Source organism: Poecilia reticulata, chromosome 19 (assembly GCF_904066995.2).
Source record: "Poecilia reticulata chromosome 19, P_reticulata-male-v2, whole genome shotgun sequence".
NCBI lineage: Eukaryota > Metazoa > Chordata > Actinopteri > Cyprinodontiformes > Poeciliidae > Poecilia > Poecilia reticulata.
The window spans coordinates 10,263,024-10,393,258 of NC_088848.1; the positions used below are offsets into that span (position 1 = coordinate 10,263,024).

Below are 130,235 nucleotides of genomic sequence, written 5' to 3' on the forward strand. Positions count from 1 at the left end.
GTCTCCACTGATCAGGCTCTTATTACACTTCACTGTTGAGACATGCTGATAAAGTTCTAGCTGTAGCTGGAGCATGGCTCAATGAGGCTTTAGAGAATTAATTTCTGTTGGAGTGACTGGGCTTAAATTATATCGATACAGAGGCAGTATCTTAAATCTCCTCTGCATGGTTAGGCAAAAGTGTGTGGAACATGCATAGCTGTAATTCATTTTTAAAACGCGCATGAAGATAAAGTTCAGGTCAGAATTTAACATCCACTCGTCATGAGCATGAATGTCTGATTAATTAGCCTTTATGTCTCCTGAGGAATGATTTAACAACATGCAGGTGGATGCACAGGGTTGAATTAATTGGGAATTTTCTTTAACCTACACAAGGTTAAAAAGATATAGAAAGGATTAGATAAATGGCCATGAGACACAGACTAGGACATCCTAAGAAAATGTGGAAATTTAATTTCAATTTTACTATAACAAAACAAAATCAGGTTTAAAAATTAATAGAGACCTTTTACATTTTTGTCTAAATTTAATTAAAGAAAACAATTTGTTCTTCCTCAACCAGAATACATCACTTCGTGGACGGCTTTTGAGAAAAACACGACCGATTTAGTTTGTTACCTGTAAATTAATCACTCTTTCCCAAAGATTAAAAATAATAAATTACTATTTAAACTATTTAAAAATCACAGGTTTAAAATATGGCTTCTAGCACAATGTTGAGAAATTTTACAGCTGTACTATTTGAAACATGTTATTCACAGGGAAAATCTGAGTGAAGTAATTACACTTATTTTATCCTTCTAATATAATCAAGATCCATATTTGCAGATTAACTGAGAGGAATATGAATATTCTCACATAGTGACAGGAGGTGATGATCTTTTTGTCATCATATTAAGACTTTTGACTAAATGCTGGATTATCATTATGTCTGGGAAGACATTAATATGGTTTTAAAACTTAAATAGGGTTTAAAAACTTAGACAATTTATTCTTTCTGGCTGAGCAATTAAATTAAATTGCTTCATATGGAAGCACACAAGAAATAAATGTTGAACAAATGGAAATGTGTTAAATACTTTACAGAAAATCATATTTGATAATGACATCATATTGTCTGATTTTACAGTTCAGGGCATAAATACGTAAATAAATAATAAATTATTGATAAATAATTGTAATTAAACACTGTAAATGTTAAATCATCCCATTTTTTTAAGCTCTACGCAAAAGATTTTAAATATATTATTATGTTTTCCTTTCCATCTTAACATTTGCTCTTTGATTCCAGCTAAAGAGATGATGGGCCAACAATTTTTTGGGGGAAAAATCGGATTGTGTGATTATGAACGCAAAGTGTCATTACGTAATATGCTGAGTTGTTATGAATATGTTCCTTATCTCAGAGTCCTTAGCTGCTTTACTTATAATAGATTCTCAGTCTTTGGGGAATACAGCACCACTGATAGAAGTGGCTGCATTCACTAAGCCTGTATTTGAGCCTGTGAGAGCAATCTCAGGAGTCATATGAGCAGTTCATGATCAAACAGACTGAGGCCCCGGAGCCCGAAATGGCCCTCTCAACTCTGCTCTTTACTTATAGGGGACTTTTATGGCTCACTTGGCCAATTCCTCACTATGGCTGCTTGAAGATGGAGTCAGAGGTTCAAGAGCTTTATTTGTGCGTGTGTATGTGTGAAACCACTGCTGCTTGAGTGAGTCGATATGCGGGAGACCTTTGGATGAGTTTTGTAGAACTCAGACGCTGCAAGAGAACAACTAAATATTGGAGGTTAGTCAAAAGATCCTGAGCGTGCATGTTGAGAAGAAAAGGCTGCGCTTGCCAAAGAAATCTGTCTCCAGAGCATGACAAGAAAAGAGAGGAAAACGGAGCTAAAGGTAGACTACAAATAGAAACAAGAAGATATTGATTGCAAACTTATTAAGTGGGTGAAGATGAAATGGAACCTGGCCTTCAGTTTTGGCAGAAATACAAAAAAACCTAAACACTCAAGAGAGGCTCTGGGTTTTGAAAGCTCTACTTGGGGAAAAAAAGAAACATAATGGATTAAGAGAAAACGGCCTTGGCACAAAAGACAAAGGACAAAAAAAGAAAAAAGTGCACAGAACAAATGTAATGTTTTTTCCCCCATTTCCAAAAGGGAAATCCACTCAGCTCAAGACAAAACAGTAATGATCAAGGGGAATATATCCTCCTGCTGTCTAAAAATATAAAAAGTTTAACATCATTATATGAAAACACTGAACATTAAGAAAGTAGAGGTTCCTGTGTCCTATTTTTAGATGTAAATACATCAAATGCTTTTTTTTGATTAAACAAGGTGAGCTGTGGCTACAATCCAGTAGCTCGCCATCATCAACGTGTGCGTGAATGGAAATGATGACTGATTTCATTATAAAGCCTCTTTTATAACCCTTTGAGAGTTGAAAAGCGCTATATCAGTCCGATGTCATTTCATTTCATAACGCAGGCTTTCTATTCAACAAGTCACCCATGTGAGATTGCAAGCTGTTGTGCGGCGCCAGTTCATGCCCTTCGAAACAAAGAAACATTTTAAGATCTGATGCCGGCATTGAAAATCACAACATCAGTAAATTAAAACTACTTCTCTGCTGAGGTTGGAGGGCAATCGTTGTCATGGGAACCGCTAATAACCATGTGGCCATGGCTGATGAAGAGCTGTGATCACAGTTGAAGAAAAAAATCTATTTTAACTGTCATCGGTCTGTTGTTTTGTTGATCCTCTCACCCCAATCTGGCCGCTGCAGACTTCACGGCACCAAGTGACCTCCTCCTCCTCTGGGGGCTGTCGGGCGAAGCGTCTGGTAATGAACGGTCTTCACTGGGTGTGTCGACATGTTGAATCAAGTACACGCCTTGTTCATGGAAGTGAGCTTTTACAATAAAGCAAACATGGTTTCAGGCGATGTCTGTCACAGCCAACACCCAAAAAAAAGGGGTGTGTGTGTTAGGCATAAGACAGATGAGAAGACAGGAAGAAGACGATAATAACATTATTCTGAAATTATGGAGAAAGGGAAGAGGAACTGTCCCACTAATGCCTCAGCAGTGTTTATTTGTTTTGGAACAATGATTTATTTAATTTATTAGATCCTCGTGTTGATATGGTGACTCACGAGATTACGCTGGGAGCACAGAGCGGATTAGAGGAGATTTAAACTCGATTTCATGATCTATAAAAGAATTCAGAACCAGACAGGACAAATTTCAGAAGACTTTGCACTCTTCTTCTTCTTCTTCTTCCTGCTATATTTAGCCCTCCCGAATTACGTTCAAGTTTTACTGCAACATCTTTGGCATCTTCCAGACATGAAGTACAATATTTACTGTTTAAATCCAGTGGAGGGATTAAGGAAGCAAAAATCTGACATTTTCTTCATCATGAAAAACAGACACTTTACTTGGAAAACAAATGTGAAGCACAGACTGTTTGCTTTTCCCTAACTGTTGTTTGCCGTCATCGCCGTGAAGCTGAGAAAACAACAGGAAATTGTTCGGCTTTCTAATCTGCTCCTGCAGTTGTCGGTCCTGCTAGAAACACAAAGGATTGTGGATTTTAAACTGAAATACTTCTTTCGCAATTAATCTTTAAATCCTTTCAATAATTACAAATCAAAAACAAAATCTGAAAAATCCTCCTTTTGTCAGTTTCTCAATTTGCCAGCTGCCCTTCCAAATATTAAGTAGCAGAAATAATTTAGAAATTTTATTTCTGCCCTACTTCATTTTCGACCTGGTTTGATCCAACTCACTGCTTTAAAGTGGCATAGTCCCATCCTGATGTCTTAAGCCAGACAGTTCGCTTTACAGCGATGGACAGATAAAGTAAAGCAGACAGGCTCTAAATGAGCTTTTTAAATGTTATGGAAGTACTGCATCTCACTCTCACTCAACATAAATCTTATTAAATGCAGTAGAAAATGTTTCCCAGCATTGCAGGTGGAGGCTGCAGGCGTCTCGGACGTGTTACCAATCTGTAGCGGAGCCGCCCGCAGGAGAGACATGCAGCTGCGGTTCCTCAGAACTAACAGCGTCTTAGGAACTTCCAACTAAATCTAGTAGTATATCCTCTAAATTGGCTCACTGATCAGCAAATAACCATCCATCCATCCATCCATCCATCCATCCATCCATCCATCCATCCATCCATCCATCCATCCATCCATCCATCCATCCATCCATCCATCCATCCATCCATCCATCCATCCATCCATCCATCCATCCATCCATCCATCCATCCATTTTCCTGCACCCTTGTCCCTCAGTGGGGTCGGGAGGGTTGCTGTACTTACAAGACCATCTTAATTCCTCCACCATCTCATGACCTGTTGGTACTGGTTCATATTAGGTGCTGCACATGAAAACCTGAACTCTATTTCTTGGCAATCAAATTCACTTTAATTAACATGTATTGCTGTAACTGCCGAAACACAATCAAAATGTGCTTTAAGGATGTGGACATGTTTTATTTTTCTAGACTTTTCTCCCAGTAAAATCTAGCACGAATGCAACAGCTTGAAACGTGAAGGTTGTGTTCTGGCTATCTTCATTTAGTTTCTTATATTTTGCCAGTTTATGACAACAATCCATCCAAGCCACTTAGAGAATCCTGTTCCAAACCAGCTGATTCAGCTCATCTGGATCTCTCGGCGTGTCGTTAGTTTGTTATATTCAAATGCAGGAAGCATATAGAGAACATCTTGTTTTTAGATTAAAGCCAGTGTTATGGCAACAGTTTAGACAAAGCATAACAGGGTGAAAGGATTAAGAGAGTGCCATGAAAGCAAAGAGCCTCTGTGCATCATTACTGCTTTCATTTCCATAAGCACGCCACACTTATACCCTCTCTCTGTAAAGCTGACTCTTGGTCTTCTGCTGGTTTGCCTTCAGAGGGTTGAACAAGTGTTTCTGTATGGCAGATGTTTCCTCTGCAGCATCTTTCATCCCAGCTGGGGATTTCAGCCACAATCCAACACTGGCAGGTTACATAAAAAACGCCGGTTTTCTGACCATCCTCTGTCAGAAGCAGCAGAATGAGCAGGGCCGCTGTTACAAGTCAGACTGGTGCTGTTCACTTTATTTGGTTCTGAATCGGTGCACACATGCAAGCATGAAGAGAATTTTATTTGGCAGCGTGACACATTGTTGGAAGCAGAAATTGAGCACCCCCTGCTGTCTGGAAAAAAGCTTTATGCTGAAATCTTGCTCCAGATGTTTACTGCTGTTAAAACAAAGGCTGCACCACAGTGGAGGGCTAGAACATTTCTGACCTCGGTTTCCATTCACCGATAGGTTCATCGCTCAGTTTAAAGGTAGAAAATATACAAGATGTTAATGAGAGTTATACCACCAAAGGACAAGGCAACATTAACACTGCTGCTGGCATTCTCTCACTAATATCATGCAACATATCAACGTTTTGGAGCTGAGTAACCTTTGGTCTTGACTGAAAAATAAAGAATGCAACACATAAAATCCTTTTTAGTTTTGAGAAAAATTTTGAAACAGCAAACATAGAATTTAGAAATAAGTTAAACATATAATATCTAATATATGTTCAGTGTGGTTTGAAATTTGCCATAATCTTGAAAAATAACATCTTGTATCAAGAAAATATTCCTTGTACATTCTAAGAAGTATGAATTTCTACCAGACATCTTGGCATATGTTTAGGTTGTATCCATATTAAAGTAAACAATGGTGTTAATAAAAACTGAAACTAATTGTATCATTTCACTTTGCTCAGAGAACATTTCATTTACACTGTAAAACTTAGAAAACAAGTAAGAAAGTAACAGCTTTTTTCCATGATTGTTTAAACTTTTTAATTATTTATTGTGTCAGTTTTTAAATGTAAAAAAAAAAAAATTTTAAATGGTGTGCAAAATTTCAAGACCCACAGTATTTGAACTTAATTAAAAAAAATGTAATTCAAGATGATGTGTGATTTTTAATTTAAAAAAAACAACCACAAAAAAACATAGTTATGTAGCACATAACTACAATCACCCAGCTCCAATGAACAGTGAAGAAGATTGTAAGAATATTCAAAGCTCACTATTAGACAGCTGCAGCAGAGTGCTCAACCTTGAGCATCAACAAGTCTCTGAGAACAATTTATTTTAAGACTTTTGTACACAACTTTACCAGAGGTGGCAATACACTTTTAATTATATTGTTTGTTTTATTGTTGCATGTTCAACCAAATTTGGATATGAATTGTAAATTAGCTTGAGCTAAAAATGTGGAAATGTTTGTTGTCTGTTGGCAACAAACACTAGTTCCTATAACTAAAAAATAATCATAAAAAGTTGTGGCTTCTAGCTACATGCTTGCAAAGGATGAGGGGCTGTTGAACAGTCGCTGACTTAATCGGCTGGACTTTCTCAACTTTTTACCAATTGAAAACATAAAATGAATTTGACTATGCTATAATTAGGATGGAGCGGTAAGTGGGCCATTGAATTTGTCTTTATAGTTTGACTAATTGAATAATGTCTAACTTAGAGCTGTCTAGTAATTCCCTTGAGATCAAATCTGTTGTGAAATTGTGGCTGTATCAGTAAACTTAATGGAATTGAATGAACTGTTTGCTGTGTACCAGCAACCCTCCCGATCCCACCAAGGGACAAGGGTGTAAAGAAAATGGATGGATGGATGGATGTTTGCTGTGTACCCTAGAAATGTTTACCTTTTCTTCTAATGTACCCCCCTTTTATTTCTTCAGTTCTATTCTTTCAAATTGTAATTATTAGATTATTAGAAGTTTTTTTCATGTGCATGTTTTTTTTCTTAATATGTCAGTTCACACTTTATGATGCTGCTTTATTACTTTAAGACAGTTTCTTGTACTATTTGAGCTAGTTTGTTCTTAGTTGAAACGACGAAAGACATCCGGGATAAAGACTCACCGTTCAAAATAAAAGCCAAGCGCCTCAGAGGAATAACTTGTCAAGACTAAGTAAACATTAAACCTTTAATTCTTGGGTACAATATATAGTATAGATTGATAGGTAAATGTCATCTTACATATTAATCCAGATATTTGCAAAATTTTGAGATCTGCATTTTACAGTGAAAGGTAGTAAACGGAAGTAGAAAAAGTTACGTAATCTGGGTGATTTGACTGTTTGTTCCCAGGGTGACAGCCCCACCGATGATACGGGTAGTTGAACAGCAGTAACAGGTAACCATGCCGGTTCTTATAAAGGGAGGACCACCGTTGTAATCTGTAGATGACTTAATAAACCGGTACCAGTCCGTCCAGCTGCTGTCGTAAACGGACCATTAGCTTACCGTGTCATTATGTGGGTCTTCGGTTACGGCTCCCTGATTTGGAAAGTGGACTTCCCGTACGAGGAGAAGAGAGTCGGTTACATAAAGGGCTTCAGCCGCCGGTTCTGGCAGGGAAGCACCGATCACCGTGGAGTACCGGGAAAGGTGGGTGCTCTGACGATATTTCACGTGAAAACAAAAAGCACCTAAAGTTTGAGGGAGTTCACATTTAGCTAAAGTTAGCTCCTCTAAAGGGCTAGTCTACCTTTTCTAAGTAATGTGTGCCACCTTTAGCTTATTGAGCTTTCCACCTTAACAAGATCTGTTTCTCTGTAACTTTGAACATTTATAATTATTGACAGAACAGAAAAATAGCAGCTCATGTTAAAGAATATTCAATATTTTACATAAGCAGCTTCTTTATCTTTACCTGACGCTGACTAATGCTAGATCATGATGACTTGCTTCTTTATCACACTCTCACCGTCATTGTCGTTGTCTAAACTTCCAGCTGACTTATGAAGACTCTGCACTCATTTTGAGTCATTTAAATGTGTACTACAAACACCATGCAAACGAAAATCAATATTTTGTTGAACTGAACCCTAAATAGCATTTAAGAGTATGTCTAAGTGAAAATAGTTATGAAAGTAAGGAGAGACAAGGAATAGTACATTATGTAATTAATTGCACGTGGACTCTATGAAACAACCTTCTTGATAAGATTATGTTTGGCTCAAAACAAATATGAGGAATCTAAAGTTTCAAATTCTTTGAATGGAGTTGGTTGAATTTCACTGTAAAAGTAAATTCTTAAAACTTAACCTAAAAAAAAAAAAATCGAGGTTATTTATGTTTTGTTTGTTTCCCTACTTCTTGTTTGACAGTTAAGTTATGGCAAACAGAAACACATTGTAGTAAAAAGTGAACTTCGGGGAAAAAAAAAATCTAATAAAGTTATGTTTACTCAATAGTAATATGTTGGGTTTGTTTAGGAGGGGTTGCAAATTTGTTTTGGTGGGGTTCTCTTATAATTAGTTAATAATCATACCTGCAGACCACTTTGAGTAGGCATGAGTAGGTTGCTGGCACATATATTAATATTGCTTTATTCTCTAATTAATGATTGGATATATGACATTCCAATTCCTCTGATTCTCTCATTGTGTTCTCTTTCCAGCCCGGCCGTGTTGTTACTCTGGTAGAGGATCCTGAGGTGAGTGATAACCAATTCTACGTGTTTGAAAGGTCGTCTCACATTGTCAGGTTATTATTGGAATGAGTTTGTCAATTGCCAGCTGTTTTCTACCAGCACAGGTTGAACACGCCTGTTTCTCTTCCGTCTCACTTCTTCTTCAGGGGTGCGTTTGGGGCGTGGCCTACAAGCTGCCGACGGGCCAGGAGCAGGAAGTCAAATGCTACCTCGACTATCGCGAAAAAGGAGGCTACCAGGTCATCACGGTGACCTTCTACCCCCGTCCCGAGTCCAACCACTCACCAAGCCCGACGTTGCTCTACATCGGCAACGACGACAACCCCAACTACCTCGGACCCGCGCCCTTGGAGGACATAGCCAACCAGATCCTGAACTCCACCGGTCCGAGTGGGAGAAACACGGAGTACCTGTTCCAGCTGGCTGAGGCAGTCAGGACTATCATGCCCGAGGACCCAGACAGACACCTGTTTTCCCTTGAAGCAATAGTGCGGGAACGGCTACAAAAGCGCCAACAAACACCGGCCATAGAATGTCAAGAGTAAATAAAACGTGCTGTAGCAGGTATTTATTGAGGAGACCACTTTTGTCAAGTGTCGATGGGGCTGATATGTAGGAAACGAAATCAGGTTTTGTTTTTGAAACAAATGTTCAGCTCAATAGGATTGTAATATTACTGAAAACAAATTTTACAATAATGGGTTTTGCTGCATGTTTACAAGACATTACCAACTCATGACTCACAATATATGTTCTTAATAAAAGCAAAGAAAGTAAGAATTGGCTTTTATTGATTGTGTCTTTAATGTTAAGTATCTCTGATTGTTATTTGATCCCTTTCTATGTCAAGTGTTATAAAATTGGAAGTTAAACTCTTCAAAATGAACCATTTCCATCTTAGGTGATTTTGTATTTGGTGCAAAATCAAATCACTCCTGTTGGATTTGTGTGTGTTACTCTAAGCTCTGACCATCACGGCTGCATATCCTGATGGGTGAACACTGTTAATATTTACAAAGTAAACTTCAGCATGTGAAGATTGCTGTGTTAACATGCTAATGTTAGTGCTCAGCTCAAAGCACCGCTGTGACAAATTGCAGGCTTTCAGAGCAGGAGGGCGAGGGTGGTCTTTCACTCCCAGACAGACTTCAGTCAGCCTTGTTTTTATGCACTCAATCACACGCGTTTACAAATGCACCAATATTAGAATGGAAGTGTATTTTTTTTTGGTATTTTAGCCGTAAATCCACTCTTGTCATCTCCATATTAATTTCCCTACATTCCATTTAATTACAGAGGTGATTTTCTGTGGCGAATCAATGTGCTGGATCAAAGGAGAGTGGAAAAACTTTTCCTTAATTTTTAAAAATGTTTTAGACGTAATAAAAACCCCCAAAATGGCTACAACTCAAAAGCCACATGCAGTCATGATTAGACGTTCCCACACACTTGTCTTCTGCTTCAATGTCAAATTTTGGGCCGCTTAACGATTAATGGGAACTTTTCTTTTACCAGGGAAGGATAATAATGTAGAACCAGACTGCAGAGACTTGAAATACGATGTGGGCACACAAATTGAAATTTATTGCGGATTCTAATAACAGCTGGTCAATAAATGTAATCGTAATGTAAATATTAGCGAAATGGTAAATGTCGTCAAAATGATAAACGCTCAAAAATACACAGGCTCCACCACTGACATCTGGTTTAATGGATTACAACAAGCCACAGCCAAACTACATAAAATACTTTTGTCTGAATCTTTGACCACTGGTGGAGCTAATTTAAAAAGTCTTTCATACATTTTTAGTTGAAGTCTTGGCATTCCAAAAGCTTAACATTGATTTGTTTTGTCCCAGTCGTTTCCAAATTTCAATCATCCAGTTGTTTCTTTCATTTGGGCCCCCAGCGGTTTGATTTTTACCCCTGTTATGCAATCCAGCTGTAAAACCGACTCATTCAAATATTAGTAGGAATATATATAAAAAATCTGGATGTATGAGTTTGACCCTTTCTAGGTTTGAGAAGGTCCAACTTTGTTTGCATGCCGTATTATAATTTTATCCAGAAATATAGAAATCTATACCAAAGATTATTGTGTACAAGCTTCTATTAAGGACTGAATTTCAGTGCATTTATCATGTACTCACACTCGCCTCTCCTCACTATCTTCATCTACCAGAGCGCCAGCATCAGCCATCAGCCTCTTCTCCTCCTGCCACCGTATCTCAAAGACACATCAAACCCGGCAGCGATACGTCAGAAAGAAATCAATACTCAGAACAAGCGACTGACAGCTCTATACGCGATCCTCTTTTCCTCTTTAGACACACACACAGACAGCTGGAACCAGTTATCGGTGTTTATTGGATGCAGCGATGTCTGTATGTACAAAGTTACATTTTTCTTTTGGCACAAAACTAAAAGCTACCCATGCAGGAAGAAGGAAAGCGTCTGAGCCTTGCAGAATATGATATACAGCTACTGAATTTGATATCTCAGTACATGGTTTTATAACACAACAGTGTGCTGTTTTTACAATATATATTTATTAGTAATAATATGAGCTTATTGGTATCAGTATATCAATATAATATAAAATCATATGTGATATCATGTGAACAGGACACCTGTATGTTTTTCCACCGTATTTGGACACATATTTATTATTAACTTAAAACCATACTGAAAATGTCCAGAAAAACAATTACAAAAAAAAAAAAACCTCTTTAAAATGTTTTGAAAAATCCTAAATTCTGGGGAGAAATACATTAGGACACCTTCATAAGGAAAAATATAGTCTCACCGAGTCGGATTTTGTTTTAGACATTGAACTTATAATGTAGAGTTTTTTTTCTATCACGTGCAATTGCGTATATGATTTTTTTAATTTTATTTATTTACTTTAAATTCACCAAGAAAAAAAAAATCCCTTTCAAAAACTCGCCTGCAAATGTGGTGGCCTTTTGATAACCCAAACCAAAGCCATCAGCACTAGATGGAATGGAGGGCTTTTAGCCAATCAAATTACGTTCTTTTGATCACGTGACACCAGTGAGTCTGGCGTGGCGCGTCTAGCCGTTAGCTACGCTAAACAAGCTAACTGTTGGACAAGCGATCAGAGAAGCGTAATTTGATAGGCCGCTGGACTCTGGGTGACCAGAAAGTCCACATTTGCAGGAGTTTTTCAGGTGAGTTTTTGAAGGTGAATTTAACGTAAAATATATATACCAAAAATTCAGTGTCTAGCTATAAAATTTTAGAAGACAATATTTATTCTTTACCCTCACATGTATTCGCACTAGAAATACCTCAAAAACCCACACATGAAATCAGCTGAACATGACGATGAGAGATTAATATTTTAAAGGAGGTGTACCAAGTTATTGTGTACTGATTAAGTTAGACTGAAGTTGATCCAAAAAAAAAAGAAGAAAAAAACCCTCACAAAGGCCAGTTTTCCAGAGAGACAGAAGCCCAGACTTTGAAGTCTAAAACAATTATTTTGACCATGTTTGTCAAACTGAGAAGCATCTTAGTGGTAGTGACATGGTTTCCCAAGACCTTCCCATTTTCACCATCACAGAATCCATAATGAAAGCCAACTTGAAGAAAACTTAAGCCCAAAACATACCAGTATTGTTATTGAGCTATTTCATTCAAAGAAGGCAACACCAGCTACCAGGGGTTGGGTGTCCTAACTTTTTCCTTAGCTAAACGGCACTTTTTCTGTTTTTAGGAAGGTTCATTTTTATTTCTCAGTTAATTGCAGTTAAATCACTTTATTTTCCTGAAATAAATACAAAAGTCGACATCATTATGTTAACTTTTACTTAATAATTAACCGAATGTTTCACAGGATGTCCCAGTTTTGTCACATGACTGTATTTAAATAGAACATTTTACCCTATAGATTTTATTCAGAAACTTCCTTCAAGGTGATGGTGGTGCGATAAAGAAGAAGAAGATTTGGAGTCTCTGTGTAGATCAGAGCTGCAGGAGACTGAAAACACACCTTTATCATCGCCATGGCCGCCTCAGCGTGCAAAACAAACCCCACTGAGCAGCGTGCTAACTGAAAACCTCTCTGTCCCCAGCTGCTTTCCGGCTAAAGGCCAGCAGCGGCACCTGAGGGTCCAGACAGAGATCTCCTCCCTGGAACGATGAGTCTTTATCATCGCAGACAGAAGCCCCACAGCTGTACTTAAGGGCGGGATTATTTTTCCGTGGAAGGGGGCGGTAGGCGACCGTCTAGGCGTAGTAACAGGGCGACACCAGCAGGTTGGTGAGCACCAGAAGCTGGTCGTCAGTGAAGCACTGCCGATGCTCCTGCCAGTTGTCGTGGTGAGTGCGCCTGAACTCTGACAGGGTCTTCTTCACCGTCATCTTTAAAGCAAAAGGATAAAAACATTATGAATTCATGCAACCTGCTGGCAGTTGGAGGGCAACATGAACCGAGACTAGTGATGAAATATGACGGTTCTGTGTCCATTTTTGACAATCCAACATCCTTGGATTTGATATTTAACTGGACTTGGACTGGACCTGCTTGTTGACATTTCTTTTGAATTCAATGTTAAAGTGTAAAAATGGCTTAAAAATCTCATGGAAAATCCTGGAACATGGAAAATGTGAGAAAAAAAAACCCCTCTGCAAACTAATTTTTCAAAAATTAGACATAATATCGAAGGCAGAAGGGAAGGATTTAGAAATAATTGAAAAGTATTAGTGCAAAGACAAAAGGCAGATATAAACTATGGTGGATTTGTTTTGGGTTGATTTACATCATTCTTTAAAAGTCAGTTCAATTTATTTCTTGATTAATCAGTGTGTTTTTTTTGGCTACTACTGTTTCATCTCAAGAGTACAAAACAGCTGTAGTAATGTTTTTGTTATACGTTTCCCCAAGAAACTGAATGGTAGACTGTTCTTCCCTTTCAGTGATTTTCTTTATCATCTTGAGTCAGAAGTGAACCAGATTTGTGGCACAAAACCCCACAGATGACCCTAAAAGTTTCCCCACTAAGCCACTAATCCTGCTTTTTACTACAGGCTCTTCGGTCTGCAGCTGAGCAAATTTAGCACCTTTTACTGCAGACCTGTTGCTGCTGCTCCTGCGGTGGATGCAGGATGTAGCTTGATATTGCTGTCCTGAAATAAACAAGACCTTTACTGAAAAATGTCAGCATATGTTGCTTCCGAGCCTGCATAAATCATCCACTATTAATGGTGTTTGTACAAAGCTGCAAGCTGGACGATTCTTGTAATTTCAACTGGTTTCAACCTAAATGCATTCATTCTCTTTTTGGAAAATTTTTTTTGTTTTCCTTTTTTTAATAAGACCTAAAAATGAAAACAACAATGGTGGATCTTTAAAAATGACATTTCCAACAGTAGATGTGTACAAAAACTAGATAAAGGTGATGTCGCATTTAAACGAGGAGACAACTGTTTGTAGCTTTAACACAGACACGCAACAAAATGTGAAAAGGTGCAAGGCGTGTGAATAATTTTGTAAACACGTCAACTGTTCTGGGAAGGTAAAAATATAAAATCTTAGATGTTCAACGGAAAATCCACCCAAATGGAGCAGCTTTCCATTCGACTTTGTGGTAAAATCCTCCAATAAAGTGCAATATTGATAGCAGCTGTTTTACAAGCACATTTCTGCGCCTTGTAAACGGCTCTAATTATTTTAAAAATAAAACCCACACTTAGGCCTAATTCTAGAGTTAAGCAAACATAAAACGGCCATCAAATCGACGTAAACATTTCTCTTCAGAGTGCAAAAGCGAAGGTGAGCTGAAGCGATTTAAAGTATGCAGAGCTGGATCCACCAGCAGCGATCGTCCTGCTTGTTTACGCTGATAAAAATCTAATGAGGCAACAATCATTTATTTATGTTAAAATGCCAGATATAACTTTAAAAAATGCAGGGCAGCAATTATTTAGAGCACAACAAGATCTGAGTGAAAAGTCATCAGATTCAACAAGAGCTCAAAACATGGCATTAAGCCGTGGATCAGTGATGTTCTCATCATTTAAACATGGAGCACGTTTGTTTTACACTATTGCCCTCAGAGCTCTTAAGAAAAGGAGGAACCCAAACTCAAAGATTTATTTAGTACTGTGCTTTTTAAAATCAGTGTGAAGATGCATTTTAAACCAATATGTTAGAGGATTTTGCTCAGAAAAATCTTAACATATGTTCCACTTTTACCTATTGCTTCAATAAGAGGTAGAATAATTACTGCTAGAGGACAGAAACGGCCTTAAGAAGCTGCAACTGAAGTAGAGTAGTAGACTAGGAAGCAAATTAAGACCGATTCTTGCTTAGCAGCAGTTTCTGTGACAAAACATCAACTGTAGACCTGGGAAAAAAACCCAAGAAAAACCCAAAAACTGGTGGGTAACGTTACATGACCCCTAATGTGTGACGTTTTTACCCTTTCATTTTCTCCTCAGGCCACCCAGGCTATCATTTCCAATACTACAGTGAAAGAAAGAGTGATTGTTTTCATTTCTGGTGCTCTCAGCTCAGGCGCTGAGCCTGACGGGAGCTCAGAGTCTCTAAGCCCACAGAGAAATCTCTACGCTTTATGTCAATCTATGATTATTTTGTGTATTGATTGTGTCACACTCTTAAATTAATATACTGGGGGTTTTTTTGTGATTATGAATTCGATGTTTAGAACAATTTTGAACATTTATGCAACCATACATAATAGTTGAAGAAAATAATTAGCTTCACACTAAATATTTAGCTTGTTAACCAACGAAAATATATAGCTGTCATGGAGCACTTTCACATTATGATGTAACAATATATTGTACAAACATAATATATTGCATGAACTTGACATTAAGTTGTGCTTTATTGTATTTAATGTCATTGCATTTTCAAATCCAAACGGGACATAAGATTTTAAGAGGTCAACTTTTTCCTCATTTGTTTCGTAATTATGAGTATTTGGAAGTCCCCATGTAATGTTACATTTGATTCAAAACTCCAATGGAACAGATTTGAATTCCAGGTTATATTTTGGGTGGGGAAAAAAAAGGAAAAAAATAAAATAAAAAAGGATGCACCTAAACCTCTGGCTCCCTTTTCAAATAGGTGTAATTTTCTATGGACTTTACTCCAACTATCCTGTGTAACAGAATGGTTAGTTGTTTTACATATGAATATATACTCCCAGATGCGTTTATTGCCTATTCCTCGTCATCTCCCCCACTTTGCAACAAAAGAAGCACTAAATTATCCTCACCAGCGCACTGTCTGCTCTGCGGATTACATTGTACGTCTGCTTCATGCTTGAAGAAAGGCCAAAGACATAATTTTCTCCTCAATTGGAGAATGAAATTGTATTCTTTCAGCTCGCACTGGTTGGAGTGCGTCGTTTTGTTGCGGGCGCGCGCGTGTGCGTCCGTACCTCTATAGGCTGCGGGTCGTTGAGATGGTCGCTCAGCTCCATCAGGATCTGCGGCATCCACTGTGGGACGTCGTAGGGGCTCGACAGGATGCACGCGCTCAGACCGAGCACGCCGGCGTGGCGCCGCACCAAGTCTGCACACGCGCGCACACAGACACAGAGAGTTAAAACAGGCTTTAGAATTTCAAGGCTCACAATTCCCCAGTGATAAGAAAGGGTAACAGGGCAAGTATTACTGTGATTGCCTCGCTGTGTAATTGCGTGTGTGTTTTATGTGTGTACCCATGGAGGCCAGCTCTCCTCTGGCCTTGGGGAGGGAAGTCTGACTCAGCGTCTGGAGCTGTGTCTGCAGACAGGAGTCCAGAGGGAAGAACTGGCACTGCAGTAAACCACTGAGGGTGGTGCAGGCCATGTCCCTCACCTTTAGGGAAGACAGAGAAAAATGGGAAGAGGAGCAACAAGGAATACCAGACCGTTAAAAATCCAAAGCAGTAAATTAGAGGGACAAATAAGGGGGAGCAGAGAGGAAATAAAAGAGGGAATCACTAATCCTCTGTGCATGAATTAGGAAACGGCACTGAGCTAAAGGAGAACGGTTTCAAATCACTCATCAACTCTGCTAAATATCATAAACGGTAATTGTAATTCAGATGCAGCCATTGATTTTTCTTTTTTCTTTTTTACCTGCACTGTGAATCCAGATCAGAAATCAGTTTAGAGGTTTTACTGCAGGGCCAGTGAGACAAATAAAGAGAAACTATTGACGTTTTAGCAGACGGTGCACAGAAATTACTGAAAGATTAACAGTTAAAGCTGAAGAAGGTGCATCCCAGTGAATTAAAGTTCAAAAGCTAATTTATCCTTGTAATTTGTTTAAAAAAGTGAAGCTCCAATGTCATGCATTCATTACTCACAAGCATATATTTTAAGCATTTATTTTTGTTTGTTTCGATTATTATTGCTAAGAGCTCTGCCGAAATTTTGAACGTTAGAGTCCCAAATATATTTATGAAAAGTTAAGTGGCACAAACAGGTTTGTGGATCAAACCTTAATCAAGAGTTTGAATTTTCACATGATGAATTTCAGTAGACTTAAATTTCTAAATTGTAAATCAGTTTTTGTTGGTATTTTGTAATAATGTAGTTTTCAAAGAATTAAGAGTTCGGGGTTTTAATTAGATGTAGAAATATTTATAAGTTTATCCACTTTGAAACTTTTTGTATGAAAATGAAGTTGAAACCACTTGGAGGGCAACAAAAATGTATTTATTTTAAATGTCAAATTCATTGCACTTTCTTTTTTTTACTTTATCGACTCGATATTAAATTAAACTTGCAAGACTTTACTGAAATGAACAAAATTAGCAGATTTTGTAAAAAAAAAAAAAAAAAAAAAAAGTGATCTATAGTAAATGATTGTCGCTCCAAAACATAAAAAGGGTTTTGCGTTATTATAAGACGGGCACACAATGTTTTTTGGGTTGATTTCTTTTGGTTTTTGGCCTTTTTAGTCCAAGCTCAACAACAAGAACAGAAAGTCCATTTTTCTTCCAAAGTTCTTGCTGCAGCACCTGCGTCTGCTTTTGAATAAAAATTGCTGGTTGTCTGCAGTTCTCTTTACTACAAAAGTAAGAAATCTGGTTAATGAATTAGAAATTATTTTTATTGTACCGCTTTTTCTGTTAAAAAAAAAAAAAAAAAAAAAAAAAACATCAACTGGCTAGATTTGCTCCATTGCAGAATTGCACATAAAATCATCAAAAGGACCGCAAATGGCCCTCAGGCCGCACTTTGGACTCCCTTCTTTAGACATAACACAAAAGCATGCAAAGCAGCTCCATTAACGTCTCTGTAGTCGCAGTGAGAAGTGATGTTATTTTTAAGCAATAATCATGAACAGGCAGGAATGAGAATGAGCAAAGGGATAAGTGGCCTCTTATAATCCTCTGTCAGTTAGGCTTTATGAGAAATGGCAGCATCAAACCTGCGCTTCCTGTCCAGCTTTTTATTTTTCATTTATTTATTTTTTTTTAAGCATATTACCTCAAGCTGTTCATCCAGGAGCAGCTGCATCACCAGCTTTCGGATGTGCAGAACCTCAGCGGGCAAACTGAGCAGAGTGAACAGATTGTAGAAGACTGTGATCTGGAGGTAGGTCAGTACTGAGAAGCGAGCGTGCCACGATCTGCTGGCCGCCATCTGAACACAGAGGAGGACACAGAAAAGGAACGAGTCGGTCACAGTAAAAAGGATGTGATGGGAACCCATCGTCATTTTATCTCTGGGTCACTTTAGTTTTTCTTACCCAAGAGATATTGCCGAATGAGGCTGTATTCTTTATATGCACGTTAGAAAGCCTTAAAAGACCAAATAATGCCGCCGGAGATCTCAGTTTGTTCACAGTTTAGCTTAGTATAAAGGAGATATCCAGAGCATTTGTAATATCCGGATGCAATTTAAAACAGCGTTCTTTATCGAGTTTAAAAATTAGCTAAACCCAACTTCAGATTAACATCAATTTACGTATTACACCTTGTCAGTGTTTGACAAACAGAGACAGCTGTTGGTCATAAAACGCGTTGGTTAGCTGATTGTCAGGAATATGAGCTGCTTTATAAAAATATTGTTCTGGAGTGATTGTGTTGCTAAGGCAGGATAACATCTGAAGCAAATATCTATCAGGGTTTGGGGATCACTGCCAAACATTTATGAGCTCATTCTTCAACCATGAGAGAGATTATCCACAGGTAGAATTGAAAAACAGTTTGGATCTGTGAAATTTGGACACAGAAAGAAAAGTAAAACCAAATCCTGAAAGAGAATATGAGATTACAGTTTTACAGTGTTCTACTCAAGAACGTGATTTAATTTTAATGCTGGAACAGGACGATGAGAGCTGCACACTTGGGGTGGGCGATATGGACTTAGAGTTTTCATGGAACAGTGGAGAAAATGGCAAAAATATCATTTCTGATTATACTTTCAGGTTTGTTTGTTTTAATTTCCCATCAATAACGGAAATAAATTGAAATTCTGCTAAGAATGTTCTTATGATAAACGATATGATAAATGCTCACCCCTACCCTGTCTTCTTAATAACCTTTTCTCTGATTTGTTTGGAGAGTTCTCGCATCTTTAGTCAATAGATGATCCAAACACAATACGATTGATCACTTGAGACAGGTGATTTCTATTCCACTCGCTGTTCCTGGTAGCACCAATTGGCTGGATCTCTGATGAATTAAGTCACTTTAAAAGGAAGGATATTTGCAAAATCACTTAATTTGTGTTAAATATTTTTTGTTATTTTAGTAGGAAGTTTTCAATTTGACATTAAAGAATTTTTTTTTGTCAAAAACGACCAATTTTGTTGATCATGTTTGATTTGATCAAATGTGAATACTTTTCAAAGGCACTGCATTTGGGACAATAAAGAGAGCAAAATATTCATTCATTTTACACATTTAGGCACAAGCTTCAAGGTTCTGGTTGTGATTTTATGTGAATGAACAACACAGAGTAGCGCATAATTGTGAAGCAGAAGGAAAATAAAGACTTCAAATATTCATAAATTGAAATCAGAAGTGTTGCACGTTAGAAAGCCTTAAAGGACCAAATAATGCCACCGGAGATCTCAGTTTGTTCACAGTTTAGCTTAGTATAAAGGAGATATCCAGAGCATTTGTAATATCCGGATGCAATTTAAAACAGCGTTTTTTATAAACTCTTTATAAAGCTACTTTTTGTTTAAATTACATTTGCATATATTTCGGTCTGTATCTGGAGCTGCTAAAGAGAAAATTTTACCCCGTTCTCTACAAAACACCTCAAGTTCAGTCAGATTTGATGAAGAGCAGCCATGAACTTTTAGAAACCCTTTAAAGTAAAAATACCGTTACTTTTTCTTCTCTTTTTTTTTACAATGACTCCAGGTTGTTCTTTCTCTAACCCGGCATCTTGGGCAGCATTAGGATTGAAACACTGACAGCAGGTCCATAGGGCAGCATGCGTTATGAGCATCCCGCTGTGTGTGTGTGCGTACCTCCTCCAGTGCTGCCAAAACCAGAGGGATGTGCTCCGGATAGAGCAGGCCCTGGGACATGAGAGAGAGACACGTGCGCGCATCCTGCTTCATCTCATCATAGCTCTCATCAATCTCTACTGGGGCAATCTGCGGGGGGAGACAAACACAAGAGTGAGACAGAGAGCCAGGAAGACACACAGCAACGCGCCATTTTCAGTAAATGAAGAGAGAAATTGTGTTTAATGGGCAAGTAAGATTGAGTGGGTAATAATGCTGTGCTGGGACCTGTGAGTTAGCCTGCATGTGTGTGTGTGCGTGTGTGTGTTGTTACCTTGAAGAGCACAGGCAGGAGCTGTAGCTGCTGCTGAACAGGAGTGGTGAAGGTTCGCCCTGCACTCGCCATCAACCACTTCAACACTGCAGAACACAAACGTGTGTTTAAATTCATTGATATGCCCACAAACCAACACACAGAGGAGATTTCACTGGTAAATGACGACATGCAAACTCTGAGCCGTTGTCTTGCTGCATTAATCTGTTAGTAAAAAAAAAACCCGGTTCATCTCATTTAGTAAGTAATGACTTGTACAAGCAGATATTTTGTTTGTGCAATGGCGAGTAAAGAACTTGAAAGATTAGCATTTCCCTGAAATTGGCATGGGAAATTAAATGATTCCTTGGTAGATTTGTTTAAGTTGTCAATATAATCTAAAAAAAAAAAAAACCTGCGATAAATGAGAAATGGCCATTCAGGAGCTGGAAACCACAAACATTTTGTTCCCTTGTTATGCCGATGGCCACACTCTTTGGTGTAGAAGTTGTTGCTGATGAAAGAAGACTAAGTTGACTGTTTACAACATTACTGAGTTTTCAAATAAAGATGTTTACATGTCTTTAAAGTCAGAGGAAGCACAAAAGCAGCTAGATATGTTTTTCAAGGCTGCTGCAACAGGAAGTTCATTGTTAGCATATAATTAGAAGCTAAACACATTGAAGAGTCTAATTCTGTCACAAAACATGCTGAGTTAGGAAACGTTAAGGTAAAACACAAGATATTACCAAGTATTTGTGTTCTAGTTTTTAGTACAATTATCTTAATGTACTTGAAACAAGACAAAACTAACTTTTCAGCAAGAAATATGAGCTTACTTTAATAAATAAGTCTTAGATTATTAGACTTATGAGAAAAATGTATTGTTATAAGTGAAATAATTGGCCTTTGAACACTTTTTTTTTAAATTAAAGAATTACTGACTTAAAACAAGCACATATATCTAAATAAAAAGTCACTTCAAAGTTAGTTCTGGCTTATTTCAAAGGTAACTGCACTAGAAACTATAGAAAGTGGTGTAACCTGTTAGCTACACTTCGTGCACAGGCCCAGGTAAGATCAAATACTTTTGATTTTGCCTAGTCGAAAGCAGCAGAAGGCTCTCCAGACTAAAATTAAAACTATTCACAGCTCGAATCAATAACAAAACAAAATCCTGCAGCAATTACTGAACTGTACGACCTGTAAAATTATATCTTAAAGGTAACCTCCAAACAAATGAATCGGTGTCCTTCCCCTAAATTGTTTTTTAAATGCTTCAACACACACCCTTGGAATATGCCGTCGATCAATACCTCACTACCTTTTCAAAAATGAATTTAAAAAGGTGAATCAATGAGAAGCTTTTAACTTGTGTCATTCAGTCTGTTCCTCCGTTTCAACAAGAGAACAAGCTGTCACGGCACGTTTAGATATTTCCCCCCGCCCCCTTCGTAGCTCGCGTCTCGTTCCCCGCATTCGCATTCTGACCCGTTTTGAGCAGCTTGACAGCCTGGGTGCGCTCGTCCGTCTCCTGGGTGTTCTCCTCGTGGACGTGGTTGTGGATCTCGGGCTCCGACGTGAGGGGCTTGAGCCGCTCCAGGACCCGAGTGACGAATTCTGCCACGTGGGGGGAAGAGGTGGGCCTGGTGTGGGGCAGCGCCACGTCTATCATGAAGATATAGGTCAGCACACTGGAGAGAGGGTGGGAAGGCAGAGGAAGAGGTAATGTAGGGGGAGAGAAAACAAAGTGGCCGGCTGAGATGAATCTGAGATGTAAAATGGACGATTGAAGGAGATTATTCACACCAGTGCTGTTTAGTCCGGTTTAATCGAAATCTAGTTTTTGTCGAGAAAGTCGAACTCTGATGTGGAACAAAAACAGCAACTGTGAGCCGCCTAAAATGACCCCAGACCACACTGTGGACATCCCTGGTATTATGTGAACGCCAAGCGAACCGAGGACAGCTCCAAAAGCAGGGCATTCTGGGTAAATATAACCAAAGCAAACATGCAAGTCCAGCACTAGCAGGAGAAATGGCTCGTGGTCTTTTACCAGACAAAAGTGAAATCCGACGAGCGCTAAAATCTGATGCTACTCATTTTTCGTTTACATTTTCCAAAATAGTCATTTGCGCTCATATCTTCCTTCAGAGGTCTTTGTGTTGTTTCCTTGAGTGGTTCTTGATGCAGCGCCACCACAGGTGAGGGGTAAAGACGGTTTTCAACAATTCAGTGTGAAAAACGAACCACATCAGATGAAAATGTAACAAATGTTGCAATTTTGCTCCCCAATCGAGTCGAGTCTACCAGACCATCAGGCGTGAAAACACCCTAATAGGAACTTGAGGATCTAATCGAGTAATTACCTCCCTATCCGCTCCCTGACGTTTTTATACACCTGGGTGAGTTTGGGCTCCAGGTAAGCCAGCAGGCGGTGCAGCAGCTCAGAAACCCTCCACTGCTGCTGGGCGAGACCTCCTTGAAGCACATACAGCAAACTGACAGAGACGGAGGAGGAAGAGGAAGAGGAGGGGGCTGTTTTGTTATACTGCGGCAGCATGTGTCAGCTCAGGTTACTACTGCAGCCTGAAATCTGAATCCCAGGAAATATTGTAGGTGACACAAACACACAACGTGCGCATAGTTACTCATACCTGGCGTCCCTGAAGGAGCCGCCCTCCCCGCTCAAGGGGCTCTCCATCAGCAGCTCAAACAGCCAGTGGAGTTTCCTGGGGTCTCTGCCCTCCTGTTGGACAAACACACACACACACACACACACACACACACACACACACACACACACACACACACACACACACACACACACACACACACACACACCAGAAGAGTGTTATTTTTATCCCGGCTATCTCACACGGCCGAATAGTTGTCGTGCACTCGGCTGCTTTGTGTGTCAGCAGGATTATTAATGTGGAAATGTTTGCAGGCCCTCCTGATGTTTTTGGTTTTCCTACATTAATAAAATAAAAAAATGTGAGATTTTCTAGAATAGATCAAGAAAACATATTTATACAGATAAAATAAGACAGGGGGATCCTTTTATTTATCACACAAGGAAAAACAAAGTTGCATCAGAGTTAGCTGGAACGGTGTGCCAAAAAATAGATCTGAAGATATTATATTGTCAACAAGTTAATTTATTCAGTGAAAAGGTTGAGCTCCTTACACACATATTAGCATATTTGAAGCATTTATTTCTTTTTATTGAAAACATGAAATTCATTTCTTTTTAATAACAGATATGTCAGCCTAATTAACGGCATCAGGTTTGGTGTCTTCCATTTTAATCCTTATGACATGTATCAGCATATTAGTGGAAAATTGAGTGGAAGAAAGAAGTTTGAAATATCCTTGTGCTGTACATAATATATACTCTTTTACTTATGATCAATAGTAATTTTTCTGCTGATCGTTTGGGTTTTCATCATCATTCACACCTTGCCACATTCAATTAATTTTCTCTGTTACTTTATTCTTGTAGAAGTCTTGCTTTTCTCATTTTCTTTCTTCCTTTGTTCTGTAATCTATGCATTTTGGCTTTGTTCTCTCTTTTTGCTTTGCAGAAGCTTTTGTTTCTGAGCTGAGCCAAACGGCAAATCTACGTTGCCACATTCATCTGTGGTCACAAGCTTCGGTCAGTGACCGAAAGAACAAATCATGGATACAAGCAAGAGAAAAACAGCAGTGAGGAAAACAACTGACATCATTATATAATATTTGGCAGTAATATTGCAACTGCATGCTTTTCTAGCCTTGGTGTTAATGACTAAATGCTAGAAATATGTCGAGTCAGAAGTTTATTTTCCATGAAGCTGCAGACCATTAGTATTTATTCATTATCGGTGGGTTTTGGTGTTTATTAACAGAAAGCCACAAATAACCAAAATGAACTTAAATAAATACTTGAAATAAATCGTTCCGAATGCTTAAATCAATTAACTTTTCAGTGACATTGTAATCTGTGTAATTTATTGAGAGAATAAACAAATTTCCCACCGCAGAAACGTTGAGACATTTCGCCAAACGGAGAACAACTGTTATAATAATCACAAGAGTGCGGCTGCCAGAACCGCTGAAAATTAACCCGTGATTCATACCAGATCTGATCTTTTCAAACTCAGGCTGAAAATAACTACATAAAAATCAATTTCTCTGAAGTGCAGCCGAGTGACTCACGCAGGCTGTGGCGATGCATGTGCCCCAGTCTGTGTAGGTTTCCACAGTGATGTTGTTCAGCGCTGTCCTGATCAAAGGGCAAAGCAGCTGCCACAACCTGTCCACCTAACACAGACACACATGGACAGAGTGATGAAAGTTTTTACTGATTTTGACGGGATTTTTATTTTGCTACGGAGAGGGGATTTCTGCTGCGCACCTTGCTGAAGCTCCAGTGTTTGCTGCCTCTGATTAGTCCGGCCGTAATCTCGCACAAGCAGCGCTGGGAGCTCTCGTGGGGGTTGCTGGCGAGTTGCTCCAGATGAGGCCACAGCACTGGCAAGAACGCGTTGCCGTAGTTACGGAACAGCCCCTGCCAATCAAACGTAAGCATTCGGGTTTGACTGGTAAGTAGGAAGTTTTTTTTTTTTTTTTAATTAGGCGGAAAAAACAAATTACAGCAGACAAAGACAGTAATTGCAGCCTTGGTGGAGTTGAGCCAGAGGCGGCGCTTCCCCGTTAAATACATGGCAAAAACATTCAATCTTACCAAGTATTTTCGGTAGTTTCTTAGAACATATGCAAGAAATAGAAGTTTGTTTAAGTCAACAATGCCTTAATATTGATTTAAAAAAAAAAAGTACGAGTTTCACTTGCAAGACATTTTTACCATGTCATAAGTGAACTAATCTGCCAGTTACTTTTCAGTAACGAATTATTGACTTAAAAAAGATCTTTTGTCTTGTAAGTCAGTTTTTGTCTTATTTAATGTGTCCTAAGATATTTGCACTTCAAACTAAACTAGGGATGAAACCATTAATTAATTGTAATTAACTGATTATTGAACTAATTTAGTAATCATTTAATTTTATCTGACTAATCAATTAATTGTCAAAATAACCAATAGATTAATGAATAGGTAAGATAATTGTTAGTTGCAGCCCTGAACTAGAAAACCTAGCCTGGTTAGAGTTTGTGTTTCTGCTGTGTATTTGTCACACTGTCAGTGGATGAGAGGTTAAATTCACACCTTGAAGAGGCAGAAGCGGCGCGGGTTGAAGCTGTCCTTCCCTTTCCGCTCCTCCAGAGACAGAAACTCTATCAACTGGTCAATGAAGTCAGAGTCCGAGAAGTACTCAAAGATGATCTTCTCGGCCTGATTGACACACAAGTGAATGCTACAATGAAGCGCCACAGAGAGTTCTTTGTTTTATTGTGTTCGAGTGTGTGCGTGTGTGTGTGTGTGTGTTGTGCAGCATCAGCACACACCTCACTCATCTCCTCATATGGCAGGTCATCTTGTGGCTTTTCGGAGGATGCATAGATCATCATTTCTCTGAAAGGAGTGGCAGACAAAAGAAGAGGCTGCTGTGATTTATAGATAACAACACAAAGGGAGAAAAAGTTCTGGATAGACACACACTGTCTTCAAATAAGCGGCGAGGATAAATGGATGATTACAAAGTCAGTTACTCAGCACGCAGCTCGCATACCAAGACAGCCAAGCCTCTGCCTATGCATCAATTCTTCTATTTGGGGTAGGCAGTAAGTCGTTCATTCTGCCTTATCTGGGCCGGGCCGTGACAGGAAGTCAGTTCAACCCCCCGCAAGTGATCCAGCAACCCAGATCAGTCATCCGGCAGTCAGTCGGACATAACAGTGGCCGCAGAGCCACAAAGACCCGCCTCAAATCAAACAGGCACTTGAGTCAATCAGCTATTTCGCTCCTTCCAACCAAGCAGTTAATCCGCCTTCCAGTTTCCAAATCCACCAGCGCGACAATTAGTCGTTTTGTATTTACCTCGGCCATGAGTAGTAGCCCCAGTGAGTTTTCTCCACGTACTGCAGCAAGTCCCACTGCTCCTGGCTCAGAGGCAGGTTGTTGCTGTCGTACTGCAGCCAGCAGTTTCCCTCACGATCCCCAACACAAATCCCCTCTGGATCCTTGATTCCACCTAAAAGGAGAAAGAAGCCATTATTTTACAACAAGTGCATTTACATGTCAGCTCAGGCAGAAAGCAGGATGGGTCTGGTTACCTCGCAGCGTCAGAGGCAGAATTGCTCAACAAAAAGGACAAAATGGGATATTCCTCTTTCTTGCATGATTAAGGTTATTAAATAAAAGCTGTAACAATATGCCTGTCTACAGATATATTGCAGTGTGACATCAAGATTCAGTTTCCTGCTGCAGGGCAAAACAACCGCTTGTCGACCATGACTACCAATAGTGTTAGCTGTCAAGTTGTCAACACACCAAATGTACTAAATGTGATATATAAAAGAAAAATGTATGCATCGTCAAACCCACGACGATTAGGCAAAGTCCACAATTCAGTAAAACGTTTTAATATAAAATAGCTAGAGAAAGAGAAGTAGGTCAGTTATGCTAGCTTTACTTTGACAACCTTTACATGTACATGTCAGTCCACTGCTACAAATCCCAGGAGTGTGTCAAGTACTGTTGCGCTGGGGTATTTCAGCTTCCCAAGCTGCATTTTCTTTTAAATGTCTTATATATGTTCATTTAAAAGAAATCCACAAATAACTTGGGAGTCATGTTCCACAGAAAAATCCACAAATATGCAGCTATGAGAAGGCAGGAATCCACTCTGGTTTCACAAATTACACAAGAGTCAAGATTATGTTATAAAACTTACTTCTAAAGCCCTTTTCCAACAAGAATCAAGCATTCTACTTCTAATTTGATTGTGGATTTAGCTTGGAGCGTATACACTCACTGATATCCGAAGGCTCAACTGTCACTTTCTTTCTCGGCCTCTTCAGCTGTTTCAGGATTCCTGCCATGGCTGAGATGGACACCTAACAGAAAGAAAGGTTAAACTGATTATCATAAATGCTTTAAATGCTTAACAGTTTCTGAATCACTTAGGGAAAGTTGAATCTAAATTTGTTCCACGTTTCTAAAAGCCCAATAAAAGAAAAAAACACACACAAAAGACCAGACGTCTAATGCTGAGTTTATCTGATGGAAATTACAATTATTTATTGTCTTATAGATTTAAAGTTCATTTTTGTGAATGAGTACAAATATCACTGGGTTTTTACCACAGCATATATCTTCTGGTTATATTCCTAAACAAAGCTATCTCGAATATCACAAATATAATTCAGACATTTTGTTTTAACATCACAGCTAAACTTTAAATCACCTTTCTGAAACACGCTTTTTAGTCCAGGCTTCAGCTCTGTTGTACACTTTTTGAACCACATTTCTCTTTTTAGTTGTCCTTCACAGTCCTTTATGTATTTTTTTCTTCTTCCTCTCTTTGCTACATTATTCTCCTCAAAATTTTTGCATATTGACCAGTTGAATGCTTGAATCTAGATGGATAACTGCTGTTATGTGACCTTCAAGTGTTCCTTATTTTACTTCTTCAAGATTAAAAACACTATGGTGCAATATCATCTAAATTTACCTGACTGAAAAAATGCTTAGCAATGCCTCCCAACAGTAATAACACATAAAAACATTGGTAACTTGAGCTATAAAAATGTGTATAGTTTGAATGCTAACAATATTGGCTTTGTGCTTTTATTTTGAATTCTATGGTAAAGAGCATTATTAAAGTCTTTGAATATTATTTAAAAGTTTTGTTTGTTAGAAATCACCTGGCTTTACATGTGGAATTAATGGGATTTTATATAATCAACCAGCAAAATTGATGCACAATTGTTGAAGAAAGATAATACACAATTTTAAAATTTGTTTTAAGAACATCTGAAAAGTTTATAACCGACTCCTTTACTTTAATGCCGCCACATAAAATCCATTTTAGAGAACATCAGAGAACAAACAGCATCGTAAAGATGCAACACTTTTCCTCTAGATGTGTAATTCTGGTAGAGGCTTGCCCCAAAAGTAATGCAGTGAAAGTTCAGGAAAATACTGACCATGGGGGCTGAATATAAATGCCCACCACACTTTTCAGATTCCTTATATAAACAACTGTGAAAACCATGCGACTTTTTCCTTTCATGTCACAATTCGGAACTACTTTGCGTTGGTCTTCCGCATAAAATTCCAACAAAACATATATTTTATCGTCAAAATGTGACAAAATGAAAACCTAGGGTTATAAATACTCTTGCAAAGCATCACAAATCAAGTTATTAGCAAAGAGTAAAAAGAGTGAAGGCCCAACATAACTAGAATCTACTGGCATTTTCTAATTGACTGTTTATTGTGATGCAGGAGAGCAGTCATTTATCTGCTTTTACACATTTCTGTTGGCGGAGTACCTTGTTTTTAAATTTGGTTACTTTTAAGCAAGTTACAGCCAACAAAAAAAAGAAGAAGAGAAAATTTACAACTTGCAAGAATAAAAACCAAAAGCAGAAAAGCGAGAGCGAGTTGTTGAGTAGCAGATGTGATCTGGCTGAGTTTGGCCATCTGCTGTGCCGCTGATAAAATGCTGATGCTGCTGCTTTTATGCAAGATTTAACTGGTATTACTGAATTATGATCAACAGCTGTTAGTGGCCATTATGAAACAAAATATATAAGGTGGATATACTTTGCTGCTTTGTTTCTTCTGCTTCCATCATAAGGGACGGGACAAATTGTGTCTGTTTCAGTGGAGTTTGTTGTAAAATTAACATTGATCTCAATAACAGGAACCAGGGTTTATAGAGTTTTATTCCTTTAACATGAAGATCTGCATTTTTATCTCAAACCCTTTCACTACTGGTGCAAAGTGGACTGATTACTGGCGAGCAAATATGTGTAAATAGCTTCAAAATAAATGTTTCTGTTGCCTTTATATATGTTGCAGTATAAAAAAATATGAAATAATTGCAGCATGAGATTTCTTTCCCCCCAAATAATAAATGCATGAGGATCTTCAAATCAAGGCCTCTTAGAAGTCCCAAGGTCGATGTACAAACAGTGGGGTGATCACTCCTTTACTGAAACTGCTTCCAGAATGCACTACTTCCCAATGTATGTACGATTGTAGATCAGGTACGTTGAAGCCTAAACTTAAGACTTATTTATTTGAGTATTACAGTACCGTTTTTTCCAGACTATAGAGCGCACCATTCTATGAGCCGCAGCTAAAAAAAAACAAAAAAAAAAAAACTGGAAATGTACATATATAAGTCGCTGGTATCTCCGCCGCTCTCGGTTTTCCATAAGGACGCAGCCTTGCGTCCTTATGGACCAGTTGAATGCTTGAATATATATATATATATATATATATATGTTTATTTTTGTTTCATTTTTACTATAAATCAATACATTTTGGATTTAGTAAAGCACTATATAAATTAATTTTGATTAATTAAGATAATAGGTTGTTTTTTCTAAATTTAGTCATGATCAGATTGACTTAAATCTTAATTTAACTCGTCCTTAAAAAACATTTTTTATCAGTAACTGTAGCGTTTACTGCAATTTTACTGGTGTGGAACAGAGAAATATACAGTGCAATGTCAATAAAAATTAACTGAGTAAATTTGTCTTAAACAAAATTAAAATGCAGTAAGTGTGAATCACTTACTCTTTGCGACTTTCTCTGCACCCAAGTGCACACACATAATTTCCTGTTGCATAGTATCTGATATGATCCAACATAATAAACCTTGGTTAATGCTTTGCTGTGTGTTATTAGATATTATTTACTGCTGAAGATAAATGTAATGAGATCTATCTAGAGTAAACTTTATGATGTTGGTATGAAAGCTGAACATCTGTGTTTAAACTATGTCATATAACACCTGAATCTGTATGTGAGAGTGGATTTTCAATATCTATGCTGATAAGGTGCTCTGGCATAAGAAAGTAAAGGGCGTTTATGTTTCTAAGCATCATGTTACAGCTGGAAAAGTAGCACCAAAAAAACACTTCAGCCACCTTATTTCCATTTTTATAACCTGAGGGAAAAGCAGATACCTGGAAAGTGTTTAGATTCCATATACCATGAAGAAAAACACAATAATAAGACACATACAGGGAGATGCAGACCTTGCGTATGCTAATGGAGTCGTGAACAAGGGTTTGTGTGAAGTAGAGGACAGCGTCAGGTGGGAGAGGATGATCGTCTCGCAGAAGAAGAGCCAGCAGGTCTGTGGCCATGTGCTCAAACTTCCAGGGCCTGAAACAAAAACAGACATATAGACCACAGAGGCAAAAAAAAAAAAAAAAAAAAAAGTAATTTCAGGCAGCAAAAAAGCAATTTTTTGTGAAACACAAAGCATATTCTGGTGAAAAAACATTTTAAATGAACATTCAACTACGCCAGCAGGAGCTGATACGTAGGATGGCAATTATTCCAGAGGGTGCTGTTGTAAAATAAAATGCTACCAGTAGTCAATATAAAGGACTGTATTTAAAGTTTCCTGGCAGAATATCACTCATTGCTAGATTAATTTCTGTCATGGTGACTTTCATTAGCTATTACGGGAACATTTTCAAGCACTAGGAATACTGGAAGTTGTTAAATAAGGATAGTCTCACTTAATTTTTGAAGTAATTGCTCAAGAGAGTTTGAAACGCATAATTTTTTATCTTTCTTTAGCATCTCATTTTGCTGCATTTCTAATGCTAATGTGTTATTTTTACTCCTCAAACTATTAGCTGCCTAAATGATTGCCACATGGCAAAAATCTACAAATGATCATATGCAACTCCATAACCTTTGAACTTATGAACGTTTTCATATCTCACATTCTGTTGAAGTTAGCTGCAGTACTAATGCTAACAATTGTAAAATGCAGTAAGTGTGAATCACTTGCTCATTATTATCATTTCCCCCCCTTAATGATTGGTGACAGAAAAACAACAAATCAGTTCTAAGCAATCTATAACTTTTAAAGTAAGCATTTACAGGAGTTGTTCTAGTTTTCTTCTTTTCTGCAGGGATAATGCTAGCATTTATGTAGCTTTCTTTTGGTCATGATTACCTGTCTTAATGTCTGTCATGTACCTAAAGTCATAATATATGTATATAATCCACAACTTCTAAAGTAATGACCTATAATAGTTTTAATCTGCAGCTGTTCTCAATTACTCTCACAGCTAGCTTTTCTGAAGAGCTAACGCTAGCACTTATGTAGCCGTGTCTTTTTATTTCTCCAAAAGTTCCCTTTTGAAGAAAGGAAACTTCTCCAAAATTAACCTACTGGTACTACTTTTTAAGAAATGCCTCACTGAGGTTTTAAAATGCTACTATTTTGTAAATTCCAGTTGCTTCTAGCTTTGCCAGAGAGCTAGCACTAGCTTTTATGTATTTGTGTGTTTACTCCACTTGGCAATTGCCTAAATAGTTTTCATAATGTAAAAAAGTTGTACTCCTGTGAGCTAAAATCACCACCGTTCCTATGCTAATGCTAGCATTGCTAATGCTTGGTAAAAAAATGACATTACACTATTAATCTCATAATTTGTTTCAATTTCTGTTATGTGTGCACACAGCATGAAATGCGCATGTCAGGAAACAGCTTACAGATCTCTGTCTTCGAGGCAGTCCAACAGGTCATTGACTAGCTTCTCATATTTTCTGTGTGAAAACAAGAAGCCATGTTCAGAAGCATTAAACAAACTACAAATAATAGCAACAAAAACTGACCAAGAAAATTTCCCACTAGTTTTTCTGTAGCATTTTTATGCTGATTAAAATTGGCTGTTTTTCACCTAAATCTGCTCCACAGTACATTAACATTTTTTTAAAAATATTCCTACCTTGCAGCAACAACATTTCTGATTCGCTGACGCTGAATTCCTTCTTTTATTTCTTCTTTGGATGGGAGCTTCGAACAAGGTGTGGGATTTTTAGATTGTGCAATTTGGTTGGCGATCTCGACACATCTCTCTGACACCTAGACAGGGAGGTGACCAAAGGAGAAAGACCCACGGTTAACAGACCACAGTCAAGGCTTGTTTGGTGATTGTTATTAGATGCGTGTCTCACAGTGAAGTAGATTCCAATGGTGTCGTGAAGGCGATGAATCCTATCAATGATGTCATCAAACAGTCGACCAATGGAGGGCTTCTCCAGGGTCACCGAGTGTGATAGTCCGCATCGGACCAGAGCGGGCCACACTTCCCCGACACAATCCCAGTCCCGTGTGGTTGCTGGACAGAAACCACTGGGAGCGCCCAATAGGCAGTACAGACTACCCTGAAGAAAAAAAGAACAGAAAGAGGTCAACTGTATACACGCCCTTAAAAATATAATTAACCTATAAATCAGGTATCGAGAAGGTATCGAGATGACGATTTGATTTCAAAACTGAACGTGACTAACACAATCCCATAAGGTCAGTCATAGGACTGGATGATATGGCTAAAAGATGTGTCACAATATAAGCGTTTCATATTGGTCGATACTGATAATTATTGATTCATTTTTTTGTATTAAATATCTGAAATACTGACAAGCTAATGAGATGGTCTTTTCTGTTTTATCCACAGTTTTCACTCAACACTTTTTTTTCCTTTTAATTTTTTAAGTGGTGGAACCTTAAACTGCTGCAAAGCAAGTTACTCAGCAAGTTGTTGCTAGGTAACCAAAGAGTGCGCGAGTTGCTAGGTAACCAAAGAGTGAGAGAGCTTGTTGATTCAATCAGAATTCAGTGAAATTATTGAAAATTTTTTTACATTAATTTTTGAATAAAGCTAATCTTTAAGCCAAAGAGTGGAAGTAATGTGACATTTACACCATTAATTTGAGTTTTCACATTCGCATTTTTGTTGCAATGCCCGGTTACACTGCTAGCAGAATTATGGAAAACAAGCCCTCTGCTCTATTCAGTGAACACATGTTTAGCTACAGTTCCTGTCATAAAACAGCTAATAAAAACAAAAAGGTGAACTTTTTGTTGCCGTTTCTCATCTGTACATCACATAAAAGCTGAGGTGTGTACCGAACAGTAAGACGTGCCATGAAACCCTTATTTCATTACGTCCATATTACGTTTTGTTAATGCCGAACAAAATCACCGTTCTGGAGTCTTGGTGCTCATTTCATGGTTTCACGTTAGTATTTTCTAAATGTCATCATCTTCCCCAGTGCGGCAGGGTATTACATGCCCTTCTGTGAACAACTTAGATTGTTTGACTAAGTGAAATGTGCTGCCATAATGGATCTGGAATGATAAAATAAAATGTGTCACACAGTGACAAAGAAACGACACTCCAAATAGAGAGGAAAGAAGAAACAAAACTAGAAAACAATTGAACAAAATCTGTGGGATGACATTGTTGTTATTCACAATAGGATGAATTAAGTGTTCAAGGATACAACAACTGAGCTAAATTTCTAATAAGAACTTTTTTCTTTTTCTGCTAAATATGCTAGTAGTGAATTATTGCCACCTGTTGGCCTGCTGTGCAAACTGTAGACCTCCGACTATACCTCAGTGATGTAGCAGATATTAATATCATATCTACACATCTCTGATTTGTGCGTCTTAGACCTTATTAAGCAAAAACTGCAAAGTAAAGTGTAAGCAGGGAAAAGAAAAACCAGGCTTCCAGCCTCAACATCTGGTTGTAAATATGCAGAATCCACAGAATTACCAATTCCAGTGACACTAACAAAGCCATCAATATCATGGTGCATTTTAGCATGTCTTTCATATTCAGCACCACAGAGAGAGGCAGCTCTGAGGAGTCACGTGTTGGACGTGTGTGTTCCCAGTACCTTGAACTGCTGCTCCGTGCCCGCGGTGTTCTGTGGAGACAGCAGTTGTAACATACGGGGAATCATGTCTCTATAAGAGAAACTATAGGTTCCCATCGCTGTCATCAGCACGCTCTGCGCCCTGCTACGTACCTGCAGGAATATGTGTGTTTGCACAGTTAGCTCCAGTTTCACCTAAGCACTCACACGAAAACGGGAGCCAGACGTCGTTCTGAATTTAGTTCTCTACCTGGCTGTACGTGCTGGTAGAAAGCAGCAGCAGATCACAGAGCAGCTCCTGATGGACCACTTTGTATTCACTGCCCTCAACCACCAGTTTTCTCATCTGCTCGCGAGGAAGAACAAAAAAATAAATAAATAAATAAATAAATACAATTTTCATCACTGGAAAATCTGGAAGATTTATTTTCGGGCATGAGTGTGTTTCTCGTTGCGAACCTCATGCTGGAGCAGAACCCGGTCGATGAGCAGCGCTCTGATGTGCCGCTTTTTCCCAAGAAGCTGTAAAAACGAAAAGGCGAGGCGTTTAAATCATCCTGTAAGTTACTTATTGAAACTGATGACATTAAGCAGGCCTAAACCTGTCATTCTACCAGCTCACCCTGTTTTCCATTGACTTCTTGACAAGAGTGAAGCTTTTCCAACGTGAGTCAAACTCCTTCTTGTGTGTGCCGCAGAAAAACATGAGGTCACCGACGATCTGCAAGCAAAAATGAGCACAGTGAGCCCTTTGCAGATCTCAGAAGTGTACACACCTCCTTTCAGGATGAGCTGTTTTGGGGCCTCTTGTCACCTCTTGTCACTTCAAATCCAAATAAGCTGCTGCTGGCCACGCCCCCAAAACTCAACGTTTACGCTCATGTAAAAATGGCTGCAAACAGATGCATACATCTTTGTAAAGCAGAAGTGGAGCCTCCTGCACACTTCTCACCATTCAGCAAGTGGTTTCTGAATGTAAGTCAACAACAAGACACTTGTTTTTTTTTCCAGCAGCCATTGTACAATGCATACAACATGAAAACCAGTTGACCAAACATGCTGGAGCTCAACTTATGTTGCTAGGTAACAGTGCAGTGCCTATCAATTGTTTCGTAACAATCAGGAGGTTTTTGAAATGGTTCACTTTCCAAACACTAAAAAAACTTATTGCCAAACAATGTCTGGATGTTTTTTAATCACTTGGGCTGTTTTTAGAAGCAGCTGAGACACAAATGGAAGTACAAAAATGTGCAAAATGTGAAATGTGCATAACCGGTTCGCTTTAAAGTGAACCTGACTGACCTCAAATAGACGTGGCCCATTTGCACCATTGCACAACTTTAGCGAAAGCCATAGTTTGCAGAAAGGTTACAAGAGACCAAAATGATCTCATTGTACAAAGGACTCAAACAGGAGAAGAGCATCAAAATTTCCACGGCATTTCATGACAGTATATACAGTCATCAATAACTGGAGAAAATATGGGACAACAGGGATAAAACTGATGAAAAGAAAAGATGGAAACTGGTCAGGGAAGCTGCCAATCGAAACACTTTTAGGAGCTGCAGGAATTTTCCAAATAGTGATTGTGTCCTAAATGTAGCAACCATCTCCACGGTTTCCCCTTTACAGCAGGACTAAGAAGCATAGCTCCAAAAAAAAGCATCTTCTTCCTAAAGGCCTGGCTAAAGTTTGTGGAAAAACGGGCTACAGATTGACGACGTATTGACATCTTGATGAATTAGTGGATTTCGCTCAGAGAAATCGAGACAAAACTTAAACTTGGCAAGTACTCCTAAGACTTTTCTTAGAATTTTAAAAAGATCCGCAAACCACCGAAGGCCTTAAGAGAGACTCTAAAGTGACAAAATATTTGGAGTATTGTGGACTTTTAATGAGGCTTACAGTGTTTTCAGCAGGTAAATGGTGGAAAGACAGACAGAAAGGAGAGATGTTCTGTGTCAAACGGATATAACTGTGCAAACAGCAGGCACCGCTCCTCTGTCCTGTTTGGTTTTTATGTGCTTTAATCCCCCATTTAATGATGGTCATTTCGCCAGATCAAACTAATTTATACAAGCGGCCAATCACAGTGAATTGCTGACAGCTGAGCATCTACAGTATCAAATAAATGACATAGCAAAACTACCAGTGTGGTGAGAAAGTGTGATAACTCACAATAATGATGAGGATATAAATAAGGTGCTATCAAACATTTGATGCTGTGTGACAATTAATTCAGTTGCGTGGTGTCTTTGTTATCACACTCTTCTCTTAATCCAGTCTAGACTGTATGATTGGTCAATTTCTATCAATGGATTATTGGAGGGTGGGTGTGTATTTTTCTTTTGTTTGTGTCTTATTTTGTTTCATGTATCATCCACTCTCCAAAAACACAAAGTCTTACCAAGTATTTTTGGTCTAGTTTCTAGTGAAAATATCTTGGCACACTCGAAATGAGACAAAACTAACTTACAAGTAAAATTTCCGAAAGATTTATGAGCCTTTTAAGTCGATAATTCCTTAATATTAATGAAGGTAGACTATTTCACTTGTAATATGGGAAGAATGTCTTGTTATTAGTGAAATAATCTGTCAGTGGAGCTTGTACTTTATATCAATACTAAGGAATCATTTGCTTAAATCAAGCTCATGTATCTTGCTGAAATATTACATGTATTTTATTTTTGTCTTACTTCTGTGAGACTGAGATATTTTGTGCATATGTCCAAAATATCTGACAAATTTGAAGACCTTTTGTAGGGAAACGTGGGCAAATACAGTCAAGTTAAGGCAAACTGCTATTAAAGAACAATATATACCAAAATCAAACTAAATATTAGTTCAAGATGTGCAAACTTATGCAACAATTTTACTGCAACTTTCACACTTTTTCCACTTATGTTTTTTTTTTTTCAATCACGTTGTACAAGATATGTGACATCTGAAGTAATGTTTTATGGTCTCAGGTTTTAAATTGGAAAAACCTCCAGGAGTTTGACATCCCCTAGAGTGATTGTGACAGAAATAAAGGATCGGGCACCTTAATGATGACAAAAAGGGATTTTGTATCATCTTCCGAGCGCTCCAGGATGTGATCTGGATTAGAGAAAGAGGATACAAGTTTGCACCGCAGTCACATTTCAAACAGGAGAGTTTTTAAGTGAAAATCTCCACTCACGAAGCAGCAGTCTCATGGTCTGGCAGATGGACACTCTGTAGTTTTCCCATGAATCATCTGAAGGGGGGGAGAAGACACACAGACGTCCCGTATAGATGCAGAATGCAGAATGAGCTGCACTTATCGCCCACTGACACTGATGGTGCTTTTGATCGTGCGCTGTGTTCTTACCGTACTCGACGCCTACGTGCAGTTTGATCTCCCCCAGATTCACCATGGAGGGCACCCTGAGAAAAGGCCAATCGTGAGACAAGCCAGCATGGAAAAGCGTGTTTCTGTACTATTAGTGTGCAGAACTGCAGCCTCACAGGTCAGGGACGTGTGCGCCATCCAATGGGGGCAGCATGCTCCCAGCTCCAAGAAGGCAGTGCTGCACGATCGCTAAGCTCTGCCACAACTCCTCCCTGTTAACGACACACCACATCACACTCCTTCCTCTGCAGTATGTGCCTAGAGGCACCACAATGGCTTTCCAACACTTTGGGCTGCTAAATTCAACTTTCCCTACTCTGCGTTCTTGATTAAGAAGTCAGGAGAGATAGCTAAAACATATGTATCGCCTTCTCTTTTGGTGTGAACAGACCTCATCCATCAGTAATGGAGGACCACCGTCCTGTTTGTTTGGCTTAAACGTGTGCGTGTGACGGATTGCCTCTGCGGATCCGAAAGTGAGACAAACGACTGCGCACCTGGTCATTGGCTGAGCTCCAGACACGTGGCCTTTGATTCGCTGCAGCTGGGGATGCAGGAGCGACGACAGCAGCTGGAAAACAAAGTTTTCCTCCTCCTGGCACGGAACATGCCAACACACACCCAACGCTGCCACATCTCCGGCTCGGCCCCAGTCCTGCAGGAGGAGACCCACAGAGCTGCAGTGAGCTGTTGCCACTTTTTTCCACTGGAACAACTGGCAGGCGAATCAGCACAGCCAGTCGACCTCCAAACCACAGACCTGTGTCATCTACCGAAGTCTTAAATATTTAAAACAGATGCAACGGATAACGCCACTAACTTTTCTACAAACTAACAAATTTAATGAATAAGAAAATGAAAAACAGGCTTAAACAGAATTGAAAAATGATGCGATGCATTAGATGAACCTGGTTGACCCACAGCTACGCAACAGGTGGCAAGTGAATGAATAAATCTAAGAAAAATATTTGCAAGTTTAAAAAGAACAAGAAACAGAGATCCTTAGTTAAGAAAACAAAGGAATCAGCAATAATCTGAGCAAATCTTTTCACTGTTCGTTCAAATCGTCTCATCTATGTGTGCATGTTAGCAGAACTTCTAACTGAATCCAATCTTCCTTCATATTTTTGGGTTCAGATGGCTTGATTTATATGATAAGCAGATAAAAGTTTTAATTTTCACTTGTAGATTAATATATGTTCATGCAGTCCTCCGATCTTACAATTCACTCAGTGAATCCAAACAACTAAAAACATTCAAGAACAATCGAGGCCACCGCAACATTTTTAAGTCAACACAATTTTCTCCTTCTGGCTCCTTTTCTACTCATTTTCTCCTGCTTGAATCTCACTGTAACAGCATATTGTGTGGAGCACTCTTCAAATCGTAAGGAAAGAGAATAAATTAACACAAGATATAAAATGACATGTCAGTTTATACCAGATACATCATCCAATCTGCTGATAATCCATCGTGTGTCAAGTAACTCGTTGCTGTTTGGAAACCACTTTATTGGTGCTGAAATGCCTTTTCATGTCTGTCATTTTGTACGATCTGTGTTATTTTTCATTTTTGTGACAGGCTGTTAGAAAAGTGCCTAAAGATCCGATTCAAAATAGGTTACTTTCTGTCAGGCGTGAGCTGATCCATCACCCTAAACGAGCAAGACTTTCAAAGTCTTAATGAGTCGGAGTCATTAGAGTTGAACTGGTGTAAATGACAAAAAACATTCCCTTCAAAGTATTCAACATGAAACAATATAAAGAAAATCAATCAGAGGGATCGACAAGTTACTGATCAAATTACTTTCATATATTACAGGAAAGTCAAGTTTCTCAGAAGTGTAAATTCATGCCAACTTATTGTTACATTGTCCGATATCTGCTTTATTAATCTTTGAAAGATGGATCCAATGGATCTACATAGTACTCTAAAATCATTTTCCTACATATTTTTATATTGGAACCCAATTTAAATATATTAATTACTGAGTTTGAGCTGTAGATATGTGCAAATATGAGAGAATGCTATAAAAATGGAATTAAATAATGATGAGTGCGGTTTTGTCTTTTTAATTTTTTTTTTTTGCAAAAGTTTTGGTGCATCTTTACCCGGATGGGGAGGTCGGTATCGAAGCCCCCAGAGGTGCTGCGGTACTCGGTGGGATAGATGAGAGACAGCGAGCGGAGTGTGTGCTCCAGCAAGCTGCAAGCGAGTGTGTAGGCCTGCTTACAGCGAAGATGCACACACACGCGCAGGATGCGCTCCAGCTCCCCTTGGTATTTTAGCAGCTGTTCGCCATCCACACGGATTACCTAAATACAACACAAACGCACACACGTATAACCGAGAACATTCAATTCAGTGGAGAGCTGCGCCTTAAATTTTGAGGATCTTCGGTAAATCACAGCGTCTGGCTCACTCAGCCTTGCGTTGAGCTCCCAGGAGTAATAAAAAAAACTTGAAAGAGTGTCAATATGTTCTGGTTAACGACAAAGCGCTCTGATATTTATGACCTTGAACGGAGCACACTGTAAGAAATGTCTTTTGGCTGGTGTTTTTCCTCTTGTAATATCCTTACTATAATTCTGAAGCGAACGTTTCTCCTTTTTTTTTTCCCCCCAAAAAAATGCTAATTGGTGCCAAGCATATGTTCTCTTGTCGTTTTGAGAATGAATACAGATTCCGGACATGGTGCAGATGACAATAAGTGATCGTCTGAGTATTTTTTAAAGCTTTAAGGTGCTTCAGTAGTTTATCCTCTCACCTCCGAGAGCAGCTGGAGATTCCACAGCAGCTCCTTATCCAGCTCATCTTCGTTCTGCAGCTCCACATCTACGCACAAACACATTAACCCACAGAAAGCTTTACTTATTCGCCTCAAATACTTTATTTCTTGAGCTTAATTTGGACCCATAATCTTGGGTTCAAGGTGTTGCATCACATTATTCCAGTTGAAATTTGACATAAACTCTCTGTGTCCCTTGAAAATGTATTTTATCACATAAAAAATAAATAACACCTGTTAACAAAGGCAAGACTGCGGCTGTCAAAATGATTGTGGTTATGATTAGATCTGCCGTAGCACAGAGTACACCGGGCTGCCTTTGTGCATGGAAAATAACTTCTGATTTTTTTCCTGGCTAGGTCACCTAAGAGTTTAATATTCTTAAAATCTGTTTACTTTGCAAACTACTTTGAGGTTACGGTGATCAGAAATTTGAAGACGGAACAAGGGCTGAAGATTTGTCTTCGGCTTTCATGTATAATTGAAAGGACCTGCTGAATAAACCTATTCTTAGCTCATTTGAGGCCTCAAATAGTCTTGCGAGCAGCGTCACATCCTGTCTACACACAGATCTGCTCTACAATGTGTGGTACTGACTGTCAGTAATGAGCGAGATGATGCTGCAGCAGTGAGGGACGAACAGACGGAGAGACTCAGCAGGATGACACTGCAAACACACAAAAACGTGCAAAAAAAAAAAGCATCCAGACATATAAAAAAGAACACACAATTAGGCACACATTCATGCAGAAAAAAAGAACAGAAGCAATGAAAATGAGCATAGCAAATGGAATGAAAGTATTCTGCAACATGTATGGCCTCAGGAAGGTGTGCTATTTAAAACTTTTTGGTTTCTGCACAATAACACAAAGGCAAATTGCATCACATATATAAACAAAACAAGACAAAGTCAATGTTACCTTTGCTGCAGCCCTGCACATGTCAGCCACCATTCTGCCTGACACACACGTCTCAAAGATGCTGGAGGTGGCAAAGCTGTACAGCTTCTGCAACGCAACCTGATCAAAACGCAATGTAGTATAAAATCAGATGATGCACTTCATTTGTATTAACTGTCTGTGCAAATGGGGTTTTTTTTGGTTTTGTTTTGTTTTTGGTGTAAGCAATCATTTTTTACTGCATCATTAATGCAAAAAACTTTAAATTTCGATTTTTCAATGTTCAGTCTGTCTCGTAAATCTGCGTGATTTAGTGGTACAGGCAAAATTTTTATATTCTTTCCAAACTGTTACCATTACACAAGGATGACACAAGGCCCAGTTTAGCAGGCTAGGCCAAGTTAGGACAATCTTACTAAACTTACAAATGACAAAATTAAAGTTTTGTCTCTTGTACAGTCCTCCTGTGGTTAAGAGAGAGGAAGTCTTAAAGTTGAGAGTTGAAGAAAATCCACTTCCTAATGTTACAGCTATGACTGAATCAATATTAGTTTTAATGTTCTTGACATAAAAATGCCAATATTTCCCATTTTCTATGCTTCTTGAGACAATTTGATCAATAAGCATTTTAGCTTACACAACACTAAATGTATTCTTCTTTATTCTTGTTGAGAATAATTATTTGTTTTTTTATTACATCTAGTCACATTCAGTGTTTTTACACATTAAAATGCCATAATTTACTCAAATCAGATTTTTTCCCCTCATAATTTCTTACAAAACAGTCTTTTGAGCTTAAAACAATTACCATAAAGTTGCTTTTAAAGTTGTAACATTGTATAACCTTACATATTCAAAAATATGTTAAAGAAAATATTTTAAATTTAATGCTTTTTTTCTGCTTCTATGAATAAAATATGCGTTGTTTGCTGACATATAAACAACATATTAGTTTAAAATCTAAACGTGGATTGGGTTAGATCTCAAATAAGCACTGAAATCACCATTTTGAGTATGCATTCACCTTTTTATCAGTCAGTAAATCCAAAACCAAAATATAAATGGTTAGAAAAATATAAATCGATGTCAAAAGTCCAATGTTTTGTATTTTGATTTCTATGGGTTTTTTTTTACAAAAAGGAATAAAGTTTTGAAAGTTTTCTCTCTTCCATACTTACCCAGACCTAGGCCTAAACCCTTTGCACAACCAGTTCATGCTTGTGCAACTAATGTCTAATAAAAACCAGGCATAATAATTTTGAAAAAACTGACAGAAAACTGCTTTTAAAGCACCTCTCAAAATGGTAGGGTGTCTGGGTTCATCCTTCACAACATCCGGTGTTAGCTGGTAAATAATGTAGAGTTCATGTGACACATTTTACCACCTAAACTGAGTCTTTGATTTATTTTTATTTTTATTGTCAAATCAAGCAAGAAGAACTCGCAAAACAACAGAAACTGAAATCTTCATGAAAGATGTCATCAGTCAAAGCAAGAAGCCTACTTTCAAGAATCTGAACCCGAAAAAGACATTTTTAAAGGTCACGTCACACTGAAGGCTTGTTATCTTTGAGACATGTGTGTATTTCTGCACTACCTTATAGATTTCTGTGGAGCACTGTGTCAGGATCGTGCTAACGGTGGAAGACAGTCCCAGCTCCACCAGACTCTCCAAATGAGTCTGGGTATCCGTCTCCGTCTCGTCTCTCGTCTGCTCCAGAGTGCTGCTGTCTATGAGAGCAAAACATCTGTGCACACACACACACGCACACACGCAAACACAAACTTAAAACACTCGTCTGTGATGAAAATGTCAACAACGATATGATTAAAAAAAAAAAAAGAAAAACAGACACACACACACACATACATACAAAAAGGCTTTTTCACTCCAGAGGCAGGGAGTCTAGTGCATTTCAAACAGAGAGACACATCCGTATTCTGACGATGACAACAAAGCTCCACAGAGTGACAGGCTGACTTGCTAATTTATCTCTACCTGTCCAGGAACTGCAGCACAAAGTCTTCAAAGCCGGCTGAGGCGAAGCAGAGATCTTTTTCAATCTGCAGGGAAGAAATGTAGGTAATGTGTTTCTGTAATATCTCTATGATTTGTTTTCTATGGCTTAATTGAGGAAAAAAGCCGTTAGACTACTCGGGGAAATACATTTGACGGAAGCGAGCCTCAAAGGGAAAGCTCTTGATCTGCATTGGTAATCATCTTTAGATAATTACTACAAGAATAAAACTGTGATTACAAGAAATCTGAATTGCATTTCCGCTGCAGGCATGCCAAGATGTCACTTTGAGATTGGGTGAGATTTCCAGAAAGACCCCCTGCCCATCTATGCTGAGAGTCCCCTCCGTTCCCCTGGATGCCGTCTCGGAGGAGACCCGCTACGAGACCCTGCACAAGCTGGAGGGATTAAACATCCCGGCCAACCGCGGCGATCGTCCCTTAAATATGAAAATAAGTGGCTCGGCACGAACGCTGGAAGCAGACCCACAATGCCGGTCCGTGTCCCCATGCTGGAGAAAAATGACCAACATGGTGTTTTCACGCTTTGACTTTTAGTGCCGACTGAGAAAAACAACAACAGATAAGCAGATAATTAGCGCCGTGTAGGGGTGGATTTTGTCGTCTGTTGTTGTTTTTGCTGCGTTTAGTGTCAGAAAGTATGAAACGCTGTTTTCCCGGCTTTATGCTAAGCTGAGCTGACATCTGAATGTTTATGGTGGGAACATTAAAGTGATGCAAGTTTTTCTTCTAACCGTCAGAAAGTCAGAAAGCACATATGCTAACTTAAGTGTCAAATTACCCAACAAATAAAAAGGATGTAATGATGGGTGCTTTTGAAGCATCACTTTGTAAATACAGACTTCAAATTTACTTCGTCTGTCCTACCTGTTAGAGACGTAAACAGATAATGAATTAAACAACAACAGATGCACAACAGCCTTGCAAATGCTGTAACTATGTTCTGAACAATACGTTTAGTTTCAATCTTTATTTTTTACGTACATTAAGCTGATTACACAACACTAATTCTGAACAAAATAATGGTGGAAAGCAAAGTTCTTTTTCTGCTTTCTGTCAAAGTGCAGCATGTTGGAGTAGCTTTATCTTTCAGAAGCTAAGGACAATGATTTGTCCGATTATTCTTCTGTCTCCAGGTAAAAATGTTCCAGTGCCCTTTTTAGTTACCACTCACTTGTTTAGATTTGAGACACTATGCTTTAAAGAAAACCTCTTGGCGCCTACGATGTAAGGAGTCTTCCCATTTGTATCTTAAAAGTCGGCACGGTTCTTGTCCTGTTTGTGTTTTATCTGCAGAGGTGTTAGACATCGGTTCTGGTTTTTACCTCGGTGAGATCCGTCTGTCGAAACGGAGCAGATGAGCAGTCCACTAAAGGCACCAAGGTGGTGAAGGTGGTGATGAACTGGAACGTTATCTGGACAGAGATCCACAACAGATCAATTTACATCATCTGACACGATCGTGGCGTGCGTTAAATAATGTGCCAGGTAAGATTTTTCAAATCTTTTCACTGGGTCTGCTGCGATGATTAATACAGCGTGGAGAAAACGGGAGCAGCAGACGAGGGAAGCAATCCATTTTACTATTCGAGCAGACAACCAAGACACATTAATTACAACTTCTTCAAACTGAGGTATTCATTCCACTTTCTGGACTAATTAATAGGACAGACCTGAGTATACAAGAAGGGAACTCAATCAGCGAGAGCTCTATTGTCATCCCGTCTCATAATTTTTCTTCATTACTTATCGGCACATTCATTACTCACCATGCACTTGCTGAAGTCGTTGGGGTCCACCCCCGGGAGAGAGCCCATGAGCAATGGGAGCACGTGAGCGCGGCCCTCTGGGTAGCGGTTGTCAGGGGAAACGAGGCTGCGCGCCATGCCGATCATGCAGCTGAGGGTGGCGGTGAGCGTGTGCGGCTCCGTCAGGGTCTCCATCGCCGCATAAGTCCTGTTTTACACACAGTTTAATTACTGCTCGCATTTCACAAAAGCCCCTTTCTTCGGTCAAGTCTCAAACACGCCTCCATTAATGCACTTTAAAAATTGCACAAAAGTGCAGACGGATCTCACTTTTCAAGTACTGGTGGTATGACGAGTTGTGGTGTGAGCAGAGCCAGGTTCTGGAGAGCATAGGCTGCATCTGTGCTGCCGGTTTTGCTGCAGATCACCAGGAGAGGGCAGAGGGAAACACAGCAGAGTTACAGCATGAACGATACACACGCACACACACACACACACACACGCACACACGCACGCACGCACGCACACACACACACACACACACACACACACACACACACACACACACACACACACACACACACACACACAAAGGGAGACAGATAATCACTGATGAGCTGTCCTTGTCCAGATTAGGCACATTGTGACTGAGGCCAAGTGCACGCAATGACTCACTAATGAGACACCGCTCTCAGATGAGATGACTGCATTTGTGTTTACTGGTTGTTTACCTGTTCATGCTCCAGTGACCTGCTCACGACATTAAAGCACAAGGCATAAAAGAATCGCTCTCATCTTTAAGTCTCGAGATTTGCAGATTCCAGGTACGAAAGGTTTGACCTACTAATCAGCAGTGAGCAGTTTTTGACATTTAAAAAGGAGAGGGTGCTGATTAGTGGAAATGGCTGGGATCGAATGTCTGAATCAAAGCTGTAGCTAAAAAAAACGTAATAAAAAATCTGATCCCTGAATGTCGACCAAGAAGACCACCAACTGACTCAGACAATGCAGCAGAGTGCTCACACCTCCTCCCACAGAGACACCTACTTCTCTATATGTATCTGCAGGAGCACAAATTTATTCTGTCACAATTCCCGCCTAAATCTGGCAAAGGCTGTTAGATTTTAAATGTCAGCGAACAACCTACGGTTCCGGTCGAAAGTTTAAATACACTCGTTATGAGAGCTTCAGTGGCACGTTTGAATTTATTCTGGGTTTCCTTTCATCCACACAGGTTCAAAACTAAACATAGCTGCTCAAATATATACATACAGCCCCACTAATAGTTGGACGAAAGTTCCTTTAGTAAATTGTGTGTTGTAAGACACAACACAATTTTTTTTAGATATCAACAAGGTCCGGACACACCGGTCACTGGATATTTGACTGGTGAATTTAACAATTCAAATTAATCTCTGTTCTTCTCAGAGATTAATTTGAATTGTTTGATTTCTTTGAACAGACTTGGCTTTTCAGCCTAGTCCATGCCTGGCACTAAATCTTATTCTTCTTTATCCATTTCCAAGCTATTTTTAATGTAGTTTAGGTTCCAACAACCAAGCTGCTGAATAACTATGCAATATGTCTCCGTCTTCATTATTCCACCATTGCATAAGTAACACTGGCATCAAACTGGGTCCACAGGATGACAGAGACTCCACTATCTATGAGAGTGGCTACAGCCTTCTGAGATTTCAAAGCAGTAAAGCTTAAGATACTTGTAGACAAATATCTTAAGCTTTGTCACATCTGACCATAAGACTTTTCTCATCTCCATTCTTCCCACAGAAGAGAAACCAAACTGTAGTTATTATCTTTGGACCAAAAGAGTCAGGGCAAGGCTTCAGTTATTACAGCTAGAAAATAGTGGTCACACCCAAAATCTGGGTTTAGTGACGGACTCAGATCTGGACCTTCAGAGACATAAAGTCAGTCTTCTACCACTCATTCATGTGTTTATCTTTAGTCAGTCGCATTGATTCCTGCAACAGTGTCTTCACAGGTTTGCCTGAAATAATAATCAAACAGCTGCAACTGATCAAGAATGCAGATGCTGGTGTTCTGACTAAAACCAGGAAGATGGAGCACATCGCCCCAGTTATAAAGTCCCTACACTGGCTCCCTGCAGCTCAGAGAATAGACTTTAAAATACTTTTGTTAGTTTATAAATCACTGAACGGTTTAGCACCAAAATACATTAAAAACCTGTAGTTGTTGCATCAACCTTCCAGACCACTCAGGTCCTCTAGTTCAAGTCTGCTCTGAATCCCCAGAACCAGAACCAAACATGGAGAAGCAGCATTCAGTTTTAACACTCCACTGATCTGGAACAAACTTCCAGAAAACTAGAAAACATCTGAAACACTGAGTTCCTTTAAATCAAATTTCTATACAATGGGGAAACTAGCCTCATGATTTTGATGATGACATTTGAGTAATCTTTATTGCTTGTTTCATTACTGTCTATGGTGAAAAGCACTTTGAACTGCCTTGTTGCAGAAATCTGCTATACAAATAAGCTTGACTTGACATGTGGGCAGCTGCAAATTTTAGTTGAGCTTAAAGGTGTCAATTTCGAAGCAGGAGGCTTATTTCTTGCCTCACCCTGACACTGCTGTTCCAGCAGTTTCCAGTTCGCTAGGTCACGACTTGTTCTTGATTATTATTTCCTCTCATCTGAGTGTGACAGTTTACCTCAGAGAGTTGAAACCGGGACACAATTGGGTGTTCCTACATGACAGTGATCATAAACACACATCGAAAGTAATTTTGGAATGGAGAAAGCAGGCAAACATCGGGCTTCTGGATTGGCCCCAACATTAACACGAATGGAAATTCGTGGATGACGCTTAAAAGCAGAGTTTGTGGCTGGAAATGAACTCAATTCAGCCATAAAAACTGGCCATCCAGCCAGAAATATGTCAGACGTTTTTTGATGGCTGGTGTGTCTATAAATTTCCACATGTAATTTATCCCTGTACAGAAAATTCTCAATAACATGAAATATGTGCACCCAGTTGCACTTTTCAGTGTATCTGCATGTTTCAGCGGGCCAAATTTAAGACTTAACACTTTTTTAATAGTAGCTTGAATGAAATTTAAGACATATAAACTATAAATATATGAGATGATTGGAGGATCCTGCTGGTTCATACAGGTTGGCAACAGAAGTGAGCCAATGGCAAACACAAACATCATCCAGCCAACTGGTGATACATTTACACTTACCCGTGATAGAGTCAAAAGAAGGTAGCTAGCAAGGGTATATTTATTAGCAGCTACCGTATTTTCCGGACTATAGAGCGCACCTCACTATAAGCCGCACCCACAAAGTTTAAAAAAAAAAAAAAAAAACTGGATCGATATCATTCAACTTAAAAGCAGCATCATTGGAGATTGGAAACATTTCTCCATTGTGCCTGCTGCTAGCATGTACGCTCTAAATGAAAATTAGCACTTTCTTCTTTGATTTCCAATTTTGACTTCCAATGATTTACTTCCTGCTACAGAGCCCCCTGGTGGTTGAAGAAAAATCCACAGAAAAACCGCACCGTGTTATAAGCTACGCTTTCATCAAAGCGTGGGGGAAAATGTAGCGCTTATAGTCCAAAAAATACGGTAGTTTCCGACCGCATTGATTCACAGAATGCAATGAAGATGTCTGCATGCAACTTAAACTTTTGCCTGACAGAAACAATAAAAACTACATACAAAATTGAATAGTCTTGCCACAACAAAATTTAAAACCTGTGATTATTGTATTAACATTTTTAATTTCAAATATTTTAAGGCCTTAATTTCAGATACATGAATGTATCTAAAAATTTGAACAGACTGGCTTTAAAATCATCAAGGTTGTTTGCACCCGAGAATAAAACTAGTCCAATAAACCGTTAAAGGCTCCGAAATAATATAACATTTATGGCCGTAAAAGGTGTACTTCTGAGAACTGCAGATTTAATTTTACCGAATAAACTTTTTTTAAACTGAAGTTCATCAGTAAAACTTTATTTATATCCCTTGGAGGTTCTTTAAACCTGTCGAAAAGATAACTAAATAAATGCTAAAGCTGGTATAACAAAAGCCTCCTGAGTTTAAATTTCTGTGTGCAGGATGCATGTGTGGGTTTTATACTGACGCTCCAGTTTTTCTCCCAAATATCAGAAACATGTCTGTTAGGTTAATCTGCCTCTTTCATGCTGTGCAGCATGTCTCTAAGTTGCATTGTCATAGATTGGTGACCTCTCAAGGTTGTAGCCCGCCTCTGGCCTGATGACTCTTAGCAATATGCACCAGCCAGGTTGTTGTCATTTATGTTCATGCCATAAACTTCTAAAGATGCACGGCGCCATTTCCAAGTCCTGAGGGACTCGATGGCAGAAATCCAGAGTTCCAGAAGTGTTTTATTAGGAATGCCAAAGTGCATTAAAAAAAACGGTATGAAGTCATTTTGTGATTTGTTTTGGCTAATTGCTTCCAGATATATCTTGTACAATTAAAATACCATTGATTTCATTTCAGTAATTTAAAAGGTGAAACGCCTATTACATAGATTCATTGCAGATTAAAATCAAAGTTTTTACAGCTAATAAAACACCCACCAAATTTTTGTTTTTTCAGAAATGTTGAAAAACTGTAAAGTATGTCCTTGTACTGTGCAGTACAGCACTAATTGGTCATAATTAGTCAAAGCTCCCTTTGCACAAATGACATACAGCATGAAGGAAAAAAAACTCTTGCTTCACAAACCTCACAAAGTCAGTGTTATCCCTCCTGCTTCTGCTCATTTTTCTAGAATACATTTTCCTTCCACTAAACCTTCTGATAATATGCTTAGCTAAAACACTCCAGCTGATAACTTTTTAAGGATGACCTTCTGTAGCTTACTCTCCTTGGTGAGATATTGCTGACTGCTGGACAATTATCAGCTTAGAAGTATTTTTTGTTTTTGTGTGGGATATAACATTTATGTGTCAAATATCATTTTTGTTTTAAAATTGTTTTAATGTAATATTGTAATTATTTGAAAAACTGATTCTTGGATTTTTATTAATCCATCATCATCAAATTAACGTGAAAAACATTGGTCTGTGTGTCATGAATTAGCATAATATTTGACTTTTACTTAAAATAAACTTTCAGATTTAGTGATTTGCTTATGCAGTTGATAAAGAGAGCGCAGTACCTGAACATGGCCAAGAGGGCGGCGCCGGTGAGGCTGCGGGTGAACTCTTGCAGGTCTGCATCTGTCAGTTTTTGACACTCGGGCACCAGAGTGATCCAGCTGGATCCAGCGTAGCGTTCCCGATGCACGCGGCGTACGACGCTAGCTGGCAGTCGCTGCAGCAGCCTCATCAGTCGAGACTAAAACAAATCACACATTTCTGTAATAAACACCTCGAGGATTTAATTGATTCCTTCGTGCAAAACATGGATGCAAAAGTATACGAGTGAGAGGACGAAGAAACTGACCTGCCAGCGACCGTGGTTGGAGGGGTGGAAGAAGGAGGCGATGCTGTTGAAGAGGCAGGTCAGTTCTTTCTGTGCAGGATTTCCTGGTCCGCCCTGCAGAAAAATGAGCATTGAAGGTTCATTAAGCAGCCGCAGTTCAATGTTTTGACACGATTTTTGTCAAAATCTTCACTAGTGTGTACCAGCAGTGCCGTGATCCATAAAACCAAGTATCCAATGTCGTAGGAGTTGATGAGGTATCTCGGCGCCACCATCTGACTGACCCCAACCGGGAGGTTTAAACTTCGCAAGATTCTGGTAAAGATCTGCACACACACAAAACAACAGGGTTTCACCTTCCACTCACAGCGGCCTCCTGGTAAAACATACCAACAGGAACACATGTATATCCACATAATTCTGCTAATGACTCACTGTGGGAATATAAGGAGTCCACTCCACATAGCCGATGTTATCGTTGGCAAGCCGAGCAAACAGGTTCACTAGGTGCTACAAGACAACATCAGGAAAACAGTGACTGTCGAGTCTGTAGCAAAATTCCCAGAAGTGAAGTTTGCCATTTCAAGAATTAAATATAGCCCCTGAAAAATTGGAGAGATGCTCAAGAGGGAGGAGAGGACGTGTGCTCAGCCAGGCCGCCGAGGGCCTGGAGGCTGGATAAAGGCAGAGCGGAGGCACAAATGGAAAATCTTATCTGCACGCTGAGTGGAAACCAGCAACAACACTTCAATCATCGCAATCAGGGAACGTAGAAGCCGTGTCATTCCAAATTACTCCATCCATCTTTGGCAAACTGGAAAGCCGGTTGATCCCTTGCTCAATATATTTAAAACGTTTTAAAAATCCATTAGAGGTGAATTTTTTTGTTGCTTTTGTGATAACATAAATTTGCTCTGACATCAGGAATTCTCCTTCAAATCCAAGGGAGCGCTGTGTCTTACTAATGTTTTCATACTCCACATTTTGTCACACCACCACAACAAATTTCACAGTATCTTAGAAGAGGCAGAAGGAAAATGACATTTAGCTTTAGTATTATTTATCTTGCAAAAGATATGTGGTCCATTTGAACTTAACCTTCTTTGCTCTGATACCCCTGAATAAAAATCCTGTGCACTGAATTGCATCAGCAAACCCATAAAGAACTGTTCAGAAAACATTGCACCCCACAAATTTTGGTTCTTTTATGAAAGACTGGATGAGAAAAGCAATTGAAATAAAAAGCCATAAGATGTCCTGCTTGCAGTTTGATACAAGTGGAAGAGTGTGGTGGTCTAACATTAATACTGAGCTTTCTGGACTGGATGCTCCCCAATGAGCTGCTGCTGGAGGTTTCAAACTCTAACATTGTGAGTGCAGCCAAATCCCCCCCCAAAAAAACATCCAGTCCTCTTTAATACAAAGTAAACACGACTGTGCTGTTCAGAGAAACTTCCTTCATGAGGCAGACGGATGGGAAAAAAGGAAATGCCCGACGATGCCAGATGCTAATTGCACTGACGTACAAGCTTACACTACAACACTGGTATTTGAGATTGACTGAAAAAAGGTCAGTAAAGCTCCTGCATCTGTAACAGTGAGGTACCAGCTAATTCTAAATGTTTAAATGTTAGCTTCATAGACGCGTTCTGAGCGCTCCTCTTGAGATGCGCTTCCCGGCTGCAAAGCGCCGAACACTGCATCGTTCCCTTCTTCTGCAGTACAAGTTAATGCGGGAAAATGTTAATTAACGGACAGCTTAATCGGCTGCTAAATATCGAAGCAAACAAGAGCAACCTTCCCTGTTGTTGGGCTGAACACAAATACATGCGACACTGATTTAACTTGGTAAAAAATTTGGAGAATCTTGAAACCCTATCATGTCGTTCTACAATTTTGCACAACTTTCTGTTAGTTCATCACTTGAAAGTGTGTTTGTTTGTTTTTTTGACAAAATAATAATAATAAAAGACTTCAAAACTTTGCGTGTATGTGTAAAAGATCTGAATCGACCTGAAGCTCTGCAAGTATGTACTCACCCCTTCCCAGCTTGGCTGATTTTGCACCGACATCCACAGATTCATTAACTCATCAAACCACAACCTAAAAAAACACAAACACACACTCAGAGAAATAACTTTTCAGATTAAAACTTAATGAGATACACCTGAGGCTGAATTCCCCTCATTTATCTGCAATTTCCCCTAAACATGAACTCATTTTCTCCTCTGTGTATTCTGGAGGAGGGAGAGCAACAAAATGAAAATGGAAAAAAAAAAGAAAAAGAAGAAAGAGAGCATTAAAGATGATGTATTGTGGAAACTGTGCAGAAACTGCTTATGGATCCAAGAGTAAATCCAGACAAATCGCTTACAAAAAAAAACAAAAAAAAAAACGTGGAAAGCACTGAGAAGCCGTGAAGAGGCTTGACAGCTGGAATACAACCACAACGAGAGCAGAATGAAGGATGGGGGCAGAGATTTTTTTTTCCATAAAAAGCAACATATTAGCAAAACAAAAACTGTTTCAATTTCAACTGCATAGGTTTAAATCCTTCCACAGCCTGATAATGCGGTTGCTAATGTGCTGCATTTTAAAGCAACTCAGAAGCTTCATTTTTCAGTTTCTGCAGGCGGATCTCTTGGTAAACTTCCGAAACCCTGCGAGCTAACTCTGGCTCGGGACGCTCAGTCCTCAGCGTGTTATCCCGCTTCCAAACAGAACCATTCCGGCCGGTCCAACTCACTGGAAGCCCTGGCTGTGTTCCTCCTGGGGCATGATGGTGGGCAGAAACAGCTCCATGTTGCTGATTGCCTTCTGCATGACCACGTCAAACACGCACAGCAGGGGGCGCCACTCATCCAGCATCTCCTTGGTTGAGGATGCTGGGAAATACCTGGGAGCAAAAAAAACCCAAAAGAAAACTCATGCATATTTATTTAATAACAACAGAGAAACTCCGGTAAGCACACACGCACAGAACAAATAAAGGCTGCGGCCATAAATAGATGCGAACGAGCAAAGATACGAGTAAACACATTGATCTGGAGGACACAGCTCGAGTATAGATCAAAGGAAAACATTCTTTGCTTTCACAGATTATATGATCAGAGAGAGGATGAGACTTACAGTCTGCAGCTTTTGATCAAAGCCTTCAATATGTGGTCCACTGAGCTGTAAGCAAGCAAAGAGATGGATGAGCATGTGTTCTTCCTCTTATGTCACACTAAAAAAAAGAAAAACTACAGAATATTCAGAATTTTAATTCGTAATAATTTTCAAGTCTTTTTAGAAATGTCTCTATCACCTTTGGGTCCAAGTTTTTATGTGGCCCTCCTGCCTCCAGAGGGACACAAAAATAAAACCTTCAAGAAAACAGTTTAACGCATAATTATTATTTAATCGATTAAATCAACATTTGCCGCCAAATTACGTTAATCAGTCCCTCCACTCTTTTGCGAGTGCAGAAATTACAAAATAATAAACAGACCTCTGCATTTTTTTGTGCTGATGCATAACTGTAAGTTCGTTCCAAATTTTCCACAAAAATAGTCAAAACAATCAAGTTAAAGTGACTAACGCCCACCTGCAGGTGGCAGTATTTCATACTCAACCTTATTTTGTGTCATGATCAAAATGGCAAGTTACGAAAAGTCTCAGAAGCGCAAATTTTGCTAAAACTCTTACAAATGTTTCTAAATGAGTGATTTTAATTGTAAACAAATTGCTAAAACCAAGATGTTAAATGATATTTAATTTTAAGAAGTACTTATCAAATGCAGACCCAGCTGTTTAACATGAGGGGTTTTGTGTGTATGTTATACATTGTGGCACAGTCAGCCCTTTGAGGACATTCATGATCTTGATATGAATGTTCAAGGTGAAAATGAGCTTGACTCCCCTGACCTAGATCTAAAACTTTTGATCATCCTTCTATGACGGTAGATCTAGATCAGTTAGACCAGATGGAGAGTCTGCAGATAATTTTGCTGTCACTTCAATACAACTTTAAAATTAGTTTCGTTCTATTGCACACAGGCCAGATTTATCAGATGCATGACCAATACTTATCCTTTTTGGATTTTAGTGTTTTTATTATTATTTTTTTTAATGTCTAGAATAACTACATATTGTAATTTGGTTTTAATTATTGTTGAGTTATTTATCATTTTGGCTGTTTTTCTTTTTCTGTATTTGTTTCACTACTTAGTAAGAATGTCCAATGTGTTTTCATGTCTGCCCACTTCTCTTTAACCTCTGTAAAGCACTTGTGTTACACTCATCTGTTTGAAAGTGCTCTACAGCTGGTTGATAAATCACCATTTATCTAACTTTATTGGACTATTTTTTCAAAACACAAGAGATTTGACAAAAAAAAAAAAAAAGTGTATATTTGGGTGGTTTGCAGCAGTGAGAGACCGATACGATGTGAAGGTAAAGGCGCATACTTTGGGAACCAGACGAGACCCAGGTGCTCCGTTTTGGAGTAGATGAGTCTCTCGTACAGCTCGTAGAGGGGCCTCCATGGTAGCTGAAGGTCATCTCTTGACAGCAACTCCTTCTTCCTGTTTGGAAAAAACAAGTCAGACCTCAGCTGGCCCGCCTGCGTGCAAACGCTGGCGGGTTCTCAGATATTTAAAGCTGTGAAAAGCCTCCTGTTTGTGAAAATGTTGCGACGAGGTGGGACGCTACAGGGTGTCCGTCAGGGGAGAGTGAGTCATCCTTCCACAACCACCGCGGCTGCCAACTTAGGAACATGTCCACCAACAGGATGCGGTGATTCTATGAAGCTATTAAAGCATAACTGGACAGACAGCTGCAGGCTTTAGCAGCTTCACAGGAGAGGTCTGGAATAATCCGCCTGTTAGTGGTTTAAAAAAAATGAGGCACGTTTAAAACCTTAATGTAAAGTAACATTATCCTTTTCTCTGCTCCTTTTAGTTCCTCAAACGCCCACTTAAGGTTTTAGATTTCCCACAAAATTATGCTTCTTTGCTGAGCACCTCAGAAGCTTTTAAAATGAAGTCTATTTTTTCTTTTAAATCCCCCTGAGAACTTCCACGCTTTCTTCACACTAAGTTACTCAATTCTTCATTAAGTCGCCAATTTTAAAGGATTACACCTAACAGACGTGTGCCGAATCCCTTCGCTTGAGTTTTTATGAACAGAAAGTCCTTTTGTTCCTATGTATCTATCGGTGAAGGAACAGGCTCTCGCTGGGGAGATTTCAAGAGGAGGCAATCTGCAAAGTTGGCCGTGAAATCCTAAAGCGCGATACGAAGAGAGTCTGCAGACCTAATGTTCGCTGTTAAGGATCAAGTTCAACACTTGGCTGCGAGAACTGAAGCTTGATACTCCGTTATCCCAGATCTTTCTCTTTTCATCTAAAACAAAGACGTCTGACGTCAACATAAAGACCTTGTTTTGTGATGGATGCAGAAATCACAGAAACGCACTTGAAGACTAATAGCAAGTGATGAATGCCTCGGAAACTATTTGCGTGTCACTGGGGGAACGACGGATCTGATCCAGGAGACAAAAACCAAGAGAAACACAAATAGGCCGGAGCCTAAAGAGTGATAAATTTGCTGTAGAGCCAAGATTCCTCGCTCACAAGGAATGCTTCTGAGTGTGAGGATATGTATTTTAGCTCGCTAACATATCGCCTACTCGCTGCACATTTTACTCCTTCGGTTGCTGCAGAGTGTAAAAAAAGCTGTTCAGATTTGTCACTGGAGGCATGTTCCTTCTAACAGTGACTTTGTCCTGATTTCCATTTGAGACGCAGTGAAATATAATTTTCCCAAGTTTTAACCACAAAAACCAAAAGCTCCACTCATTAATCACGACTTGAGCCACAAGATTTATTTTACGATCCTCCAGAGGAACTGCCTGTGAAACGGACTTACCTACATCATTATGAACTAACCACCACTGTAAACGCTCTGAACAGCTACAGCGCCTTGCAAAACTATTCACATCCCTTAAACTTTTTACCATTTGTCACATTATAGACACAAACGTCTATGTATTTGACTGAGATTTTAATAAAGTAGTGCCAAATTCTTCAGTGGAAGGATCTCTCAAGGTCTTTATATGTTTTACAAACTAAATCTTGTAATTAATCCCATAATTTGTAAATATGAATGTTATCCAATTTCAGTAATAAATGCTTCTGTGAAGGTTTCATAGGTTTGTCATAAAACATTAATGAACAAACGGCCTCACGAAGACCAAGGAACACAGAAACAGCAAACAGATGTAAGCTAACTCTGGAGGAGCTGCAGCAATCCATGACTCAAATAGAAAAATCTATCAGTTTATCAGAGCTAATGAGAAGATTAATTGAACTAATTCCAAGAGAAGACGGGAAGAAAACCTGTTACCATGGAATGATTTAGATCGAAAAGTTTTTGTGTGTTTTAGTGGTCTAGTCAAAGTCTAAATCTAATAGAAAATGAGAAGAAAAATGGGAAAACAATTCCCAGTTTGTAGATGTGCAAAGCTGGAAGAAACTCTACCACATATTGACTAATTGGGGCAGCATACAATGCAAATGCACATAACATTTTGATAACTTTGTATAATTTCACTTCTCTTTTCACAAATGTGCTTTGGTAAGAGTTGATCAATAACATAAGATCCAAATAAAATAAACTGTTGGCTGGGGTGTAATCTGACTAAGTAGAACTGTTCAATTAACCTAAATTTGTAAAGCCAAATAATTTGTCACGCAATCATGCACTTGAATTTTACAAAAATGTTCTGTAGGTGAATTGCAAAGGCAAGACTTGTCTGCATATTGCACAGATATTTAGGATCAGCACCATAAAGAAAAACCTCACAACAGTTTCTGCATATATATATATATATATATATATATATATATATATATATATATATATATATAGCTATAGCCTGTTCCTTCACCGATAGTTTTTTTTTTTTTCAAAACTGTGCATGTCAACTTTGTGAGTAAAGACATTACAAAACCACAAGAGACTCATTACCAGTCATCTCAAAATTAAAATAAAGTGAAAATATACTGAATGAATCTATTAACTACGTGAAAAGAATTTGTTCAGTAATGCGGGTATGACAAATCACAGATTTCCTGTTTGGGGCCCCGGAATATTAACACAATTTATCAACCAGTGTGTATACTTCAATAGAGGTGTTTTTGTGATTTATTGCTTTTTAAGCGCTACAGTGTAACTCTTTATCAAATCCTTGTGATTTTATTGATTAGGAGCCAGGTTGAACATCTCTCTAACTGCGCTGCCTTTGTGCGGATGTCCTCGCTCTGAATGCACCTTACAGAGCATATATTGATCCTTCTTTCTCAACTCTCCAGATGGCTTAAAGCAACAACTGGAAGGCCTCCAAATGGCACAGAAGCAGGAAAGAAATCCACTTTAACGCGTCATGTGATAACCGGCGGTACGCCACTATTAGCACAGTGATATTTACAAACAGGGCTGCTCTCTGATCTCATTAAAGCAACAGGAAGGCTAAAGGGAGAGGAAGTTCAGCTTACTAGAAAGTTCAGCTTACTAGGGTCAAATTGTCTTGTGTTTTAGCAGAGCTTGCACTTATTTTGCTGTTGCACCGTTGGTTCAATAAAGCTACAACTCCTCTTCAAGCAACCCCAAGGCCCTTTCAGCCCAACAGAGAAGCATTGTATAATGCATGTGCATGCTTTGTTTCCACACCCACTTGAGAAGCTGAATGAGCAGTCTGGCATAGCTGCACATCATGTGGGGCTCCAGGTTCGGCAGCGTGACCAACTCATAGAGTAGATTGATGAAGAGAATGTGGTCCTCTTTGCTGAACCTCCGGCCATAGAGCTTCAGAAAACTGGAGGGGGGAAGAGACAGCGGTCAGAGAGCAGCTAGTCACTTCCTGTTTAATGCAGCTGACCGGCATTAAACAAGGTCAGCTGTAGAAAGAGCTGAAACAATACATGATTCCTCCTTTAAATGCTCTGACAAAATGATACTCTGCAGCACAACATGACATAAACTGTCCCAATGACTTTATCAAATAACACCTGAATGGTTAATCCGCATAATAATAATACATTAATGCATAATAATAACAAGCTTTAGGTGAGTATTTGTAATTATAACTTACAGCAAAGACATAATTTATTTATATCTCAATATGGCACTTTTGAACCTCCATACATTTTTTTTTATGTATAATTTTTCACACAATAATTCATAATTTAATTATTTATGTTCATTTAATTGTGGCCTTTTGGACTTCCACTGTATTACATTGATGGGTAAAGTTGATGTGCAGCATTACCTGACCATGAAATTGTAATTTTTTTGGTAAATAAAACAAATGGCATACTTGAATAATTTGATTTTTAAATATTCATTCATGAGTTTTTTTTTAAATTATTATTATTTTAATTAATTCATGACACAATGCAGCTGTCTTTAATCATCTATTTATTGAATTGTGGCACTTCTGGACTTCTATACAACTGAATCGCACCACGGGTATTTACCAAAAGTTTACGTTGTAAAGAATTGCCGGTTACTAATTATGGTTTTAGTTCTCCAAAACAAGCCATCTTTGCATGGACACTTACGAGAAGAGTTTCCTGGACCAGAAGGCGACTCCGGGCCACAGCTCCCTGAGGAGAACCGCTCTGCTCAGGTTGGCTTTGATCTCCGCCAGCAGCTCCGCGGCCTCCCGGTCCAAGCGGTCACAGTAAGGCAACAGGCCGTTATAAACGATCTCCTTCTGGGGAATAAACCCCTCCACACCCCCGTCCACAGTCATGTCCCACCGTGGCTCGGGTCGCTGTAGTGTTGGCTCTTGAAGGGGCTCTTAAGGAAAATCGCGCGTCTGGTTAATGTCGCACCTTCTGGAAAGAGCGCGCGGCAGAAGTTAGAGGGCATAATCCGCTGTGTCCAGCAGCCCGGAGGAAAGTATGTCACGCTAATTGAGCTGGCCAAAGCCCTGAGCTGGGCCTGTTTCTCTCAGTTATGCAGTGTCAGACCGCGGTGTCACCTCTCTCACCCCGTATCACACACATCCGCGCCGAACCAGCCGAACACCAACGGGGTCGAAGGGGTCGCTTCCCACCACCAGGGGTCCATGGGAATATGACTCTTTCATTAAAAAAAAAAAAAAAAAAGTCTGCCATACTCTCAAAGACAAGCTTTGATGTCTGAGCTGCCTAGACCAATTATAAGGCGGGGTCTTTGATATAAGAAGCGTTTAATGTTTAGTCCTGGGCGTAAATGTTTAATTCTACCGTAGAGGGCACGGACAAGCAAGGTGGTGCCTATCACTCTATAGTGGAAAAAAAAAAAAAATCACAGGTTGATCTTTCAATTAAAAAAAAAAACAAAACAAAAAACACCCTGCCAACATTTACAGTTAAATCCAAAATCATTTGCATCTTTGGTTGATTTAGATTTAAATTATACAGGGCATATTTATGATCCTTGGGTGAGTTTTGGTTGTAGTTTATGTCTGTGTTTTTCTATTATTCCTCTCCAGGTCCTCTCTCTTTTAAAGAGTTATATCAATTCCTTTATTTAGTTTATGCTTTTGCTTTGTTATTTGTACTTTTGGATTTTGTTCTCCTTATCAGTGTTATTCTTTTCCACCTCTGTTTAGTATTCACCCTCCCTTAGCCTGTCATTTTGTTCCCGTTCACAGCTGTTCCCAATAACCCGATTTCCTCACCTGCATCAAATGTCACCCTCCACTCTTTTTTTCCGTGTATATACAGTATAGCTGGTTCCTTTTTCTTGCCTGCTTCCTGCCGGCATTCCACATATTGTTATTCTGGGACTCCCTTTGCAAGTTTTACTTCTTGTTTGTTATTAAAAACTCTTCTGTTCACCTCCTGCCTCCTGTCACACCTGCCTTTGGATCCAACTAAAACACAACTTTACAGAAATTAGACTGATATCTCGCAAAAGATAATAAAAAAAAAGTAAAAGGAGCAAATAAATAAAGATATATGTCTATGTTAACTTTTTTTTTCAAAATGGGATGCTGGGCATTATTAATACGCACAATATTTTTAAAAATGTGAAAAAAAAAACTCTTTATTGGCATTGCACCAATCAAACCCTTCAAAGTATTACTTACAAGCTTTACGAATGTTCACAATTTATCTCTGGTGCAGATTTCCAAATCTTTGGGGTTTGAAGGCCTCTTCATCATCCGCTAATCTTTAGCTCAGATTCAAGTCAAACAAATATGGAAAGCACAAATTTTAGGATCACTGTAAAATATATGTTCTGTTAAAGATCTGCTTTTATTACATAGTTATCAGCTAAGTTCAGATTCACTGGTGTTTGAGGAAATATGGTACATAGTTTTTGTACTCAGGAGTCAAAATTTCCATGCTCCAAGTCGTAAAAATCCATTGGAATTTCTCCCGTCAGGTGGGAATTCTGACTCCGACAGTGGCCAGCTATATGCATAAAACTGAGCAAAGGTTGTGGTAATAAACTGAGTGTTTTGCACTTTTGTTTTGTTTTCTTAAACCGATACTACTGGAAAACATCTGTGCTTGTAAATCTGTGAATACTCCTTCAACTTTTCATATTTTGTAGGTTACAATCAGAAACGTCAATGTATTTTATCTGGATTTTAATACATGATTGCCTTTTTTTTTTTTTTTTTTTACAAATAAAAGTCTGAAAAGTGTGGCATGTTCATCATTCTTTAGTCTACTTCCCCCAAATAAAATCTTTTCATGCCATTTGCAAAAATATGAGAAACTATCTTCCTTTCACTTTACAAACATGCCCTGAAATCTGCAGTGTTAAAATATGTAATTTCAATAAGATACGTTAAAATTTGTTTATACCTTGACAAAATTTAAAAATGGTTAAAGTTGTTAATATTTTTGCATTCCACTGCATTTGTGAAAATATTACCCAATTGTTTATCCATAAATACAGATAGTATTTAAGCTTCTTTAAAAAACAATTATGCAAACTGATAACGACTAAATTTTAACCTTAATGTCTTTAATTTCATTAAAAAAGATATACCAGTATAGGTACAGCACGGGGTCCCAAAGGATGATTTGTATTAGTCAAATATCCCTATCAGTCATTGCCGAAAGCATAATCCAATAAACTGACATAAAATATAAACAGTGGTTAAAAAAAAAGGTTTAATGAGACGACTGTGTTGTCACTGTGCCCTGGTTTAATTGGCTTATTACCGGTGTTTACACACTTTAACTAGTGACAGTCCAGACCCTTGTAGGTCAAAAAGCTGAAAAACTACAGCAAATGAATACAAGAAGTCCCAGAATGCACCATTCAGGACTACAGAACCCAGCAGCAACATAGAAAGCTAATCCTCAATATATTGGGATGATCTGATAACTGGATTAATGCCCTCTCCTGTTCTACTGACCCAGTAACCCACTGTAACTGAGATAAACTGAGATGAGCCCTGCCTGCCTGCCTGCCTGCCTGCCTGCCTGTCTGTCTGTCTGTCTGTGTACATGACTAAAGGGCAGCACTTTCTTCTGGCACTACTGCTGCCAACCTCATCCCTTCTTGCTCCATTGTGTGCCGTTATATGCGAACAGCAATTTACTTTAAGCTCATTCAATTCTCCAACCACTACAAGTTTATAGCTATGTGGCAATTGAAGGATAAGTGTTTCTGCTCGCAAAGGCAGCTTAGGCGTATGGTGGAAAAGCCCTTTCCGTTGTTTTTAGAGAAATGAGGCAATTGCTTTAGTTCTACTTTTTCTTAAGTACGTGGATTATCCGACTCTGACCGAGTCCCATGAGAAGTCCTCTTATTGCTTTAGCAGGATGACAGCGGAATGCGCAAGTCTGGGCACCTCTTGTTCTCCAAATTTCTGCTGCTGTCAAAAGCAAAGGGATTTAAATCCAAAAGCCTGAAAGTAAAAGATCGTGGTCGAAACTTGTTTCATTTTTGTTTCATTATAAATTTAAAGTCGAGAAAAACAGGGTAAGTTTGGAAACTCTTGGAGTCATTCAAGAGTCAATAATGTGCCTTGTTGGATTCCTGTGTGCCTCCTGCTACTCGGTGCATTTTCTCTCTCTTTTATGCAGACGACTACCAGGTTTATTTTCCTCTGAGGCACACCAACTATTAACCGACTCGGCCTTGCCTTTCCTTGACTGCCTGGCTGACATCAGGAAATTTATGACACTGAATTATCTGAATTTTAAAGGCAACTAAAATGAAATCATGCCGTTAAGCATTAAGAGGATCTCATGTGTCGACACTTTTCTCCCTGAGGAAACTTGAAGGCTTCAATTTGTAATTAGTTAGTCCTGCTTACAACTCGTACAAAATGCAGCCACAAATTTTAACTGGTAGACAATTTGTGATCACATCTATAATTCTGGCTTCTTGTCAGTACCAAATATATATATTTTTTTGTCTATCAGATAGGTCCTACTCCCTCTCAGTAAAATTAACTTTATCTGAAGCTTTAATTGCGCCTTTTATTTAACAGTTCTATTCATAAAGAAGATTTCACGTATATGTGATCAATATTCATAACCAAATAGATTAAAACTGGCATGTTGCTTTCTAAAAGACAATTACATTTTCCAGCAAAACACTATTTATTGAGAAAAAGTTAATCTAATCTAAACATGGAACAGCATGGAGAGTCTGGTTGCCTTGTGGTGTTGGATTGAATTTACAGAAGTGTGAAAGTGAGACGTTTCTCCTGCTGCAAAATTAACTTTAAATCAGGAGGAACTGTATCCAATACAAGCAACAAAGTGTACAGGGCAATATTTTAAGGAGACAAAAATGGTTAGAGAAACTGGGGAAACAATAGTTACAAAAGTTACAAAAAAAGTCGAGGTTAATTCCCGTTACTTAATTTTATTACTTCGTTCTTCCACTTTGTCCCTATGCAATTTAACTATTACTTGTATTTTTTCAGTTTTTCAGTATTTGGGTTTTGTATTTTTTTTCAGTTGTTTTTGCTGATTTATGAAGATAAGTAATCACAAAATGCTTAAATCTCACACATAATGTAATTTAATTTCACATTATTTTCTGAAAAACGTCTACTGATTTTTTTTTTTAACCATTTATTTTTGCTCTAGCTTGCATTTAATGCAGTGGACCGTTACAAAATATGATGCATTATTGTCCCCGCTAAAACTACAGTAACTCCAAGTGACATTCTGCTGGGGTATATTATTAACTGAAGTCATACTATAATAGCACTTCTTAGCAATACTGTGGTAGATATGAGGCTCTTGTTGATGCAAAGTTTGCAGACAACATCCCACAGCTATTTTATTGGGCCAAAGAACAACCAAAACAAAACAGTGATTGGCTGAAAGGATCAGTACTCCAAATAAGTGATAAATTAGGAGGGTAAATTTGAGACAGTCCTGGCTGATGGCGCCAAGACTCAGTGGGTCTCCACATTTTCCCAGTTAATTATGTAATGAAGATGCCAAGTTCAAGAAAAAGTGACGGAAATTTTGACAGATCATACAGACTGGTGTTCCTTCCCATTAAACAAATATAAATCATGAGAAAAACCTAATGGTTATGTAAGGCACAACATCTAAAAAGTCTTAGCGCAATTTAAAAACAAAATTGTAAAACGGAAAAGGAAAATCTAGATATAATCTATATGAAAACACATATTCTGAGAAGTTCAAGTTTAAAAAAAAACATCTCTTCTCACCAGCTGTTACGTATGAATGAATTGTGCTTTTGTCAGCTGTTGCAGCTTGGAGCAAACATCACACATCTGCACGAACACAGAAAAAAAAAAAGTTTCCAGCTGGATAATTACAGAAATACACAGTGGACTTTCTCAAGAGGTGCAAGGTGGAGTTTCTGTTTTGATCCCAACATCAGATACACACATAAACTCACAGAATAACCCGAGTGAACAAAATCCACAAACGGCAAATTTTACTTTATTTTCTGTCTTAAGTTTATAATGAAAGATTGAAAGCTTCAAAAATATTATCATTATGCCTCTGACTAAAATAATCTTAATTTGTACAGGAGATGCTCAAGTGTTTGCATGTGTTTTTTTTTGTTTTTTTTCAGCATTGTGCTTTTGTCTTTTTTTTTTGACATGTGTATGGAAAGATAAAAAATGACTGAAGCGAATAGAGAAATCTGAATCTGAATTTTGAAATTTTCAAGTTAACCTCTACACTCTTCATTCATTTCCATGTTTCCTCCGTTTGGCTTTGCCGTTTCAAACAAACAAAACTCAGAACAGCCTGTGCCTCTCATGCCATTTGTCAGTCCAAAAATTTGATGGTAGGCTTTGCCAAGCAATCTTGCCCAAGTCTTTACCTTTGATGTCCCCTCAGATCTTCTTACTTTACGGGCTTTTTTCTTTCCGCTATTCCAGAGCACAGACAGCACCTGCTTTCTGAGCCTCGTCTGTTGAGACGGCTCCAAGAAGAAACATGTTATCGGTTGCTGGACGTCCTGTATTGAGATGTTTCTAGGTACCTGGGAGGAGAGGATTTTGCTGGAAATTACCGTGTGTGTGTGATAGTATGGGCACATCTGTGAGGCTCATTATTCCACAAGTGGAGTCTACGATGGAAAATCTGACTCTGGATGATGATGATGCCTTTTTGACTCAGCAGGGAGAGGACCAAACGCAGAGCGTGAGAGAGATCCCAGGGAAAGATGTTTCTGAATTCCTTCAGCTTGGTTGTCTTTCCCTAACGATCCAAGGCACACTGCAGAAACACACACACACACACACGCACACAAGAACACACGCAATAAAATACCAACATCACACATTTTGGTTTTTGCAAATGATTTCTGTTGATGCCAGTTTTCTCGGTCTAAAAATATGGGAAAATTTTTGAAGCCAATCAGCTTCTCTCTATGCGTTTGCGTGTGCAAGTGTGTGTGTGTGTGCATAACTTTGAATGGCTTGAGTCGCAGTTTGGGGAGTGAGGAGTGTAAATGATGTGTCTGGGAAACCTGCATTCAGAGCTCAACAGACGCAGCTCCCTCCATCCAGCTGGGTTTCTCTGAGATTTCTGGGAGATATGCAGCTCAGTTCTGTGCCAGACAGACGAGTAATATACGACCCCTGCTCGTGCCTCACACACATACACACACACGCAGACACGCACACACACTAAAACAAATGCATAACCACGGTAGTTTCTGCAGAAAGTTTCTACAGAGCTGTCCACATGTTCTGCACTCAGGTTTCAGCCGTCCGGATGCTACAGCGAGAAATTACTGAACCAGTTTTTGCTGATGTTCTTCAAGGTGTGGATCTCAAGGTGAGAAGGACATAAGGAGATCAGGATTTAAGGAAAAAGGGAAGGAGACAGACATTCCATCACAGCCCCTGTGGAGCTCCGGCTGGGACGAGCCTACCATCTGCGATACTCAATTGTGGAAAAAAGGCAGAGCTGCAAGGGATACACAGGTATGCAAGGTTCATTTCCTCTTTGATATACATGGGTGTGTTTTTATTTTTTCTGGCGGGCAGCAGACACGCGAGCTGTCTGAAGTGATGCATGCATCTCGTTTTCTGTGGCGACTACAAGTATGATTCGTTTGTGAACAGGAATGTGGCCTCTCAGAGACTTCCCTTGGCTTTTAATTCCCCTGTGTGCAGTGGCTGTGTGTGCAGGTAGACCACACACACACGCACGCACGCACACATACACACTCCCAGCTGCATTTAAATACGAGCACCAGTCCAGCTTTTCCAGTTCTTTTGTATCACCAGGAGATGCTGTTTTACAGGTGTAGATGGTGCGAAGGTGTACAATGGGTCGATGGAAATGTGTCACCATCCTTGCGATGAGCTGCTGGATTTGATCACCGAGATCCACGGTCTGCGGATCGTGACCAACAACCTGCTGGAAGATCTAGAGAGAGTAGTAAGATGCACACAACTAGATGCTCTGCTGAACAACTGCTGAAATCTTTTTATGTTGCACTATTTTATCAGTTTAAATTAGAATTGTTAGTTTTCCTGTTCAGGTAGAGCAATGTCCCTCTTTTACATATTAGATTCTTCAGGGATCTATTTTTGGTCCTCTGCTCTTCACATGATGCTTTGCAAAAGTATTCGTACCCCGTGAAACGTTTTACATCTTGTATGTTACTACCACACACTTTAATTTATTTTGGTGGGACTACAGAGCAACATGAAGTAGCACATGCTTATGAAATGTCAGGGAAAGGACCTGGATTATAAAATAATTTACAAAGCAGAAACGTTTCGCATGGTTTTGTATTTAGCCACCTAAAAAATTTGTTATGTTTTTTTTTGTGCAAATTATAAAAATGTCCTTTATTAAGTTAAACTATTCAATAAAATGTAACTTTTTTCTACAATATCAAAATAAAGAGTTTGGTGCTTCTCTTTTAGGAAAAGTACTCCAGAACAACTTGCTTTAAAATGTTCTAGAATTACCAACTTAAAAAATGCCAATACTTATCTTTGCATTTATGTTATTTTAATAATTATGCATTTTAATAATTATTAAATACACATATATTAACATGGTTAACCATGATGATTGCTTCGTTCTCAGCTATTCTTGCAGTTCAACTTCAAATGTTTTTTTTTTTTATATCTGGTAATTAAGTGAATGAAGTGAAAAATGGATCAAGGGATCATTAAGTGATCCAAAAATGTAGTTTAGTATACTTTAGAGTAGATATTTACTTTTGTCTGTACTTGTAAACCTTAAATAGATTGCACAAGATGATTTTTATGATGTGGTTTGGGACAAAGACTGGAAATACAAGCAAAAAAACAAAACAGAAAAATGTATATTTCTGTACTCTTTAAAAGATTATATAAAAAGTTCCTTATGTTAATAAAGAGCCTTTAACCTAAGAGCAACTCATCTTTCAGAAGATTGACTGACTATAATTTATGGTGAACTTCATAGTAGTTCAAAGGGAAAATAAAGGATAAAACATTCTCTTCTAATCATAAAATTATGACTTATAGCATTTCCACAAGGCAGACCATTTGCCAATTCAACACTCTAGGACATATCTTGTAACACCTTGATCTTATTTTCCTCTCTTAGCATTTCTTGGATTTCATTTTTTTTGTCCCGTCAGTCAAAAGAAAATGAGGGGATGCGAATATCCTTGACTGAGCTGAGTAACGACAGCAGCACAGTCGACGGAGACGAGGAGGACAACTACCTGGACAGGGACAGGGACGGGGAGGTGTGGTGCATGCAGGATGGACGAGTGTACGAGCAGGGGGATGTCTGGGAGGTTGACAGCTGCACCTCCTGTGCTTGCCAGGTCAGTGCTGAGCAAATGTGGAGTCATGACAACCTGAAATGTGAAACACAAGCCTCTGGTGGGATGAAGGATCTGTCAGAAGCAGAAGAGAAAGCAAGAGTCAAACCAAAAAAATATATTTTTCATCAGTTTTGATGTTTAACTCAAGCTGCATGAAATTATTTAAAACAAATAAGGTTTCAAGCTCTTTTCCCCTGCTTTTAACAGTTCACCTACATTTCGACACGAGAGATACCGATCTCCAAGTCTCAATCTTAAAAAAGAAGGAAAGAAGCATTTTATCTGGAAAGTCGTAACATAACTCAACTTTTGCTCAGTGGGGAAGTTTTAAATGTGTCCAGTGTGGTTACATTTATCTCAACGAGACCCAGTCTTTGTTTTCCTATTGCTTCATCCGCTTCCCTGAGTCTGTTTCTCTTTAGAAAATATCATTAGTTTAAGTCAAGAATGCGTTCAGGGAGAAGACAGGCTTATTCCTGACAGCATTTCATTCCTCTGGCGTGAATCGAAACATCTGGATCGAATAACATGATCCGTTTTCGCCCAATTTAAATTTATCACATTCCAGGATGGAAAAGTGGTGTGTAAGCAGGTGCTGTGCCCCCCTGTCTCCTGCATCAGTCCATCCTTCGTGGATGGAAAATGCTGCCTTGTGTGTCTCGGTGAGTGGCATTAGACTCAATCATTTCTGCCAAGGATCCATTGGTGTGAAAAAAATATTTAACCGCAGATTTCTCTCTGTGAAGAAGATGAAGACGGCTGGTCCCCGTGGTCTGAGTGGACCCACTGCTCCGTCACCTGCGGACGTGGAGGGCAGCAACGAGGTCGATCCTGCAACGGCATCAACGGCTGTGCCGGGCCCTCGCTTCAAACCCGCAGCTGCTCACTGATGAAGTGCGACCGCAAAGGTAAGGACATCAGCCTTCATAACTATTCTACAAAAAAGAAATCTCTCTTTGCCTACAAGTTTCACTCACAGCTGGAGACTTTTTTTTTTGCCCCAATCCAGTACTACTCCCGGACAGTCGCTTACTCAGAGTCTATCCCCACCGCTGTTGTAAGCTGACCCTATGTGGATTTTATGCCTCATGTACTATCCGTCCTTTTGAACAAACATCAGGAACTTTCCTTCTCAGCATTCCCTGCCTGCCAGGTCTTTATTTGCCCTCTGAAGCATTGCCCCAGTCACAGCAACTGCTCTCAGCAGCTGGATAGCTGACGTGGAGGGATTTGATCCAGCCAGCTTGACTGCACTTTGCAGCCAAATCCTCGTATTTGCACCGGTTAAGTTTGTTCACCGCATTTGCACTGATTTCCTGAGGGAGAGTAAGCTCACTTGTTTGGACCTTCTTGGTTGCTTGGGACTGCACCGCAACATCTGTCCTAAATTCTGTTTGTATGTTTTCTGGTGGGAAGATTAGACATCTGTCCAAATCAACTCATTTTTCATGACTCGCTTGTATTCACAAGAGATCTTGGACCTGATGCTACCCTCTGGTTGGTCTCTGCTGATCTTACAATGCTGTTTATTTAGTGGTGTTGCCCCCTAAGGTGTTATTACTTTCGGACATCCTGCATTCCTCCAGCAGTTCTAGGGTAAAATCTTGATAGTAGACTAACAAATGTAATATTTATTAGATGAAAGACAGCAGAAATAGCAATGATACTTGCTATAGATCTTTCCAATCCTCACCGATGATCATAAGACATGTATCATGACTTAAAGTGTGAGATCCTGGATAAAAGTGACTAAAAGGAACTTCCTCTGTAGGGTGGCTGGGTTAAGCCTTTGAGATAGGAGTAGGTGCTCCATCCTCACTCTCTCACACCCTCAACATCCCAAGTAGCGAGTTGAAGTGGTTATAGATTTTTTTCAGGATGTCTTTGGGTACGTCCTTTTTGTACTTGAGTACAATACATGTCATGGCCATACCACCTATGAGATGGTTCCAAAAAATGGGGAGGAACCGCATAGAATCTTTAAACCAAAACAAATCTGGGAAAGAACCATTTAAAAGCCATGCCAGTGGAGAAGTGGATTGAGAGGAATGTTTTGAAATTCCCAAGGAACAGCTTGAAAACGTCATGGGTTAATGGGTTATCTGATTTTGCCTCTGACTTATTTGCACTTCGATCCCCACTGATGACAGAAGATGGATGTCCAGCCAAATCAAGCATGTCTCCATTATCAACATAATGCAGTTCAGAGTCCAGCAGTTCTACTGGTTACAATAAAATATGAGCCCTCTTTGTTTTCTCATTTTGGATGGTCTTTGACATAAACACTCCATCTAGATCCGACACTTAGTGGCTTTCTGAGAGACCGGTAGATATCTTAGATATTTCACAATCCATATACAGACAATACGGTGACTGAGCCTTTGGAGTTGTTTAAATCTCTTCTTCAGAACCACTTCTTTCTTGATTCAAATAGAGCATGAAACCTTTATAAAAGTTGGTGGTCAATTTTCTTGTTAAATGTGCTGAAGTTGACCGAGACACATCAGATCAAAGTGAGTTAAGTGATTAATTATTTCAGTGTTCTTACAATCTAAATTTGTATAATTGTTTCATGTCTAGGACGCACAGATGGGAACTGGGGCCTTTGGTCTCCTTGGTCTGCATGCACAACCACATGTGGTGAAGGCAACATCACACGGGTCCGTATGTGCAACAATCCTCCACCATCGAAGGGGTCCAAGGGCTGCAAGGGAAACGCTAGAGAGACAAAACCATGCAACAACACAGTCTGCCCTGGTGAGCACACACACATGATTTCAATACAGGCCTGGATTACAATTAAATTATGTATTTTCCGTTTCTGTGTTTGTAGTCGCAGGAGGTTGGACAGCCTGGAGTGAGTGGTCGCAATGCTCGAGTTCCTGTGGTGGAGGCCTTATAAGCCGCCGGCGGGAGTGTTTGAACCCCGCCCCTCAGAACGGCGGGAAACCTTGTGCTGGGGAAACTACAGACTACGAAGCATGTAACAAACAGCCATGCCCTGTTGGTAAATCAAACCTCGAGCAGTATATTTTTATGTTTTGTAAGGACCCCCTTGAAAATGAGATGATACATCCCAATGGGTTGTCCTTAAAACAAATAAATAAATACATTATTTTTACTGTGAAGGCAAATATTATTTCTCAAGCAGACTAAACCTCAAAATTAATGGGTAACTTTTTATTTTGGGAAACATATTTTAAATAATACTGGTTTAAATAAAATCCTGAGGTGTTTGTTCTGCTTTTATGCCACTAAAGAGGCAGAGATGACAAAATAATTAAAATCCTAGAATATATTAGGTTCCACTAACGCTATCCTTCCTTTGCTTAAATCTCTTTTAGATCTGTGTTTGCATTCAAATCCATGTTTTTCTGGGGTGAAATGCACATCAATGAGTGACGGAGCTTGGGAATGTGGAGATTGTCCTGTTGGTCTGAAGGGGAATGGCACACACTGTGAAGACGAAAATGAGGTACAGTGAACCCTCACTATAATGCGGTTCACCTTTCGCGGTCTTGCTGCTTCGTGGATTTTTTTTGTGTGTGTAGTTTTTATTTTTTTACAGTGCATTGTGTTCTGCGTGCTGATTGGCTAAAATATACATAATACAAATTGGCCATTCAGGAGATAGAAACTGAAACTTTGAATGCCTGCTGAAAAAAAATCTGTGGCCGGAGGCTCTGCCGTAGATACAGCTGTGAATCTCGCAAAGAAGCTTGGAGGTTAATGACATGACTGCTGATGACATTAATGCTGTGATTGATGCACATGCACATCCGCTGACCTGAAAACAGGTTTTGTTTTTTGGTTTCAATGTAGAGTATTTAATTATGCTCTGTAATAGTTGTAAAAAAATAAAGGTAACTACTTTGCGGATTTCACTTATCGCGGGTTGTTTTCGGAACGCAACCCCCACGAAAAACGAGGGATCACTGTAGACAAAAGACTAGAATTAATTTAATTAGCTTTCACTGGTTCTACTTAGATTTAGAAAAGTAACTGATCTGAGGAAAATATTTGGTCAGCCCTCTCTAATATCCCCTAAAGAGTTTTTGGCCTAATTTGGGGTCTTTGCTCTTTGGTGGAATACAGTCTGCAGATCCACAGGGGTTCCAGTCAGGAGTCACTAACAGCCAAAACACTTTCTTTAGTCTTCAAGTGCATTTTGAGGTACCCCACACTCTCTCTTTTGCTACTGGCTGCAACACAAGCCCAAACCCTATGCTCAAAGTTGGAGGTATCTTGAAGAAAGTCTGAACTCTTTTGCCGTGGATACTTACTTTCTCCCAAAGATTAACATTGAGCATGTTAGTTTGCTATAATCTTTTCTAAAATATATATTTCTTCAAGTTTCACAGTCTTTTCCATGGATCATCTTTATTTCAAAGTACTATTCCGGAAGCACAAGGTTGATGCCATGATGAAGTAATTTTCTTTAAACTGTCAAGTGTATTGAAAAACACTTAACAGTGAGCTTCTCTGTGCTACTGGCTGCAAAACAAACTCAAGTCATCATTCTGCTAAGACAACAGTTAGTTATCTTAAAAATCTCAACTCTTAATGTAAACATGATCTTTCCCACTGCAGCTTAGACCGAACTTAACAGTTTACTAAAATCTTTATCATATTATATATTTCTGCAGCTCTCACTGCATTCTCTGGCACTGCGCGCATTTTTTTCTTCTTCTCCTTTTTCAGAGCACATTCTCTGTAAGAACAAGGTTGGAGGATTCTGATTATTTAAAGGGCCTTGACATTTGCATCTTTCATAGCAACGACTGTGGACGTAGCTCTGACAAGCTTATTAAAATTTGAGACCTTGGCAACAGTTTTCTGAAAGATCTAATTTCCAGGGGTATTGAAACTTTTTTAATAGTTATCTTTTCTATTTTTTCCCTGTTGGTGTAAGCGTGAAAATTGGAGTTATGAAATGTAAAATGTTTTATTGTGAAAGGTTCCCCGGATGGGAGAGAGAGAGGGAACATTTGATGACAGCTGAGGGCCGGTCAGCTGAGTTGGATGACAGCTGATGGTGTAGCGGAAAAAAATTTAATGTTCGACACCGAGAAAGAGCTCAATTATTTTCTATGGATTATTCTACAAAGGAGAATCACAGTAGCTGGACACCCACGAGTCTTACACTGGTGGCAGCGGTGTTTCTCAGTGTCGAACATTAAATTTTTTTGTCTATGCTCTGCGGAGCACAGACACTTTTGGAGGGAGTTTCCAAAACTAATCGTTAGTAACTCTCTTCTTTGTCGGCAGGTTCGGCATCCCCATGGCGATCCTGTTGTGCAGAAATGGTCATTACATTACTACATGGTCATTCTCTTGCTGGACATTTTGATGCAGTAAAGACTTTACAGTGTGCTCAAGCTAGGTGCTACTGGCCTTACATGTCTCGGGATATAACTGAGTGGTGTTTAGAATGTATGGTGTGCGAGGCACGGCGGCCGCAAAGGCCCCGTCAGCAGGCCCCTTTGAAACATGTTGTTGTCTCAAAACCATTTGAAAAAATAGCGATGGATTTCACTGAATTGTTATGGAAACAGATGCTTGTTGTAATGGACTATTTCACGAAGTACATTAACCTATATGCACTTCCTGACCAGAAAGCCGTTACTGTAGCCAAGTGTTTGTTTGAGGACTACATTTGTCGCCATGGTGTTCCCCACAGCCTACACACTAGGTGAAACAACAAACTAGGTTCGGTCGTCCCATTCGTCCTCCAGACAGGTATAGCCCTGACTTCTGAAGAGTTATTTTACTTGTTTTTTTTTTCCCTTCTTCACTGTTAAGTTATGACTTTTGGTTACTCTGATGCCCTGTTCAGAATGGTTTTTGAAGTCGCATTGTCATTTATTTATTTTTCTCTTCCTTGTTTCCTGTGTTAAAAGTTCATTCCTGTAAAAGTATAATTCTATAATTCTAGTTTATGAAAATGGCTGTTTTCTTGTACTAAATCACCTCATTTTATTTGCTATGTTTTGAAGCGGGGACGCTTCTTTAGTTGTTCTTTTGTTGGGGGAAGTAGTGTAAGCGTGAAAATTGGAGTTATGAAATGTAAAATGTTTTATTGTGAAAGGCTCCCCAGATGGGAGAGAGAGAAGGAATGTTTGATGACAGCTGAGGGCCGGTCAGCTGAGTTGGATGACAGCTGATGGTGTAGCGAAAAAAATCAAATGTTCGACACTGAGAAAGAGCTCAATTATTTTCTGTGGATTATTCTACAAAGGAGAATCACAGTAGCTGGACACCCACGAGTCTTACGTTGGCATAATAAAAGCATGCTATGTTGAATTTAAAACTGCAGCCATCTTGATTTTAACCTATTTTAATGTGGAAGTTGTATATGGACCGTCAATATTAAGAAATGATTGGTGGGTAAAGGTTTTTGCTTAAACAACTTTCATCTCTAATTAGGGGCTCTAAAGACATTTTGACTCTCACTGTGACACAAATCAGCTTGATCACTAGTTTTAAAAATGTCTCTCAGTTCTTTTTATTTCTAAAAACTTTTCAAAAACCATGTCATTTACCTTTCAGTTTACATTAGTCATTCAATGATACACTACTTTTGGTGACTATCAAATGAAATTCTGATCAAATACACTGAAGTTTATAATTGGAATGACACAAAAAGTGGAAAAAGTTCCAAGAGTATGATGTCTTTACCTCTGTGTCTGCAGTGTGAAGTGGCTGAGGTGTGTTTTACAAAATGCGTGAACACGGATCCTGGATTCTACTGCCTTCCTTGTCCTCCTCGGTACAAAGGCAACCAGCTGTACGGCCTTGGATTGCAGGAAGCCAAGAGAACCAGGCAGGTAAGTGGGATTTTAAAGTCTACCGTACTTTTTTCCCCTTTAGCCAGAACAAATACACAACAAAGATTTTTGGACTCTCAATTCTAGGTGTGTGAACCATATAACCCTTGCAAAGAAAACACACACACTTGCCACCAGTTTGCTGACTGCATGTACCTGGGCCTGGCATCAGAGGTCTTGTTTAAATGCTCGTGTGCTGTTGGCTTTGCTGGCGATGGCTCTGTGTGTGGTGAGGACTCTGATCTGGACGGTTGGCCCAATGAGAGTCTACCCTGCAAGCAGAATGCCACATATCACTGTGAACAGGTGAGAGAACCACCTAAAAATAAATAAAAATACTCCTACAATTATGCTTTTTAATCACTGGATGTGTTCTGATTGGCTGCAGGATAACTGCCCCGTGCTGCCAAATTCTGGACAAGAAGACTTTGACAAGGATGGACATGGGGACGCCTGTGATCCTGATGATGACAATGACAACATCCTAGATGAGAGGGTGAGACCGTTTGGCAGCTTCCCAAGCAAACTGCTTTCATTCAGGGCTTGATTGCATTGCCAAGTAAATTTCGCCTCACTGTGCTGACATAGTTTACTTTAATTTAATTAAGACAGTGTGCATAGGAAAAAATTCACCCATATTTAGGTTTATCTAAAAAAATTCTACCCAGAGCAAAAAGCACCCAATTTACAAAGATCTAGCGCTGTTTGTGACAGGCAGATTATGTGAAAAATGTATGTTTTTTTCTAGGTGTTTATAGGCGTAAAAGCATTTTTGACACCCCTCAAATATTCAGTTTTGTTCACACACTTTAATATCTTTGAAGTCAGAAAAAGTTGCCCCCACTCCTCAGTTTCAGCTTTGAGATGTTTGAGGGGTTTCCTGTATGTACAGCCTGTTTCAAATCAGCACAAAGCATCTCAGTAGCATAAAGGTCTGGGCTTTGACTCAAGACTTTCCATTTCTTAGTTTTTATGCAACCTTTGGTGGGTTTTCGAGTATGTTTTTGTTCATTGTCACAGTATAGGCCTCTTTTTATTTTATACAGATGGTTGTACATTTTCCTGTGGTACAGTGGAAATTATGGTTGATTCTATGATGATAAGGTGAAAAGATTCTGCTGCACCAAAGTGTCTCCAAACCATAAAACTTCTGCTGTAGGTCCTGTGAAGAAATGTTAGAGGAGTTTTGAAGACTTTTTGGCAAGCTACGGTCTACTTCTATGGAGTGCTGGGGGTGACAAAATTAAATAACTATAAAATGAAAGACACTTGTCTTGTATTAATTAATTAAATGTATCAAAAATATTGAAAACACCAATAATTAATTAAATGTATTATGAACTTATTAAAAACATCAATCAATAACTAAATATGGAATTCAATAATTAAATGCACAATTAAACAATTAAATGTCCCATGAAATAAGAACAAGTACCGTTTTAGATCATAAATTTAAGTGGCCAAATGTCCTTTTGAAGAAAATATATTATTTCATTGCACTTGATATGATAAGCCTATGTGTAATTCCAGCAAATAACACTACTCCCACTGTTGCATTTTTCTATTACATTTTACAGAAAAGTTTCAAATCTGTTTTCCTGAGTCTTTATTGTTTATTGATATTATTTATAACAAGATATTATAAATTAGGTGCCAATTTCTTGAATGTGGTGGACTTACTTGGCATGTTTGGATTACCAAACAACTAGAGCAATCGGCAGTATTGTCCCAAAAACTGGATCAAAATGTCAGCTAATACCACATGTTGAGGTCGGGATTAAGTTTCAACTTTTTTTTGTTTTGTTTTTGTATTTTCTTGGTTACGTTACATTTTACATGCTCTGCCTTCTTCTGTTTTTATTTTGCATCTTTTTTTTCCTTCCTGTGTTTTTCTACACCTGTGCTCAGTTTTACAGCATCATAAATTCAAAGCGTCGGGAGTTGTTGTGCAAGTATAAGCATCTGAATGTGTTTTTTTGGCAAAGGACAATTGCCCGCTGACGTACAACCCTCGGCAGTTTGACTCTGATGGGGACGGGGTCGGGGATTCCTGCGATAACTGTCCGTTTGACAGCAACCCGAAGCAGACAGACACCGATGGCAACGGAGAAGGAGATGCCTGCAGCATCGACATCGATGGAGATGGTAAAAGCTATAAAGTGGCTTTAAACCTGCAGAAACTTTCAACTAACCGTCAAGCTGCCTTCTGACTTTTTGTAATGAAAGTCCAAACTTCTACATTTTGGGAGGGAGCAACTTTTAAAGCTGGAAAACTGTCTGAGTGATTGATTCATGGGGACAGTGTGACTGGGAGTGAATGATTAGATTCAGCAGACTATAAACAATTTCACTGATAAGAAAGGGTATATTTCAATTCCAACTGAAAGACATTCAAGTTTAAAAAACCTATTAGGGTGTGAATAACAACATTTGTTTATGGAAAGCTTTCCATAAATGATAAATAAAAGGGACAAGGATAACATGTCAAATGAATGTTGGTGATGTAATGCTTCACAACTCAATTCAGCTTAACTGGGAGAAAAAACTATGACCTGCTATATGTAAAAAATAAACAGTCTGCTTGAAGCATTTAACAAAATCAAAATGATAAACATTAAAATTAGAGATGTGTGCCTATCAGGTTTTTTCCTGCCGATACCGATCACCCATGAGGGCCGATCACCGATACCAATCACATAATTATTTTATTTTTTTATCATAAACACTACCGGTTACATTATGTGGAAAAAGGAACCATGAATTCACCTTAATTTAGACAAAAACTTGTTTTTAATAACTTTTTCCAAGAAAAAAACAAAACAGGCATTGTGCAAATTGTACTGCTATCGGTAATACTATCTTTAACAGACTGATAACATATGAAGGCTCTGAAGAGGCTAAATAATGCAAAGAGACAAAATAAAACCTCTCAACATTGCCAAAAAAATTCAAGTATAAAACTTAACATTCAAAGGCAAATACAGGTTCCATTACAATAAACAATCCTGAGTTACTGAATGAAAACTTCCTGATAGCATGGCGGCTAGCTGATTACTGCTAGTTCTGAGTGGCTGTTTCTGACTGAGCGGAGTAATGATGCAGAACAGGGAGGAGATCGATTATTTTTTTAGAGATTATCTGTCTCATGTTAGGACAGCTAAAGTTTTAATACGTATGTAAAATGTATTTTTTTAGGTTAGATGCTGCATCTTTAAACAGAGGTTCGGTGTGAGAGTCACAATATTAGTACCTGTAGCGCGTAGGAGCGGTTCAACAGCGAGAGCAGAACCAGCGTCTTACATTGCAGCTCGAAGACTTAAATAGTTTTGCGGGTTATTTGTTTAGCTCATGCTAATGAGTGAGTGTTTGTAGCTGTGCGCTGCTTTACCTGCTATCTGATCCTCCATATGTCTTTTTTACTGCAGTGAACCTCGATATAGCCAAACTCCGTCAAGTATTTCATTGTTTTTATGTCGTATTAGCTTCGTTGTGTTGATGCATTTTGACGTGCTTCAATTTTCCGCCACAACACGCAAACTTCCCCATTCACTCAGTGCGTTATAGTTCGACATCGCTTAGGATTTGTTGCTGGACCATGGTTGTTGGTGAACATACATTGTACAAAATACATTTATAGCCACAAATGTGAGTATAAATCTATTGTCAAATAAGACGAGCTAAAAACAAGATAATGAAGCAATGGTGCTGTTTCAGCATCTTACCTTATAAGATGAACTGAGGGGAAGAAATAAAACTGGGGTGTAATAAATCTAAATTTGTCTTTTTACTGTTCCCCTAATTTTCCTATAGAGAAACTGAATGAGCGTGACAACTGTCCTTCTGTATACAACACTGACCAGAGGGACACTGATCTGGATGGTGTTGGAGATCAGTGCGACAACTGTCCTCTTCTACACAACCCACTGCAGGTTCCTACCAACACACACACACACACACACACACACACACACACACGCGCACACACACACACACACACACACACACAAATATCCCAGTGTTGTAAATGAATACAACCACTTTGTAAAAACTTTGGCTGGGCTTGTAGATTGACTCTGACAGTGACCTGGTGGGGGACTTGTGCGACAACAACGAGGACATCGATGAAGATGGACACCAAAACTCTCTGGACAACTGTCCCTACATTGCCAACAGCAACCAGGCCGACCATGACAAGGATGGAAAGGGAGATGTTTGCGACCATGACGATGACAATGACGGGATCCCCGATGACCGGGACAACTGCAGACTGGTTCCCAATAGAGATCAACTGGACTCCGATGGTTTGTTTTTCCACAGTTTTAAGAGCCATTTAATTTACCATTACACAAAATGTGACAATGTTAATGTTAGCTTGATTTCAATGACAGTGCTAGGGCTAGCAACATTTAACTATTGAATTGCTTCAGATACAACAAAGTGGGACTGCAGTATAATGCTAATTTAATATTGTGTCTCTTTACCAAGCTTCACATATAGGCAGCCATTACTCACTCACTGAACAATACTGTTTCTCTGGTTCTTGCAATAACCCATAAGGAAATGTCAATTATACAGATAAAGGGACCAAAATAATGTCCTTTGTGTGAGAACCGTCTCAGAATGTGCAAAACACAATAAGTGTGTTTTGCTAAGCTACAAAGTCGGCCAGCATTAGCACTAAATAGCCTCCAGAAATATGTCCCATTTTCCACACAATACGAATCGCAAACTGCAACGTTACGCGACTCACCAGTTGACACTCGATTTAATTACCTCTTCAACTCTTAAAGATAGCTAAATACATATGCATTGAAATATATTTTACTGACCTGTGATGTGACACAGGTTGAGCTTCGTTTAGCATCTAAACGGTTTATTCTTCTTCTGTGTCCTTCACCTTCTCTACTCCACGAATGCGACATGCGCTCCTAGCGGTGATATGTAGAATCACACCGAATAACTGAAATAACATTAAAAACATTATCACAATGAGAAATTAAAGATAGAAAAGGAAAAAATAATGTTGGGGTGCCTGTTTTTATACCTGGATGGTGTTTTCATTAGCAATAACGCTTTCCAACCTCAAAGACTTGAAGCTCATCACCAGATAAATTCTTAAAATACCAGTGGAAATATGCAAGAAATGGTCAGTGATTCTAGGAATTGCTTGGCTGTTCCAATGTCAATAAAGATTTTCCACTGAACATTAAGAAGAGTTCATGCATTTTTTTGTAAAATATAAATCATAACAAAAGAGTTGTTTTAGTTTTTGAAAGTTAACACTCATTTTACATTGCTTTATTATCTTTTGAGTATGTCTGTCAGGGGTGTGAATAATCAGGGTGTGTGAATAATCACCTTAAGCATTTAGTAGGTATTTCCTGATGCCAAAAATAATTGAAAATAAATTCAATAAAGTCTTCATAAATCCCAAACTACCTTTTAGTAAATACTTGTACAGTCCAGATCACTTTAAAAAGCTGTGAAATATATAGAAATCATATGCTAACAGCCACTGTTATCTTAAAGTTCTTACACTGGGACTGACTGATAAGAAAATAATCAATAGAAAACTCATTATGGGAGCATCTGTCAAATTCCAGGCTTTTTTCCAGGTAATCTTGACGCCCTCACAAGATGGTGCCCTGGGCAGTTTGGTTCAAGTTCCAAACTACATAACTTTATGAGTCAGTTCTTCCTTTTCTCCCTGCGCACTGACTCTCAGGTGACGGCAGTGGAGACGCATGCTTTGACGACTTTGACAACGACAGTATTCCAGATGCACTGGATCCCTGTCCTCTCAACCAGGATATTGGGGCGACAGACTTCAGGAAGTTTCAGGGCGTATTACTGGACCCCAAAGGCACCACGCAGTCTGACCCTTTGTGGGTGATTCGCAGTCAAGGGACAGAGCTGCTGCAGAAAGCCAACTCTGACCCTGGAATTGCTTTAGGTGAGTTATGAAAACAAACAATAGTCGTGATATGGTTTAGCAAGAAAGCTAATATGTCTACATTTGAATAGGGTATGACAAGTTCAGCGCTGTGGACTTCAGTGTGACATTTTATGTGAATACCAACCGTGATGACGATTATGCAGGGATTGTGTTCGCTTATCAGTCCACTCGTCGGTTCTACGTTGTCATGTGGAAACAGGTGAGGCTTGTATGTGGATTTCAACAAAGAAACCTTTCACGGACACTACTGACGTCGCATAAATATTTCATCAACTGCACCATGAAGCCTTAAATCAAAAACCACTCTTAAAATTATCTTCACAATTACCCCTTTAATTCAGTATTAACCTTCTATTTCTTTTTATATTACAGCTTTCATTGGCAGAAAAAAAATGTCAGGGTTAACATTAGAAAAGACTTTATGCTCATCTTTTTTTCTTTTTTTTTTTAATCAACCACCCTCTCTCACAAACATATTGTTAATCAGCCTTTACTTGTCAGTTTATTATCATTCCTTCTTTGCATGCAGGTGTCTCAGGGTTACTGGGAGCAAAGGCCCTCCAAAGCTTTCGCCACATCAGGATTGTCAATAAAACTGGTCCATTCCAGCACAGGACCAGGGGAGTACCTGCGTAACGCTCTGTGGCACACTGGAAACACAAGACACCAGGTAAAATATAACATTTTGAACAAACCTTTAAATTAAAAAAATAACTAAAAAAATAAAAAAGGTCCAATTCCTGTCAAACAAGACGTTCAAGTATCTTGGTTCTTCAGTGATAGTAGAATGGAGCGCTACATTGTCCGGAGTCTCATCTGCTGTAATTTGGAAGCAATCTGGTATTCTGAAGATTGAGCTGAGCCAAAAAGAAAAAAAGCTCTCGGCTTAACGGTCCATCTAAGTTCCGACCATCACTTATGATCACGAGATTTGGATCATGACTAGATCACAACAAGATCCCAAACAAAAGCAGCTGTGCTGAGCTTCCTCCCTACAGAGGCTGGCCTCACTCTAAGAGATGAGATGAAGAGCAATATTATCTGGGGGTTGTTGAAGTAAACCCAATGCTCCTCTCTATCGAAAGACATCAGTAAATCTGGTGTCTTTTGGAGAGTCTTCCAAAAGACTCTCCAGATTTTCTAGAAAATTCTCAATGGGAGAATACCTAAAAATTTACTTGGATAAATCATAGTTTTGAAATAAGGTCATTAAAAAAAAAGTAGGGCTTTCTTGGGAAAACCAAGAATTAATATTCTACTTGTGACTAAAGAGATTGCCTCTACCTTAAGTTTTAAAAACAAACTTTTGAGAACAAAAGTTGTGTCTGTTTCAGGTCAGAACATTGTGGCATGACCCCAATAAAATTGGCTGGAAGGACTACACAGCGTATCGCATGCACCTTATACACCGACCCAAGACTGGGTTCATCAGGTACAGTAAAGGTTATTATGGGTTATTGATTTTTCAGTGAAACAGACCTTCAGCCCTCCAGCACTTATAATAAAAACCAAGCTGCCATGTGTGACTTACTTATCTGGAAACCTTGCTAAATTGAATAGATTCTCCAGCTTGTAGCTATAGGAAATTCTTAACAGGACAGCAGAGTTTTTAGATTTGGCACATTCAGCTCTAGATTTTTACTGTGCTTAGCCTTGGAAATATCATCCATCTCTAGGAGTTATTTTTATGATAACAGCGTAATCCACTTCTTCTGGTGTACTCGGTTCACCCCAACCTTAAACATCTGCTTCATCTTAGCCCTTCCTCTCATTAATGACTTTTGAAAAGCGTAAAAGACAAAATGAAAAACAACCTTGTGAAATGAGGTATCTGTGCTATGTGTTGTTTCTGTGCAGATGTTGAGATGATCAAAACCACAGAAACTGTTAGCTTTAGAAGAAGAAAAATCGTTTCTCCTGCCATGTCTTCTTAATCAAATTTAAAGCAAACAATAAGCACTTGTCATGCATTCTAGGTACTGAATGATTGCACTTGTACAAAGCGGCACTTTAAAAAGGTGAGGCTGAAAAGAAGCTTGTACTCCTTCATTTTAAGGCACCTATTTTGACTGACATTTCTGAATAAGCGCTCTGAGTCTTTTCTATTTTCTTTATAGATGTGCAGTACATGTTTAGTACCTATAGCATCCAGAACAAAAGAGAAACTTTTGCTATATAGTCTACTTGATGTTGTACAGTTAGGAAAGTATATTGGATCATTGACATGCCTCAGTACACACCGTATTGGTGGGGATTGTAATAGTTGACTACATATTGAAATATTATGCAATTTTTTTGGCTGGGCTTGTAGATTGACTCTGACTTTTTTTTTCTTTGTTCAACAAATAACACGCAATTTGCCATTTGTTATGCATTAAAATACAAGCTAAAATGCCATTTTGCATTTGTTGTTGGAGAATTAGACTGAAGTTTTATTTTCTTGAGTTGTCAGACCAAACACCACGTGGGAGGAGAGCAGTCTTGGTCACATCTCAACAGTCAAGCAATCAGTTACTCCTTAGTCAGCAATTTTACATTAAATCTTGGGTCATTGTTTAGAGTTTAATCTGATGAGTCTCTTACATGTTGTGGTTAGTTTCTCTATGTAGAAAGTTTACATTTGAAGCATAAATGTTCTTAGTTACAACGTAAGTTTCGGCAAGTTGTTCGCCACATGAATAACTCAAACCTGCCTAGTTTTCACCTGCGCTGTGCTCTTGTTGCAGGGTTGTTGTGTACGAGGGCAGGGGCATTCTGGCTGACTCAGGGGCGGTTTATGACCACACCCTGGCTGGAGGCAGACTGGGACTGTTTGTCTTCTCTCAGGAACAAGTCATCTTCTCAGATCTAAAATATGAGTGCAGAGGTAAGATGTCCAACCAAACTATTTGCTCTCACCACTCATTGCTGTTGTTAATGATTAAAACTTGCAGTGAAAAATAAAAAGAAAATAACTTTTTTCCCCATTTTTGTTCTGACAAACGTTAAGTGTATTTTTCAGGATTGTATGATGGACCAACATAAAGACATGCAACAGTATGAAGCAGATAGAAGACAAAACCGTTTTTAAAAATTACAAACAAAAATATATGGATATAGAAAATACTAATTAATTTACAAAGAACTCTAAAACCAAATTAACATGAATAGTAATTTATTGGACGAGGGAGAGTGGCATGCATTTGTATTCCTCCAAATGGTTTTCTTCAGGATTGCCTGGTATTTAGCTTAATCAATCTTCTCATGAGCTCTGACTAGGATTCCTGTCTCTGCTGAAGCAAAGCCTCTCTATTGCACGATTACACCACTGCCATATTTCACTCTGAGGTTGGTGCACTCAGGGTGATGTGGACCTTTAGTATTCCTCCACATGCACTTTTTTATGAAGGCTAAACGTTCAATTTTGGTCTCATCTCTTGAGCACTTTCTGAATGCAGCTGTTTGGACTGAATTTTATTTATAAAGCCCAGACTAAGGTGGGAAATATATAAATGTATGCCACAGTTTTCACATTTTGATTAGTAAAATATTGTAAAAACAATGAACTTGTTTCCTTCAGCTCCACAATTCTAAGCAACTTTGGGTTCATCTCAATAAAACCCAATAAGATGCACAGAAAAAAAAATGTTCAAGAGTTACAAATAGTCTTAAAAAGGCATGAAAATATTAAGGCAACAAATATCCGTAGTGGTGATATCTCTGTGTCGAGATACGTTATACAGCCTTACATAGTTTGTCAAACTAGTGAATAACGGAGTAAAAATCTGAAGCAGAAAATGGAAATGTTTCACCAATGTAAAAAAGCATAGCACCAAAGCTCTGAATTATTGCTTCAGATCATTGCGCCTTTGAAGTAATGTCATTGATCTGGCTTTCTTTTTGATTTTCAGACAACTGAAGCACTTTTTGGGACGTTCAGGATGTTGCACAGAAAACAGCCAGAGACCCACAACAAAAACACAAAGAATTTCATTACAAATGGAGGAGAGGGGGAGACAACAGGATGTACCATTTTTTTTATCCTGCCAACACTATCTGTTAGTGACCATCATCTATCTATCTGTCAGCTTTTTATGCAACAGTATTGATTCTAGTCTGTCTCATTCGCTGTATATTACTCCTCTGGCAGCGTGTCTAATGACAGTCCTTGTTGCTTTTTATTTGCGCCTTCCTAATGGTTGTAAATAAGTATTTATTGTGAGAGGCCAGATATAAGACAGGTGAAAATGATGACCGAGTAAACTGGGCACATGTTTGGTGGTAACTTATCAGTAAAAATAATGTTTTTGAATCAACTGCTTTTGTTTTATGGTTTTTTCTTTTGGCTGATGACGCCATAGTGCGTGACGCTAAAACGCACATGCGGGAGACGTGGTCTCTAGCACCCTCTGGTGGGGAATAACGTTATTGCATATTAGAAGGTCAATATCTTCTAATATGCTCATAAATAATAATAATAATAATAAAAATATTGTAAAGCTTAGACCAATGCTCTAAATTTCTTGGTGTGTAAAACTCAACAATGGAAATCTAAGAATTTTTCTTTTGTTTAGCTTGTAGCCTATGGAATAAAAATAATTTATTCATGTATAGATCATTGGTTAGAGTTTATCTTACAGAATCAAGACAAAAATGTGCCAATATCCAAGAGCTACTGTGTCTCTTTCTCAGAAGCACTTTTAAATCAAATATTTATGCACATCAATCTGATATGAAGACACAGTTTATTACATAGAAACATGAGTTTGATCAGAGAATGAAATTTAAGTTATTTGAAACTGAAATAAAATTTCAAAACTACTTTTTTACATTCAACTTTTTTTCAGCTGTGGTTTTTTTTTTCCACTCTCAAGCTTCTGGCCTTTTTTCATATGATAGGTCTCATATGGCAGGGAATGTAAAATCCGGACAGCTCAATGTATCAACAAGACAAAGTATTCTCAGCTCATACGATACATCCTTGAATGTAAAAACTAAAAAGTAATTTTTTACTTTTTCAGTTTTAATGTTGTTTTTCAATTTTAAATCTTTTCTTTCCAGCTCAAAATTTTATTTTTTAGTTTCAAATAATTTTTTCCAGTTTCAAAATATTTTTTTAGGATACATTTTATGGCTCCAATTTGGTTCTGTAGTCATGCACAGTCAATTTTTTTGCTAGGCCCTTTTGGCACACCACATTTTCCCACTTTTATTTGCTATAAACAATCCCTTAATTTTCTCAGCTATGCACCACTTTATGTCAATGAAACATTAAACTTTGTTATTATGACGTGCCATAATGTAAAAATGGCCAAACATAGATTCCTCAGGTATCTCACAACAAAGAGGGATAGCGGAGGAAAACACTCCATTAGTTAAACTTAAAAATAAACATCAGTTTGTCAAGTCAATGCAGTGCAAATAACTCAGCAAGATGATACAATGAGCAGCATCAAAAGCTTCGGACAAGTCTGAAAACACCAAACGTCCTGGGTAAACTGTAAAAAAAACAAACAAACATAAAAACCCGACTAGCTTTTTTCACCCATATTGGGCTTGTGAAAAACTTTAAGTATTTTGATAAACTCGATGAAATGCTGTTATTTTGTTGTTATTCCTAACATAACTAAAATGGAGGACCTCCAGGACTAGTAAATCTAGAGAAAACTGACCTGAGGAAACAAATCCTTTGTTGCGTCTGACTTGAAACACAAAACCCGTTTAACCGGTTTGAAGAGCGCGTGCGCTCGCATACACACAAACAGCAGCACTCCACCTGGTAAGGTGAGTGAATGACGTCACGCCACCTGCTTCCAATAAGAGATGAAGAATGAGGAAGAGTCCGGACACTGGGTAGAGAAGAACATAAGTTGCAGAGCTGGAAAAAACAACAACAACAACCTCTTCGTGTAGTTAGTTGGATTAAATAAGACGGATTCAGTGTAAGTTGTTGAAGAATTGGAGCTTTACTGTGTGATGGTAATCGGACGCATTCGAGACTGGTGCGCTCACTTCGCGGAGCGGCACCAGTCTGAGATCAACTTTGCGCTGCTGATCGTTTGTTACATCCTCTACCTCGTCATCGGTGCCGGGATCTTCTCCGCCATCGAGCTGCCCTATGAGCGCGAGCTTCGGCAGGAGCTGAAAGCGGCCAGGCAGGAATTCCTGAGCAACAACACCTGCGTGTCCGACGCGCAACTGGAGGAGCTGCTGGCTCGAGCGCTGGAGGCCAGTAATTATGGGGTGTCCGTCCTGGGTAACGACACCGTACGGAACTGGGACTTTGTGTCCTCTCTGTTCTTCACCAGCACCGTGCTGACCACAACAGGTGAGCTAAAATGGGACTTTTTTGTGGTTCCCTTTAAAACGGAGGGATTCTGTAACTATGTTGACCCCCACATAGCTTAATATTTGAGGCCCGAGAAGCCTTAACAGGTGGAACCGGAAGTTTACACACACAGAAAAAAAAGACGTATTTTATATGTCTGAAGTTAAATCAGACAAAACTCCTCTTGTTTTAGGTCAGTTAGAATTGAGAAAATTATTTGGTAAATGCCACAACAATGAGAGACAATCTATTAAAGATTTATGAATGTCTTCAAAGTCAGAAGTTTACTTATTTCTCCTCAGTATTTGGTAGCATTACTGTTGAACTGTGTAACAATTGGGTCTAAAGTTTTGGGTTTCCTTCCACAAGCTTTTCAGAATAGTTTGCTGGAGTTTTGGCCCATTCCTCCAGACAGAACTGGTGGAACTGAGTCAGGTTTGTAAGCCGCCTCGCTAACACGCCTTTTCAGATCGGACCACACATTCTCTGTCGGATTAAAATCATGGCTTTGTGATTGCCACACTAAAACATTTACTTTGTTTGGCTTAAACGACTTTGTAACCACAATGGCTCAATGCTTACAGTAATTGTCCATCTGGAAGATCCATTTAAAGCTGATGTCTTTAGTTGTTGCTTCGATATTTCCACACAATTGCTGGATAATCTTACACCATACATAATTTTCTTTCCTCATCTATTTTATAAGGCTTATAAGTTCCTCCAACTGCAAAGAGGCTCCACAACCTGATTCTGCCACCCCCATACTTTACAGATGGGATGATGTTCCCATGTTTACACACTTTTTCTCCAAATGAAACAATGGAGGTAACAACAATGGCCAGGCAGTTCCACTTTAGTTTCATCAGACCACAAGACAATAAGGAAGGTCTTGCAATTTAGCTTTTTTTATGTTTCTTTCAGTTCTTTCAGCCCATGTACATGAAGGACACACTTCACTGTGGATACATTTAGATGTAGACATTTCAAACCAAAACACATTCATCTCTGGAACACAGAACTTCTCTCCTTCCTGAACGGTATGATGGTAGGATATTCCCATCATGTTTGTGTGTAATTGTATTAACAGATGAACGCAGCATCTTCAAGTATCTGTAAATTGTTCCCAAGAATGAACCAGACTTGTGCAGCTCCACAGTTATCTTCCTAATAACTTGGCTGATGTCTTTTGACTGTACAGTTGTGTCAAACCAGAAAATGGTGTTCAAGGTGCGGCCTTAGAATATATCCACAGGTGTGCCTCCATGTCAGTTTTCAAAGCCATGACATGCTTGACATTCTTGACAGGGCTGATGTTGCTACCATGCTTTTTCTTCCACCCAACTTTCCATCAATATCCCTGAATGCAGCATTTTAGAACAGTTTGCATTTTTAACAGTTAACTTTTCTGGTTCACTCTTCTTGTGGTGGGTACCAATAAACATCTGATAGGCAGCTGTCAAGTCAGCTGTTTTCCTGATGATTTGTTGTCATAACATTTAAAAGAATAATTGTTTTATTGGCCCTATATGTGTTTTTTTAAATTGGGTACTAAATAGACTTTGCTAGTGTACGTTCGTTTTATGTTTTTGAATTTGATTACTTAAATCATTTTGTTTTTTGACTGCATTGCAGGTTACTGAAGTGTACCTACAACTTAACTGAGACCTAAAGAATATAAACCAACATTGCTTGGAAATATCCCCCATACTGTAGATGTGTTTTTGCATTGGGTTTCCTTATCAAACCCTTGAAGCAGACAACACATGATCATGTTTTATCTTTTAAAGGTGAGGAGATAAACTTCCCCCATCAGTGAATGTGAATAAGCACAAACACAGCTCAAGTGATAACAGGGACATTTTCTTTTTGACGAGGCTGTTGGGCCGATCTATGAAAACAGAGCTGATCCGAGTTCTGGATTTACCTGTTCGTCTAGGTTCCAACCCTCACCTTTGGGCATGACCTATTCAAGGTGCGGAGTGGCTAAAAGAATGGTTTATGGGAGTGATTCAAAGAGGCCTGCAACCAGGAACGTGTAAGAACCCTTGAAGATGCTGGAAGTTTCAAAAGGAAGGAACTATTTATGGAAAACCATTTTCAAATGCAACATGTCATATCACTGTAATCCACTGATATCAAACCGCCTACATTCTAACACAAGCTCAGCATATGATCTTAGAAAACGTAATGTTTTCATCCTATTCTCTCAGGCAGCATAAACAAAGAAAGCAAAGATCTTTTCCTTTTTATGTCTGTCCTTTGTGGTGGCGCAGGGGCAAAGCACAATTGAGGCCTTAGTCCTCATGCTGGTGGTTGCAGGTTCGATTCCCAGCCTGGTGACATTTGCCACATGTCTTCCCTCTCTCTCATAACCCTCTTTCCTGTCAAACTACTTTCAAATAAAGGCCAATAGAGCTAAAAAAAAAAGTCTGTCCTTTGTATTATTCTTATCACATGTGGCCTTGATGGTTTTCTTTTGGTTGTACCTCAGTGTTTCAGTCATTTGATCAAACATCTGTCTATGCTCCCTGTCATTGTTTTTGCTCCTGCAGACTCTCAGATGCCATAATTCACTGTCTTTCTGAATAATTTCCACCATCTCTGCTTAACTTCTTTGCTTCTCTGTAAACAAAGCTGCTAGGGAGGGTTTTACTATCGATACTTAGCTATAGTGTTAATACTGATCTAAAATATTTTTTCCACATACTTCTGTCATCCACTCCAAGCTGCCTTAAGCTGAGGAGATCAAGTGTCTGGTCTGTCATGTTCAAAGCTTTTTTCTTTTTTTTTTTTTGAAAAGTTGTCTTGCTTTTAACTGAGACTGTTTGTTTTGCCTTTTCATCTCATTGTTGTTTGTGGAAAGCTTCTCCTGTGATTACATGGCACTGCTGACAATCCTTTTTTTTTTTTTTTTTTTGGTCTTGTAAGGTTACGGCCACAGCGTTCCTCTGTCGGATGTGGGGAAGGCGTTCTGTATCTTCTACTCCCTCATCGGCATCCCCGTCACCCTCTTCTTCCTCTCCGCCATAGTGGAGAGGCTGGTGGAAATGATGTCCCGACGCCCATTGTCCTACTTTCACCGACGGTGGGCCATGTCAAGACCGAAGCTGGCCATAATTCACGCTACTTTGCTCAGCACCATCATTGCTCTGTTCTTCCTCTTTATCCCCGCCTGGATCTTTTTCTCCTTGGAAAAAGACTGGAACTTTCTGGAGTCTCTGTATTTCTGCTTCATCTCACTGACGACCATAGGCCTTGGGGATTATGTCCCGGGAGAAACTCACAGTAAAGAGGACAACCCACATCCACATCTATACAGGCTGGCTATAACAGGTGAGGAAATGTGCAACACTATTTGATGAATTTAAAAAAAGCATAAAACAAAAAAAACAAGGTGTCTTAATCTCTAAAAAATATTAAATGCAAGAGCATTGCTCTCTTTTTCCTCCACAGACATTTGAAAGTGGAAGTTGACACTTTATTTAATCCTATAAACTAAAATTTTTGCTAAGGTTAGCTGATTTTATTCATGTATTCAAATTTAAACATTGTAAATTGCTAATGCTCAACACAACAAACTGGATTTTACTTTTGTTTGCAAATAAAAAGGCCAGTTGCTGCTGTATTATAATTTAAGTGTCGAGAAGTCAGAAACAAAATAAAAACTATTCTGTTCCCTTTGGTGGAAATGACAGGTAAAAAAAAGCAACCTCTGTTAATTGCAATGATCCCTGCAGTAGAAATGACAGGTGGCGGGGGGAGAATGGCTCCAAGAAAATACGGCAGTCCGTACAATACCTAAAACGGTGGCAAAACGACAGCTACAGAAAAGTACCTTGGTTCTTGTAGTGGAAATAACAGAAGTAGAAGAAAAATCTTAAAAATCTACACTGGCCTCTGAATTGTAAAGCTAGAGTGAAACTATTCTAGCTTCTTCCACGATAGCAGTAGAACAATTTCCCCAGAAAACTACCATATTTCCTGTAGTGGAAATATAACAGAGATACACCTCTAGAATCAACAACATCTGTAGGGTGGACCCAGGGTACAGTCAGTGGCTATGTTTTTTTTGTTTTTTTAATTGTAGCTCACTGCCCATGATGGTGCGATAGCTATAGATAACCATATGGCTTGTGATACCACAAGCATTCAAGAAGTTACCTGGCATTTGCACCACAAACTTCTCTATTTTCTATTCTGATGTAATTCATGTTGCTAAATTAAGTGGTCAGCTCTAGGGACAGGCATATGGCAGGCATTATTTTTAATTTAACTTTGACAACATGTGATCATCTCTGGTTCAATGCCTAAGATATTTAACCTAATCTGAAGGTTAGATCTATTGAAATAAGCAGTTTGTTTCAAATAAATGCAGTTTTTGTGAAAACCCCAAAATAACAATTTTCATGTTTTAAATTTAAACTATAGATGAGGTTAAAGTTGGCTGATTTATTTTACATTGATTACACATCAATGCTATGATGATTCTTCATATATATTTATTACCAGTACTTGTACGGTGCTTTATCAAGTCCAGAGGACAAAAAAAGAGATCTCATATTTGTGAGATCTTTTCAGTTATTCACCTGTTTATGCACATATTGCATGGTGATAGTGGCTACCCTAAGGCAGTCTGGCAGAAGCAAGGCTCTATGCATCAGCACGGCTCTATGCATCAGCACCACCATGCCCTCTGAGCACCACCAGCAGGCATAGTGGGTGAAGTGTCTTGTCCAAGGACACAACGACAGAGGCGAAAGGAGGGTGGAACAAACTCCCCATAATTACAGAATGTGCTCCTATCACCATCGCTGCTATTGTCTTACTGTCTTTAACACTTCTTACTGCCAACATCTGGCATGTTTCTGTTTTTGCACCAGTTTCAATATATTTTACATCAAAAGTGAAAACATGGTAAAAAAATGCAGCAATTTCTTCAATTTTTCATTTTTTGCTTGCCTTTTTATGACTCCAGGTTTAAGAGTTCTAAAAAGTGAGAGCTATTGAGTGCTTCACTCTTTGTTTGCCAGATCATAGCTTGGTTTGGTTAGTCACACTGTTCTTAGCCTCACCCTCACTGTATTCTTCTGTTTGCTCTTTCAGTTTACTTGCTGCTGGGCTTGGTGTGCGTCCTGGTGGCGTTGGAGACCTGCTACGAGCTTCCCCAGCTCAAACTCCTCAGACGGAGGTTTTACAAGGAAAAGTTTCGGGAGTTGGACTCCGAAACCACCAACATCATCAGTCACGATCAACTCAGCGACCAGAAGCCTGACCCTGCAGATAATACGGCCACTCAGTTGCCAGTCATCTCTTCTGTCTCACAACAGGCCAATACTCTGCGCCAGAATGGAACGTCAACGCCGTACATTCCGGCTTCAGGAACCACTGTTAATGGAAAGCTGTGATAACAGCTGACAGCAATATCAGGGTGTGGTGGAAGTTAATGAACTTGTTGATGAACTTTTCCTTAGACTCCTGCTTTGTTAGTGCAGAAGCATGATGTATCTACAGGCAGCAGACACTTAGCGGAGACAAGATTGTTTAAAAAGACTGGTTGTTCCCTGCCAACACCAACACAGTCGTGTTGTGGAAGGAGGAACCGCCCATTGACTCTTGGCATGGTATTGTTTTCTCCTGTGTTGCCTTTTTTCAACTGCAGATACAGATCACAGAGGAAGGGCCTGGCTCCAAAAGGGAGGGAAACCTCACAAGTTTCCAACTCCAAAGTCTTCATGCTTTAACTCTAAAGCAGCAAGGCCAGGTTTAGAGGATTCCATGTCCACTCCTGGCTCATATTTGCATAGGGAATTTGCCTTCTTGGAAGCAGCAAAGTCAACAGAGTTGGAGGAATCTCTTACCGTCTGTTAACTCATTCAGGTGTTCCAGGAAGGAGATCAGTTGTTGGCAATGAATAAATATTTCAGTTCCTGGTTTCTTTTAGAGGAGGATCAGCCTTTGCATGTAGGAAAAGCTACACTGCAATGTACAAGATAAGCCACTAGAGGGAAGCATTTTCATGTTGCAGGGTCTTTCAAATGAAGATATGGATGCAGATGTTTTGCAGCCCGTGATTTCATGAAGGAAGTCTTAAATTGCTGCTTCTTTGAACTGAATGTCACAGTCGATGTTTTTGTGTCCTATGCCTGTAACCATTTGTATTTGAGTAAAGAGAGAATTTGCCCTGACATCCAGACAACAATTCACTGTTGTTGCTGTTGATTTTCTGGTTTGAGGGCTTTAATAAACGTACAACTACAAAATTGTTATTATAAAATCCACCTAATCTTCTGAGTATGGAATAGATCTTGAAACATAAACATAGTGCAAGGACATTGAGTTTTTATGCAGTGCCTTGCAAAAGTACAATAAATTAAATTTTTTTGATATAGATTAATAAAAGGAGCTCAGAACTACAGAATCCAAAGGGAACTGAGGCATGGTTTTAAAAATATTTCACAATTAAAATTCTGAGAAGTATTGTGTGCATGTGCGCCTCTTGTGGCTTTCTTCCTGCAACTGTTTGATAAAGGCCAGATATGTAGAATATCCATCCATCCATCCATCCATCCATCCATCCATTTTCTTCAGCTTATCCGGGGTCGGGTCGCGGGGGCAGCAGCTTAAGAAGGGAGGCCCAGACTTCCCTCTCCCCAGCCACTTCTTCCAGCTCCTCCGGGGGAATCCCAAGGTGTTCCCAGGCCAGCCGAGAGACATAGTCCCTCCAGCGTGTCCTGGGTCTTCCCTGAGGCCTCCTCCCGGTGGGACGTGCCCGGAACACCTCACCAGGGAGGCGTCCAGGAGGCATCCTGATTAGATGCCCGAGCCACCTCAACTGGCTCCTCTCAATGTGGAGGAGCAGCGGCTCTACTCTGAGTCCCTCCCGGATGACCGAGCTTCTCACCCTATCTCTAAGGGAGAGCCCAGCCGCCCTGCGGAGGAAACTCATTTCGGCCGCTTGTACCCGTGATCTCGTTCTTTCGGTCATGACCCAAAGCTCATGACCATAGATGAGGGTGGGAACGTAGATCGACCGGTAAATCGAGAGCTTCGCTTTTTGGCTCAGCTCTCTCTTCACCACAACGGACCGGTACAGCGCCCGCTTCACGGCAGACGCTGCCCCAATCCGCCTGTCGATCTCCCGCTCCCTTCTTTCCTCATTCGTGAACAAGATCCCCAGATACTTAAACTCTTCCACTTGAGGCAGGACGACCCCCCTGACCCGGAGAAGGCACTCTACCCTTTTCCGGCTCAAGACCATGGCCTCGGATTTGGAGGCACTGAGCCTCATCCCGGCCGCTTCACACTCGGCTGCGAACCGCTCCAGTGAGAGCTGCAGATCACGTTCCGATGAAGCCAACAGGACCACATCATCCGCAAAAAGCAGAGATGCGATCCTAAGGCCACCAAAACGGATCCCCTCAACACCTCGGCTGTGCCTAGAAATTCTGTCCATAAAAGTAATGAACAGAATCGGTGACAAAGGGCAGCCTTGGCGGAGTCCCACTCTCACCGGAAACGAGCCCGACTTGCTGCCGGCAATGCGGACCAGACTGTGACACCGGTCATACAGGGACCTGACAGCCCGTATCAAAGGGCCCGGTACCCCATACTCCCGGAGTACCCCCTACAGGGCCTCCCGAGGGACACGGTCGAATGCCTTCTCCAAGTCCACAAAACATATGTAGACTGGTTGGGCGAACTCCCATGCACCCTCCAGGACCCTGCTGAGGGTGTAGAGCTGAGGGTGTAGAGCTGGTCCAGTGTTCCACGACCAGGACCAGGATATGTAGAATATACTACTAAATAATCTTGGCTTCATCTCTAACGCGCTCACTGCCTGGCTTGTCAACCTTGGTGGATGGTTTTATATAAAGTCATAGGCAACTATATCTTTGACATATCTCCTGTTTCTTGGTCTTCAGGAAGCTGAGACCTTAGCAGAACAATTGAGATTAAAATCAGTTGTTCTGCTAAGGTCAGAACAAGTGAACTTAGCAGAACCCCAAACCCTAATTATTTGGTAATTAGGTAATTTAATAAGACACTACACTTTATTTAGGAGCATTGGAAGCAAGGGGGCTGTATACCATCCCCACTTTTCAGATTTTTGTTTGCAAAAGATAAAAATATATTTTTCTACCAATTCAAAATTGGTAGAAAAATACCAATTATGACTTTTTGTTGCTTTATCATAGAAAATTCACGTTAAAGTTTTATCTCAAAGTCACAAAATTTGAAAAAGCTTAAGGGGTCTGAACACTTTAAGATGACGGTGTAACTACTTTACATGGAGCCAAACCAAGCTTTTTATATAAACTCAGGTTACTTTATTTATACAGTTTCATATTCACAGCGTAATTCAGGACGCAGACATGCATGCCGATGAGGATGCACACACGCTTTCAGGCATGCATTCAGTTTTGCTCATTCAATACCAAGCCCCATATTTAAGTGGAGAAAATGTCCTTCAGTGAGAGGTTTCACTCTACCGATGAGTGAAAACGTATGCCCTTCTGAAAAATCCTTGAAACAACAGGAGTTGCAGGACCGTGTTTGACAGCGTCAGATGACCTTTCACCCACACAAACACACACTCACAACCCTTTGCAGACGTTCCTGACACAGTACTCAGACATGGATACATTATTGTGTTTATACAATCTGTGGTTGCTTGGAGCATTTGGGCCAGATAGGACGCAGGCTGAGGATGAAAAGGATGAAAAGCAGCAATGCGATGACAGTGACTATGGAGACGTAGCCGGCGTGTGGGAGTGGGGGTGAGTCTGGAGCCTCTGCTGGAATCATGTTGGTCAGGTTCAACATGTAGCCCAGTGTCCAGCCTGCATCACTGCCTTTTATCTGAAAACACCACAAGAAAGGAAAACTTTAAATACTCTCACAGTACGCTCAAGCAAGATTGAATGCTTAAAGATGCATCTCAGTTTACTAGAAAATGTTAGGTACTTGCAGTAATTTCATTCAAACACTTTCATATGCAATGTGCATATGTCACATGCAGAATTATATATTTATTTTATGTGTTTTTACAAAATGTTATGTTTCTGTGTGGTAGAAAAATGTGCACAACCAACAGGGACCCAAAGCCTATTATCACACACATAAACGTATCCACAACAACTGTCACATTCCTTGTGCTAAGCCAATCATGAACCAGACAGAACCTCAGAAGTGTCTTTACTTGGCAGAATAAAAAGATGACTGGACTATAGGTCAGTGTTCCACTGTCCTTGTTTTAGAGGAAAGTAAATGCGGCTTTTCATTAAAAAATCTAGATATCCGAGTCTGTTAGAGAAGAGAGCCTCACAATCAAAGTCAATTCTTTTCATGGGTATTAGATGGAGAAAGATGAGACTCTAGACTCAACAATGCAAACAAGGGTGAAAGCTTCTATTAAAGCAACCTTTGTGGAGCTGTAATCTGATCACTCCATGTCACACTACTTTGATCCAGTAGTTTAAGAAAAAAAGAGACTTTAACAAGTGTTTTATAAATGCACAGTATAGTGCATGGACATACTTTTATGGACACATTTGTGTCAAAACTCATATTTGTTTTAAATGATCTAATATAGTTAGTTACCTTTATAAAGTAAGAGCCTAAGTTATTTATCGCCAAAACTGATTTTGACAAAAAATAAATAAAATAAAAAATAATAATAATAAAAAAAGAAAACAATGAAAAACAAACAAAGAAATCACTTCTATCAAAAAAAGTGATTATAGTTTTATAAAAAGACAGTTTTTTTCCCCTTTTGGTTTTCATTAATTGTAAGACATAATTATAAGCAACAGAAACAAACGCTCGATAATAATAATAATAATAATAATAATAATAATAATAATAATAATAATAATAATAATAAAATCTGAGTTTTGCGGGGGAAAAAAGCCAGGAATCTGACATTAAATTCAGAATTCAGAGGATAAAAATCCAGAAATTTGGGAATAGTAACCCTAATCCTCTTCCCTATAAATCCCCAAATTTACATTCAAGAAATAGACACATCACCATGTTTCCGTTTACCTGGGTTTATCGGTGTTTTCACTTTTTATTTATTTATTTATTTATTTTTACTTTTTTTGGATGTCGCTTGGCTTATTTTTATCCAATCAAATTTACCAAGCGCACAGTTTGACCTGACTTTTGTCTGGTAGGTTGTAGTTAATACTTAAGTGCTATAAATATATATTTTAATTGTTTATTACTTTATATACTTTGTCACGTCTTTCATCTTCCCTTCATGTTAAGGTCTAATCTTACATGGTCAGTTATGGCCACCGGACTTCGAAAGGCTGCTAAACCGTTAGCTCAACGGCTACATAACGGTATCATGTTTACAGCAAACAGTGTTTGCTGTTAGCCAGTGCTTTTACTTATGTTGTTATTTTGAACAGTGTTTGAACACTGTTTTAGTCTCTCTTGGATATTTCGGCTAAATGTGGTCCTAATTACCGGTAGATTTATTGGTGCATTTCCCCCCATATTGTCATGTGTTGTGTGTTTGCGACGTTTCGACCACAGTGTGGTATAATGGGTGTGTCGTACATCTGTTATCTTGTGATATCCACACCATTCAAGAATGATGTGGACTTTTTGTGAATCACGAGGGAATGATTTAGATGCTTAAAGCATTTAAATACATTCATGTCTGGAGTTTATATCATTTGGTACTTTGATAAAAAATTTTAATGTCTTCAATTTACCGAAAAATATCAGTAAATTTGGAGGAAATATGTTATAATCAGGGGTGAAAGTAGTTTTCAATTCTTGGGGGTACTATGACAAAAGTATAAAGCACACTTTGGACTTTCTATGCTGATGACATTTTTACGACACGATAAAAGCTGTGTATCTCTTGAATTGCTACAAAGTGGAGCTGTATTTCCCTCAGCCCACTGGCTGAAATGTTGACACGTTGATGCCTTGAGACCTAAATTCTGAACATGTAGCCTTCCACATCGGGTTGATGGGGTAACAGGTCCAGAAGGGAACCACAGACATCTCTCCCAGGCCAGACTAGACACATAGATCATCTTCATCAGTTCATTTCAAATCCTGAATCGTATTCAAAAACAATCTATTATAATAATATTTTCAACAAAAGCTGCTACTGCTGCTCATCTGATGGAGACATAAGAGAGAAGCTACAATTCTTTTAAAAACAGGTATAAACATTTGTTTACCACTTGGTTTAATAGTTAGAATACAAGAAAAGTGAAAAACCAACAGACTCATAACCAGTTTACAGGGAAGCATAGAAATGGACTCATTTATCTCCTTCCCGGCTATCAGCAATGTGGGCTGCTGACGCTGTGCTGCTGTTGATGTTGAGCTCTCAGTTACACAGAAAAAGCTGGAAGACATTACGTTCTGTCTATTGTTTACGTTTCCGCACCGTACAGAACAAATGTGTTCGAGTGGGTCGTTTAAAACCCATCAAATATGGAGCGGCAGCGTCATTTCTTTTCTACAACTGTCCATCCATTTCATCCATCCATTTTCTTCCTCTTGGATCAGGTCGCAGAGGTAGCAGCTTAAGAAGGGAGGTTCAGACTTCCCTCTCCCCAGCCACTTCTTCCATGTCCTCTGGGGGAATCCCAAGGCGTTCCCAGGCCAGCCGAGAGACATGGTCCCTCCAGCGTGTCCTGGGTCTTCAGTGGGCTCTCCTCCTGGTTGGACGTGCCCGGAACACCTCACCAGGTAGGCATCCAGGAGGTATTCTGACCAGATGCCAGAGCCACCTCAACTGGTTCCTCTTGACGTGAAGGAGCAGCGGTTCTACTCTGAGTCCCTCCCAGATGACCGAGCTTCTCTCTCTAAGGGAGAGCCCAGACACTCTCCTCTTGGGACATTCCGCGTCCCAAGAGCCGAATAATTAATAATAATTAGTTATTAATTAAATTATATAATTCAATTAATTGATAATCAAATTATTATTTAATTATTTAATAATATTATTAATAATAATAAGTAAACTATTATTTTATTATTATTATTATTATTATTATTATTATTATTATTATTATTATTATTATTAATCATAATAAATAATAATAATTATTATGATAATATTTATAGTATTTATATTATAAATAATACATATTATTTATATTATACAAATAATAATATATTATTTATACATTATATATAAATAATTATGTATTTATATATAATAAACACATATTTATATATAATAAACACACTGATTGTGTTTTTTCATCATAAAAAACACAATCAGTGTTCATAATTAAAAAAGCACTGATTGTTTTTTAATCATAATAGCAATAGCACTATTATGATTAAAAAACAATAGCAATATTATATAAAGTTATATAATAACTTTATGTTATTATAATTTAATAACATAATATTCAATTATAATATAGTTATAATTTATTAAATTATAATAACATAAGGTTATTATAATTTATTAAATTATAATAACATAAGGTTATTATAATTTAATAACTATGTTATTAAATTACATAAAGTAATTTAAATATTACCCTACCCTAACCCTATTTAATATTGTTATCATTACTATTGTTTTTTAATAATAATAATAGTACTAATAATATCCCCACAAAAAAATCTGAATATCCAGTCCATTACAGTCTTATGTTTTTATGGATTGACTTTTATTTTTGTGATTATTAATAAGTGATCAATGTAGTATATTAGCTACTGCAGCTGTTAGCTAATTAAACACCTGCTGTACTGATGATCTGTCAGAGTTGGTGTTTTAGTCGCCTTTTATTTTCTAACTGGACTCAAACAGAATTCCACATCTACATCTTAAGGTTGTCAAAGTCAAGCTATCATAACTGAACTACTTCCCTCTCCCTCCATATTTTTTTTTCTTAATTACCACTTTCCTGACCTGTTAATCTAGTGATAGTGTAGCAAAGCACTGCATCCCTTTGTCTTTTATCAGGCATACATTTAACATTTTGTACGTTATATATATATATATATATATATATATATATATATATATATATATATATATATATATATATATATATATATATATATATATATTGTTGTTCTTTAATAAAGCTATGAACGTTTTAAGGCAGTCAGAAGAGGACGTGCTGGTCTCAACCTCCTGGCGGTCAGTTTGTCACCTAAAGATCGACTCAAAACCTTCCGCGATCGACGTGTTGGAGCCCCGCTCTAGCAAAGCACTAAGAGTTCAGAAACAATATGAAATAGGAAAAAAGTTATTTTTTAACCAATTAAGTCGTGTTTTAGATTGTTCTTGAAAAACTAATCAGTCACGGCTGATTAGTGGGTGCTCCCACGGCTGCACAGTGAATCCATTGATTTTTTACAGCAGACAGCAGCTCTCCTCTTTTGAGGGTACTGCGTACTCCCGCTAAATCTTTTGGGGGTACGCAGTACCCTGCCGTACCCCCTTACTTTCACTCCTGGTTATAATAGATGTAAACATGTTGCCCTTTAATATTCCTCATTGTAGACATTACTGAGTCCCAAGTTAGCTACTTTTCAGTATCTGTGAGGTGTTTAAAAATTGAGTAGGAAGACTAAAGACAAAATTTTCGAAAAGAAATTCTGTATATCATCATCTTAATATTCACCTAAAGAAGAGTAGTTTTCATTTTCTAACTACACGGAGTGCTAGTAAAAAATATATATTTTCACAATTAATTTAAAAGCACAATAGAGAAAGAATACTAACATAAAACAAAAAGTTATCTGGTGGCATAATCATAGTATTTTTTTTGACAGTAGCACTTATACCAGGTTTAGAAAAGTGTGTGCTTGTGTACCTTCTGCCTCAAATTTGATTATACATACAATTAATTATTTGTTTGATTTAGGAAGTCAGTGGATGAAAAAAAAAATCAATAGTTTTATTGGCCCAAAACTCTGCACCATTCTCTGGCTGTGTTGCCAACAGGAAGGCAAAATCACAAATCCAGCCTTTGGAGCCAAAATAGACTCACTGATGGTAACAGACCTATTTTTTTCTATTTTCCATGTGTCAGAACTAGGAAAAATGTTCTTAAGTGTCTTGCTTTAGTTATTTTTAAAGAAAAATGTCAGATTTCCTACTAAGGTACAGTATACAGTATAAGATAGACATACCATCTTGAGCTAAACTGACAGCTGATGTTTCAAAATAAAGACAAAGAACAGCCAGTATTCCATTCAGATGTGTATATTTTTACTGATATACATGCTTGTTCATCATTTTCACAGATCTATCCTGCCTTGAACACGTCCTCTGATGTAAAAAGATTCCCCAGTAAAGATGACAACCTCTGTGGTACCTGCATACGGTAGGAGCTTATTTTCTCCAAGCTACAATTCTTTAACATTTGGACAATAAACACCTGTGTAATATTGAGAAGTGACCAAAAAATTGTCTAGAGAAATCTTGAAATGGAAACTGTGCTTGAGGCTTTTAAGTTGCTGTGCTGGCTGTTTTATAATTTATGGACCTTACAGTCATATTCTTGTAAGATCTGTAGTCTGATCCATGTTTTGTGGAAGTTTTGCTATTTCATTTGTTACTGCGTGACTAAACTGGTTGTTTCGAAGTTTTTGTTCAGATAACTGATGAAGCATTTAGAATGATTTATTTAGTTTTCAATAGAGGTGCACAGAAATAATTGTGGAATTTCACTTAATGTTAAGCCATATAGATGCTCTGCGACAGACTGGCGACCTGTCCAGGGTGACCCTGCCTCTCGCCCGGAACGTTAGCTGGAGATAGGCACCATCAACCCTCCCAACCCCACTAAGGGACAAAGGTGTAAAGAAAATGGATGGATGGAGGGTTAAGCCATATATAATAAAATGTATAGTAGTATATATTTACTATTCAATAAGTGGATCAAAACTGGGCACTCTCTGTTTTTTGTCTATAAGCTTTGGAGTCAACAGCATGTATGTTTATGAATTTCTTTTGAGCTTAGTACAAATCAGATGAACATGTGTCTTAATTTTATGTTTTATTCAAAATGAAGCATCGCAGACTTTACTTTTCCAATGATGAGTTTTAGTACTTAGGGGAAAAAATGGTATTAATAAAAAAAACTTAAAATTTAGCAGGACAAACTACAGAGAAAACAGGAACTCTGTATTTGTCAGGAAAAGCTGCATTTCTAGTTTAACATGAACATTTCAATTTGTCAATTTTCAGTTTTCCCTTAACGACAAAAAAAGTTTAAAATTTCTCATTTTCCTTGCATAATCTAAACTGCTACAGGATCTACAGTTTAGCTTGCTGCCTAAATATCTGCAACAGAAAGGACATCCCTTGATCCTTCTTTACAAGACAGAATTTGTGTTATTGGTTGATGCAGGATAGAGGAACAATACAGTTTTGTCAGCTGACTGTGTCACATGCCAGCTGACAAAGTGATACAAAGCAAAAGTGGGTCATGTGCCAGCTGTTGCCATCACACATGCAGCAGTTAAAAAAATAAATATATATTTCAGTTTTAAATAAAAGCTGTTTCATTTTAGGTATTTATTTAATTTAGTGTGTAAATACCGTACAAAAATTGTATTTTACTCAAGTTATCATACCATGAGAACCTCATACCAGTCAATTCCTACTGAGTAGTTTTTCCATTAAAAGTTCTAATTTAAGGATATTGGCATCAGTGAGGATGTAACAGGATGTAGCAGAAGTTTGAAAGGAGGCGTTGGCCTTGAATGTGTGGAACAGGAAAGTGTGGGTGGTGATCTACTGACCTCTTTGATGAATTTTATGTTGGAGAATGTCTCCTTAGTGAAGTTGTATCCTTCTGTCAACAGTGTGATGATGTATGTGCCAGAAAAGCAATATTCGGCCAGGTATTTCTCTTTAATCTTTGGGTGTTGCTGCTTTATCTGTTCAAACAATTTAAATGTTGGGATATTATCAATGCACAATACAGAAAATACTGAAGGAGTTTATTTAAAAAGTGGAAATGTATTAATACAGCAAATCAGTTTTCAGTGTGTGTCTTATAAATAAATATGGCCCAACCTGATTCCACGGGGTTCTACAGTAGTTTGCTAGATTGGTCTTCACAGTTTCTAATGGGATGGAAGTATCGGTCAGGTTGAGGAAGTTCATCACAAAGTAGTACGCAGAGAAGGCCTAGAGGAAATGGGAGAGAGGATATGAGCTTTATATTTAGAAGAATGAAGCATTGCCCTTTTGTTCTATTCTTGTATTTACACAACACTGACATACTGACTTATGTTTGCTGCCAGGAGAAATTTTAGAGAATCGGATAATAACAATATTAGGTTTTTAGTTTACTTTTTGAAATACAGTTCTGTTAACTTGACTGTTTTTTCTAGAAACTTGAACGTTTTACAAAATATGTCTGAAAATAGAGGTGACACACACAATGGTGAGGGATATTTCCAGGGAATTGGTTCCAGAACTAAATTGGCAACTGTATTTTATTGTCATCATTTTTAAAAAAAAATTCAGTTTCATTGCTGTCTTTCACATAAAACATTTGTGTTATGTCAGGTCTTTGCTGAACCAGAGAAAAGAACAGCGATTGTCAGGAGGTGGTGGTTGGATCATGCAACCCAACAACCAATAAAGTATTCTTATTTAGTAGTTTTCCCTTTTTATCTACCAAGTTTAGGAAAAGTAATAACTTAACAATTAAAATAGTGATTGGAAAAGAGACTGTAATTGGCCAATTTTCCCCTGATTTTCTCTGATCAGTGATTGGCTGGTCAAATACTGACAAAACTGATTTGTTTCCTTCTATTTATTAAAACTTTGAATTCCCACATTTTTCTAAGTCTGGGTACCAACACTAGAACTGTGTTGGTGGAAACACCCTAGACTCCTGGAGCCTTTTTCACCTATTTTAAAGATACAGTAACCAGTCTGTTTGATGGAAAAAATAGTTGGTTTCTTTTGAAAACGATTTAAGTCTTGATTGAAAAAGTTGTGCAGTAAAAATGTTATCATCATAAAATGCAGAAATGTTGTAGACTTCTCTAGAAATGACTCGTATGATGTGTGAACTGCTACAAAAACACAAACATCTGAACTATTTTACCCCAAATGATCCTTGCAGAGGTGGCTGGAAGATCTCGTTGAAAGAGCATCTACTGTATTTGCAGGACGTAAAGTTAAACAGAGTTTTGACAACTTCTTGGCACTGAAAAAAGTTTCCTATTCCTGTGTGAGTGAAGTTTAAAGGAGCTTCTTTGGGTTTCCTTTCTGAGACACATGGGCTGTCATACAGGGCATTGTAATTCCTTGTCACTGAATAGCCTGGGTGGAAGCATGGATCAGACATTGTTACTGGACCTGACTAGGAAAGAGATTGAACAAGAGACACAGGAAATATGTTTAGGTAATTTGATAAATTGCTCTACATTTTATCCAAAGTCACTGAAAATCACAAAATGAACTTTAAACATTTAAAAACCTCAAAGGATTACCTGAGTCTGGTGTGCCAGAGCCATTCTTAGCACTTGGTCCTTCCCATAGCACAGGAAACTGTGAGTGTACAGGTTGTAGTCATTTCCGTAGAGTCGGAAGGCCACAGAGTTGCTTGGTGATTCTGAAATGTCATGTTCATGAGGTACAAAGCTGATTTGAGTTGAGGCCCCACCAAGGTCAAGAGCCCCTGTTGTTTCTAGACCCTGAAGCAAAAACAAGAGAGAAATTAAGTCATTGTGGTGACACCCTTGCACATACAAAACAACGTTGAAATTTGACAGACTTGTTCTGTATCTAGATCTGTAGACAAACCTGTTTGAGGCGATCATCCAAGTAGTTGACGGTGACCCAGCCGAAGGCGCCCTCCTCTTGCCCGCTGAGTATTCTCGCCCCCTGATATGAAAAAGGGAATCTTTGCAGGGCTTTCTCCACAGCCTCAAACACCTTGTCTGATGCCTCTCTGTTCTCTATACTGCACACACACACACCCACGTGTACACACACCATCAGCAATTTCATACAGTGAGTCACATGCATAATTCAAAACAATGCAGCTACCCATAAATAATGAACAAACTGTATCATTTAAAATTGCTTTGACAGCAACATATTCGTTTCCCTGTCACTAAAGTTTGCACGGACATAAATTACAACATTTGTCAGTGGAAAAGGTGGATAGCCGGATTTTGCTCTTTACAATGCAAATACAACTAAAGAGTTGAGTCTCATGGGATCATGTGAAGTACTGAGTCTCCCTTTGCACACAAATGCATACAATGCAACATGCATGTTACTGGGAAGTTCAACTTGGCTGCACACACTAACCCAACAATACTAGTTTCACTAAGTGCTAAAATTAAAGTTTCCATTAAAACCTATATTTGAGAAATAAACTTTTGGATCAGCTCTGTGTGTTACTTTTTTTGGCCTCTTATAATCTCATCAAATGTCCCACATGGTAATTGTAAATGAATGCATTATGTATTATTTATATGCACAAATGCTTTTATTTTGAAAAACAGCTTATATTAAATACTGTGGGTTCAGTACAGTCTGTGGATCTCGCCAAAAAAACTGTTGGCATTAGGTGTCATTTCATTTACAAATTACAAGCACATCTAATAAGAGTTTAGCTCATCAGTAGTTCAGGACATTTGAGCTCATTAGAGATCAGTGCTGCAATAAAGATTCAGGTTCAGAATTTCTGTTATTGGTAGAATTACCACAGAGATACTACTTTGCTTGCATTTCTGCTTGACTGGACCATAACAATATTGCCATGTTGTGTGTTGAGGCTTGTCAAACTGGCACTCGAATCTGTTTTATTTTTTTTAAATTATGTTGCATTACAGATATATGTTGAACTTACTTCAGCAGTCTCATTCCAGCTGTAGCCCCCAGATAGAGCGGGGTCTCCTGGTGTCTCCTTGAGGGAACCTGCATCTCGGCTTCTTGCATGCATTCTGTCAGTGACATTCCAGCCTTCTCTGGTTCAGCTGCATAGCTTGAGATACCTTTACCTGTAAGAATAGTTACATTTTAGGAGGAAGCTGAAATCTTTGTTAAAAACGGGAAGTTCTGAAGAGTTTTTGATATTTGGACAATAATCTGCTAGGATTTTCCACAGATGGTAACGAACAGGCCAGACTTGAATTGATCTACAGGTGATCTTTGTAAAGCTGTTGTGAATTAGACACGGTTGAAGTACGTTGGCCCCTGTTTTGATCCATGAAAGAAACGAATAGTTCACAGGTTTTTCTGGTCAGTTTGTGATTTAAAGTGTTAACTTAATTTGACCTTGTTCACAAGATGTTAAGCAAAGCCAGACCATGAGGATGTCTTGTTTCTCTGCTTTGTGGTCCAGTTTACATGGTCATCATGACAGAGCCTTTCAAGTGGTGAGCAGGATGTAATATGGGCAGTCTGACCTGTCTGCAGCTGTTCAAGTTAAAATTTGAAGTATTTGCGGCTACCGCTGTTCTGGTTTGTTGGATTTTATGAGCTAAACCCTCAAACTGTGTGCTTCTGCTGCGAGACTTCCTGGCACAGAAGGTCTTTATTTCAACCACCTTTTTCCTATTAACTTATCAGTGCTTATAAAACCCATAATGGTTGCCCATTTTTCTGTTTACCAGTCACTAAGAATTTCAGTGAAACTAACTGAAACTGGTCCATATGCAGTTTCAGTCAGATATTTTTAAAAATTCATATTGGGCATGCAGATTATTAGCTTTGGGTCATTCTTTGTCCATATAAGCATAATTTTATAGACTAAGTGATTTAAAAAAAAACAACAACAACAATTTGGAAGCTCAATACAGATTTTCTTTTTACTGTAACTAATAGTCCAAATATTTTTGGGCAAAATTGAGGGTCAGGGATCAATTTACTGTTTGGATCACAAATTATTTCCAACTTTTAACAATCAGGCTAGTAGTCAAGCTAAGCATTTCAAAGTGGCAACTGCCATTCTACTGTTTTGTTTATTGAAGACTGCAATGCAGCTGCTTTTGCCAGTGGTGCTGCTCATTTTGTTGCTTCATACCTCATTGGGGATGTGAGATAAAATCTTTTTCACAATATATTGAGATTTGGACAAGAACAATTCTCACTTGATGAACAAACGTCAAAGCTTAATTATTTTTATTTTAATTTGTGACCTAATATTGAGGAACGAAAAATGGAACTTCATGTTCCGTAATCGGAAAGTATAAGGAGAACACAGTCCTTAATCATCACATTAACTCTGTATTAAACTAAAAGAAAACCTGAGGAACTCTTTTACATGGTTCCACCTCCAGGAGGAAGTAAAACTCTAATGTTTACCTGCCAGCATTAACTGGCAGACTATTTAGCTAGATATGTCTATGATTTACAGTAGCATCTTAACCTTTTGCGTTATAATCAAATCCTGAAGTGACTAAATATTCTCGCTCCTAGGGTTAGATTCTTGCTCCTGTTTGTAGATATTTTCAGGTACATTGCTGAGAGACTAGTCTCTCAGCAATGCATCATATTGTGTCCCCCAGGATACTAAATGATGCATGGATGATGACGCTGATGTTCCTCCCTTTTGCTGTCTTTACATGTGAGATGATGGAGAACACAAAAGTACATCCACACATGTCACAACATTTAATAAAGCGTTTCTATGGGATCTCAGTTTGTTGCATGGGCCTGGAAATATGCTTTCCAATAGCAATATGAAAATAAACATTTTAATGATCTCCTTTTATTTGGTGAGCCAACACCAAAATTGAGCAAGACTTGTGGAATGGTTCTTACCTCAATCCTAATGAAACTTTGTTGGCTATGATTAAAAGCTGACTCTTTTTAGTGACCCAACTAATTTAAATGAGTAGTTGACCCTTATTGCTAATCCAGCACAAAATGTTATAGAGGCTAATGAAGCCGTTAAGAAAGTACAATCAAGTTGTTTCACTGCTAAAGCAACAGATTTTAGACAGATGCACATTTTCCAGGGAAGCCTTGTTGAAATTGAAGCAGTTAATTTAGTTCTTTCCTCAGATGCTTGGCATATCACTTACTATCTATGCCCTTTATTTGCTCTTGAGGCACCGCAGAAAGACTTCAAGCCTTGGTTGTTTATCACAATTCATATCGTTATCGCAACATTCACCAGTATTACAGCATATCAGATTTTATCCTGATATCATGGATCTTATTTATATTCATTAGAAATAATGTAGTGTAGTATTAAATGATTCAACGCTATGCATGCACAGCTTTCGCTGTCTAGACTTTACCTTTTACTTTGCAGGAATGCTTCTGTTCAACTCTTCCAGTGTTGTTATCCTTCTCTGCTGGCCACTCGTAGATATAAAGAGCTGTGTGGGAAGAGCCGGCGTCGAGCACAATCCCATACTGAGCGGGGACAGAAGGAGGAATTTCTGTTTATGCTGTTTGAGCCATTAATTCTGAAACAGTTCCTTCCAGATATGCCATTTTGAATCTCAGTTGTAGTGGTTGAATAACACATAGACAAACATTCTAGAGTTACATCCCAAGCACATTAAAGTTTGTGAAACAGGAAAAGAGTCATCAAGTAAACTCATGACTTCCACTACATTTGGGTAGCTTAGAAGTTCAAACTCTGACAACAAACAAGGATTTATCTTATCAGCAGATGCTGATAAGATAAATCCTACTTGTGCATTCCTAAAATCAATAGCACAGGTTGAAAACTTGAGGTCATACTGACTGCATACCAAATTTGATAGACAGGTTTTAGGCTAGGGTTGCTCCCACACATGAAATCCACACTTCAGTAATTTCTTTCAGCATACCTTGTACTTTTGGAGGACAGGTCTGTTCTGCAAAACTGCAACCGTCACCAGGGCAACAATCGCTATGACACCAATCACAGTGATGATGATGGTCAGCGGCGTGTGCCAGGGGTTCTTCTCTTTCATCTCTGAGAGCGGGGGCGGAAATACAGACAGACAGAAGGGGGAGACAGGAAGGAAACGGCAGAGGGTTGCCAAGGTAGAAAAGGGGTAGACGGGAACACAGTGGAAATGGGTTTAGGGGGGAAATGTTAGCAGGTCTTGCATCCAGATGTTTAAGTCACAGCATGTGGGAGTCTGTTGGAGGTTGTGTATTGTGTTTAATTGTTTTGCTTGTAACCAAGGGTTGCAGATGGATTTCTGATTCGGTGCGTCTGATCTCCCTCCATTCTCTTCATTTATTCTAGGGGACATTTGGTTATCTCAGACGCAGAACATTTGAGATATTTTTCCACTGAAGTATTTGAGTAATGCTGAAAGATCAACAGGATTTCCACTCTGGAAAGAGTTTAAAGACCTAGTCTCGATAATAGCTTAGCTGTTTACACAGCGTAGGGAAACAGTTGGTTGAAATCAAACAGATGCTTTTATTAGGGCAGACCTATTAAGACATGTTTAGACAAGTGTCACTAAGCAGTTATTAATCTTAAACAGCATCTTATTTGAGATATAAATTTTAAAATGAATACTTTTCGGTTTGCTACTTCTCTCTCTGGCTTCTACTGGATTAAATTTGCCATGGTTTCATAGAGTAACTAAATTTGCATCACCTTCTCATGCCACCATTGCCCTCCATTTATCTGGGACAGACTACCGGTGACAGCAGGTAGCCCTTACAGCACAAGTTCTGTAAGAACCTTTGTGCTGTAAGGGCCCTCCTTATATATTGGAGGGAGATAATTCCCTCCAATATATCTAAAATAGAAAAATAATGTTATTTTGATTGCTAAAATAATCTAATAACTTGGACACAACATTTACAATAATGTAATTTATAACAGTTATTTATTCTGATACATAGATGTAAACAAAATACAGTGGACACCCGCCTATTCATGTTCAGTATTTTCCTGTTGAACATGACTTTAAAGTTTACTGCAAGAAGTCTTGCTATTGGCAGATCTTTCCATGGAGCATATGTAAAATATTTGAAAGAAAATGCAGCTTTCAAAGCTGAAGTACCTTGGCATTGTGCTACTTGACATATTATAGGCTGGCATTTGCATAGCAATAAGACCAGGAGCTCCAATTATATAACTTATCGCTGATTGGCTGTAGATGTCAGCTTTTACAATAGTGCTAAGACAGTTTCTGCTTTGCATAACATTGAATTTTAAAGAATATTTGGCATTTTAACTATTAAAATTGGGAGTTATGAGGATTTTTAGAGGGGGTCTCACATGCTTGCATATTTTAGCAAATAATGTGCTAAATATGACAATAATTTTAACATTCATTGTACACAGAACCAAGGTGTAACAATCTTATTTAATCACTTTTCAGAAAAGCTGATTGTTGCACTTCTTTAGTTTCCAGTCCATGACTGGCTATTTTTGCAACTGCAAAATATCTACATTTATTTTTCTTGCAACTTCTGCATGAATGTTCTAGCAGCCTTCCACCAGTAAGCCAACCAGCAATACACAGCAACATTTTGGGAACATTTTAGCTTTTTTTTAAACTTCCTTTAGTTTTCAAAACTTTTGTTGTATGATTAATGGTCTCATGCGGAGCACTGCTGTCATTAGTGTGTTTAAAAAGAACAGGTTGTTTGTATCCAGTTACTGTAACTCAGACTGCTGAGTAAGATAATGCTTTAAAACCTGAATTATGCACACTTCCATGTACACACAGAAATTACACATATTACAAACTGGCGGACACTATTCAAGAGCACACGACAGCTGTCAAACAACCCCCGGCACAGTGTTCTATGCGTATAACAGTACAAATACGAGAAGCAGCACTGCTCTACTGCATCAGCAGAACCTGCAGCTCTGATTGTAACCCTGACCTTTATCCTCACAGAAACTCCAAAACTTAAAGTGTAGCAATACAACAAGCCATGGCAAACAGAGAGTGCTTCACTTACCTCTGTTAGTGAAGTTGGCAATGATAGTGAACGAAGGGGAGTGGATCCCGAGAGAGAAAAAGGGAGGGAAGAGAGAGAGGGGTAGAGGGAGAGAGAGAGAAAATACAGACAAGACAGGCAGAGGAGAGAAAGGACAGGTTTTCAGCTGTGGCCGGACAGAGAATTGGAATAAAACTGAGTGCTGTCGGAGCAGTTCTCTAGTCTGAGTTTGGCATTTCCTCCCCTAGCTGAGGCAGTAAAACTGGTCACTGTGGAAACACAGCTAGCCAACTGTTTGTTGATAGGCAAGCACGCGTTCGTGCGAGCATGGACCCCTTAAAAGTTCTCTAAACTAATGAGAGCCACATGCTCTAACTGTTTGTTCTCCCGGCGGGACGTTTGGTGGGAGGGGAACCGGGGACTCCCTTGTTTGGCTCGCTTTTTATCACCAGGAGGCTGTGATGTCATCTCACTGATGGATTGGAATTCCCTTTTCTTTTTATTTGTGCATGTGTCTGCATGTTCTGACTTTGGTGCAGACTCAAAACATGACTTGCCTGCAGATACCGTATGTTGATCCATTCACAGATGGTCCTTCTGTTTATTTCCCCTTCTTGCCACACATCTCCAAATTCGCAATTACTTGTGCTTACACACACACATAGGAGACACTCAGTCAGCTTCTAATTTTTCTAAACACAATAGATTAAGGAGGCTTTATTTTTTTAGATTTTTTTTCTGATGACTTCAAAAACTGAGCTGATTGTTTATTATTCTGTGTTAATTTGCCTTTTTACAGTGTTTGGGAAAAGTGCAAAAAGCTTTTGCACTTGATGACAAGTATCAACTTTAAGCCAGAAATATGACGCAATCCATCAAGTTCCGTTTACAGGAATCGACCCAGAGCTTGTGGGCCTTTTTATTAAAAACACTTTCTCTGAATAATTTGGTCAGATTCTAACATTAAACTTGCTCAACCTGTGAGAGGATCTGGTGATTTATTAAAAACAGAACGTTGCAGGTTTTTACCAATTGCGCTCCTTCTGGACCTTCAAAACGCATAAAGTCATGACTCTATTGATTTCAATCTGGTTTTATGAACCACAGTTTAACTATTTAAAAGACTAGATGCAGCATATCTTTGCAGAGATAATAAAAGTGAGCCACTTATGTCCCTTTTTTTTGTTACAAGTTGTGTCCAAGTAGAGCTGTACAATATTTCACTCTGCAAGTATTGATACAACTAAAACCACAAGTAATGAATTTATTTATAAAGCACTAAGAATTTCCCGATCCAATTACGTAATCTGAAATTGGGCCCGATGGCATAGTTTCAGAATCGATTGAAATTGGGCATTACAACCTGATAAGGGACAACTTAGAGTCGCTGTATTTATTATTATTTTGTGACTTTTCAGACCCCTACAGTGACTTTTTTTCTCAATAACTCTAACAACGTCTCTGTCTCTAGTTTATTGGACCATACCAATTATTTATGTTTCTTATGACAAATTCCTTCTTTTTGCACAATCCTAATGGATACAAACAAGTTTGAAGAACTAGTTGGGTGCCTACCCCCGTTTCTTCTCCACCAGGGCAGCAGTGTCTGCCCTGGTGGAGCAGTGGCCCACCAGTGGCCCACCAGAGCAGTGAGCAGTGCATAGAGTGACAGTCATGCTTCATGTCCTTGCGACTGGTTGCACTGACTCAACGTTATCAGCTTGGTGTTGTACACAAAACGGTTTGATAGGAACGTTTTCCTGCAGAGCAGTTTCCTGTGTGACTCAGTGTGTCACTAAGTATGTAGCTGCATTGTAAAAAGTTAGTTAGTTGGTTGACATTGCCTTTGTTGCTATTTTAAATAATTAAACCCACAGTACGAAGGCCAAATACATATTTTCAATGCTTTTCTTAAGTTGTCTTAAAGTGCAACTGTGTTAGGCTAACCCTAAAACAATGTTTTTAGGTCAGAGTTTTACAAAAATGGAAATTGGTCACAAAATTCAGATCATCCAGATCTGTGCATTTTTACTCATACTTTTCTTTAAAGCTAAATTAGACTTGAATTATTTTTCAAAATGCCTTAAACATTTACATGAACTGTCTGGGATGGAAAGAAACATCTCTTTAAAAAGAAATAAAAAGAGGAAATATAACCCAGACACCATCCAACGTAAACTAGAGCTAACTTTGATTTAAGCACAGCGTCTGACCCTGTCAGCATGTGTGTCTGACCTCCATCTTGCAACATCAGTCTTGCGAAATCCAACAAAATGTTCCTCCAAGACTTGGAGCTATAATATAAAAAGAGTGAAGTCATATGTTTTCCATATGTGGCCCTAATTTATGCAGCAGTTCCTATCCGTCACACATTATAAATGCATGAGGATGCATGGAATTTATATGCTGTGAGGAAAACAACACATCTTTGTATGAATAATGGTTTTCTACCATTCTAAGCCTTAATAGAGTACAAATCAAAGTGAGTCACTGTCAGTGGTTACAGTAGAAATGTGATGCTCACCAAATTAATATTTCAGTCTTCCTCACAATTGTTTTCAAATCTAAGAAATGGGCATATTGAAATATTTAAACTAAATTTATGTTATAATCCACATAGATCAACATTATCTACCTCTGCTTCCGGAAAATGACACGTTTGGCAGCAAAGTCGGTCTCAAAAACACTTGTTGAGACAGAGAACAAGGGCTCTGCCAAGCAGGAGTTTTAGTGCATGAGATCATGAAGGAACTCTTTTGGAATATCCACAGACCTGTGGGATACACCCACACTTGCAAGTTAGTCTCTTCTTGCATAATGCATTTACCTATCTATGACTTACAAATTATCAGATCAGTCCAAGTCCTAGTCTGTTCCATGTTTTCATAATGGATCTCAAATTGTTAAGGAGAAGTGGCTACCAACTAAAATAATCTTATTTCCTAAAACTGGCTTCAAAACACACGTCTAGGTCAAGACACAGTTGCGCAAGAATTTCGCCAGTGTTTCCATTTCCAACCTCTCAACAAAAACTGAAGTGTTAACTTCAGACTAGGATTTCCCTAATGTTGACATAATCAAAGAGAAGAGGTGCAGGAGAAGCAAGAGCAAAAAACACAGAGATAAACACTGTATAGCAACATAGAGAGCGATTTAGAAACTCTGTCTATGTCAAGAGTCTTGTCTAAATATTTTGGTCAGTTTTGAGCAAACTAAGTCCCTAAAATTGTGTTTCAAGGATGTATATTTATCTTTATATGACCTATTTTGTACAATGAACATGAGAATAATGTAAATGAACAACATATCTTTATTCAAATCCTCTCCCCTAATGATAACAGCTTACCACATGACTGGACAAATCCCTAAATGATGTCCTAAAAATGTTAAACCCTAATTCTAACCTATAAGACTTGCGTAACATATGACACCAGACAAAACAGCCTTATTTAACAAGCATGCAGGCTACAATTAAAACTTGTCATTTAAAGTTATGTGGCATTTAGTTGCAAGAACAAATGTGAGACCTGCACACACTCAAACATCAAAGTAATGTTCTATTAACCTAGAATATATATTTGCTCGGTTGAAGACCTCATGACTAGAATGTTCACTCTTGATGATCTGATCTTCTAACTGTTTGCCTGAGGGCAAGATATGATGAGTGAGAGACATTCTGAATAGTGTACCTTCACATTCAGCAGTGAGTCGAGGGATGACAGAGTTGTGGATCATCAGTGGGGTTTTGTAATGATAGGAAGACATCACAATAATGTGAGGCAGGTTCTAAAATTATGGTGCTATTTGGTGGTTAGGACAAACAGCTCATAACAGCTTTGTGTTGACATGTTTCATCTTCGGTCACTATAGAGTAATACGTGTTAGTCAACAGCACTGAAACCATGGGGAAGATAAATGTTTGTGTCCTGTTAGAGACTGAGTTTAAATCGCATTTTTAACATTTAAGCAACAAGTCAAATGTCAGGAGATGCAACAGTGAAGGGACAGTGCAGACTTTAAATGTTTGCGATAAGATGCTGCATAAATCCTAGAAGTATTAGTGTAATTAGTGTAACCTGTTGGACTAGCAGCATCAGAGGCAGGAACTTAAAATGCTGAAACAACGTGATAGAAAGTTGTGTCTCTGCTCTGGGTACTACTGGAACCACTGGAGATAATGGTGTAAAGAATGAGGATTTAAAAAAAAAAAAATTAAGAAAAACTATCCTCTATATAAGAATGTAAAAAAAAAAAGTGAGAGGCTTTTTCAGATGTACTGTAATACAGTTGATTATTTCTGTCATCAGCAATTACAACTCCTTGAAGAACCTTGAATAATATGATTTATAAGCAACTTTGGAATTATTAAAAAAAAATTAAAATTGAATTATTTAACATTAACACATTATCTTGTCTATTGTTTTGCTAGACATGGAAGTGATATTTTTAAATGAAACATTTTTATAAATATGGGTAGAATTTATTTGGTATCAAAAAGCATCAATTTTGAGTTTGAAATGTTTGTGTCGTGACAACTCTACAAATCTGACCACAAGTATCACCACCATGTTCTTTTTCTGAATTAATGAAATAGATTTTTCACAAAGGACAAGGTTAGTTTGGATATGCTTAATAAATGAAATTGCAATTCTGCATTACACTTTTTATTGTCGTCTATCACCAAGCACTGTGATGCTGCCAGTCTATGCGTACTGTTTTCTTTCTGGTTCATAGTTAAAAAAGTCCAGTAGACTTGCAACATTTGAAGAAGCATAGTTGGGTTCAGTTACCTAAAACTTCCTCTCCGTGGTGGTGCATTCTGACTGAGTTCATTGTAAAAATTGATCCACAGTAGATTGAGTCAGACTTGCATAGTGAGTTGAGTTTCTTACAGTTTATTAGTAAAATGACAATAAATAAAATTCTAAGAAATTTGTGTTGTTGCAGAGTGATAGAATGTTTGAGCTGAAATGAGAGAATAAATATATCCCCACTAAAGAGGGATTTCTTTTACTTTCCCATTTCTGCTCCATTGATAATGCAAACGTGAATGTATTGGATTTCCAGCAGGGATGAACACTGTATAGTAACAGAAAAGAAAGGAAGAGGATGCCAAACCAACGGGAGTTGTGAAACCAGAGTCAAATGAGGGTGAACCTGCTGTCTCCTCCTAAACCTCTTGATTCAAATTGGTGACAGTAACAATCATGAACTGGGCTACAATGGCTTGAAGCAGACCAGCTAGAAGTTATTTTAGGTTGAAAAACAAAATCATGGTTGTCTGAACATTACTTTTTAAATATCTGAAACAAAGGTTATTTTAGTTTTGGCCTAGGAAAGTTGTTGATTAGAAAGGTATTCCTCAGGAAATCCTAAGTATGCATGTCAAGTGATGGCAAAATTGCAATTGACCCAGAGTTAGAAATTTTTGGTTAGTGTACTGGTGTCAAATCTGTAAGCTAATTTCACATCAAATCACAACAGTATGAACATATTATTAAGTTTCTCACTTTCATCAAAGATATTTTTCACCACAGCAATTAGGTTTTTATTTTTGGGCCATAGTGAAACAAAGAGCATGTGAGCTTCCCACAGGAAAGTGGTTTTGCCTTTTTAAAGTCAGGATGGACAGGCTGTCACTAACTCTCTGTTGAACTAGTTTAAACAGGTACAGCCAAATATTTCAGTTTGAAGTGATGGTGATTATAACTTACATTTCAACACAGCGCCAACACAGATACGTTTGTGCCAATGTGCATATCTTTGATACTTAGCCAAAATTAATTTCTTTAAAATTAATTCATAATAAATTAATTAGATATTTATTGTGTAAATATCAAAGACAAACAGGTGGATTTAACCAGCCCTTTCCTAGAATTAAAGATATTGGTTCAAGTATTTCAAATTCGAAATTAATACACTCTTTATGCTGTTATCTCTTAATTTTATTCATACTTTTTGAAGTTCTAAGAAGTTAAAACGTTTTGAGATGTTATGTTGTTTGAAATCGGCATGTTTCCAGCTGTAATATAAGATGAGGTTAATGAAAAAACATAGCTTACTTGCTCTAAAATGGCATGATCTGGAAATATTTGTTGTTATGTGTACGGTACTTTCTCCACCCCACCTGGATGATATTTGCAATGTAAAAAGAACAAGCACTGTAATCTGGTTCTATTTATTTTTAAATTTTGCTATCTTTTCAATCAGTCTTAAACAAATCAGTCAAAATCTGGATTGGGAGGTTAGATAGAGCTGGACCAGAAGTTAGTATGTCCTAAAAACAGGGTCATCAATGGTAACTACACTTGTTAGACTTTAACTATTGTCATAACATTACGTTTATGACAAACAGAAAGTACCATTTTGAAAAAACTTTTTCCCCCCTCTTACTCTTTGTACACAAATATCTTTTTAAAAACATCTTTTATAGATTTAAAAAAATATCTTTGAATTCAATATTTTTTACTAAATAAGAAATTATTGTATTCCATTGTTGATGGCATTGTTGATTTCTTCCATTGAATATTTGAGGGAGATAACTTCGGCTTGATAAGGGAATATTTAAAAATACTGATTATTTTATTGACTTTTAACTGAACCTGATAGCTCTGCTAATGGGATATTTTCCACAAAAATAGATTCTCAAGCTGAAACTCTACTCAGCTATTTGCTTTTTTAAAGATATGCGGACAATTAAACTTAAGGCAACCCCCAACAGATAACATCATTTACCTAATGATCTGCCACTGGATGGATTATAAAAACAAACAAGAACACTCATCACACTAATTCAGTCATAGACCGCCATAAAAAAGCACATGGTTCTGCTGTCTGTAAGATTCCAATAACACACTCTGTAAAAGTCACACACCTTCTTCAAACCGTTACAGTATCCTCTACAAGCCTTACAGTTAAATACAGCACATGCTCAACAGATCCGTCAATGCATGCTGCTTGTTCATTCTACTACTGGTTACGCTGACAGAAACGGATTTCCTACTTTAGATAGATCTTGCGCTTGCGCCCAGTCACAGCAGTACACCTACCTCTTTGTGCAGACATGGGTCCTTTCTCAGCAGTAACACAATGCTCTTTCTATCCTATGCCCCTTGCTGTTTCCCCTTCTCTCTCTCTTTCTCTTCAGCTCTCTCTTCCTCTTTCTCTGTGGTAACACAGCACCTCCTTTCAAATACACTTGCTTTATTAGGAGAAGCAGAGCTTCTCTCCTCCCTCCTGCTCAGCCCACCTCCCCCCTTCTTCCAGGCGCCTTTAGCTTTTCCTTCTGTTTACCCCTTCTTCTTCGTCTCCCTCTCTATACCTTAGTCATTCCCTTCACTATATTGTCCCTCTTTGAAAGGCTGCCATATCTTTCATAGCTGTCTGTCTTCCTTCACTGGCAGCTTCTTTATAACTGTCATCTTTATGACTCTCTTTGTTTTTTGTTGTTGTTTTTTTTTAATTGGGTCAAGAAGAAGGTACTGTTGGGATCTGGATGGAATCCGGAACTGAACCTGGAGGCATACTGAACTCCTTCAGCCTAAAAGCACCTGATAACCACCATCCTGCTTGTCTTATTATATTTAAGCTTTCTGAATAAAAGTACTAACCTCTATTGATGCCTACAGAATTAACTTTCAGGCATTGTTAGCTTTTCACACAGAGGATGACCACAACCCTCCCGGGGCCGTGACTCTGTTTGCCTGTGTGGCGTATTTACCTGCCTTTGACAAGGCCACACAGTATCAAATCCTGGACACATTCACGCTTTCTTTTAAACACATATTGCAGTTCAACCACTGCGATAAACCTTCTTCCTCTTGCTTTGTTTCTCGTGTGAGAACCAAACTCAACATCAGCACAAAACAGCTGATATATGGGTGTGATCTGTAGTCATGCTGTCGCTACAGCACATTCTGCTGGTAGTGAAACAGTACTTGTAATGATGAAACCACAGAGGGAGCATAATGTTTGCTTTGTGCAATGTTTGGAAATAAAAGGCAACCCATTGTTATGACAGCTGTAATCCTCATTTAATGATGCTCTAAATGACAGGCAGAATATTTCCTACAGGAAGGTTTTAATGCTCATCCGTAATGCTCCATCAGTCTGTCACTTAATATAAGAATCATCATTAGTTGGAGGAAAAATCTTTTACAGTGCCTTGCAGAGGTAGTCATAGCACTTGAACTTTTGACTCATTTTATTTCTTTACAGCCACAAACTTTAAAATATTTCATTTGGATTTAATGAGACCGGCCAAATCAAAGGAGCACCCAGAAGTGGAGTGGAAGAAATAATACATACATGGTTTTTCTTCTCTAGTCTAATTTTTCTATAAAAATCCAGTGCAGCCACTTGTGTCGCCAATTTGATAAAATGTTCACTTATGGGTTAGTTAATTTTGATATAAATATAGCTTCTCTGTGACCACAATAGTAGTTTATTAGAAAGCATTAGTGAACAAAGAGCATCCACCCTGCAACACAGCAGATGGGTCTGGGTTTGTGTTGCGGAGAAGCCTTTTTTAATGCTTCGTTAAGTTGGAAGCAATTTCCTATGCTTTGAACATCTCAGAAAAGCTATTAAGAGGTTGTGGTCTACCCAAACCAAAAAGAAGAGCAAGACACCTTTTACCAGAGGACCAGCCAAGAAGTCCTTGATAACTTGCAGGAGAGACAGAGATCCGTAGCTTCGATAGCAGAATCTTTCAATAGGACAACTCTTAGTCATACACGCTCCACTAAACTGGCTCTTAGGGAAGTGTGGCAAGACAAAAGAAAGCCAAGGAAGTTCTGTTTCCAGGTTGCTCTAGCCATGTAGCAAGCCTAACAAACACGTGGAAAGAGCTCTGATCAGATCAGACACACAATCCCATGTAAAAACAGATTGTGCTATGGGGAATCTTTTCTTCAGCAGGGACAGAGAAGCTGTTGATTTGATAGGAAGATGGACAGAAATAAAAATAAGCCTAAATTACCATCTGATAATATTAATTACATTTTAAGATATTTATTAAAATTAGGTCCTTCACAACACTCTATTGTAGATAATCAGTCATCCAAAACAGGACAAGTGCTAAAGTAGAACACAACTCTGTAGTTAATCAACAACTCGAGGACAAAGAGCTCTCTTTTAAAAAAAGATGATGTGAATTTTGGACAGGAAAGACACATGGTTTACGAAAGGAGAGAAAGAAGCCATCTAGTATGATGAGCATAAAAACCAACACTGAACGGAGGCGGTGACCTCAGGCCTGTCTAACACCTTTGATGCAGCCTCAACTCGTCTCCTCAGGATGTTCAACAGCAATTCACACCTTTAGACACATGCCCAAAACAACTTACAGAGATCACATTTGGAACTAACGTTGTCTTTTCACATTAACGGTTAATGTTGGCGAAGCAAGGTCTACTAAAACAATGTTCTCCAATGTGTTTCTTAGAAAATATGTTCTTACCCTAATTCTCAGATTTCTAAATGGCTGCCAAGATTTTCAAATCAAGCATCTATAAAAAGACAGGTTGAAATGTTTATTTATGCAAGGGAGCGAAACATGTTATGGATATTATAGATATTGGATCATCGACTCACACATTAAACTGAACAGGAAGTGGGGCCAGTGACTTGTGACTTTATGGCTCTGTGTTATTGTTATAACTAATATTTGTGAGCCTGATACTCCCTTATACATGTTCAGAATTGAAGAAACTTTTTGGATGAGAAATGAAACATCTTCAAGAAGTAAAAAAAAAACAAACAAAAAAGTCCAGTTGCTTTCTACCAAAGTACTTAGGATTCCACATAACAGTTTGCATTAGCATCAACTTGGATCACCAAATGTGCAGAAACTGTGTTGCACACAATTCTGTATAGTAACTAAGGACTATTTGTACCACTATAATTCACTTATTGCTCATATTCAACATCATTTCATCTTGGTGCATATAAAGCAACACAACAAAAGGACCTTTTCACTGCTGTTTGTAAAAAGGGTAAAAAAGAAATAAGCTCCTAACTTTACATGCGAAGAGATGAAATTGAAAAAAATAATTTTTTGTGATTTGTGGACTTCATCTCAGTGTAATTTTCCAGAAATTACATTACATTCTAATATGAATTAAAATGTCTAAGCTACAAAATGGTGTTGGGAGGTGTTCCACACGAGACTAAAAGATTATTTAATATGGGCTGTAGCCCCGGAGTCTGTTATTTTTTAACTTCCTGTAATAAAAATGGAAGTGGTTGCACTGAGGCAAAACATCTTCTAAAAACAATGCCCACTTCAGCCTCATCCTGTTTTTTGTACAGGACTGATGCACTGTCAGGCTTAAAATTAGTTTTGTTCTTCAGATCAGATTTATCTTCTGCTTTGTATTAAAAATATGTTTACATGCACGCATTGTACTATTCTAAATCTAACACAAAATTTTGGCAGTTTTCATCTTCCATTTTGGAAGCTTTCATCTGGAATGCACCAGAAGTTGAAATACAATTGTCCACACACAGACTAATGTATAACATCAGTAAATTAATATGTTGCCACAGACTTTGGCTGTACAAAATGCAGATGAATGCATTGGTATCTCTACATGTTGTTATCCTGGTCTATGACAACATTATTTTGTCATAGACAAATAAATGTTGTCACTGGACATATTAATGCTTATGACAAATTAAAGTCTGACTAATCAAGTCTGACTTGTCTGACTTGTATTCAATCAAGATGCTGTGGTTTGGCCTTTTCCCATGAGGCATCTTTAAGATTTAATTACACTTTTTACCCTTGGGCCCAATAAGTTTTAATATTTTTTCCACTTTCAAACCTCCTTATCTTTTTAGCTACTCAGGACTTAATCCTTATATTTTTTTGATTCTTTCTTTTTATAGGAAAGTCAAAATAAACTATAGCTTTCAAAACGGTGAGTTACAAAGTCAAATATTTGGGATGATAAATACCAATTAACATTACAGTCCCTCTCATAAAAATAGTAAAATAGTGTAGTGTGGTGTAGTGAGGTTTTTAACGTTTGTCTATTAGTGTTACCTTTTTGAAACTGTGCAAGTAGGTAGTCATCTCATTTGTCACATGTCAGTGTTTCCTCATTTTACAAATGCTTCCAGGGTATATGCAACAGTTACTCAGACATGTTAGGGCCTCCACAAGATGAGAAAGAACACGAGGGAGTTATGAGTGTTTGACCACATATATTTGTCATTTAATCACATAAAAAGTGAATAAATCAGTGTTCTAACTCTGGTCTCCCTCGCTGACTTGTGCCTAGAAGATTTACAGCTGGAAAGCGACCGCTTAATGAAATCCAACCGTACAGACAGTATATCATGTTTAATGTTTAATATTTCCTGTTTGTCTGCTCAGAGGTTGTAAATAGAAACAATGTGCACAGTTCAACTCATAGACAGCTTTCTCCACATCTTTTTCAGAAATGAATCAAGAAAAGGAATTTGACTTTGATGGCTTTCGTTAAGCTGTGTACACAAATTTGTGTGCACAACTTAGCTTTAAAAAAAAGAAAAGAACAAATAAGCTTATGAAATGCAAAAAATGTGACCAAAAAGTGATGACTCCAGTTTGTGCAGTTTTCTTGGGACGTAGGAGGTGAAGCTAGACTGCACTTATTTTAAAAGGACATCAAAGGTTCATGTCTGTGGTGATTTAAATGGGTTTTGTGTGCATCCTGCTGGAGTAGAGACAGCTGGACAGACATTTCAGCTGACGCTGTCCTCCTGTTTTTCATCTGACACTTGGATCAAAGACTTCTGGCTTTTCTGTGTAATTATGCTGCTTGGTATTTCAGCCCAGATGTTCAATGATTTAAGCTTCCTCCTGGATAAAGTCATAAGATGGTGTATTCCACTTGTGTGGCTTTGTTTTGCATGTTTTGTAAAGAATCTTGCCTGTGTTTTTAAGAGATGCTTTAGGCTCATTTCTATTGTGGTCCTTGAACTGTACACAGCAAGATTAATATGCATTCAACACATGTCCGTGGCTGTAATAAAGACTGTAAGCATTGATTTTGTAGCTATATAACCATGCACTCAAACCAAAGAACTATGAGCCACTTTGTATGTTCTTATGCTCCAACAGTGTATTTCACTCACATGTGAGAAATTATTTTACATTTTGGAGGTTGGATGTTAATTACAATCAGTCACAATGATGCTAGTGCTATTTTTAAGCTATGGGGTGAGTAGGTGCATCATATTGACATCTACTGCAGCAACAGAACTTTTTTGATTACGTATACATGTTTTTGCGACTGACTGTTTTTGAAAGCTTTCCTGGTTTCCTGATATTTCTTCTGAGTTTTGTATAAGGCTTCTTTTTGCTTTGTTTCACTGCTTGTCAAATTAAAACTTTCAGATCTGCTTTTTATGGAACATGTTGGATTTGAAATCTTGACAGCTGTTTAGAAATTTCAAAATTAGGGTAAGGATACATTTTCTAAGAAACAGATGGAGAGGGTTGTTTTAGTCGAGCTTGCTGTATCAGTGTTAGCTGTTAATTGCGAAAAGATGTTATACAGTTTCAAAGGTGATCTCTGTAATTTGTTTTAAAATAGCAGTAAATTCCCGTTTTACTGTGACCTGGTTTTCACAGACACGATGTGTTGTAAGATTTGACCATATGTAGTAATCCCAAGCAACATGAAAAAGGATATGAGAAGTTTAAGAATACCTAGGGCTCAAAGAGAAAAGGGAGAAGTTGTGACTGCTAAGTGGTGCAAGGGAGTGTTGATGCACTGATGTAACCCCAAAACTGATGGAGTGGGAGCTTTCATACCTGGCTATCAAATACTAGATATTGTTTTAAAAATAGACTAAAACATAAATTAAACGTTGACTATAAACTACTTAAAAGCTGTTCCACTCACACTTTTAAAAAGTGTCAGTAAGTAGGCCTGTCACGATAACAAATTTTGCTGGATGATTAATTGTCTAAAAAATTATTGCATAAGCGATAATATTGTTTCAACACCTTTTGACACTGATTTAATGGAAATGACGTAATAATGCATGCGATTTTCTGCCATAGATAGATGCCCCTTATTTTCAAAAGAACACGTTACACTGGAACTGATAAACTAAACAAACAAAACAACCAAAAACAAAAATAAAATGGATTCTCAGTCTCCATTAACAAAAAATCTAAACATAAAGCCAAATTGGTGGGTTACGGTAGATCGTCGGGCCGCTCCGATTTAATCAGGGGTTTTCCCCGACTGGGAGCTTAACGCTGAATGTGACAGGTAGCCAATCAGAAAGCGCGGATTCTCCTCCGTGGTTTCTGAGGGGAAATTACGGAGGGGAATCCCAAAAAGCAGACATGGCACAACACAAAGTCCAGCGGACATTGGAGATGATATGTGGAAACAACATTAATGTTTATTCAACATTTCGTGCAAAGAATATATAAATGACAAGGGGAGGAGTTGGAGCCAAATTGCTGGTAAGTTTTTAGCTGTTCTTCGTCAACGTGGCATAAATAGGCTATAATGATGTTCATTCAGTCAGGACTTTACGCTGACTCTAGCCACATGCATCACAGAGTAATGCTGAAGGGCAATTCTAGTAAACCATTGATTAATGCCTGATTTTAAAATTAGTTAACTGGACTTGTAGCCATTATTTTGTGCCCATGTGGCTGGACACCACACGTCACGATCGAACCCGATCGAACCGTTATACCTAGGATTTCCGTGGCTAATGTGTGGGCTCTCAGGTTTTGAAAATGGGCCGACAACTCGTGTAGTGTGCCCTGGGCATTACACTAAGGAAAAGAGGAAGGGAGGGTCAGTGGAGAGCCCCGGAGGTGAGCCTTTTTTCATTCAGTGTCATCAACAGAAAGAAAAAAAAAAAAAAGGCAGGAAGAGACGATAAAGTCGATAATTAAAATGAGGTCGATAGGTTTAATTTATCGCGCGATTAATTGATTTATTGTTTATCGCGACAGGTCTATCAGTAAGTAAATCTGCTGATGTGCATATAACTTTTTCCTAACCTTTACCTTGGCTGTGAGGAACCACGTTAAACTGGGTTTGGTTTTATAGTTAAATTGAACTGGACTTTGTAATTGTATCAGAGTATTATTCTGACTGTATAACGAGGAGCATTGATGTGATTTTAATTCTGCCCAAGTTGGAGTCTATATAACTTAATTTGAATTACCTTGTAAAGGACCTTCAGGTGACATTTGTTGTGATTTAGTGGTATCCAAAAAAAAAGGCAAAGTAAATAGGAGCTGTCATCATTGATTGAAAGAAAAATGACTACCGTTACTGACTTCTTATGTTTTATTTCTAATTTAAAAAGCTTCTTTAGTTCCACGTGATAGGTGGGTAGCTACCCTTTTAACTAACTGATAGCTCTAAAAGATATGAGAACAGATTTAAACTGTTGAAAATCATCGATGTTGGTTTTTTAAATTAGTTAAACTGCAAGGAGCAAAGCAAGTATTTGTTCAAATTATTCCGAATCCCAAATCCAAGACCCATTGGTTTGTGGCAGATGCTTTTAAAATTTTCATTAAACAACTTTTTGTATTCAGCTTTCACCCTGTTCATCAAATCATGCAATAGATTTTCTGAAAAATAAGATTTGAAAACATATTTGGCTGATAATGCAATAGTGGTGTATGATATCAGTTGTAATGCAGTTTTGGTGCCATTGTGTCACATTACCATTTCAGTAAGAGCTGCGTGATTGAGTTATTGCAGACATAAGCTGTCTGTTCAATGGTTTTAGTGCACCAAGATGCTCCGCTGTGAAAGAGAGACCGAGAGAGTGAATTTAACAAGTCGTAAGGAACGCAGTGAAGCTTCAAAAAGATGTGCAGAAGATACCATCTGTGAAGTCTGGCAGACAAGATCTCTGAGCTAATTCTCACAATAGTTATGTGCCCCCATGTCTATTTTTCTCTGGTCTTCCATCAGTTAACGCCACTCATTCAAGAGATAAGTCTGATAACATAAATGGTTTAAATGAAACCAAAGTTAATTAAAACTGAATTTCTTTTTTCCCTCTTAATATAAAGCACTTTGCTTTTAATACAGTGTAACGGGGTGCTTTTATTGATGCTACTTTATGTGATTACTAGACGTGTGCTGATCGATCAGCCACCGATTTATAATCGGCCGATTTTCGTGAAAAAGCCAAAAACAATCACATGCACACACTTCACAGCCTATGTGCAGCTTACCTCCTTTTTTCTTCACACTGCGCAAGCACACAGCAACAAACCCTAAGCAATGTGGTGTGGAACTATAACACTCAGAGTGAATGGGGAAGTTTGCGTGTTGTGATGGGGAAATACCTTTGGGGTGAAGCACGTCAAAATGCATCAGCACAACAAATTTATTATGACATTTAAAAAACAGTTGACGGAGTATGGCTATATCAAGGCTCACAGCAGGAAAAAAAGACATCCGGAGTGGTCAGACAGCAGGTACAGCAGCACACAACTACCAACATTCACCCGGATCAGCATGACGATCAGGAAGCTAAGCAGATAACTCAAAAAATAATTTAGGTCAATGAGCTAGCGGTGGAAGACGCTGGGTTCTGCTCTCGTTGGACCGAACAATTAGCCATGCTCTCAGGAAGTTTTGATTTCATAACTCAGGATTGCTTATTTTTGATACAACCTGCATTTGACTTTGAATTAATGTTTTCTTTTTTACTTGACATTATTTGATATAGACAGTGTTGTGAGATTTATTTGACTCATGTATAAGTTAGGGTACTGAGAACCTTACTGTTGAATATTATTTTACTGATTGCAGGTTTTTCCAATTGTCTTTTTGACTGAACAGCTACTGTATTGTGCCTGCAATATTTTGTATGTTTTATGTCTAAATTAGGTGAATTTACTGCCAGACCATTTTTCCATTTTGCCAGATCACATGGTACCATACACAGCAAATCCAGGAGGCCCAGATTAACACAGTCAGATTTGATTTCAACACTTTTAAGGTGTCTATATGGGTCAACACCAGAAAGTGTTAATTTAACTCTTTTTGGAGAGTTGGTACCTGAACTCTTATAAACTGTCAAATATCAAATCTGCTGGAGTTAATAATTTAACACTTGCTAACACTAATTCAGTGTTAGATCTTAATATTAACTCTCACAGAATACTTCTTCAACTTTTTAAGAGTTATTTGTAATTAATATTAAATAGGTACTTTTATTGTTTTGAACTTTTAAAAATTCTTTGGAAAATAAATATTTAATAAAGAGGCAATGATTTTCTCAAATGCATTTATTTCAAAACGTGCACCATAATTACAAAACATATTACAACGTGGAATAATGTGCGTGTTTCACATGTCACTTTCATTCACATATTGCTTATTAAAAGGTCTAACATATCAGCTGTGCAATACAAAATGCAGTATGCTTAATACATTTTTCTTCAATACCATATTCATGAAATTGTTCAAAGTACAAGGTGGAGAAAGTAAAGCCTGTATCAATGCATGCAGTTCATGTAATATGATAGAGTACATTTTCTTTTAACAGGCAGATTGCCAGATATGTACATTACATAACAGACCAACCTGATATTCAGATCCATCATTTCTTATCCAGTTTATGTTTCTGTTGATAAGAGACAGTTCCTCACCAAAGAGATGTCCACTCACTAACAGGTTGTTGGGCTGTTAGTGATGTTTGGCCGGAGACATCAACATGCTCCTCTACTGCATCGGATAGTCTTCAGTCTCTGAGTATGACAGCCAGTGTCGGTCTCTGGATTATAACAAACAAAAAACATAACAATGAGGAATGGAGAGTGAAAATAGCCTTTTACATTATTTCAAAGGAAAAAAAAGTCGATCAGAAAGGTTGATAAATCTGACCAATATTCATGTAAACGTTCAACATCATGAAAAAACATACTCCAGATTATTGGATCTGTTCAAGTTGGTCAATAATTTAACTGAATGTTCACCGGCTCGATTTTTTCCAACACTTATACTCCGCTAACATTCGGCATGCTAAGCTAAATATGCTAACACCGAGCCGTGTGGGGAACTTGACGTCTATCATACAGGTTGAGCTCAACTCAAAATAATAGTTATAAACCATCTCAGAAAAAATGACTTACCAAGCGTGATAAACACCTCAGACAGGTGGAAAGTAAATAGTCCTGAAAGGTCTTGGCTTCTGTCACTTCGCTTCAGTGGGAATCTGTGATTCTGGGGGCGGAGTCAGTGAATTAACTCCTTCAGTGTTAGAGCCGCTGGTGGAGTTCAGAGTTAAGAAGTAAAGAGTTATTGATTCTATTTTAACACCTCTAGATTTGATACGTAAACACTTTATTTTAACACTGGATTTTAACTACTAATAATATACACCCCAGAGTTACATAAACAGAATGTGACTCTATAAGTGTAAAATTAACTCTGCTTTTGCACAAAGTCTACTAACACCAAAACATTTAACACTTTTGAATTTGCTGTGTACCTAAAACAAAAAATTAAAAGCCAATCATCGGTGGTTGGCCGTCATGGGTGATTGGAATGAGAATTGGCAGCAAAAAACCTGGTCGGAGCATCCATAGTGATTACCAGTTGCAAAAGGTTCACAAACAAGTAACATTTGAAGAGATTGGTTATTGATTTTATTTTATAGCACAATCTGGGGATATAAACAGAAGCTTTGTACTGATGGGTACACAAAAAAGGAAATAAAAAGTAAAATATAGTTGTTACGGAGTGAAGCTTCTTCAAACAAAACGGAGGCTCGTATGTCTTTTACTGAACCTTTCTGTTCAGTTCTTTATTGAAGAGCGAAAACGGCGACAGCTGATAACGGCAACAACTCTTCGTTACCAAGACAACCAAAATATCAACAAAGCAAGATAGTGACAAAACAGAACCAGATACTTAAGCATTCTTCAAAACAAAAGACTTCTTCTATTCAAATAAATCATGTCTTGCACTTAAATATATTTCACTTCATCCTTGTAATTATATACAATCATGTTCAATTCAATTAATAATAATCATGTAATTTATGCTTAACATATAATTGTAAATCAGTCACTTATCATACTGAACAACATATAAGTGTAAAAAAAGTCACAACAATAGTTTCTTACCTGGGAAATGTTATACTTCATATTCAACACCTGTGGTTGCCCCAGTGTTCTGGCTGTTGACTCTGCTAAATTAAATTTTGCCAGAATAGTTGAGCAGCAAGCATACTTCAAGTCTTGGGTATGTCAGCATATTTAATAGGTAGGGGTTGTGCTTGACACAGATTAATTGCACATACTAATCAAACCAATTTGGGTCAAAAGTGATCAAGATTGTTTACCAGCACATTTCTCTGTTCATCTCTAAGTGATAACCTTTGCCCCACAAATTTTACAATGTTTAGCGCAAGGCACCAGTTTTACGAACAAAGAGAACAAGCTTTTCTTAAAGTTTATCAACACACGATTGCTGGACACACTGACATTCATTATGAGCCAAATGATCAACAAGTCATATGAAAACTGAGCCGTCATGCTATTGTTACTCCAGTACTTTAGCTTCAGGTGAAAACATTGCCAGCAGGAGGAAGATGTGTGTTTCTGTTGGACTACATATGTTAAAGGGGATAGGTGCAGCTTAGGAAACAAATGACAAAGCTATGCAGATTTTAGAATACCAGACTGTCTGTTGCTTATCTGCTCTGGTAAAAGGCTTTGAGTTTTATAGTTAGCATCTCCTGTAAGAGCTAGGAAAAAAATATGTGATATTTCAGTTATTTTTATGTGTTCCTCTTATTAGGCCATCCTGGTTCCAAATTGCTACCATTAAACAAACTTCAGCATATTTTGGATAAAAGGAAATGCCAACTTGAGTTCATTACATAAATGCCCAGTATTGTTACAAAATAGTTTCCAAAAGCCAGACATAAAAAGATTGCAGCAAAGCGGTCACAGCTCAGGCCAGCCTGCTTCATTTTCCAGACTTTGTTCAAAAGAAAATGGAAAGCTTTGTAAGTAAAACGATGTCACAAAAACGAAGTTCGTTTTTAGGGTTAATACATAATTCATGTGACCTCCTTGCTCATCCTGAGCACTTTTTTTCCAGCAGGGAGTAGCCGTCTCTGTGGAGCTGGCTACTTCTCCAAGGAAGTGAAAATTGTCAACAAAGAAGCTTTCTGTTACATTACTGTTTAAAAAATAGAAACCGTAATGTGTAACAAAATTAGCACAGATTTGCTCTTTCCATTGTTTGCTGATATTGATTAAAAGACTGTTCTGAATGAAAGAACACTAGAAACAAATGACAAATCTATGCAGCTTTTTAAATACCAGACTTTATAAACCATAAGCAGTTCATAAATTGTATGATACGTTTTGGTTCAAAATGTCTCTCTTAATGTTGTGCACAATTTGGTTTTGGTTCCTGTAGTTTTTCTGATAAATGCCGCCAAGAAGCTGTGTTCTGACTCCATTTACTCTGAGACCCAGAAGGTATGCTGAGTTGAGGTTGGTTGAAATGAAAAATAATTTAAATCAAAGCAATAAGGCATTCTTTTAGATGGTTTCATAGTGATTACAGTATAAAATATATGTAAATTAT

At 38.5% G+C, this 130,235-nt stretch overlaps 5 protein-coding genes and 1 long non-coding RNA gene across 12 annotated transcripts; 3 read left to right on the forward strand and 3 right to left on the reverse strand.

Moving 5' to 3' along the window:
* The first annotated feature begins 7,157 nt into the window (after positions 1–7,157).
* Positions 7,158–9,314, forward strand: chac2 (ChaC, cation transport regulator homolog 2 (E. coli)). The gene is made up of 3 exons (XM_008437095.3): positions 7,158–7,486; positions 8,502–8,537; positions 8,681–9,314. The coding sequence occupies exons 1-3, from the start codon at positions 7,352–7,354 to the stop codon at positions 9,077–9,079; spliced, it is 570 nt and encodes a 189-aa protein (XP_008435317.1). The 5' UTR covers positions 7,158–7,351; the 3' UTR covers positions 9,080–9,314.
* Positions 9,315–10,882: 1,568 nt separating this feature from the next.
* On the reverse strand, positions 10,883–59,539 carry psme4b (proteasome activator subunit 4b). The gene is made up of 47 exons (XM_008437097.3): positions 59,020–59,539; positions 58,134–58,274; positions 54,866–54,982; positions 53,547–53,591; positions 53,164–53,313; positions 52,457–52,520; positions 50,853–50,927; positions 50,621–50,743; positions 50,439–50,531; positions 50,152–50,330; positions 45,297–45,383; positions 44,988–45,174; positions 44,544–44,633; positions 43,180–43,244; positions 42,778–42,928; positions 41,202–41,300; positions 40,879–40,948; positions 40,261–40,328; positions 39,605–39,808; positions 37,991–38,148; positions 37,610–37,705; positions 37,473–37,528; positions 37,302–37,358; positions 37,164–37,219; positions 34,743–34,841; positions 34,580–34,642; positions 34,371–34,466; positions 34,142–34,273; positions 32,408–32,617; positions 32,179–32,315; positions 31,943–31,996; positions 30,463–30,592; positions 27,219–27,300; positions 26,282–26,435; positions 25,750–25,816; positions 25,511–25,636; positions 24,701–24,853; positions 24,502–24,606; positions 22,959–23,050; positions 22,671–22,802; positions 21,793–21,995; positions 20,323–20,408; positions 20,010–20,138; positions 18,011–18,166; positions 16,250–16,388; positions 15,968–16,101; positions 10,883–12,920 (listed from the first exon to the last, which is right to left on the reverse strand). The coding sequence occupies exons 1-47, from the start codon at positions 59,211–59,213 to the stop codon at positions 12,786–12,788; spliced, it is 5,439 nt and encodes a 1,812-aa protein (XP_008435319.1). The 5' UTR covers positions 59,214–59,539; the 3' UTR covers positions 10,883–12,785.
* A 5,803-nt stretch (positions 59,540–65,342) lies between these two features.
* LOC103481557 (thrombospondin-2-like) lies at positions 65,343–84,783 on the forward strand. 3 transcript variants are annotated; one of them, XM_008437099.3, is made up of 22 exons: positions 65,343–65,490; positions 65,690–65,852; positions 65,994–66,059; positions 66,176–66,312; positions 67,514–67,705; positions 68,274–68,367; positions 68,452–68,613; positions 70,286–70,462; positions 70,539–70,712; positions 71,050–71,180; positions 74,398–74,532; positions 74,620–74,838; positions 74,921–75,028; positions 76,518–76,677; positions 78,343–78,461; positions 78,599–78,833; positions 80,258–80,485; positions 80,557–80,687; positions 81,018–81,158; positions 81,823–81,920; positions 83,215–83,354; positions 84,379–84,783. In XM_008437099.3, exons 3-22 carry the CDS (start codon positions 65,996–65,998, stop codon positions 84,384–84,386), a joined length of 2,853 nt encoding a protein of 950 aa, XP_008435321.2. In that variant the 5' UTR covers positions 65,343–65,490; positions 65,690–65,852; positions 65,994–65,995; the 3' UTR covers positions 84,387–84,783. The 3 variants fall into 3 exon arrangements, with proteins under 3 accessions (XP_008435321.2, XP_008435320.2, XP_008435322.2); XM_008437098.3 differs by lacking the exon at positions 65,343–65,490 and having other exon boundaries at positions 65,513–65,852; XM_008437100.3 differs by lacking the exon at positions 65,343–65,490 and having other exon boundaries at positions 65,513–65,852; positions 68,455–68,613.
* LOC103481556 (uncharacterized) lies at positions 66,164–79,444 on the reverse strand. Of its 4 annotated transcripts, none has more exons than XR_001777604.2 (4): positions 79,362–79,444; positions 74,689–74,804; positions 67,601–67,777; positions 66,164–66,300 (listed from the first exon to the last, which is right to left on the reverse strand). It is a non-coding gene; the product is annotated as an uncharacterized LOC103481556 (long non-coding RNA). The 4 variants fall into 4 exon arrangements; XR_014085072.1 differs by lacking the exon at positions 66,164–66,300 and adding an exon at positions 74,384–74,499 and having other exon boundaries at positions 67,443–67,777; XR_014085073.1 differs by lacking the exon at positions 66,164–66,300 and adding an exon at positions 74,384–74,569 and having other exon boundaries at positions 67,443–67,777.
* Positions 84,784–86,203: 1,420 nt separating the features above from the next.
* LOC103481558 (potassium channel subfamily K member 1-like) lies at positions 86,204–92,980 on the forward strand. Its single transcript, XM_008437101.3, has 3 exons — positions 86,204–86,795; positions 89,724–90,128; positions 91,899–92,980. Exons 1-3 carry the CDS (start codon positions 86,444–86,446, stop codon positions 92,198–92,200), a joined length of 1,059 nt encoding a protein of 352 aa, XP_008435323.2. The 5' UTR covers positions 86,204–86,443; the 3' UTR covers positions 92,201–92,980.
* A 2,119-nt stretch (positions 92,981–95,099) lies between these two features.
* On the reverse strand, positions 95,100–118,061 carry entpd1 (ectonucleoside triphosphate diphosphohydrolase 1). Of its 2 annotated transcripts, none has more exons than XM_008437102.3 (10): positions 117,684–118,061; positions 108,564–108,691; positions 108,024–108,141; positions 105,626–105,776; positions 104,569–104,728; positions 104,256–104,459; positions 103,868–104,125; positions 102,823–102,936; positions 102,546–102,683; positions 95,100–95,654 (listed from the first exon to the last, which is right to left on the reverse strand). In XM_008437102.3, exons 1-10 carry the CDS (start codon positions 117,697–117,699, stop codon positions 95,448–95,450), a joined length of 1,494 nt encoding a protein of 497 aa, XP_008435324.2. In that variant the 5' UTR covers positions 117,700–118,061; the 3' UTR covers positions 95,100–95,447. The 2 variants fall into 2 exon arrangements, with proteins under 2 accessions (XP_008435324.2, XP_008435325.2); XM_008437103.3 differs by lacking the exon at positions 117,684–118,061 and adding an exon at positions 110,656–111,170.
* Positions 118,062–130,235: the final 12,174 nt, after the last annotated feature.

Excerpts from the sequence above, each read along its gene's own strand:
- chac2 (XM_008437095.3), top strand. The coding sequence starts at position 7,352 with ATGTGGGTCTTCGGTTACGGCTCCCTGATTTGGAAAGTGGACTTCCCG. Across the intron at positions 7,487-8,501 it reads ACCGTGGAGTACCGGGAAAG|CCCGGCCGTGTTGTTACTCT; the intron begins GTGGGTGCTCTG and ends TTCTCTTTCCAG. Across the intron at positions 8,538-8,680 it reads CTCTGGTAGAGGATCCTGAG|GGGTGCGTTTGGGGCGTGGC; the intron begins GTGAGTGATAAC and ends CTTCTTCTTCAG.
- psme4b (XM_008437097.3), bottom strand. The coding sequence starts at position 59,213 with ATGACTGTGGACGGGGGTGTGGAGGGGTTTATTCCCCAGAAGGAGATC. Across the intron at positions 30,593-31,942 it reads TGCCTCGAAGACAGAGATCT|GCCCTGGAAGTTTGAGCACA; the intron begins GTAAGCTGTTTC and ends TTTTTGTTTCAG. Across the intron at positions 24,607-24,700 it reads AACACTGGAGCTTCAGCAAG|GTGGACAGGTTGTGGCAGCT; the intron begins GTGCGCAGCAGA and ends TGTCTGTGTTAG.
- LOC103481557 (XM_008437099.3), top strand. The coding sequence starts at position 65,996 with ATGTGGCCTCTCAGAGACTTCCCTTGGCTTTTAATTCCCCTGTGTGCA. Across the intron at positions 76,678-78,342 it reads CATCGACATCGATGGAGATG|AGAAACTGAATGAGCGTGAC; the intron begins GTAAAAGCTATA and ends ATTTTCCTATAG. Across the intron at positions 81,921-83,214 it reads CCCAAGACTGGGTTCATCAG|GGTTGTTGTGTACGAGGGCA; the intron begins GTACAGTAAAGG and ends CTCTTGTTGCAG.
- LOC103481558 (XM_008437101.3), top strand. The coding sequence starts at position 86,444 with ATGGTAATCGGACGCATTCGAGACTGGTGCGCTCACTTCGCGGAGCGG. Across the intron at positions 86,796-89,723 it reads CACCGTGCTGACCACAACAG|GTTACGGCCACAGCGTTCCT; the intron begins GTGAGCTAAAAT and ends TGGTCTTGTAAG. Across the intron at positions 90,129-91,898 it reads ATACAGGCTGGCTATAACAG|TTTACTTGCTGCTGGGCTTG; the intron begins GTGAGGAAATGT and ends TTGCTCTTTCAG.
- entpd1 (XM_008437102.3), bottom strand. Across the intron at positions 104,729-105,625 it reads GCTGGAATGAGACTGCTGAA|TATAGAGAACAGAGAGGCAT; the intron begins GTAAGTTCAACA and ends GTGTGTGTGCAG. Across the intron at positions 104,460-104,568 it reads TGGATGATCGCCTCAAACAG|GGTCTAGAAACAACAGGGGC; the intron begins GTTTGTCTACAG and ends TTTTTGCTTCAG.